At 34.5% G+C, this 108235-nt stretch overlaps 21 protein-coding genes, 2 long non-coding RNA genes and 1 pseudogene across 30 annotated transcripts; 13 read left to right on the top strand and 11 right to left on the bottom strand.

Annotated features, from left to right (window-relative positions):
* The first annotated feature begins 3322 nt into the window (after positions 1-3322).
* LOC108837828 (uncharacterized) lies at positions 3323-4169 on the top strand. Its single transcript, XM_018610839.2, has one exon. It carries the CDS (start codon positions 3395-3397, stop codon positions 3968-3970), a length of 576 nt encoding a protein of 191 aa, XP_018466341.1. The 5' UTR covers positions 3323-3394; the 3' UTR covers positions 3971-4169.
* On the bottom strand, positions 4063-6147 carry LOC108814211 (probable polygalacturonase). The gene is made up of 5 exons (XM_018586730.2): positions 5658-6147; positions 5315-5435; positions 5051-5225; positions 4901-4971; positions 4063-4832 (listed from the first exon to the last, which is right to left on the bottom strand). The coding sequence occupies exons 1-5, from the start codon at positions 6000-6002 to the stop codon at positions 4195-4197; spliced, it is 1350 nt and encodes a 449-aa protein (XP_018442232.2). The 5' UTR covers positions 6003-6147; the 3' UTR covers positions 4063-4194.
* Positions 6148-6397: 250 nt separating this feature from the next.
* Positions 6398-14537, top strand: LOC108815977 (uncharacterized). Its single transcript, XM_056990565.1, is given in 17 exon segments — positions 6398-6542; positions 6627-6677; positions 6758-6820; positions 6823-6943; positions 7004-7094; positions 7196-7307; positions 7714-7765; positions 7840-7891; positions 7979-8040; positions 8130-8245; positions 8343-8476; positions 8562-8630; positions 8732-8789; positions 8880-8953; positions 9047-9098; positions 9191-9270; positions 14292-14537. Coding segments are annotated over 17 exon segments (1365 nt in total). The 5' UTR covers positions 6398-6427; the 3' UTR covers positions 14355-14537.
* On the bottom strand, positions 14507-17024 carry LOC108815978 (GDSL esterase/lipase At5g41890). Its single transcript, XM_018588529.2, has 5 exons — positions 16756-17024; positions 15939-16069; positions 15530-15772; positions 14893-15154; positions 14507-14816 (listed from the first exon to the last, which is right to left on the bottom strand). Exons 1-5 carry the CDS (start codon positions 17006-17008, stop codon positions 14584-14586), a joined length of 1122 nt encoding a protein of 373 aa, XP_018444031.1. The 5' UTR covers positions 17009-17024; the 3' UTR covers positions 14507-14583.
* A 398-nt stretch (positions 17025-17422) lies between these two features.
* LOC130498070 (uncharacterized) lies at positions 17423-22070 on the bottom strand. Its single transcript, XM_056991413.1, has 5 exons — positions 21440-22070; positions 21153-21337; positions 20662-20799; positions 18934-20551; positions 17423-18885 (listed from the first exon to the last, which is right to left on the bottom strand). The coding sequence occupies exons 1-5, from the start codon at positions 22068-22070 to the stop codon at positions 17423-17425; spliced, it is 4035 nt and encodes a 1344-aa protein (XP_056847393.1).
* A 2504-nt stretch (positions 22071-24574) lies between these two features.
* Positions 24575-28802, top strand: LOC108817035 (probable lysophospholipase BODYGUARD 2). Its single transcript, XM_018589622.2, is given in 5 exon segments — positions 24575-25237; positions 25765-26099; positions 26553-26752; positions 28276-28301; positions 28304-28802. Coding segments are annotated over 5 exon segments (1425 nt in total). The 5' UTR covers positions 24575-24678; the 3' UTR covers positions 28609-28802.
* A 4404-nt stretch (positions 28803-33206) lies between these two features.
* LOC108838848 (uncharacterized) lies at positions 33207-34020 on the bottom strand. Its single transcript, XR_001947587.2, has 3 exons — positions 33739-34020; positions 33626-33665; positions 33207-33531 (listed from the first exon to the last, which is right to left on the bottom strand). It is a non-coding gene; the product is annotated as an uncharacterized LOC108838848 (long non-coding RNA).
* A 2768-nt stretch (positions 34021-36788) lies between these two features.
* LOC130497648 (uncharacterized) lies at positions 36789-39248 on the top strand. 4 transcript variants are annotated; one of them, XR_008936646.1, is made up of 5 exons: positions 36789-37145; positions 37235-37268; positions 37532-37638; positions 38710-38768; positions 38867-39248. XR_008936646.1 is itself a non-coding variant. In XM_056990613.1 (4 exons), the coding sequence occupies exons 2-4, from the start codon at positions 37582-37584 to the stop codon at positions 39192-39194; spliced, it is 444 nt and encodes a 147-aa protein (XP_056846593.1). In that variant the 5' UTR covers positions 36804-37075; positions 37532-37581; the 3' UTR covers positions 39195-39247. The 4 variants fall into 4 exon arrangements, 3 of the variants coding, with proteins under 3 accessions (XP_056846593.1, XP_056846592.1, XP_056846591.1); XM_056990613.1 differs by lacking the exon at positions 37235-37268 and having other exon boundaries at positions 36804-37075; positions 38867-39247; XM_056990612.1 differs by lacking the exon at positions 37235-37268 and having other exon boundaries at positions 36804-37145; positions 38867-39247.
* Positions 39249-44151: 4903 nt separating this feature from the next.
* Positions 44152-47218, top strand: LOC108814133 (rab GTPase-activating protein 22). Its single transcript, XM_018586635.2, has 5 exons — positions 44152-44474; positions 44848-44983; positions 45064-45113; positions 45517-45570; positions 45786-47218. Exons 1-5 carry the CDS (start codon positions 44251-44253, stop codon positions 47047-47049), a joined length of 1728 nt encoding a protein of 575 aa, XP_018442137.1. The 5' UTR covers positions 44152-44250; the 3' UTR covers positions 47050-47218.
* Positions 47219-49357: 2139 nt separating this feature from the next.
* LOC108815696 (uncharacterized) lies at positions 49358-49477 on the bottom strand. Its single transcript, XM_018588216.1, has one exon. The coding sequence runs from the start codon at positions 49475-49477 to the stop codon at positions 49358-49360; it is 120 nt and encodes a 39-aa protein (XP_018443718.1).
* A 3269-nt stretch (positions 49478-52746) lies between these two features.
* LOC108836368 (uncharacterized) lies at positions 52747-53628 on the top strand. The gene is made up of 4 exons (XM_018609529.2): positions 52747-52924; positions 52996-53223; positions 53308-53387; positions 53491-53628. Exons 1-4 carry the CDS (start codon positions 52805-52807, stop codon positions 53537-53539), a joined length of 477 nt encoding a protein of 158 aa, XP_018465031.1. The 5' UTR covers positions 52747-52804; the 3' UTR covers positions 53540-53628.
* Positions 53532-55694, top strand: LOC108836367 (uncharacterized). 2 transcript variants are annotated; one of them, XM_056990379.1, is made up of 8 exons: positions 53532-53665; positions 53749-53984; positions 54092-54238; positions 54313-54411; positions 54490-54681; positions 54775-54894; positions 54970-55041; positions 55224-55694. In XM_056990379.1, the coding sequence occupies exons 2-8, from the start codon at positions 53799-53801 to the stop codon at positions 55446-55448; spliced, it is 1041 nt and encodes a 346-aa protein (XP_056846359.1). In that variant the 5' UTR covers positions 53532-53665; positions 53749-53798; the 3' UTR covers positions 55449-55694. The 2 variants fall into 2 exon arrangements, with proteins under 2 accessions (XP_056846359.1, XP_056846358.1); XM_056990378.1 differs by lacking the exon at positions 53532-53665 and having other exon boundaries at positions 53739-53984.
* Positions 55695-57104: 1410 nt separating this feature from the next.
* Positions 57105-59862, bottom strand: LOC108835034 (serine/threonine-protein kinase WNK8). 2 transcript variants are annotated; one of them, XM_056990377.1, is made up of 6 exons: positions 59314-59860; positions 59183-59220; positions 58850-59077; positions 58387-58765; positions 57897-58311; positions 57105-57815 (listed from the first exon to the last, which is right to left on the bottom strand). In XM_056990377.1, the coding sequence occupies exons 1-6, from the start codon at positions 59365-59367 to the stop codon at positions 57271-57273; spliced, it is 1659 nt and encodes a 552-aa protein (XP_056846357.1). In that variant the 5' UTR covers positions 59368-59860; the 3' UTR covers positions 57105-57270. The 2 variants fall into 2 exon arrangements, with proteins under 2 accessions (XP_056846357.1, XP_056846356.1); XM_056990376.1 differs by having other exon boundaries at positions 58850-59220; positions 59314-59862.
* A 1451-nt stretch (positions 59863-61313) lies between these two features.
* Positions 61314-62003, bottom strand: LOC108815697 (uncharacterized). Its single transcript, XM_018588217.1, has one exon. The coding sequence runs from the start codon at positions 62001-62003 to the stop codon at positions 61314-61316; it is 690 nt and encodes a 229-aa protein (XP_018443719.1).
* Positions 62004-63045: 1042 nt separating this feature from the next.
* LOC108815698 (glutathione S-transferase T3-like) lies at positions 63046-63750 on the bottom strand. Its single transcript, XM_018588218.1, has one exon. It carries the CDS (start codon positions 63748-63750, stop codon positions 63046-63048), a length of 705 nt encoding a protein of 234 aa, XP_018443720.1.
* Positions 63751-68476: 4726 nt separating this feature from the next.
* LOC108835810 (uncharacterized) lies at positions 68477-69791 on the top strand. The gene is made up of 3 exons (XM_018609034.2): positions 68477-68804; positions 68900-69048; positions 69589-69791. Exons 1-3 carry the CDS (start codon positions 68628-68630, stop codon positions 69725-69727), a joined length of 465 nt encoding a protein of 154 aa, XP_018464536.1. The 5' UTR covers positions 68477-68627; the 3' UTR covers positions 69728-69791.
* Positions 69792-73578: 3787 nt separating this feature from the next.
* On the top strand, positions 73579-74271 carry LOC108815699 (glutathione S-transferase T3-like). Its single transcript, XM_018588219.1, has one exon. It carries the CDS (start codon positions 73579-73581, stop codon positions 74269-74271), a length of 693 nt encoding a protein of 230 aa, XP_018443721.1.
* Positions 74272-75502: 1231 nt separating this feature from the next.
* Positions 75503-76782, top strand: LOC130498069 (uncharacterized). Its single transcript, XM_056991412.1, has one exon. It carries the CDS (start codon positions 75514-75516, stop codon positions 76780-76782), a length of 1269 nt encoding a protein of 422 aa, XP_056847392.1. The 5' UTR covers positions 75503-75513.
* Positions 76783-77697: 915 nt separating this feature from the next.
* On the top strand, positions 77698-78387 carry LOC130497663 (uncharacterized). 2 transcript variants are annotated; one of them, XR_008936665.1, is made up of 3 exons: positions 77698-77971; positions 78054-78134; positions 78357-78374. It is a non-coding gene; the product is annotated as an uncharacterized LOC130497663 (long non-coding RNA). The 2 variants fall into 2 exon arrangements; XR_008936664.1 differs by having other exon boundaries at positions 77699-77971; positions 78347-78387.
* Positions 78388-78968: 581 nt separating this feature from the next.
* On the top strand, positions 78969-82075 carry LOC108818294 (uncharacterized). 2 transcript variants are annotated; one of them, XM_018591224.2, is made up of 6 exons: positions 78969-79202; positions 79300-80451; positions 80546-80642; positions 80729-80938; positions 81037-81228; positions 81313-82075. In XM_018591224.2, exons 2-6 carry the CDS (start codon positions 79315-79317, stop codon positions 81852-81854), a joined length of 2178 nt encoding a protein of 725 aa, XP_018446726.1. In that variant the 5' UTR covers positions 78969-79202; positions 79300-79314; the 3' UTR covers positions 81855-82075. The 2 variants fall into 2 exon arrangements, with proteins under 2 accessions (XP_018446726.1, XP_018446725.1); XM_018591223.2 differs by having other exon boundaries at positions 78970-79202; positions 79297-80451.
* A 230-nt stretch (positions 82076-82305) lies between these two features.
* LOC108852069 (tubby-like F-box protein 1) lies at positions 82306-83575 on the top strand. The gene is made up of 3 exons (XM_018625557.2): positions 82306-82753; positions 82850-82937; positions 83343-83575. Exons 1-3 carry the CDS (start codon positions 82652-82654, stop codon positions 83573-83575), a joined length of 423 nt encoding a protein of 140 aa, XP_018481059.2. The 5' UTR covers positions 82306-82651.
* Positions 83576-86219: 2644 nt separating this feature from the next.
* On the bottom strand, positions 86220-87538 carry LOC130498068 (uncharacterized; annotated as a pseudogene).
* A 9945-nt stretch (positions 87539-97483) lies between these two features.
* On the bottom strand, positions 97484-100280 carry LOC108829639 (heat shock 70 kDa protein BIP2). The gene is made up of 5 exons (XM_018603257.2): positions 100131-100280; positions 99580-99856; positions 99278-99492; positions 98234-99194; positions 97484-98134 (listed from the first exon to the last, which is right to left on the bottom strand). Exons 1-5 carry the CDS (start codon positions 100183-100185, stop codon positions 97633-97635), a joined length of 2010 nt encoding a protein of 669 aa, XP_018458759.1. The 5' UTR covers positions 100186-100280; the 3' UTR covers positions 97484-97632.
* A 2412-nt stretch (positions 100281-102692) lies between these two features.
* Positions 102693-104611, bottom strand: LOC108815851 (protein ABIL4). The gene is made up of 10 exons (XM_056991091.1): positions 104548-104611; positions 104330-104514; positions 104114-104196; positions 103894-104044; positions 103713-103815; positions 103542-103613; positions 103402-103447; positions 103244-103311; positions 103058-103149; positions 102693-102978 (listed from the first exon to the last, which is right to left on the bottom strand). Exons 2-10 carry the CDS (start codon positions 104426-104428, stop codon positions 102832-102834), a joined length of 861 nt encoding a protein of 286 aa, XP_056847071.1. The 5' UTR covers positions 104429-104514; positions 104548-104611; the 3' UTR covers positions 102693-102831.
* Between the last annotated feature and the right edge of the window lie 3624 nt (positions 104612-108235).

Below are 108235 nucleotides of genomic sequence, written 5' to 3'. Positions count from 1 at the left end.
GTATTCTATTTTTTACTTATTTTTTACTTATTTTTTTCATCTTTAATATTAATTTTCTAATTATTGTGTTTTATTTTCAGCAACAATTCAACTGGAATGCCGATGATACGTTGTTTATCTATTACCACTTCGTCCATAAAGTTATGGACAACTATGGGAAGCAGATGCACTCGTGGAAGAAGAAGTGGGAAATAAACAAGGTTCGTTTTTATTTATGATACAATTTTTTAATTTTTTAAAATATTTTTTTATTTATTTAACAATTTTTTTTTTAAAGGTTCCAAAGGGGATGGACCCGACGGTCTGGCAGGAGTTGAGTGTACATTGGAGTAAGAACGAAGTGAGAGCAACTTCTTCCACCAACTCCACCAACCGCAAGAGCGACCGTAAGGGGAAGGGCATGTACGTCCATAACTTGGGTGCTCAATCTTTAGCCAGTCTGGGGGATCGCTTGGTAAGCTTGTCGGTTTTTATTATATTATTTAAGATTCTAATATTTTTTTGTGCATTTCTTTTAATTACTAATGTTTGTTTAATATATGTTTTTTTCAAGGCGGAAGAAAATGAGGGGGAGCCGGTTGATCATCTCCGCCTAATAAAGACGGCGTATACCAACAAGAAGACCGGCGAGATTGATGATGGTGTTGTGAGGGATGTGGTCACCCTCATCGACAGTCAGATGGAACAGGAAGTGTCTCAGCTTCAAACCGAGGATGACGATTCGACGGGATCGACCGGCTTGCCTCGGGTTCGGATCAACCAAATCGTTGAAGCGGTAAGTTCATTTTTTAAAGTTCAATCCATTTTTATATTATTTAAATTTGACATTTTTTTTTCAGTCGGTTCCAAAGAAGAAGGGCCGTTTGTTCGGTTTGGCTCGTCGGTCTTCCTCGGTTCCGTCTGCTTCTGCACCACCACTGTCCTATGTTGATCAAGAAGTCCTTCTAAGCCAGATGAGGGACAAGGATGCTCGCATATCTGCGCTGGAGTCCATGGTGGCGAGTCAAGAGGCGGGCTGGGAGGCACAGAGGAAGCTGAACGAGCAAATGATGGCGATGATGAGGAGCATGAACCCGAACGCCAACGTGGACTTCCCGACCATGCCAGACCCGGACTTCCAAACCCCGTAGTTTAATTTCTTTCAGAAACTCTAAATGTTTTCTTTTCTTTTGTATGACTTTGAATTTTAAATAATATGTTTTCAATTTAAATTTTAATATATTTTCGAATTTAAATTTTAAAAATATTTTTTTCTAAAAAAACAATTTTTTAAAAAAAAAAAATTTTCAAAATATTCCGAGGAACAGCTGTCCTCGGTATATACCGAGGGATGTGTTCCTCGGAATATTCCGAGGGAACGTTTCCTCGAAAATTTTCGAGGGCTGCTTTCCTCGAAAATTTTCGAGGAAACGTTCCCTCGAAATATTCCGAGGAAAACTGGTCCTCGAAATTTTCGAGGAAATCGTCCCTCGGAATTTTCCGACGAAACTGTTTCCTCGAAAACTTTCGTAGGTGTTTTCCCTCGGTATAATCCTCGGTACATACCGAGGGAATTGTTCCTCAATATATTACGAGGACCTCTTCGACGAAGGGCAGTCCTCTAAATATCCTCGGAATTATGTTTCCTCGAAATTCCGTCACAAATTTTCGAGGAAATTTCGAGGGAAAATGAAATTTCGAGGAGATTTTTTCGAGGGACGTTTTCCTCGGTATTTCGTCGGAATACGCTTATTCCGACGAAATACCGAGGAAAAAGTCCCTCAGTATCAGCGTGTTTTCTTGTAGTGAGATTTTGGATTTTCGGATTCATGAATTTTAATTATATTTGGATATTATAAAGGTTCGAATCGAATTCGATTTGTATTTAATCGGGTTCAGTTTGGTTTAGTTACATATCTAAGTATCGGTTAAACTCGAAATAGTTCCGGTTTCAGATATTAATCGTGTTATCAGTTCCAAAATATGGATTTGTACTTGATTAAATTTGATATATTTTTTCAATTTTTTAATAAATTTGTGTACATAACTTCTTCAAACCATATTGTTGACATTCAAAATAATTTTGGAAAATTCGTCTATCATCGATATTAAATTCGCCTTTGAATTATGTATGACAACATCATACATATCATATCATGATGTACCAAATCATTGTACAAATTAAACCATACATAAATAAATTAAAATTAATAACTATCAACTCTATAAATAGAAAACAACATTAATAAAACTTTAAAACAAATTTATTTATAGTTGAACTTCAAATGCTTGTCAAAATATACAAACATTAACATTGACCAAATAGTGAAATATATACATATATATAATATTTAAGTTAATTATTCATATAAATATAAATGTTTTAGATACCATAATATGTGTTTTGGAGATCAATTCAATTTTTTTTTGTCATCAACATTACATACTCATATAAATTCAAGTCGGATTTAATTCAGGTGAAATTCATAATACAAAATACTGTACAAGAAAATCCATTTTGATTTATCTAGGATATGAATCTGTTTGAATTCATTTTTATCAGTCGGATTTATAGTTCATTTGATCAGCCCTACGGGTGGCAAAAAAAAACGGAACCGAATAGACCCAAAAAATGAACCGAATTGAATCCATGAATTTCCCAATTGGATGCTAAAATTTTATACCCAAAGAACCAGAACCGAACCCGTACCAAACCGAGAACCAAATAACCATATAGAACCGGATGAAAAACTTGTATACACTTACCTTACAAATTGTAACATGTACTTATTGAATGCTTGATGGTTTTTTCTGCTGGATTGGTGTTTCTCCACTTTTGTTTTTATCTCATTTTCTCTTATTATCTATTTTATATTTCAAGTTAGAAATAATAATTCAAGCTAGTCTTTTGGATGTATTATTTTTAACAGTTTGGTCTTTGGTTGTTTTAAAAACTGTGTTTTTTGTGTTTTATTTCTATCGTTAGGTATTGGTTTTGATTTATTTGTTTGTAAGTACATCAAATTAATGTGGGTAATATCGTTACAAAGTAACCATTTAGAACTGAATCCGACTGAAACCATTTTTTCGGTTTTAATATGGTTACCAAATTTCAGGAACCGAAAGAATCGAGAACTAAAAGAACCGATCCAATCTAATCTGAAATTCTCACGGTTTCTTAATGGTTACCAAATTTCAAGAACCACCTAAAGAACTATACTTCACCTCTAAAACCAACCAAGGATCAAAATACTAATTTTATCGATGATGTCAAATTTAGAAAATAATTTTCCTGAAAATGGGTCCCGAAGAAAACTTCAAATGATAGTAACACCGTTCATAAGTCTATAAACTGCACCCCACGCAATTAAAGATTTTATTAGTTACCATTATAGACTTTTGCATAATTTCAACCATGGCCAAGCTCACCGTTACAGTCACCGTTCTCTTATTCACGTTGACTCTCTCCGTCGTTTCTTCCAAGCCCGAAAATGAAATCATCGCCGATAGCCATAACACTTTATCTGCGGAATCCGACCCGTTTACTACAAACCCAACCCTTCACGAATCCGGTTCATCTGGACCGGAATTAACATCTTCCGATGAGATCACTGTACCGGTCAATTTCATGAATTTCCATCCAATCAATCGTCATTTCCCTAGACGTCCCTTGACTTTCAGCCGCCGTCCGTGCCACGGCGAGCTGTTTGGACGAGGCCTCCAGATCCCTTTCGGCAACGACATGATCTTCTCCGGTGAAGAAGAAAAGACGACGAAAGGTCCAGATCCTTCCTTAGACAGCATAGTCGTGGATGTTCCGGCGATCAAGATGTTTGTCGGTCCCATCACGGTGGAGGAGACAAAACACCATGTCGAAGCGGAGGATGATGGCTCCAGCATGAAGATTACCGTGACTTTGATGAAGCGCAAAGAAGAAGGAGAGAGTATGTTCAGGACAAAGATTCGCAAGTTTCTAAACCATTTGGTCTGAACAACGAAGAAGACTCTAATTTGTCTTTTAAATCTAGTAAAGAAGATAACAATAAAGTAAAGCCCTCTTATGTATGTATATGCTCTTTCTGGTAAACAAATAGCTTCCATAATGATATGAAGCTGATTTTGTCTATATAACATGTGATTCTGTAAGAGTTTAATCCTATTAGTTTAAATTAAATTAAGTTCATAAATTACATTACGCTTTTGGAGTAGTACATATTATGCTTGGTTTTCGCAGGAACCGCCTTGTTGGGCCGCTGTGGTCAGCTCAGGGCAAGCCGTGGGGTTGACTTTATCAGCGGCTCCAACGACATCTGAGCATTTCCATATCGGAGGACCTTTTGTTCCGGTGAATGTAACATTGGAGAAGCATAGGTTGGTGAAAGGAGCATCTTTCAATCCCTGAACCATGCCAGCACGCTCGACCTTGATTCCCCAGACGTTCTTGATAGTTATGCCTCTTACGACAGGGAGAGCCGATGTGTTGAAATGATCATCCGGGTGATCTCCCGTGTCGCCAGAGATCTTAATGCCGGTCCGGACTTTTTCCATGTGAACTCCCGAGACTGTGATCCCCTGGATGCTTCCTCCTCGGCCAGTGTTTGTCTTGATGTGGATGCCAATTCCGGAATTGAACAAAGTGATGTTTTCCACGGTGACATTCTGGATACCGCCGGAGGTTTCGCTTCCGATAGCTATTCCAGCAAATGAGGTGGATCCGGTGATGCGTCGGATGGTGATGTCACGGCTGGGACGGTTGTAGGCGATGCCATACTCGTCCCAACCGCTCTTCACGGCTACAAGGTCGTCGCCGGTGGATATGTAGGAGTCTTCTATACATACGTTAGAGCTCGAATCTGTAGCAGCAGCACACAAGTTAATAATGCTTTGAAAACAGATGTAAATTAGGGGAAAGTGATGAAACCTGGATCAATCCCATCGGTGTTTGGAGAATCAGTTGGAGCGAGGATGGTAACGTGATGAACTACAACACCACTGTGAGAAAAAACAAATGGTAAATTAGTAAATAAAATAGCAAGATTCAAGACATGTGTACTTCGCGAGAGAAGAGAACCTGCAGTAAACAGGATGAAGTGTCCAGAAAGGGGAGTTTCGAAGAACAACATGAGAGATGAGGATGTCACTTGAATTCTTGAATTCAATGAGACCAGGTCTGGTGAACTTTAGAGTTCCATGTCTCCACATGTTCCACCAAGGTTCTCCTGCACCGTCAATGGTCCCATTTTTGCCTAAGCAAAAACACAATAGCACAAAAAAATGGGTTAGGGAATCAAGATAATCTGATTATTATACTCAAACTAAAACTAGGAAAACAAACCTGTGATAATAACGTCGGTGAGTCCGTCTCCATGGATAAAGCTAATATACCTTGGACCAGGGCGCTCCCTTCCTCTGCCATAAGAAGGCAAAGGGTCGATCAAAGGCCATTTCTCCGTATCCTGAACAACCGAAACAAGTATTAGTGTGGCACTGTATGATAAGCTTATATAAAATGCAATTACCAACTAAATATTAAGCATTCTATGAATTTAAAATGCAATCACAGACAGACAGACATCTCCACTGATCAAAATAATCACAGGGAAGCTCCTATTGTCCAAAGCCTAAAACCAAACATTGGATCTGAATCAAGAGGGAAGGTGGTGTTAAAAATAAGTGACCTGAAGGGCTTTGATGACAGCACCATGGGCGAGGTAAAGAGTCATGTGACTGGTAAGGTTGAAGGTCTGAGTCAAATACACACCACGAGGCACGTACAGAAGACTTCCCTCGCTAGCAGCGTTTTTGGAGTTCCGTATGGTATCAATGGCGGCGTTAAAAGCATTGGTGTTCAAGGTGGTGCCGTCACCGACAGCGCCAAAGTCAGAAATGGACAGCATTTGGCTCCTGTGCTTCTTCGGAACTATACCGGAGCAAGTGATGAGATCTCCGAGGGAGATATGGTGGTGAGCGGAGAGGAAAAAGAATACGAAGACAGAGATCAGAGGTCGTCCAGAGATTCCCATTGCTCTGGTTCTATTACGAGACCGTCGTGAAGCCGCCCTTGTGACTTAGAGAGTGAATGAGAAAGAGAATCAAACAGAGAAAAGAGTTCGAATCTGATCTTAGAGAAACGCCATTAACTCGAATCACTCCACTCCACCAAGAAATCTGTTGGGAGAGTAATGCCAAAGAGGAAAGCAGACAAAAAGAAAAAGTCAGAGGAGACTGCTGATTTACGGTTTTGACCCTCACTTTACTAAAATGGGCTTTTTCGAATCTTAGGATTTTAATAACGGGCCCAAATAAACAAACCCCATTATAAATTGTCCCGCCAAATTTGTCCTGATTTGTCTCCTCTTTCCCGTTACTTGATAAGCTTTTCTGTGCTCTGTATCTAATTTCTTTCTGTGATATCAAAAATTGGGAGTTTTCTTTTTCTTGTGGAAAGATGACGAGAGAGGAGGCGGAGAGCAGAGGAGATGATACGATGATCGGTGCACCACAAATAACCAATCCAAAACCAGAAGAATTCTTCAACGTTCAGTACCTCCGAATCTACTACGGCAAGTTTGCAATTGATCTTCTTCTTTGCAAAATCAAATCTCTCTGTAGCTCTCAATTATTGGTCTAATTATTATTGAATGCAGGAAATCTATTTCCTTACACTGATAGTCACAAATGGCTTTTTTACGGACACGGTAGGCTACTTTGTTTTTTTTTTCTCTTACACTTGCTCGAGATTTATAATAATAATAATAATAAACATGATCACTGGTAGATGGGAAACATCCTGGTTGCGATGAATACTACTTTGGTCGAAGAGAATTCTCTTTTACACTAGAGAAGATGTTTATTTGCGTTACAAGTTCTTCAAGTCTGCTTCAGCTTTGGAAGACGCTATCAAATCAAGTTTTCCTTATAAGATTGATATTGGCGCCGTCTACAGCGTTGATATGAGCCCCCTGTTTTCTTCTTCAGTCAGCTGTGTGTGCGTGTGTGCTTTTAGATACCATTTTAATTTGAGTTTTTTTTTGTAGCCAGATAAGAGGCATGCCTATTCACAAACAGGTACCAATGTGTTTACTCCTGTGGAGAGAGAGTTGGTCTTTGATATTGTAAGTTTTCAATTTTTCTTATCTTAGTATTTTTTTTCTTGGTTTTCATGTTTATTCTTATTGCTTTATTGCTTGACTTGAATATATTTTTGTTTTCTCAGGATATAACAGATTATGACGATGTTAGATACTGTTGCTCCGGAGCCGATGTTTGCTCCGAATGTTGGCCTTTGATGACTGTTGCTATCAAAGTCATCCATACTTCCTTACGAGGTATTATCACGCACTTTCAACTACCATTTGTTTATTTGGGCCTTTGATGACATGACTGATACCATTTTTTTTGCAACTAGCATTTTTAATAGTTTACTTGGAATTAGTATGCTATCTTTATATACCGTTTCTATCTCAGTCATTCATACTTCTCTGAGAGGTATTATATATAGTATACAACTTGCATTTGCTTAGTGTTCCTGAAATTTTCAACCTCATATGGGTTCTTGCAACGTTAATATTTTATTGGGAATTAGTTTGTTATCTTTCTATACCGTTCACAATACCCTATTCTATTCAATGTTTAGAACTTCACTGATGGTAGTGTTTTTGGCAATGTGGAACACTGTATGTATTGGACGAACATCTACCAACCTCATTTTTTTCTGTCTTTGCCAATTTGCAGAGGATTTTGGTTTCAAGCACATTCTTTGGAGTTGTGATCCTGAAGCTCGCAGGTAACCACGATCACTAACTAACTAACTAACGCTGTTGTTATGAATCAGTTTCTTCATATTTATCAAATCTGCAGGATGACTAACGAACAAAGATCAGCAGTTGCTGAATACTTCCGTGTTTACAAGGTGGCTTTCTCGATAAAGCATTAAATTGTTGGTTTCTGGCCTTTTTACCAAATTCTCTTAAAAGTTTAATATGTGATGACGACGCAGGGGAATGAGAACAATGCAAGAAAAGTCACTCTTATGGGTTATTCTCTTTATCCCTTCCTTGCGTACGTGTTCCTTCCCCCATCACACCTGTTCTGTCCTTTCTGACTTCTTAATATCCTACTAAAATTTCATTTGGGGGGCTTTTTTACAGGAGATCGTATGTGGATTATCTCAAGGGTTTCTTTGAGGGTGAGTTACAAGCAAATCAAAGTATATTCTCTACCAAAGACAAGTATGAAAAGATACTTGACATGATTTCAGATCAAGGTATGGAAAGCGTGATGATGTATCTTTTCAGCTTACGCTTACACGTGGTGGTGGTCCTAACCTCATTTTGGTGACTTTTACAAAATGGTCATGACAGATATTCAATCAGAGCTCAGAGAAAAGTGGGAGAATTCTGCTTATAGATCATCTCTATCAGAAGAAGCCATCAGCCTTGTTAGGTGGGACCAGCTTAAAAACACCCTCCAATCCAAGAAACACAAGTTTTGTATTGTGTTTTTTCTTATACATTTATTAGTGTTGTGAAAAGCTTATTTGTCTTCCACTCAACTTTCAGTCTTGTTTCCAATGTTTTCAGGCTCCAACACTGCGTATGTGCGTCGAAGAAATCGCCTTCACCTTTACATACCCTCGAATTGATTTGGAGGTTTGTTTTAATCTTTATGCTATTATGAGATGATATTTATTCTGCATGTATTAGCAACTGGCAAACTTAAAGTTGTGATGGATTTCTTTCTTTAATTACAGGTCTCAAAACAAATGAACCATTTGCTTAAGGCACCTTTCTGTGTCCATCCAAAAACAGGTCCCCTTCCGTTGATTCTTTGAATATATATATATATATATACAGAGTCATGTTCATACCTTAAAGAAGAAATGTCTTGTGAATTTTCAGGTCGTGTATGTGTTTCTATCGACCCAAACAACTGCGACGAGTTTGATCCATTGGCAGTTCCAACACTTTCACAGGTAAAATATTAGACAAAATATGATACGTTAAAGAGTGTGGTTACTGAATTAGATCATCGCAAATAATATTTCATTTTGTTTTATGATTGACAGCTAATAGAAGAAATCAACTCGGGAGGCTCCAAAATGGATGTGGATGATGATGGTACGTTCTTAGTTACAATCACTTGTTGAGATCTTTCGGATTAGCCTTTTCTAGCATAACTAACTTGCGTTGTGTTCTTTAATACCTGCCAGATTCAGATACAAGTTTACTTGGGAAATCAATCAAGTTCTTCAGATCCTCATTCTTAGAACCCTTACTAAAATCGTGCAAGGTAGACCTCTCATTTCTTGTAGAATGATGCATCTGTTGGAAGAGTTGTTGTGACAGATGTGAGAAGATATAGATTAACAGATGAATGAATAAGAAGGATTGACACAGAGATTTAACGTGGTTAATCCTTAGGGTTTAGTCCACGGGCAAAGAGAGTACTTTATTGATGGAGGCTAGATTTTCAGAGTACAATTCGTGCTACACAATAGGGTAAACCCTAGATGTATATATAAGAAAGTCTTTAATGAAACTTTCCATATTTTTCGGATTTGGGTACTATCGACCGATACGACAACACGTCTATCGATCGATACTCCCTTTTCATATATCGCCTGATCCATGACGTCTGGATCGCCCGATATAACTCAGCTCGCAGATTCAAGGCATATTTTAACAAATCTCCACCTTGACTTGAATCCTCCATAATCAGATGTACCAGAATGCACTTCTCTGTGCTCAGAATACAGATGTACCAGACTCCCTCTTTGCCTTAGATGTTTCGTCGAACTCAGACGTCAGATGTCCCGTCGGACTCAGATGCTCCTCAGAGCCAGATGCCCCTTAGGGCTAGATGCCCATCAGGGCCAGATTAACAGCTTGAGATGTTCAGCAAATCAAGACAATGCTTGAACTTGCTGTGAGGAACCGCCTTAGTGAACATATCTGCAGGATTATCAGATGTTCCTACCTTCTTCACTTCAATCCTCTTTTCTTCTCTCAGAAAATGGTATCTTACATCAATATGTTTGGTTCTCTCATGATGAACCTGATCCTTGGCTAAACAGATAGCACTCAAGCTATCACATAACACAGTAGCCTGATCATGATGAAGACCAAGATCACTGACCAGCCCTCTTAACCATATCGCCTCCTTAGCAACTTCTGTCAATGCCATATACTCTGCCTTAGTAGTAGACAAAGTCACCGTCGACTGCAAAGTCGCCTTCCAACTCACAACAGAACCACCCAGAGTAAACACATAACCAGTCATAGATCTCCTGCTGTCCACATCTCCTGCATAATCTGAATCAGAATACCCAGTAACCAGTCTTGGATCCTTATCTCCATAGACAAGACCAACATCAGATGTACCCTTAAGGTACCGGGAAATCATCTTCACAGCTATCCAATGCTCCTTCCGTGGTTGAACCATGAACCTACTCACAACACTGACTGCATGTGCAAGATCTGGTCTTGTACAGACCATAGCATACATCAAACTTCCTACAGCGCTAGCATAAGGAACTCGTGACATATAATCGATTTCCCCTTCAGACATTTCATCACTCTGGTAGGATGAAAATTTGCAGCACATGGAGTATCGATAGGTTTAGCATTAAGCATGTCGAATCTTGTCAGAACCTTCTCAATGTAGGCCTTTTGAGACAAGAACAACTTCTTCTTTTTCCTATCCCTGAAGATCTCCATTCCTAGAATCTTCCTCGCAGCACCCAAATCTTTCATCTCAAACTCAGAACTCAGTAGCTCTTTCAGCTTCTGAATATCACACATCTTCTTGGCAGCTATCAGCATGTCGTCTACATACAGCAACAAGTAGATATACGACCCATCCTCCACCTTGCTCATGTAGACACAACAGTCATAAGGACTCTTTTCATAACCCATCTTGACCGTATAGCTGTCAAACCTCTTATACCACTGTCTAGGAGACTGTTTAAGTCCATATAATGACTTCCTCAACTTGCAAACATGATCTTCCTTACCAGGAACTAGAAAACCCTCAGGCTGAGTCATATAGATCTCCTCTTCAAGTTCTCCACGAAGAAAAGCAGTCTTTACATCAAGTTGCTCCAACTCCAGATCCTGACGTGCTACCATCGCCAATAGCACTCTGATAGAAGTGTGTCTGACCACAAGTGAGAAAATCACATTGTAGTCCACGCCTTCTCTTTGACTGAAACCTCTAGCAACAACTCGACATTTGTACTTGAGTCCTTCTTCTGGTGTTTGACTATCTTTTATCTTGTAAATCCACTTGCAAGTCACAACCTTTCTCCCATGTGGTAGTGTGACCAGATCCCATGTGTGATTCTTTTCATGAGATTCCATCTCATCTTCCATTGCAGCAAACCATCTCTCAGACGCATAACTCGAAATAGCTTCTCTATAAGTGGATGGCTCGTAAGTATCCACTTCCTCTGCAACCTGTAGTGCATAACCCACCATATCTTCAAAACGGTATCTCGCTGGTGGCCTGACATCAACTCTCCTTGGTCTGTCTTTAGCAATACTGCGTTTTTCAGACCCAACATGTTGATTTCCAGAATCAGAAGACTCTGGCTGCTCGTCAGTCAACAATCGCTCGACCTCTTCTTCCGAAATCGATCGACACTGATCATCTGTCGTCGATCGACACTGTTGATCGGTCATCGATCGATACTGTTGATCCGTCATCGATCGATTTTGTCCGTCCGACTGCAGATTCTGCAGCTCTACCTGCTTGTCGAAATCCTCATCCTCATCCTCTGCTCCTGAAATAGACTCAGCTGAAGCTTTGATCATAGAACTCTCATCAAACACAACATTCCTGCTCATGACCACTCGCTTCTCAGATGGAGACCAGACTCTGTATCCCTTGACACCATCTCCATAGCCCATAAACACTCCTTTCTTTGCTCTTGGTTCCAGTTTTCCTTCATTAACATGATAGTTAACCGTGCAACCAAAGACTCTCAGAATAGAGTAATCAGCAGACTTGCCTGACCACACCTCATTAAGTATTTGACACTCGATCCCTGTATGTGGTCCCAAATTAATTAAATAACAAGCTGTATTGACTGCCTCAGCCCAAAACCTCTTCTCTAAACCAGCATTAGACAACATGCACCTCGCTCTCTCCAGCAATGTCTGGTTCATTCTCTCTGCTACACCATTCTGCTGTGGTGTATACCTGATTGTACGATGCCTAGCAATCCCTGCATCCTTACAAAACTGATTGAACTCTGATGAACAGAATTCCAGACCATTATCAGTACGAAGCCTCTTGATCTTCTTCTCAGTTTGATTCTCCACCAGTATCTTCCACTCCTTAAAGCTATTGAAAGCTTCACTTTTGTGCTTCATGAATGTAATCCAAGTCTTCCTTGAAAAGTCATCAATCATGGACACAAAATACCTGTGACCTTTCAGTGACTCCACCTTGGAGGGACCCCAACAATCTGAATGGATGTAATCCAGCGTGCCTTTTGTCTTGTAAACAACCTTAGGAAACTTTTTTCTATGTAGCTTCCCAAACACACAGTGCTCACAGAACTCAAGACTCTTGGTCTTATGACCACAAAGAAGATCTCTCTTCGACAGAATCTGCATCCCACGCTCACCCATATGTCCAAGTCTCATATGCCATAACTTGTCCATATCTTCCCTGCGAACCTCTGGAGATGCAACGTTTGCTGAATCTGAAACGTAGAACCTTCCAGCAAATACAAAGTACCATGAATGAAACCTCTCAAAATCACATCAGAACCCCTGTAGACACTCAGAACTCCATCTCCACCTGAATACTTAAAACCTCTGCTATCCAAAAGACTAACTTAGATCAAGTTCTTGGACATAGATGGAACATGTCTAACTCCAGTCAATGTGCAGATTCTACCATCATGTGTCATGAGCTTAATAGAACCGATTCCTGCAATATCGCAAGCAAAGTCATTTGCCATCTTGATCTTGCCATCAGTCACTGCTTCATACTCTGAGAAGCATTCTCTCCTTGGACACATATGATAGGATGCGCATGTGTCCAGAACCCATACATCTTTAGGATGTGTTTTTCCATGAGCAACCAGCGCAATATCATTATCAGACTTAGCTTCATCCTCGGCTACCGCAGCGGAACCAGCTTGCTTCTTCTTCTTAGGACAATCTGATTTCCAATGCCCTTTTTCTTTGCAGTAGTTGCAAATATCATTTGGTTTAGGACCCCTTTGAAACGACTTTTTGTCTTTCGACCTTTTGCCTTTCCCAAAGTTCTTTCCACCACCTACAAACAACCCAGAAGCTTGATGGTCTGTACCAGAACCAGATGCCTTGTGACGCAACTCCCTATTGTGAAGTGCCGACCTGACTTCCTCCAAACTCACTGTATCCTTACTCCCTATGAATGACTGAACAAAATTCTCATAGGAGTTTGGTAGTGAAACCAACAAAATCAGCGCCGCATCCTCATCCTCCACCTTAACATCAATATTCCTCAGATCCAACATAATGGAATTTAGACTGTCAAGGTGATCCTGAAGCTGTGCAGCTTCATGCATCCTCAAAGGGAAGAGACGTTGTTTCAGAAGTAACTTCTTAGTCAGAGACTTTGTCATATATAGACTCTCTAACTTCGACCACAAACCAGCTGCAGCATCAACACCAGAAACTTCGATGATGATCTCATCTGCCAGACACAACAAAGTAGTTGAAAACGCATTTTCTTCAATAATCTCCATCTCAGCTGTAACAGATTCAACCTTCTTCCCTGACAACGGTGCCCAAAGACATTGTTGCTTCAGCAACGCCTTCATCTTGATTTGCCAGAGACTGAAACTGTTTCTTCCAGTAAACTTGTCAATCTTCAAGTTCATCCCTGACATCTTCTCACCAGATTCAACCTGAAGCTCTGATACCAGTCTGTTGTGACGGATGTGAGAAGATATAGATTAACAGATGAATGAATAAGAAGGATTGACACAGAGATTTAACGTGGTTAACCCTTAGGGTTTAGTCCACGGGCAAAGAGAATACTTTATTGATGGAGGCTAGATTTTCAGAGTACAATTCGTGCTACACAATAGGGTAAAACCCTAGATGTATATATAAGAAAGTCTTTCATGAAACTTTCCATATTTCTCGGATTTGGGTACTATCGATCGATACGACAACACGTCTATCGATCGATACTCCCCTTTCATATATCGCCCGATCCATGACGTCTGGATCGCCCGATATAACTCAGCTCGCAGATTCAAGGCATATTTTAACAAGAGTGATATTGATCTGTTAATGAAATGTCTGCAGGAAGAAATAGAGAGTTCATACAAAACAAAGATTGGCAAGTCTAAGGATTCGTTCAGCTGGTAACTGAGAGGTCTTGAGTTTACTTGGGTCGTTTACAGTCCGGTTATGTGGTCTAAGTTTCGCTCTCTTATCAGTTTAGTTTGTAATGTACGGTCTTCACTAAGCTTTAGAATCTATCAGGAGAGTAGTCTATCTCTTGTTGTTACGTTTCCGAAGAAAATAATAGCTTATTGATGTGCTTGAGTATATTTAAATGGTTTTGAAATAACACAAAAATATTTTATATTAATGATTAAAGATGGTTAAGGTGACGAATATTAAAAGGTGTAGCCACAGTTTGGTCCCCATCAAGAAGTGCTTTGGCAACAATGAGATTGGCAGCTTCGGTTGGGTGATATGCGTCCCAAAACACAAACTTGGACCGGTCCTCACAGGCCGCTTCGCTTGAGTTCTGGTTCGGTGCCTTGAAGCAAGTAAAGGGTGGAAAGTAGCCCCCACAGCAAGGCTTGTCCGCGTTCTCCAACCCTTCCAAACCAAAACATTTCATTAGGATTCTTGATCAAACCAAAAACATTTTGTTACTAGACAACTAAATCATTACCAAATTGGCGATAGTTCAAAACCAGTTTCAAGAAGAGGTCGTAAGAATTGGCGTAGACAAATGTAGTGTTGTGATATCCTAACTCGGTATTCAATGTCGCGAGAGAATGTCTAAGCTTCATGTTATAGCCACGGACGATTTGGTTGACTTCGTCAGAGCACTTTCCAGCTGGTATTAAGTTCAAGGCGCGAGCAAATGGTATGCAGCCGAGTGGCCCCACTCCGACCACCACGAACTTTCTTGCTCCTAGTTCATGCAAACGCTGCAAACACACGGGACTTTGACACAATTAATATGACTTGGATCGTGCGTGTTCTGCATTTGGTTTTGCTAGTTACTAAGTACTAGCTATAATATTTGTGAAAAGTTAGAACATTAAAAATATTTTAAAATTAGCGCAAACAGGAAAAATTTGGTTTGACACCATTGAATTATTTACATAACTTTACGACGAATTAAATAGTGGACCCAAGTGGTAACAAAAAGACAATAATTCCATAATAGTTATTGCTTGATAATTTATGCATTATATATGCATAAATTTATATATGCATAAATTTATGCATTATTTCTGCATTATATATAGTTTACAAAAAAACATTTATGCATTATATTTCCACAGTACTATTTTTACTACCTTAAGGTGTGTGGTTAAATGAAAGACCATGGAGTCTTGTAAGACACCAATGGGGAGCTTGTCTTGAGAGAAGAAAGGTATAGATGGTTGGATATAATTTAATATATCATTGGACCCAATTGTGATTGTGAACATTGACTTCTTCAACATCTCTTTCGTACCATTTTCACCAATCATTCTTACCATATAGCCTCTACTTTTCTCAAAATAACTCACTTGTTCCCTCAACGGAACCCTCCCTATCTGTCAGAAACCAAAAAAAATGGTTGTTCTCAACAGTCACTATATCTCCAATTACATATTATGTTTGTTATTTCCTACGTAAATGGAGTATTAAATAGTAGTATTGTATTTATTATGGATTATAATTCAACACTTTAAAACGACGTTTATACTATATGGGGCTTACGAACAAAAGACCAGTGTCGTCAAAGATTCCAGCCGAACCAGATGCATAATTGATCCCACTATGAATTGTGTTAACCTCAGTGTTTGGTTCAAGATAAGGAGTTGGTGCTGATTTTGCTCCCAAAGCTTCACCTGTGTTTTTTCAAAACAATTCAGTGATTAGCATGTGTGCGTAAGAGAATTAGTTGCAGATTGATTATCATCATCTTAATTTTCAAAAGCCAACGTTAAGCGATTCAAGGACAACCACTTCAAAAGCATATTGTAATAAGTTAATATTCCAGGAATGAATGTTAGTTGCATTTGTGGAACTAACCTTTTAAATTCCCCAACGTTACACACTTTTACATTATTACTTTAGCACTGTTTTCAATTCGTCGGTCTAACTCGATGCTGACTTTTACATGCTACAAAACGAGTCAAGTTATCTATCAATCGTTGACTTTTAAGTGTGTTTGTAAACTAATTTAAACTATGAGGGTCCTATTATATTAAATTGTTGTAACTAACCTTTACATCACATTTATATCTAATCGATGTACTAACCACTTTTTAATATTTTCTCCGGTTTCACAATAAATGTTCGTTTACTATAAATATTTTGCTTACGAAAGATTATCTTGTCATCCAAAAAGAAAGAAAAGATTGTCGTTTTATGATTGTAAATATTAATATAATTAATTTCTACTGTAAACTAACATAAAAATGCAACAGAACATAAGTTCAATAATTAATTCAATATTTTAAAATTTAATATAAAAAGAGTATTTCATTTAAAACATAGTATAAAATATTACTGAATTAATAAAGAGACATACCTACGATATCAGAAATGGTCCGACCATTAGTGAATCTTCCGGTGGGTTGGCCATTAGAAGGTCTGAAGTCGATGCCGTAGGGAGAAGAATCAGCTTTTGACAGTGTGAAGAGATAATTGTTATTTCCAACATCTACCAGTGAGTCTCCAAATATGAAATTTGTGAAAGATTGATCAGTAGCCTGAAAATGTGATACCCAAAGAAGAAGAGTGAAGTTGAAAAGCTTGTGAGGAAAACTATATGTGATCTCCATTTTCTTTCTTTTTTTACTTTGGTCCAATCTTTGCCAATAGACAGATATATACTGTCTTGGTTAGATCTTTTGAACCATTCTTCTTGCTTACGTATGTAACTTTTTTTTTTTTCGTATGTAACTTTATGACTCGTTCAAAAGATTGCACATGGTTCTTCTACGTATACCTATTACTTAATTTGTAGGTCAAGTAACACAAAAATTTATTTCTCTTTTAAATCGTTTGTCAAAAAAAAAAATTATTTCTCTTGAGTCTGGAGTTCATATGCATAACCCACTCTTTTTTTTTTGCTAAACTGTAAATATCATATAAATGAAAAGAGATCTTACAAAAGAGTCTAAAAACTGATCCATCTTGGCAAAAAATAAAATAAAAAACAAGATGGGACAAGGGAAATCATAGAAAACAAGAAACTATTGCAGCCACATGATCATGAGGGAGCTGAAAGCTTTCCTGTTCTGCCTTGCAGAGATGATGTTTTTCATCACTTTATCAATGCCATAGAACACCATTGCAGCAGAGAGTGGTATATGATTGTGAATCAGGTTGTTCCGTTGCTTCCAAAGGTGAAAGATGGTCGTTTGGACCGCTATTTTCCTTAGCAGAGTAAGGCGTCGTGACGTTGAAGTTCTGATCCAGGATAGTAGCTCGGCCCAAGTGAGGAGTTGTGCTGGCGGAGGTCTGCATTTGAACATTACCGCTCTCCAGATGTCCATACTGTAGTCGCAGGAGAGTAGGACATGGTCGCGCGTTTCGTCATGGGTAGAGCAGAAGGGGAAAATAGGAGACATTGGAAGTCCCCACGATGCCAATCTCGATCTCGTTGGTAGCCTGTCATAGTTTGCTACCCACATGGTGAACGAGTGCTTCGGGATTGCGCCTTTGAACCATATCACATCAAACCAGTCCTTTGCTTCTTGTCGTGGGCGCAAGACCTCCCACGTTTGAGCCGACCTGAAATCAGTAGAAGCAAAATTACCAACCACCCATTCGTATTCATCCTCAACATGCACAGGTAACGGTAAAGAGAGAGTGGTGAGATAGGAGTGGAGATTAACTTCCTTTTGCGATCTTGGATGGGGGAGGGACCAGTGTGCGTTACTAATTGCATCAGCAACCACCGCTGTTCTCCTTATTCTCAACGCTCTCGGACCCGCGGCTCCTATGTATGTTATCAGTTGGCTTAGGGGAGTCCAAGGATCGTACCAGAATCTCGCAGTGAGACCATTCCCTAATCTGGTTTTGCAGAATTGTAGCGCCAAGGGCCTGAGATCAAGAAGCTTCCTCCATGCCCAGGAGTCAGCGGCTGAACCTTCAATTTCCCAGAACGAGTTGACGTTGAGATGGATGCTGGTGTGCCAATCAACCCACAGCGATTGTGCTTTGGATATGAGTCGCCAAATAAATTTGAGGCACATCACCTGGTTCCAAACCATCAGATTTCTCAAGCCCAGCCCCCCCCCCTCTTCTTTTGGGAGGCAAACCGTTTGCCAAGCTATCTTTGCTATTTCCTTCTTTTCTATGTCTCCTGACCAGAGGAACCGAGACCAGAGAGATTCAATTCCTTTGATACAACCTTTCGGGAGTATAAAGGCGGACATCCAAAAAGATACAATGCCGAAAATGACTGTCTTGAGAAGTTGCAGTCTCCCCGCAAAGGAGAGAATCTTCACTGACCATGATTGAAACGTCACTGTGATCTTGGTCATTAACGGAGAGTACTCGGATATTTTCAGCTTTCGAGACATAAGAGGAAGACCGAGGTATCTTATAGGGAACTGACCAGAAGGGAAACCGTAGCTCGCGATGGCTTGGGTTTCACATTGGTCGAGACCCGCGGTAAAGAGCTCTGTCTTCGTTGCGTTGATCTGAATCCCTGATCAAGAAGCAAAATCATCCAGGCACTCAGATATCCCATGTAGACTGTTGCTAGATCCATCGAAGAAAACCATGACATCGTCGGCGAACATGAGATGGGTGATTTTCAGTTCCTGAGTTCGCGGGTGGTAGCCAATGGTTCCGTTTTCAAACCGTGAGAGGAGGAGACGTGAAAGACACTCCATGGTGAGCACAAAGAGATAGGGTGATAGGGGATCACCTTGCCGTATCCCTTTAGTGCTGTTAAAGAATCCCCCTGTTGTCCCGTTGACTGATATCGAGAAGGATGTTGTGGTTAAGCATTCCGTTACCAGCCTGATATAACTCTCGGGAATCACTAGTGCTCTTAGTGCCGCTATAATGAAGTCCCAACGCACGCAATCAAAAGCCTTTCTCAGATCGACCTTCAACATACTTCTGGAAGAGGTGGCTTGAGAATTATATCCGTCGACCAGGTCTGTCGCCAGTAGGACATTCTCTGCGAGGAGATGCCCAGGAAGAAATGCGGATTGAGCTTTGGAGATCATTGACGGCAGAATATCCTTGAGTCTAGAGGCAAGTAGCTTCGCGATGACCTTGTACACCGTGTTGAGGCACGATATAGGTCTGAAATCAATCGTCAAGGATGCATTCAGCTTCTTGGGAATGAGGACTAAGTTAGCTGAGTTCCACTGCTTTAGTAGTTTTCCAGTGCGTAAAAATTCCAATATCCCTTCAGTAATTTCTGGCCCAATGATAGGCCACGCTGCAGTGAAGAACTCTGCTGAGTAACCGTACGGACCACCTGATTTATTTTTGGGCAGTGTGAAAAAATCCTCCTTGATCTCCTCTGCTGTGAAACCTTTCTCAAATCTGAGCTTCTGGTCAGTCGAACATTTGAAGTTAAAGAGGAGGTCCAGATCGCTTGGAATGAACAATTGTGGCGAGACCGGACTTCCTAGTAGCTCCGAGAAGTAGTTATCACAGAGTATCTGAATGCCCTCTTGAGAGTCTACCCTCTCTCCTGTATCAGACAGCAAGAAGTGAATGTGGTTCATGGCTTGACGCCTAGATGCATAACGGTGGAAGATTCTGGAGTTTCCATCACTGCAGGCTAACCAGTTGACATGAGAGCGTTGGAAGAAGAACGAAGTCTCTGCTGCTGAGAGTTCCTCAAATTCCTTAAGGGCCTGAAGCTCCGCATCTGCGTTGGTGGTGGACGGGAGGGAGAGCATTGCTGTTTGTGCCTGAAGAAGCTTCTCATGAGCCTGTGCAGTCCTCTTTTCAATTCCTGAGTAATTGAGCTTGCTGAATTCTCTAATATCCTTTTTCAGTAATTTCAGCTTCCGGGAGATCTTGAACATTGCCGATCCTGTTATGTTAGCCGAGAACCAGCTAACACAAACCATTGCTTGAAACCCCGGGTTTTGGATGAGGAAGTTGTAGAATCTGAAGGGTTTCTTGGTCCTAAGCTTGTCCGGCTCAAGAGTGATAGTAATGACCGCATGATCCGAGAAGTCCGGTTTGCCGACAAACGCCACGCAAGATGGGAAAATAGAGTACCATTCATCATTAACCAGACTTCTATCCAACTTCTTAGCAAGGGGGGCGAGCTTCTTTTTGTTCCACCAAGTAAACGTGGTCCCCCTGAAATTAAGATCATCAACGTTAGCATCTAAGAGACACTGGTTAAAATCTCGAATTTTTTTATCATTATTCAAAGAGGGAGTAAGAGAGTGCTCTGAGGGGTCTCTAATCTGATTAAAGTTCCCAAAGATAAGCCAAGGCTTAGAACCCATTCCGGGGAGGATCCCAAAGCTGAGATTTCTCCCCAAAGTATCTGACGCTGCGCTGTATCGTTAGATGCATAGACCGTGGAGATAATGAACGTAGACTGAGGCGAGGTAGGCCAAGTAACCTCCACCGTAACCATCTGGAGAGATTTGGAAATGATAGTAACTAAAATAGAAGGATGCCACACTAGCTAAATCTTCCCGAGAGGCGAAAAACTGTAGTTTCCTTCAGCCGACCAACCCGGAAATAGCTGGGAGACAAATTTATTCATCTTGAGCTGCTTCACATGAGTCTCAAGAATTCTGCCAAAAAGAGGAGCGTTAGTCCTAGACCATTTACGTAATCCACTGCGGTGGGAGTAATTATTAAGACCGCGTACATTCCAACAAAAATGTCTGTCCCCATTATTTAAAGATTGGTTTTGGGACTCCTGCCTCTGTTTCCTTTCTGGCCTGACTTCCTCAGACCTGCAAAATGTTTTTTATTACGCACGGCCTCAAAATCATCAGCATGTGGAGAGAAATCTCCTTCTTCTAGCTCGTACTCAGAGGATTCCACGTCCGATGAGTCCGATGGGAGATCAGATTTTGAGGATTTGGATATCGCTGAGCCGCTGTTCTGCCTTGTGATCCGAAAGTACTCCGGAGCTGCACTTGTTTCACCCTGCTCCGTTAACCCTTTTGTTCCAAGCGTGGATTTCAAAACAACCTCGGTGCTCTGAAACTCCGGTGCCCTCTGAGTCTCCTCCTTGTGCTGGGCTTATGCTTGAGTTCCTTTACCAAGTTGTGCAGTAGGAATGTCTCTGTTGGATCCCTCTACTTGATCCACTTGCTTCCAAACCTGCTTCCCTCTAGACTTGATACGCCTTGTTTTCTTTTTCACCCTCTCGCCTTTCTGTTTTTGAGGACAGTTAAGTAGAGTGTGAGTGGTTGAATTGCAGTGGGAGCATGTTTTTGGAGCTGTTGGGCATCTCTTTGTAACATGACCAATCTCCTTGCAAGCATCGCAGACCGGCGGCATCCAGGGGCTAGAGACCAGTACTCTGCTGATCTCACCGGAGTCGAACTGTACATTAACAGCTTCTGGTAGAGGTTTCCTCGGATCGATGATAGTAAAGACCTTAGCTACCTCCAGGTTGGTTTTATTTGATGTCGTCGGGTGCAAAAATCTCGGATGTCCAACCAATCCCGCTATCCTTTCCAGACCATCTTCATTAAAGAACTGAAAGGGGACTTGTCGAAGCTCCAACCATATAGGTGCTGAGGTGAGTTCGGGCTTAGCTGGTATAACGCCCGGCTCCCATTTGTCAACAAACATAGTATGGCCTTCAATCTGCCACAGACATTGTTTGATGACACGCGCTCTTGTAGCAGCATTTGGAATTCGAAAAAGATAAGCAAAGCCTTCCATCTTCAAACCGAGATGTCTCTGTATTGCTTACTCCAAATCCCGTTGACGATGTTGTGGAGTGTTTCTTGTGAGGGCGGGTCTGAATAGAACTGCCCCAAAACAAAAGAATCCCATGCTTTTCTATTCTTCTCAATCACAGAATTGGGAATTTTGATGCAAGCCTCTCCCGAAGATAGTGTAAAGGCTTCTCCTTTCTTTGATAGTCGCTTCCCATAGCCTTTGGCGTGAGTACACCAGCTATCAACGGGGTCCTTGCTTGCTGGAGCTTGCTTCTTTACTGCATCTTCATCAACAACTGGAGTAGTAGAGTGCTTTTCAGTTGTTGGTGTCTTAACGACCACTTCCACTGGAGTAGTCATAGCAGGTGCTACAGCCGGGTTGTTCAAAATTGCAGCAACCGTTTCAGCAGCAGCCGTCGTTTCATCAGGTACCTGCGAGCACAAAGCAACCGATTTGGCATCAGCAGTAACTATTTGGAGGGGGCTACAAGGTGAGAATTTCCATTGGAACAGACTACACCTTTTAGCTCGGTACCAGAGGAGCTTTGCGGTTCACCGCCGGAGCTCGACTCACGGTTGGATTCATCAACTTCCACACAAGCCGGAGTAGGATCAGCCGTTGACGCGGCGATCTCTGTCTCAAGAGGTGACGGAGCTGAATGGTTAATCTCTAGATCTGAGACTTCGAGAGGTAGCTGAGCATCTTTGCCGACGACGAGGTCAGCCTGAGCATCAGAAGGTACCGACGATTTAGAGGAGGGGATATCAGACTTGGATTTGGACGGAAGGGACGATTTCACCGATGGCGATTTCGTCGGGGACTTCTTGGGCTTTTTCTTCTTCATCTCCTTTGAGGGAGACGAATCAGAGAGGTGGTTGAGCAGCCGGCTCAGGATGAGACGGCGATGTGAGGCCGGGATCGGCACCGCGACAGAGGTTTAGATCGCCTTTTTAATCGCTAGGAGAGAGAAAAAAAGAGCCGTTTTTTCATTTCGTATACGGATGTTAGAATTAATTTTCATAACTCACTCTTGAAATTTCATAAAGTTTCTGTTAAGCTCAAGAATAATATGAGGTACAAATACGTTATCATAATGAATCTATAACAGGACAGCAAACTATAGGCTGGGCTGCCATTTAGATGGACTGGTTAATATTCAAAGACAATGATGTTGCAGTTTTATTAATTGCACATGTTACGTATCGACCACACATATGATACTTCGTCATATTTCGCGGATGCGCACTTTTTAGTGCCTATTTTTATTAGTATCAATTCGGATCAACAGTTTACATAAGGCATAAAGAAACAAACAAACACATTTTAAGAACATGAAACTAGAAAAGTAATAACACAATGTTTCCTAACTCATCCATGTGATAGACTAATTCAATTTTAATTATATATTATCATTCATTTTTTCTAATAAACCCTGCAGTGTATATTCATAATTTTAATTTAATTTTATAAACTGTATAAACAATTTAAGAATAATAAACGCAAACATATCACTCGATGAAAAAGCAAAATTATTATTTTGTTTTTGCTATTTACGCTTACATTTTGACTAAATACAACAAAATTATTTTTAATATTTATTATATTTATTCTTAATTTTAAATAATTTTTATTATTTTTATTATTTATCAAACAATTACATCTCGAAAAATATTTCCATTAAGAAATAACGGAAAATACTAATATATAATTAAGGTAGAGCATTACTTAACATTCCTTATGCATCATTACTTGTAAAATTTAGTTAGTTTAATCAGAGGTAAATCAAATACTTATTTTAGCTACTTTTTTAAATATATAAGTGGATATCTTTTATAGATTTGTCTTTTAATTTGTATACTTATTTTTACCAAATATGTCAAAATTTAATCGCAAATGTTATTAAAATATGTTACAATCTGATTGATGGATTTGATATATATATATATATATATATATTATATATATATATATACTAAGTAACATCAAATAAAAATATAGTTTGGTAAATATATTTATATATTTTCACACAAATGGTAGATGTATAGATACTATGTATATTCAAATAGAATAACTGTTAAAACATAATATAAGTTAGATTATTTAGTTAATAAATTAAATTATTATGTTATTCATTCAAACTACTAACTTTGTCTGTATTTTTTTCTAAATTATTAGAAAACTAAGAAAAAATTGTGATAAAAATATCATGGCATTTTCTTCTAATATCTGGTTTTAGACTTTTAGTATAAGATAAAAATAAAAATTACTAGCTAGTTAATTACAGTTTCTTCAGTACTTTCAGACCCTTAAAATCTCTTAAAACATAAATTAATATATTACGTTCCAAATAATAAATATACTGTGAACAATTATAATGAACATTAAATTAGCTAATTTAGGTTTTGCCCACCCAAAAAGGATGCAACCTCCACCCAGTTTCATCATTTTGGACAGCAAAATATGTTAAATGAACAATAAATTTATATATCCGGATCTTCTATAAACAATCCTCTCTCACACACACATATCGTTAATTTATATAACTCTCTCTCACATACATATCCACAAAATTCAAATCAAAACCATTTTTTCATCACCACCACACATCATGGCCATTGCACGGTGGCTCAACCAAACCGCAGGCTTCTTCGTCTTCTTTTTCCTTGACATTTTTGATTACTTGCTTTGTTTCACTTACAAGACGTTAGATTTCTTCTTCGAATACGAATGGAAACCTTGTTATTGCTCTTCTCCACTCGAGGCACAAGCCAAGACCAGGAAGATCATAGTGTCCGAACGAGGAGATTACTCAAAGGTCGTTTCTATGACAAGAACTAAGATCCATTTCGATGAGATCTCAGACACACTTTACTCACGCAGTCCTTCGCTTCTAGTGAGGCTCTCCAAGCTCGTGAGCTCCGTGAAATGCTTCAATTATACGGGTTTGATGATGAGACACAATGTGGTGGAATCTTGTGACAATAATGATGAGTCTAAGAAGAAGTTTATAAGTGGTAGCAAAAAGAGATTAATGACTTTGAATTCTACGGTCGTTGAGAAATCTCCAACAACACCAAGATGGTCTGATTGTCATTGCAGCTTTTGCATTTCGTGGCTTTCTTCTTCCAACAAAGATTCTCTATTTGTCAAAATTCAACAACCTAAAGGTAAAAATTAAATCCATTATTTCCAAATTCATACATTGAATGCTTAGTTACTTTAAATTTTAGTGAAATGAAAGTTGGTTCATTGTTATGAAAATAGTAACATGAGACAACAAAAGTCACCATTTACATAAAAGTAAACATATATAAATTTCTTTACTTCAAAATAAGTGATGTTTTTTACTCAATGCACATTAGTTCTTTGTCAAAACAACAATAAGAAACTAATTATCTATTGTAAAGTCCATTAAGGAAAACAACAAATATTTTGTAATTCGAAAAGTACAACTTGTTTAAAAGAAAACAAATGTAAAACAAAGTGACTAAGACATCAATTAATATGAGTATTTTACGAGAACCAAGTATTTTCAAGAATTAAAACACTGAACGTCGTTTAGCATATTAATCATATGAATAAAAGGGTTCCGCTTTGTTTTTGAGTCTGATAGTGATAGGTTCAACTTCTTGTCGTCATCATCCCATACACTAGAAGCTTTCTTAATTATTTTGGGTAATATATATATCTGCAGATAATAAGAAGGCACGAGACAACGTTGTATTCATACATGGTTTCTTATCTTCATCATCCTTTTGGACAGAGACTCTCTTCCCAAACTTTTCTGATTCAGCCAAATCGAATTATAGGCTCATCGCAGTAGATCTTTTGGGTTATGGAAGAAGTCCAAAGCCAAACGACTCATTGTATACACTAAGAGAACATTTAGAGATGATTGAGAAATCGGTGATCTCTCAGTATAAACTGAAAAAGTTTCACGTAGTGGCTCACTCTTTAGGCTGCGTTTTGGCTCTTGCGCTTGCTGTTAAACACCCTGGAGCGATAAAGTCCCTCACTCTCTTGGCACCGGTAAGTCAATGATACATACCTTCTAACCATTCTATATTAAAAAAAAAACAAGTGATTATGAGTAGAAATGTCTTAAATCGTTTATATATCAGCGCACGTTTCCTTCTCTTGATATGGAAATTTTACACAAGTGTTTCCGGTTTAAGAAAGTAGTCACCAAATTGAAAATGAATCTACTTTTGCGTTGTATGATTTTCTCCCTTTCCAAATATATCTTTTAATTTAGAAATTGGTAATTTATAGTCTATATGATATACATGTTTTTGTTTTCGTGGTTTGGGGTTTCGTCCTGATTTAGAAAGTATATCAACTAAAGCAAAAATGATTAGTTTTGGTAAAAAATCGTTTTGATCAGTATAAACTTTGTTTTCTCAACTTAATTATGAAGGCATCATGGCGTTAACTATATAAGGATATTTTGGTAAACTAAATGAAGTCACATAAAATTGGCAGCCATATTACAAGGTGCCAAAGGGAGTACAAGCAGCACAATACGTGATGAGGAAAGTAGCTCCTAAGAACGTTTGGCCACCGATGCAGTTTGGTGCGTCGCTAATTAGCTGGTATGAGCACCTTGGCCGCACCGTTTGCCTTGTACTCTGCAAAAGCCATCGCTTGGTTGATTCTCTCACTCGCCTCCTCACCTTAAACAGGTACATATTTAAGATGAGTTCTTTATGTTTGCGTTTTGATATGTTCTAATATTTCGAAGAAAAGAAAAAAAAGAGAAATGAAAATGTGTAGAAGAAGAAAGAATCGTACCCTTAGTGATCAGACGACCGATCGAAGGTTTACGCCCACAAACTTTTTGTTGAAAATTAAGTTAGCAAGATTTGACCCGAAGTTCACGGTTCATGAGATTAGGGGAACACCGAAATGTCTAAAAGTCTATAAGTTTTAATGAACCAACTACTCGTCTCCTACTCTTATATTCATTATCTTGAAGTTGACGTTTCGTGATTGTAATACGAAATTTCTAATAATAAGAAGTTGAGTGTTAGTAAATTTTACATAAAATATGTGGTACCATATTAGGAAATCAGAGAACGCAACCTAATAGGTGTATGTACTAGAAATCAAGAAATAAAAATTTATCTTACCACAGAAAACGACTCACCGTGTCTCCTCCACTATTTGGTCCCATTAACTTACGTTTTGAATTTGTACTATAAATATGTATCATCAAGACTACAATAAATTGATATACAAAGTAACTAAGTTAAAAAGAATTAAAAATTGACAAAAAAATTATTAATTTATAAAATCCAGATTAGTTTGGGTCTATTAAAAACAATATTAGATGGATTTTGAAAAGTTTTAGTATAGCTTTAATTTTTAGCTCATTTGAAACTTTCTAACAAGATGAATTTGCATCATTATAGTTAGTGCTGGGCAAAAAATCCGAACCCGAAAAACCAAACCAAACCCGATCCGAAAAAGTAGTATCGAACCCGAACCAAAATTGATTAAATATCCGAACGGGTTCAAAATTTTGGTATTAAAAAAACCGAAACCGAACCCGATCCGAACCGAAGTATTTTGGGTACCCGAATGTATCCGAAATAGATTTATATACTTAAATATATAAATTATTTTTAGATATAATGTATATTAAAAACATTCAAAATATATAAGATACCTTTAAGTTTTCTAAAATACTGGAAAATATATGAAAATAGTAAAAAAGTAAATGTTTAAAATATCTAAAGTATACTAAAAACACCAAAATAGTTAAATATATATTGATTATCTATCTAAATATTCAAAGAAAACCATTATATATATTAAATTTAGATATTTTGACATATTTTTTATTAAAATTTATATGTAATATATTATCTTTCTTATAGACTTTGAAAATTTAAAGTATATAATAAATTTTAAAATTTTAAAAATAATTTGAATGGGTTATCCGAACCCGAACCGAACCCGCAAAGATCCGAACCGAACCCGAACCGACATTTATAAATATCTAAATGGGGCTGAAATCTTTGACCCTGAAAACCCGAAACCCGAATGGACTGAACCGAAACCCGAATGGGTACCCGAACGCCCACCCCTGATTATAATATATGATAAATTTAAATAGTTTCTTTCTTACATACTATATTTAAGCATATACGTAAACAATATATAACTACAAACTAGATAAGCTAAATTAAACTATCTTTTGCAGGATGCGAACGTATTTGATAGAAGGATTTTATGTCACACACACAACGGGTCGTGGCACACATTACACAACATCATATTCGGATCAGGAGGCAAGCTCGATTCGTATCTGGACCATGTCCGTGACCACGTGGACTGTGACGTCACCATCTTCCACGGTGGCAAGGACGAGGTTATTCCTGTGGAGTGTAGCTACAGCGTCAAGACCAAAGTGCCACGTGCCACTGTCCACATCATTCCTGACAAAGACCACATCACCATTGTCGTCGGCAGACAAGAGGACTTTGCTCGAGAGCTTGAGCTCATTTGGCAAAGATCCAAAACTACTCATAAGTGAATGTGTATATATATATATATATATATATATATATATATATATATGATGAAACTATCTAAACCAAAAAGATAGATATATTGTCCTTTTATAGTTGGTTAACATTTTGTTTTGTTTATCTTTGTTCGAAGAAGAGATGTCAAAACTAATTTTATTTTTCCTTTTATGACAAAAGAAAACTAGAATGTAAACGTAGCCTCTTGCGTAAGTGGTCCTCTTCTAAAAGCTCTCTCTTCTCTCTAGAAACACTTTCATCGTGTTCTTCGTTTCCGACCGGCGGATTTAGCTTCCAAAGCCACCGTCGGTCGGGATTTAATCAATTCTCTTCTAATCAATCTATCTATAGGTAGAGTGTTTGTGCTAATTCCCTTCAGATTGGGTTTTGTTTGAAACCTTGTATTGAATGACTTTGCATAATGATTTTGAGTTCTCTTTGGCTCACATCTGGGTTCGATCTTAGACTCTCTTGATCTTTCGAGATAGTTTATACCGGTTTGTGAGTTGTCTCACTCCTTGTCATCAACTTCAAGATTTGATCGAGATCTTCTCTTCCGTTGGCTTTCAATTACGGCGTTTCGTGTATTCTCTACGATTTCGTCTTTCCGGTTTGAAGACTTAGGAACTGAAATGGTTTTGTCTACTGGTTATGAAGCTTTGTTCTCTAATTTGCATGGGCTATTCATCATAGGAGGAGTCACAAGCCGGAGGATTACAGTCATGAAAGACTTCCTCGCCTTGTCTCGTATCAAAGAAGCTCTATCAGATTTGCATGCAATTTCTTTTTGTGTTTTGTGAAGGTTTCTTTTAATCTGTCACTCTTGCTCTCTTGTTTAGATTGATTAGTTGTAGTCTTTTCATCTCCGAGAACCTCTGTTTGGTTCGTCGGCCTCTGTTTCCGGGAACCTGTGTTAGGTTTCGCCGGCCTCTGTTTCTACCGGAATTCGGGGAATCTCCGGTTGTTGTAATCGTTGCTTTTTAATATAACTAGTGTTTAAAAAAAAACGTAGCCTCTTGTAAAGACACTTGAACTGATAATAAAGAATAAATAATAATAATACGTGGTTACGTGTTATCGAATATGTTAGAACGGGAGTAAAATGTGAGACTTTACGATATTTTCGAACGGTTGTATTTGTTTGTTGTGGATGTAACATATGTGACTCAGACCGCTGGGAAGCATCAAACATTAGCTCTCTTTCTTTTTGAAAAGCGAATATTTTGTTTGTTTGTAACAGTTGAAAAGCGTATGATTCGTAGTATCATAAGGCATGTAAACGCAGAAAGAAGTGAATGGTCTCAGACAAGCGAGATAGAGATGCCAAATATTGAATGGTGAATTCAATTAGTGTTTACAGAAAAGTAAGTAAGAAAAGTACAGAAACAACAATACATTCTTGGTATGGTGGCGCCGCAGTAAGTACCAACTGATGCTGCGGTGACTAAACTAAATGAGCATAAACCAAAAGTGACATTTTAACCAAAATTCTTAAGACGCGCTTAAAGTTCAATGCATGTGACATTAGCAATATAGAATGAATATGAATAGTACCGTAGATGTGCTAATTTTTTTTTTTTTGATAAACCCTATCGACTTCAGGAGGAATGTACTTAGTGCTACAAAGGACTGAATACTACTGCATTCTGATCCGAGTTTAGAATACCTTCCAACTAATGTCAGGGGGTAAACCGTTCATTTGTTACGATCCACCATATAAACCGGTCCAAGCGTAAGTCCTGGCTAATTATTTATTTACAAACCGTTTTATTTTTATTTGACCAAATATTCAAAACTTTATTGAGTGAGTGAAAGATGATTGATTCTGTAGTTTTTCACCTTTGTAAATGATACGCATGCTTCTAAATAAAAAGTAAAAAATGCAACAAGAAGAGAATTCATTATCTCCATTCTCTCATTTGGACTGATTAAAAGTCATTTTTGTAAGCATCGCCTAAAGCAAAAGAAAAACTCTCACCAGCCCACTTGCCTATCTTCTTCTTCATATTGTTTTCTTTTCTGATTTCTTCCGCAACCATTAATGTTTGGGGAACAACTAAAATGCTATAACTAAATAATGCAAAGTAATTAATTATCTAGAGCTAATGAACTATAAGCCTTAACAATGGATCTCAAAGCTATGGCTGCTAATCTTCAGAAGAGAATTTTGTTCCTCTTGCTTTCTTCTGGATATACTACTAAATATTTCAACTTGTAATTACTAATTCATTCTTTGAGATTAGGTAGCTCGAAAAATTCTAAGCAAAAAATAAACAAGAAATGTTTTATGAAACCAGAAAAAGAGAAGAAATGGAAGTTAACCTGGAAATGACTAGAAGATGGATCAAAGCGATGTAATTGAGAGGAATGAAGCCTGGTCCGACGTCATCAACCACTAAATTGATCGTTCATATATAAATACATAAAGTTAAAAAGACGATAATTTCGTATATATATATTATAACCGATCGTAGATCTGAGTTAAGGGCCTCGTGCCAGACAACATTCCCCTCAAAAGAAAAAAGCTTCAGATATGAACATGGAGACCATAAGAAGAACCCTAGCTTTTAGAAGAGAGATGATAAGTTTATAATATATAACACAAGATAAAGGTGAAAGAGAAGGAGACAAGAAAGCAATGATGAAAGGAAGAGGCAGATATAATATTATGAGGAAAAGATTTGTGGAAATGTAGGTAGTAAAAGTAAGAAAAAGACAATTTGTAAGTTGGAACAAACAAATATGTTAAAGTCATATCTCATCAATTTTGACGACCTTTCGTGTGTTTGTTTGATACAAGTAAAACATTTTGGGGTTGTGATGCTTTCACATGTATACAGTATTATATATTGTAAAAGTCATATATTTTATAGGTGGATGATCAATATCCTATCTCTTTGGTTGGATGTATCTGATCAAATTAGGTCAAATAATATTTTTCTTAAATTTCTATGATTTAGCATAATTTAAATTTACTAACAAAAACGTTACAATGAAATGTAAGCATGTTACAAATAACACAAAGGGTATATCATTTTTATCACTATTACAGTATTACACTATAACGATCATAATTTAAGTCAAAAGTATATATATTGATAAAGTCAAAAGGGTTAGTTGAGAAATAACTTAATACAAAATTAAAATTAATAGGAAAAGAAAGAGGATAGATAGGTGAATTATTAAGACATGATTATGTTGGATTTGATGAAGATGTGATTAGAGAGAAAAGTTTCTTCTTCATTATTCTCATTTACTTCATGTGACATTCACAGACCTACCTCTCTCTTACACACATGTATACAAAATATAGATGATTTTAGTAAGAAAAATCTTTTAGTAGACTTCAGTGATGAAAGATTGCAATTTTTAGTGCTAATCCTTGCAATTATTGGTTATGGTAGATTAGTGATAAACCATTGTAACTTTTGGGGTTAAACAAAATGAAAAGTAGACAAAATAATACCTTGACATGAAGATTTAATTTTGTGAATCTTGTGACTTGTAAATTACAAAGATGCCAAAAATCACGAGACAAGTTACAGAAAAAATATTAATCTTTCACAATCCTTTTTTTCCTTTAAAAATAAAAATTAATTGTTTTTTATTACAAAATTTTTGGTTTACATATGAAGCAGGGCTTGACCGGTTCATTGGTCACCGGTTTTCGAATTTGTAACAGTTTAAGATAAATTTTTAACCAGTCTAATTTTAGTTGGTTTTTTTCATTAACAAAGAGCCGGATCTGAAATTTCCCAGGCCCTATTCAAAATAAAGATGAACTTCTCGTAGTTTTGATAATAAGAAGAAACATCGAAAAACTATAGAACAAAGAAAAAAAGAATAATCCAAACATAGTTTATCGTCAAAATAGAGTACAATAGTTCTAGAAAACACAACAACAGTTCTATTGATTCTAAAAAATAACTCTTCTCACAGTTTTTTCAGAAAAATCATTAAATCAAACTTTCATAATTGAGATTTCGAATTAAATCTTTCTCAGTCGATAACATAGCCAATCCGTTTAACCTTTCCTGTGATATAGTAGATCGTAGATAAGATGTGGGAACCGAAATTTGCACCGTCAATATTTCGTATAAATAAGGAAACTAGAAAATCCTAATTTCCCTGAGGTCCCGGATTTCTGAGAAATCACACGTCAAGCAATCAGAACACGACAATAAACGAAAAATAAAGTAAAAATCGTAAAAAAGAGAGCAAGAAAAGGTTTTATTCCGAATCCGCGTTTGAGCGTACACTACAAGAAAACATGTCTGTTGCAAGGGAAAAAAGCATCGCAATTCCATTGCGAATCGCGATTTGCAACGAAATTGCAAGAAAAATCAGTTCCTCGCAAATCCTTGCTTGCAAATCAAAAACGCTCGCAATTCTCTCGCAAATTTGCAACGGAATTATTTTCCTTGCAAATTCGCAACGGAATAATTTTCGTCGCAAATTCGCAACGGAATAATTTTCGTCGCAAATTTGCGAGAGAAAAGGAAATTTCATCGCAAATTTGCAATAGATTTGCCAAAAAAAATTTCCCTTGCAAATTTCTTTAAGGATATTAAAAAAAATACAAAATAAAAAATATAAATAAATATATATATAACGAAACTGGTATGTATATATCCATACAGATACATATTTAACTACATGAATATATTAAAAGACTAAAAAACTTATAACAAACTGGTTTAGTTAATTGAACCGGTTTAACAAAACCTAATGAAGTGTAATCTAACTAAATTTAACTAAACCTAATTCAAAAAAAAAAATCAACCCTAAAAATTAAAGCAGCCGACTCCTTCCTCCTCCTTCCCTCCTCCGCCGTACCACCACCAGAGCGACCAGCCGACCACCACCACCACAGTGACCACGGCTGGCCTTGTCTCCTTACACATCAAGCTTCTTCTCAATCCTTCACCTCTCTTTACCAAAAAAAAAATCAGATATAAACAGAAGGAGAGACAGATATAAACAGAAGGAGAGACAGAGAGATAGAGAAAGAGACAGAGGACGAACCATGGTGGGTTCCGTCCTATATTGCCTTGCTTCCTCCAGCCTGAAAACAAAAAAAATCAGTTCAAAACAGAGACAGAGACGGGTGGACAGAGAGAGAGAGAGAGAGGTCGAACCATGGTGGTGTGGCTTGAGATAAAGTATATCTGGCGGTGTGTGAGAGAGAGAGGAGAGCTGGCGGCGAGGAGAGCTTGAGAGAAGTGGATTAGGCGAGGAGAGAGAGACGAGAAAGTGAGATAGGGACATCGGCGGCGAGATGAGAGTGGGAGAGACAGGCGGTAATGGCTAGAAGACACAAGGTCAGAGAGAAAGAGAGCCAGAGAGAAGGGAGATGGTGGATAAAAAAATCTATTGTTTCTTTTTTTTTGACGGCTCGAGCAAACCCTAGACACAAGGTTTATGTCGTTATATAATAACCCTAGATCTGGAAACTCTTTTTTCTTTTTTTTTTTTTTAATTCGGGGGAAAATGAATTTTGCAAGGGAATTGCAACGGAGCCCTCGCAATTCTCTCGCAAATTGCGACCGAATTTAATCCCTTGCAAATTTGCAAGTGAATTGCAAGGGATTTATTGCAATTTCCTTGCAAAATTTTAGTTAAATTGTTTTAGGGTTTTTTAGTTTTGCTAAGTTTTGTATATGTTTTTGGGTTATAGGGTTTCACTTGTTGTTTTGATACATTTTCGGTGGAATAATATGTATATTTATATTTAATTTCGGAAAAGTTATTTAACATAAGAATATATTTTAACTAAATCTGTTATATTACACCAAAGTCTTTAACAAAACCCTAAAACTTTAAAGTAGAGAAAACATGTTTTTGCAAGGAAATTGCAAGCAATTCCTCGCAATTCCCTCGCAAATTTGCAAGGAAATAAAAAACCCTCGCAAATTTGCAAGGGAATTGCGAGAGATCCCTTGCAATTCCCTTGCAAATTTATAATTCTTTGTGTTTTAGGGTTTCCTTTGTGTTTTTAATACGTTTTCGGTGGAGTAATATTTTTCTTTATATTTAGTTTTAGAAAGTTATTTAATGTAAAAATATATTTTTAAAAGTTTCTGGTAATTTAATTGATGTATATTGAATGTATAAGTTATATAGTTATGATGTTTAGTTATCATAATTCTAAATCAAATGTCGGTAATTGTGTTTATAACCGTTAATTGGTGTATTTTAAAAAATATTTATAGATGTATATGTTAAACACTAAATATTTTAATTAAATTTGTTATATGACACCAAAGTTTTTAACAAAATCTCAAACTGTTTAAATGGTGAAAACATGGTTTTGCAAGGAAATTGCAAGAGATTCCTCGTAATTCTCTTGCAAATTTGCAAGGAAATCAAAAACCGTCGCAAATTTGCAAGGGAATTGCGAGAGATCCCTTGCAATTCCCTTGCAAATTTATTATTCAATGTATTTTAGGGTTTCATTTGTGCTTTTGATACGTTTTCGGCGGAGTAATATTTTTCTTTATATTTAGTTTCAGAAAAGTTATTTAATGTAAAAATATATTTTAAAAAAATTCTTGTAATTTAATTGATGTATATTGAATGTATAAGTTATATTGTTTTGATGTTTAATATTTATAATTCTAAATCAAGTGTCGGGAATTGAGTTTATAACCGTTAATTGGTGTATTTTCAAAAATATTTATAGATGTATATGTTAAACACTAAATACTTTAATTAAATTTGTTATATGACTCCAAAGTCTTTAACAAAATCTCAAACCGTTTAGGTGGTGAAAATTGGTTTTGCAAGGAAATTGCAAGAGATTTCTCACAATTCTCTTGCAAATTTGCAAGGAAATCAAAAACCGTCGCAAATTTGCAAGGGAATTGCGAGAGATCCCTTGCAATTCCCTTGCAAATTCATAATTCAATGTGTTTTAGGGTTTCATTTGTGCTTTTGATATGTTTTCGGTGGAATAATATTTATCTTAATATTTAGTTTCAGAAAAGTTATTTAATGTAAAAATGTATTTTTAAAAAATTATTGTAATTTAATTGATGTATATTGAATGTATAAGTTATATAGTTTTGATGTTTAATATTCATAATTCTAAATCAAGTGTCAGGAATTTAGTTTATAAACGTTAATTAATGTAATTTTTAAAAATATTCATCGACATACATGTTAAATATTAAATATTTTAAGTAAACGTGTTATATGACACCAAAATCATTATTTTCATGATTTTGAAAAAAAAATTTGCAAGAAATACAAAACCCTCGCAATTCTGTTGCAAATTTGCAACGAATATAAATCCCTTGCAAATTTTGCAAGGGAATTGTGACGAAACATAAGTAACACTTAAAGTTTTTGCAAATCCCTCGCAGATTCCTTGCAAATTTGCGAGGAAATAATTCACTCGCAAATTTGCGTTTAATTTGCAAGAAAACTTTATTTTCCCTCGCAAATTCCTTGCAAATTTGCGAGTGAATTTTTTTCCTCGCAAATTTGCAAGGAATTTGCGAGGATTATATTTTTCCTTGCAGTTCTCTTGCAAATTCCTTGCAAATTTGCAAGGGAAAATTTCCCTTGCAAATTTTCCTTGCAAATCAATTGTTTTCTTGTAGTGGTAACAACAACAAGGTAACGTGCTTCGGCTACGAGAGCTGTCGGCGAGATCCCTAGTTCTAATATCCGAAGGTGGCTAAACCTGATTGAGTCGCAGCTCGAAAAACAAAACGGAAAGTTGCCTAAAATGCTCTAAGTGCTTAGTTTGCTCTGGAAAAAAGTCTCTCTATGCCTCTTGCCTTGAGCTCCTTATATACTCCCTCCTAGGTTGGTTTACGCTTCTCCCTTTTGCCCTTAAGCCGTCATAGTCCGAAAAATAGAAATATTCCATTTTTTCCGGTCTTCATGATTATCTGCGGAAAGTTTCTATCTTTCCGCGGAAACTGATGCTTATCCTCCAAACATAAACCGTCATAAGATTTATGGGATTTTAAGAAATCGTAAGTGGGCCTCGAATCAAGTTTAGGACCCTTTGGACCGTCTTTTTGATTTGATACGTTTATTACGATTTCTCCGATAAGGTAAAGTTTCCGCGGTTTCGTTGTAAACCGAATGGACGATCCCATTTGATCGAGAGATCAATAAATGGTTAGCTGTGGCTTGCGGAGGACTGTTATATGGATAGTCGAGAGTGCATAGTTTTACGTCGTATAGTCGTTTCAGAAGACTTTGGACGTTTCGGAAAATGATCGATGTACGAGTGCTCGGTCCAATTGGGCTTCGCCTTACTATCCCGTTTTGAGGCCCAACGATAATACAAGTCGAGGGAAACCCTAATCGGTGGTGAAGAATGCTTTGGTGATTATCGTTTCTCTTCGATCGGCGCAAGGGGCGATCCAGTTTTCTGTAACGGTATGCGTGGTGATCAATCGTCTTTAATCCTCTTAATTCGCAAGCCCACTTCAAAGCTTTTGATTGCGGCTAAATCGGGTATAAATATGTTATGATCTTTACTTTCCGAGAGCTTATGTGGATGGATTTTCTCCTGGTGTATGTAAACGTGAGTGTGTTTTTCTGATTTCGTTTTTTTGTATCGATCGTTATATGTTGATATTTACCGTATTGATGTGATTCCGGTTAACCTGAAAGTCGAGATTCACATTCTTCGTCTTCCCAAATCGAGGTATTGTTACATATCCATTCTTCTTGGATCTGATTGTGATTCTCGATTTCGAATCTCCTTGCTTCTGGTGTTATTCCCTACGGTGATATTTTATTATCTAACAAGAATTTGAGATTTGAATCGAAATGAAACCATAGCCTCAAGAGCTTTGTGCCAGAAAGTTTTATTTCATAGTGTTACTGACTATAGCTATTTGTTCTCCTTTTTCCCCGTTTATGTCTGGCTTTAATTATTGTCTATTGTTTTTGGATTCCGTTTTGCAGTGGGTTCTATCTCCCAAGTACTTCAATTTTCCAGTTCCTAACATTAACTCATGATCCATATGGGATTTTCTAAGTTCGTGGGCTTCCTTCTTATTCGAGTATTCAAGGTATTCTAAGCTTCATGCTCATCCAGCGTATTTCACCTTCTGTATAATTAATTTAAATAAGTATCTTATATTCTTCTATATTGTAGGTCGCATCTGTTATAAATTATAACTAGATCATGATCCGCGCGCCTGCGCGGGTTTATCTTTTGATTCACATATTTTATATACATGTTGTATATTATTTAAGATTTATAATATAAAAATTAGAATGATCCGGAACCAAAAAAAATCGACCCGGACAAAAAAAATCAAATACCTACTTAGATCCAAATATTGAGAATTCGAAGAACTCATACCTGAAATGAACAGATTTATACCCGATCCAGTGAGCTAACTTTCAAACATAATATTTTTTGTTATATTTTTAATTCATTTTTTTGGGTTGGTGAGATTTACTATTTATTCGGAAGGTTTTTGGCTAACTTATTGGTATATATATATTCGTAGGTTTCTTTTTTTCTGAACAGGAAAAAAAAAAGATTTGGGTCTTGATTAAATTTATCTTATATAACAAATTGCTGCTACAGATAATTTTTATAAAAACTAATTTGTAATAGTAATAAAAATTTTGTTATAAATTAGTATATCATGGTTTATAGGTTCAAAGTATAGAGTTAGTCGTTTTCATAGTATTGCTAATATTGATAGATGCAAGTTAATGAATACATATAATATATTGTATTATTAGTAATCTGTCGTATAGTATTATATGTTAGTAGATGTATTATTAATAATCTATCTTATAGTATAATATGCTAGTGTGGATGTATCTAGCTTATAGTAAAATATATGCAATATAAAGAAACATGCGTAGTGGATATAATAATAAGGTAAGAAGTAAAAAACTATGGTAATGTTGATATTAGTTATTTATAAAAAGACATGTCTAATAATAAGTAGATTAATATAGCATTAATTACATAAGGTCCAACTTTTAAATCTACCTAGAAAAAGTTGTAATGTTTCTGTTTTAATAAGATAGATGAAATTCTAAATGTAAGCCTGCTAACTTTATTATTTCCTATACTTCTTATATCGTATCTTTCTGTTTCACATATTTTTGGGTTGTAGCTCTTTCAGATACGTGATGTGTGGTTACCTATAAGCTCATTCTTTGCACCCAGCCTCTGGTAAGTCTTTATACAGCCGGACTTATAAATTTTATAGATGCCATTTTGTCTGAGCCTACTCTCTCTCTCTTGTTCATTATGTTTACTCCCTTTTACAGGATTAGCTATACTTCATATTTGCACCAGTTGCCTTCATACAGCTTCGCAAAGCACACAACTTCCCCAGCCTTGCATCTTGGGGCATCCAAATCGCAGCCATATGCTGTCTCTGCTCTAGACAAGACGAGACTCTGTGACCATCTTCTTATTCACTATGAGTTCAGTCTTGATGTTTGGTCACGGGTTTTTTCAATGTTCAATCACCCGAATGTGCGTTTCCACAACTGGAGTGAGGTTCTTTCATGGCTTGATTACCATCCTGTGTCGTTTGGCTTCTCAAGCAACAGTCTATCACATATGGAAGCAACGAAACAATACTCTCCATAATCAAGTCTCGCTCACTGCAACCAGGAGCGGACCCAGAAAATAATTTAACATGTGGCACAATATATGTATATATAGTAAAATGTTAATTATAAATTAAATTATCAGTTAAATTTTTTTATGCTATATTATATGGTATTTTTAAATTACATTAATCTTTCAATTTTACATATACTTAAAAAAAAGAGCATTCAAATTTTTAATATTTATTTTAAAATGAATCAAATAAAAATGTCAAACATTTGTATAGTATTATATATCTGTAAGTAATATTACAAAATTATATATTACATACAATTTTACTATGAAAGGTACATTCATTTTAGTTATTATTTTAATTTAAGTGTTGAAAAATATAATTTGATAAAATAATTGTTAATGTATAGCTCAAATATAATGACTTTTATTTTAGAAAAGGTAGAAGGTAATATTAAATAAAATGAAGAAACTATTTTATTTTTTATTATTAACAAAAAAAAAGAGAAATAAAAAATTCTTGATGAAACCTTAAAGACAATAAAATAAATGTGTTAAAAATTTGGAAATTAGAAACAAGCCTATGGATACGTTATGAGTCATATGGAGCACAGTTAAGTCATTTAAGCCAAAAGAGTAGGTTATTTTCATTTAAGTCATTTAAGCCAAAATTCTACTAGAATTTTAAAAAAATCACACTGTGGCACGTGCCACACCTTCTATAGGTGTGGGTCCGCCCCTGACTGCAACTATAGTTGTAACATCCGAGTTGTGATATGTGAAAAGGCTTAAGAGAATTGATTTGGCTACCTATGTCACCAAAGTTGACTTACCTTTTCCGTCACACATCCGTTTAGAACTCCAGAGTTAAGCGTGCTTGGGCTGGAGTAGTGAAAGGATGGGTGACCTATCGGAAAGTGATTCGCGATACCGTGTGAGTGAGGCCAAAGCACGGGGAAAGGTCATGTGGTGATTGCAGGATCAGTAAACGATGATTTCGAGCCTTGGAAAATTAACGACCGACCGTCGGATGGGATGGGGCCCACGGGCCGAGAGAGCGGGCGTGGGTGGCCCATTAGCCGTGGGCGGGTCGGAGCGTTACAAGTGGTATCAGAACTGGTTAGCCGTCTCAGTTCTGACCTGAGAGGCGTCTTGAGACCTGTCGTGGAGCGCAACGAGGACGTTGCGTTCTTTGAGAGGGGGTGAATTGTAACATCCCGAGTTGTGATATGTGAAAAGGCTTAAGAGAATTGATTTGGCTACCTATATCACCAAAGTTGACTTACCTTTTCCGTCACACATCCGTTTAGAACTCCAGAGTTAAGCGTGCTTGGGCTGGAGTAGTGAAAGGATGGGTGACCTATCGGAAAGTGATTCGCGATACCGTGTGAATGAGGCCAAAGCACGGGGAAAGGTCATGTGGTGATTGCAGGGTCAGTAAACGATGATTTCGAGCCTTGAAAAATTAACGACCGACCGTCGGATGGGATGGGGCCCACGGACCGAGAGAGCGGGCGTGGATGGCCCATTAGCCGTGGGCGGGTCGGGGCGTTACAATAGTGTTCAGATTCATCCAACGCGATATCAAGACGATCATCACAGCTCAAAGGGATATCAAGACGATCATCACAGCTCAAAGGACGAGGAAGCACTTCTCTTCTCTTATGTCAATATGATTTTGCTGAGCAAGCACATATTGTATTTTCTTAGACCCACTTTGTTTTTAATTCCTTTTTGCCAGAGTGGTTCTGCTTCTTAGATTTTGAATTTTGTAAATCTGACTATTTCATTTTATGAATATTTTACAACTTTTTTTTGCTAAAAGCCTGTATCAGTTTCAATATAGCTGGCATGGTCTACGGGCATATTACCTGAAACACTTGGTAACTTTTTTGGTTCTTCATCTTGGGTAGTTTGGATTGTCATCGCTGGGTTCTTCCTTTTTGGCTTTTAAGTGAAAGTTGATTCATAGAATCAACATGGACAATGGACATTAGATTAGTGTTGTTTGTCTGGATATGTCACGAAAACCTATGTCACTTGCTTCTACTACAAACATTCTTAATATTTATGGTTACTATTTCAACAAAAATATAAAGTTTACTGTGAAAACTAAATTGAAATTATAAAAGCCTTTTCAAAAAAAAAACACTAAATTGAAATTCTTTTTAATAATACCAATAAGCTCAGCAAACAATATGACATAAACATTCAGTTTCGATATGGAACTTTAAGTCAATACTCGCGAAGTTTGAAAGTTGTTTCTTTTTCAAAAAAAAAAAAAAACAACAACAACAAAGACAAAACCTAATGCATACATGAGAATATCATAATCCAAATCATGGAGAGAAACGTAAAAAAAAAAGGGCTCAAACAATTAAAACAATTGTTAGATACATGTTAAACAGCAAGAAGAGGTGCTCACTAAATATATGACCGAGAAGATGATGACGATTTCTAAATCTGACTCAAATTCTAGCGTTTCGCGTCTTTTTGAAGGATAATTCGTTGAAGGATACCAAAAAAAATTAGTTAGTGACTAAAATAAAATATATAATCCAAGCAATAATAAAAAAAAACGTAGAAAGAAACATCGTCTCAAGAATTATAACAAGCATAACTGTCTGTGTGTCTAGAAAACTGTCTTTTATATCTATGTTATAAATTTTGTTTGAGTTTAAGCACTAACTTATTTTAATTCTATTTAGCAAAAAAAAACTTATTTTAATTCTGAACAGATTTTTAGTTTGTGTTTAAGTTAGATTTTATGTCTACCTGACTCATTTTATAAAATGATATTTGCTTATCTAAAACATATATGCATGAATTAACAATTTTAATCGAGATAAATAAACCAGAACTCTTAAGTAAGCTATTTTAAAATAAATCATATTAATCATCAACTTTAAAAATGAAATAAAAAATCTTATAATTGTATTAACCAATCCAAACATTTATATTTACAAATGCTCATTCAAATATAAGATGTTTCTATATTATTTGAAATTTACTGTTTGTCCCGTCCCGTCCGTAGGGCCCGTAGGGCGGGTTTATCCTAGTATATCTTTATATATAAAGTAGACCTTTTTATCTCATTGGGGGGGGGGAAATGCCATGTGACATTCTCTTTTAATCATTAAAATATGTTCTCAATTTATATTTAATGGGTTTTAATTGGTATTAATTGTGAAAGGCATTGAATTTTTAAACTTTCTTTCATAAATGTCCACGAGTTTATAACAGTGTTTTGAGTCCGATCCTGATCTGGTTGAACCAGTAGATTTGGTGACCCAATGTAAATCAGATTTTTTTTTGTCAGCAAAATTTAATTCATATTAATCGGATTTAGGTTTTGTAAAAAAATCCAAAATTTAAGAACCAAAGAAAAAATATTTGATGGAATTGTAGTATTTTATAAAACTATTATTTTGATGTTTAAAAAACATTTTAAAATATTAACTTTAGTTTTTATATATTTATTTTCATTGCTAATATATTATTATATAATAAATTCAATTCATATTAATCAGGGGTTGATCATTTGATCCAACGACCCGGTAAATCGTCTGGTTTAGTATCCGAATCAAATTTCAAAACATTGCTTCATAGGGTTTCTTAGAATTTGATGTTGACGATGGAAAATAGAACCTCTACGATTCTTCTTCTTTAACACAATCGACGTAACCGTTCATGAATCCAGAAATCCCACTCATCCCACTCATCCCACTCTCTCATATTGAATATTTATTTAATTCATGCTTCCTTAGCTTCATTGCCTATGTATAGACGGTGTGAGAGTTCAGGTGGAAATCCCTTTACTTTTTCCATTTCAGATCATGTCGAAGTCCCAGTTTTATTGTTTAGAGTTAAAGACAAGCCGGTATAGAGATGTTGTTAAGACTAGGATACAACAATTTTGGCAAGCCTGAAATGTTAAGAAAGAGGCAAGCTGTTGGGGTTGATATGTTGTTGCTTAATGGAAAGGTAAGAAGATTTGGTGAAATGTTCCACTCCGGTTAAAACAGAATTTGTCCATTAAATAGAGGAGTTTACCAAACATTTATATTTTTTAGCTAAAAAAATATATTTAAATTTATCAAGATTCGTTGATATTTGCAAATAAGGGTTGACAAACAAGAATTTCTTTAACAGACGGACATAATCTTCCATTATAAAAAAATTAATATAGAAAATAAATTTATGTTTCTTATTTTAAAATACATATTTTTAGAGGCCTTCAAACTAAACTAACACATACAACTCGCACATCCATATTTAAAAAATAAACGTGGTAATCTGAAAAGTATATATTAATACTCATCAATTAGTTTACCAAAAATTGATACTTCACATTTATTTTTTATAAAATTTATAAAATATGAAACTTATTCTATCTTTCTATTCTTTGAACTACATATATTAGTACAAGTTTAATAGGTCATAAGTATTCTAATAATTAATAATATAAGTATGTTCTCTAAATAAAATGTCAGCTTTACTTTATTTCTAACTAAATTAACTTTGTTATGACTATCAGCTTTTTATTCTATTTTTATTAAATCAATTAGTAACAGCCACTTATGTTATTTCTCTTTGAACTAAACAATTTCAAACAAAGTAATATACTACGTTCGTTAACCACTATCAAAAATATTAGAAAATATCATTTTCTTTTAATATATTTTCATTTTCATATTTTTAACATATTTTCTTTACTAAGATCATATAATAAATTATAAATTCATGTAAGAATAAAACATACAGACCGGCGCGTAGCACCGGAAAACCACTAGTATATATATATAAATTACTAATTTTAAAACTAAAGTTACTCAAAGAAAAATAAAATTGAGTTCTGATAGTAAACATGGATGTTTGGGTTTAACCCAACTGTAAGATGATCCATTAAAGAAATGGGCCCCCAATCAATGAATAGACCCCACCTTCGACTTTTTCTTAAACCAGTTTTGATTTAGTTTGGGTGTTGAGAGAATAACAATAAGTTTAGCAAAATTGCTATGATCATTAGTACCACCATTGCTCTCAGAATCTGAAATCCCTAGCTTAGCTTAGCTTCGGGATCATGATACGATTGACGACGATGGCGGCCACTCGCTCCGTTGTCTTCATGTCGCTGATCGTCGGCGGTAGACGGGTCGTCTTTGCGGACGGAAGCAGCGGTGGCGCCGCCAGGAACGTCGGACACGCAGGCGGATTTTGGTGGACGGCTGTTTCTCCTTCAAATGTTGGTTTAGCTGTGGCTGTCACCGTCGTGGCCGTGGCTTTCACCGTCGTCTACTCCCGTAGGTATATGGATTCGGAAATGGAACAGTAAAAGCTTGTTCACCACTAGTAGTCCTTTGATTTGATTTAGGGGAAGCTAAATCATACTAGTTAACTACTGATCATTGTCCTGGCAAAAGGGTGTCTTTGAAAGATAATTAGTGAATAATGTAACCAATGTCTTGGTATCTCTTGTGCTGTTCTGTATAACTAGTGATGAAGTGTTCAAGAGTCTTGGGTCTTCTGATCATTGATATGTATATTGACATAAATGAATATTATACATAACATTTACGATTGATCCTGTCTTATTCGAAGAAAGCTATTTATCACCACATTTTGTTCCTTACTTCTTAGTCTACTAAATGAAGTTACTTATTGTTTTCTGGTCATCCAGAGGAAGCATTGGATCGCCTTGGTCACTGAGGAGAAGAAAGCATCCTCTTCAGTATAAACAGTGGAGTGCCTTTTTCACTGATGAAGGCCGACTCAGTGATGGAGGTGTCCAATTTCTCAAGAAAGTTCGCTCTGGGGTATGTTGCTCCATTTTGATAACCTTCTGCTCTTAACCAAAATTGCGCCCTCTTATATAAAATTCATGTCCTTGTTTCAGGGTGTGGATCCAAGCATCAGACCAGAAGTTTGGCTGTTCCTCCTTGGAGTGTAAGAATCAACATCTTTTTCCTTGTCCCTTCTTTATATACTCTGCAGTATGATTTTATGGTAATTTTTCCTGTTCATCCTTAGGTTTGTTCTAAATGTTTTGAAATGTATATTTTTTCTATGGGGCTGGTAATTAATGTAATACAGTTTTAAGTTAGAAACTTAGAATTAATAGAACAACAACAGTAAAACTACTCAATACTCATTAACTGGGACAGGAGAAATTGGAGAGTCTCTCAGAGTCGCCTTTTATGTTTTCTTCATGGGTATTTTAATAAGACTAGTCCTAGCTTCGTCGACCTGAAATTCAACCGGTCCTCACTATACGTTAAGATACTTTGATCACGTTAGTACTCTTTATCATCCAGACACAATATAATATTATTCTACTTACGTCTCACAGGTATGACTTAAACAGCACTGAAGAAGAAAGAGATTCTATCCGACAGCAGAAACAGTACGTTCACTTATACTTATGGAGTTTCATGGCTTCTCAACTTTCTGACAATATTAAGTTTCCCATTTTTCTCTGTTCCTGTTAGGTGGCAGCTGGTTATTGACATTTTAATGTTTTCATAAGTTTACGAATAAGTAATAGTTTGAGAACTCCTGTCGCTTAGATTTCGTGTCAGTTTATAAGTAGATTCTTAGATATATATTTAAACCTTGCAGGAAGGAATATGAAAACCTGCGGAGACAGTGTCGCGAGATGCATAGGCGCAATGAAAGTGGCAGTGACTCAAAGCAGACAGCTCAGAGCAGCAACACCGAAGACAGTCAGGTTCTTGATTCCCATGATATTGAACAAGTCAGTAGCTCCACGAGATCCATCCAAGTAGAAGAAGCAGAGAAGTTGAATTCCGAATCGATTCTTCAGGGTGAGGACTGTGAAAAGAGTGGCGTCACCTCCGAAGAAGCTGCTAATGACTCAGACTCAACCAACTCTGAAGAAACCGAGACTTCACCTCTTCTAGCGAATGAAGAAGGAGAAAGCCATGATGCCACCGTTAACTCAGAAGAAACCAACTCTGAAGAAACTGAGACTTTGCCTCTTGTAGCCAAAGAAGAAGCAGCAGAAAGCCAGGGTAGAAAAGTCAACCAAGAAAAAGACACTCAGTCTCCATCATCAAAGGCAGAAGAGGAATTCACCACAATTTGGCAGAGAATAATCCGCCTGGATGCAGTGAGAGCAAATGGTGAATGGGTGCCATACTCACCATCTCAAGCTTCTGTGTCTGACACAAAAGCCCGTGGAATAGCTAAACAGGTTGGTCTTAGTGACTATGAGGACTTGGAGCCCTGCCGGATCTTACATGCAGCTCGCCTGGTCGCGATCCTTGAAGCCTACGCAGTCTATGACCCAGAAATAGGTTACTGTCAAGGAATGAGCGACTTACTATCTCCTTTAATCGCAGTAATCGAAGACGACGCGTTCGCGTTCTGGTGCTTTGTCGGGTTCATGAGTAAAGCAAGACATAATTTCAGGCTAGACGAGGTTGGAATCAGGAGACAACTCTCAATGGTATCGAAAATCATAAAGTTCAAAGACATCCGCTTGTACAGGCACTTGGAGAACCTAGAAGCGGAAGACTGCTTCTTTGTATACCGTATGGTGGTGGTCATGTTCAGACGAGAACTAACATTTGAGCAGACGCTTTGTCTGTGGGAAGTAATGTGGGCAGATCAAGCAGCCATAAGAACAGGGATCGCAAAGGCGACATGGGGGAGAATACGGTTAAGGGCACCACCGACGGAAGATTTGTTGCTATATGCGATAGCGGCAAGCGTGTTGCAGAGGAGAAAGACGATCATAGAGAAGTACAGTGGGATGGATGAGATAATGAAGGAATGTAATAGCATGGCTGGTCATCTTGATGTTTGGAAACTTCTTGACGATGCTCATGACTTGGTCGTCAATCTTCACGACAAGATCTGAAAGAGACTCTTTGCCACTTTCACTTTACTTGTTGCATTTTGTTTGTTACTGTTCATCTGTTATTGTTACTTAGAAATGTGAAACAAAAAACATCCTAACAAATGCTTGAAAACGTCTTCAGCAATGTATTGGAATATTTTGGTACTTAAATAAAGAGATTAACTTAAAATGGATGGGAAGAGGTGGAGATGTCAACCTCTCGGGTTGATTATTGAGAATGCTCTGAAACCACCCTCTTAGATTGTTAAATGTTGTTATGGAAAACAGATATTTGAGACCTGCGAGCACAACCAGAAGGTTTTGACTTTAAATTAGTTTAAAAGCCTCTAAGTACAGTTAAGAGTTTTCAAACATAACAAAAAGAAATCAATTTTAGTTTAAGGTTTGGCAAAACCTCAAATATAAGGTTTAAGAATAATTCTTTCCACAAGCAAAACTTTCTATTAAACGTTACAACTTTTATATACAACTTTTATATGTGACATAGCAGTCCTTATCATTTAACAAAAAAAAACATAAATATTTTACAATAACTAAAAAATATACATTTACAATATTACAAACAAAATTAACAAATAAAATATTTATAATATAGTAAAATAAAATGTTATTAACAAATTTAGACTATTTCGTTGATAATACCACTTTTGAGTTTTATTTGATCAGAACAAGAAAGAGTCATTAGAAAAAGAACTCGAGAACAACAATAATCACTACCAGATTTATATGGATAATATTTTGGTGATTTAGAATGTTCAAAACCAATTTACATGAGTATTATTATTATTGTAGTATTTTAATTTTTATAATAGTGTAATTTGTGTAATATTTTAATCTTGTGTAATATTTTTTTTGTATTTTTCCTTTTTTTATATTTTGTATTGTATTTGTGTGTTGTATTATTAATCTTTGTCAAATATGTTCTTGTATTAAAATTCTAAGGACTAGAATGATAAAATAAGGAAGTTAATAATTTTTTTTGGAAGATATAAGTACAAGGGCTAAACAATATGAAACCCCATATATAAGATTTTGAATAGTTAAACCTTATATCTGAAGTTTCGTTATTTAAAACTTTAAAATTTAAGGATTCAGAATATCTCCAAAAAATATTGTATAACTTCAGATATGAAGTTTTTTACTCTCTAAAAAAAAATCAAAACTTAAAAAAAAATTTTGGTTCTTACAATTACACATCACATTTATGATTTTTTACATATTTTCGTTTATCGGTTCGTCCTTAAAATTTTGTATCTCATAAATATTTTAATTTTTAAAATAAATTTAAGCTTTACACATAAAATTAAATTTTTCAAAAAAATAAGTTTAAAATATTTTAGAACTAGATTAGAGAACAACAACATTACAAAAGAACTTAACAAAAAGTACATAAATACATAATTATTACACAAATTTAAATTTAACAACACTAATAGTAAGGTAAATTTGATTTGGAACCTTCAAACCCCTAAAATATTGTCCAATTTTTTTTGTATAATCGAAAATGTTTGTTGTTGTTGTTCTTGACGTATTTTAGTACTATTCTTTCTTGTTCATATTGAAACTATTCATGAGTAATATCAATGATAGAAACTAAGTCTTTTAGCAATATTTTATTCTTCTCTTTTACTTCTTTAAAAGCTAACATTTTAGCTTTATTTTGCATTCGAAATTCAATTATCTCATAACTTTTTTCCCTGATTGTTCCACTGTATTTTGAAAAATTAAGGATTTGTTCTTTTGATGATATTTTAGTACCAACAGTCGAATTATTACCTTCGGTAGTTTTCCTTTTGAGTTTTGCTTTCTTTGGTCTAATAGAATGTTGTAATTAATTTGATCCATCATCATCACTACTTAAATTGATTGAAAATGAAGGTATTCTCGGAGATTGTAATATCGAAGAGCCAAAAATATCACTTTTGGGGTTTAAAAATAATTGAGGTACCGATGTTGATATTTTTAAAATAAATTTTGGGGCATCATTCTTCGTTATCCACACATGGTCAAATTTAAAATTTTTCAGTTTTTGATTTTGCAGAAAATTTTATTAGCCATTTTGATCTACAAAGTAATGAAACATAAAAAATTGTTAGTTACAAAATGAATATACATATGTTATGAGTATAATATATACTTACAGTGTCAAATTCAGATGTACCACTTGAATGTATGTTCTCCAGTTGTGTTATGAAGCTTCTTAAATTTCTAACAGTGCATGTAATATTATTCATCCTATTTTATAGAGATCTTGTGCTTCTAGTTTCCCAACTCTCAACTTTTTCATTGTTACTCTTAATTATTTTTCCTAAATTTTTCTTAAAGATTGATTATTGCTGCCAATTGAATGTTGTGATATTTCTAAATACACACAATATAAGAACTCATTTTCTTGTTGATTAAATGATGAACCTCTAATTGTCTCCATATTTTTTTTTGAATAAATAAAAAGATTGGAGTTGCGATTTTCTTATTTTTTGAAGTTTATTATTTATATTGTAATTTAATATTTAGTTATATATGTATTTCTATGTAAAATTTTATATTTTAATGTAAAGTATATTTTATATTACAATTTATACTATTAAAGTACAAGCATGTTTTGGATTTTTACTCTATTTACCCCTATTAAAAATATTTTCTTTTGTATTCATTAATGACATTTTGGACATTCTGCATTGGTTTCTTTTTTAATTATTTTTTGGTTTGTCATTAATCACCGATTTCCTAATTTAATTTCGGCCTGCGATTATTTCTTTGTTTGATACTGCATCGATTATTTCCATGTTTGATACTGTTATTAACCACCGGTTTTCTAATTCTAAAATTATTAATTTTGACAACAATCATTATCATTTAGAACGATTTTGAAAAATATAAATATATTTTAAACAAATTTCCAACTTATGATCACCGAATTTGTCTTATCATTTAGAAAAAATCACAATATTAAAAATACCGGGTTACAAACCGGTAATTCGTTCAACCGCAGGTCCGAGTCGGGTTTCAAAACACCGATCAAAACTATAAAACTGTTATATTGATTTATATTTAAAATATCTAATTCAAAATTAAAAACCTAAAAATAAATGTACAATATAGTTTTAGCCGAACATAAACCCAGATATAAAACACATATATGAGACGGGTTATATAAATGCATATACAAGACGGATTATATAAATGTGATTATATAAAATTTTCATCAAACATAAACCCGCGCTTTGAAAGCACGGGTCAAAATCTAGTCTATACTATTAAAGCAGGATCCTATTGTGATTTTTACCTAAATCTGCCCTTTCTTTAACTAACATTGCTTATCTCATTAAGGGCAATCAAGTAATATTAATAACACATTTTTATTGGGTCATTTTTTTTAGATCCAGCCCACTGCCCACATCATCTCTCTTAGGCCATTTGGACCGATTAAGAAATCAGATCTAATTCTTATTTTTTTCTCCAAATTCAAATAATTTATTTTCAACAATTCTTAATATTTTGTGTAGTGAACAAAAATTAATAACTTAATTATTATGTTTTTTATTTTTAATATAATTTAAGCATTCACAAAAAGTTGAATTTTTTCATTGAAAAGTATAAATCTTTATTAAAAGTATATTTTTTATTAAAAAATTAACCACATAATAAAATTAATATATCAGAGTTATACCAACTTAATTATTAAAAATAAAGTTTAATTTTCTAAACATAAATACTCATTAGACCTGGACGTTCGGATACCCATTCGGGTACGGATCGGTTCTTTCGGATATCGAGTTTTTCGGGTTTTGAAATTAAACCCCATTCGGGTTTTGAAATTAAACCTCATTCGGGTATTATAAAATTTCGGGTCGGGTTCGAGTCAGGTCTTTCCGGATCCGGGTGGGTTCGGTTCTCATGCATAAGAACCTGCAAAATAACCAAATAACCAAAGTATCTAACGGGTTCGGTTATTTGTACTTAAAGTAACCAAAGTATCTGATTCGGTTCAAATTTTTGTATCCAAATTATTCAAAAGTAACCAAAATATACATTTTATACAATTTTTTGGGTAAACTTTTATCCAAACTATCATATTTTATCCAAAAATACTCAAAATTACCGAAAATAACTACTATAGTTAACTTATAATATTAATTTAAAATTTAAAATAATTATAAATATAATTATAACATATATTTTTAGATATATTTCGGATATCTTCGGGTACTCATTTGGTATTCGGTTCGGGTCGGATTCGGGACCGGTTCTTCGGATATAGTAATTTAGAACTCATTCGGATATTTACCCCGGGTCTGATCGGGTTCGGGACCCTGATTTTTGGGTCGGTTTCAGATTGATTCTTCGGGTCCGGATATTGTGCTATGGCCTATACTCTTTTAAAATGAAATACGATAAAGAAAAATAAAAAAGCTTAAGTCTTTTATAAAAAAACAAATATATAAAACTAGACATTTACTAAATATTTGTCAATTTAAAAAAAATAAAGGAAAATAAATCCGCGCTTTGAAAGCGCGGGTCAAAATCTAGTTTACTTATTAATATTGCTGTTTACTTGGTAAGGAGAAGCTTCTTCGAACGAATGAAAAGATATGGAAATTGGCATTGAAACAAACAAGTAGCAGATTCATGGGAGTCGTTAGATGGATGGGTGGATGCGATACGTTTGGTGTACACGATTTATGCGAGAGGGAAGAGTGATGTTTTAATCACACACCCTTTCATACTATGACTCTCCTTTTTTTAGGCATAAATTCTCATTTTGTAACATGATTTTTTTTCTCTCTCGGAAAATTTACAATTGATGCCTCCCAAATATACTATGAATTATACCATTTGACAAGAAAAACAAATATCCCAGAATTTCCAATCATAAAAGGATTTAGGGCTGGGCAAAAAACCGAACCCGAAGAACCGAACCGAATCCGATCCGAAAAAGTAGTACGAAATCCGAACCGAAATTAATTAAATATCCGAATAGGTTCAATTTTTGGTATTTAAAGAACTGAAACCGAACCCGATCCGAACCTAAATATTTTAGGTACCCGAATGTATCTGAAATAGATTAATATACATATATATTTTAGTTATTTGTAGATTGAATGTATATTAAAAAGCATCTAAAATATATATAATACTTTTAAATTATCCAAAATACTTGAAAATATATACAAATAGTCAAAAGTACATGTCTAAATAGTTAAAATATATTCAAAACATTAAAAATACATAAAATATGTATTGATTTTTTATCCAAATATTCAAATCAAACCAATTTATATGTTAAGTTTTGGTACTTTGACATATTGAAATTTATATGTAATATATTATTTTTTTTATAAATTTTGAGAAGTTTAAAGTATATAATGAATTTTAAAATTTTGAAAATAATTTAAACGGGTAATCCGAATCCGAACCGAATCCGCAAGGATCCGAACCGAACCCAAACCAAAATTTAGAAATACCCGAATGACGTTGAAATCTTTGACTTCGAAAACCCAAAATCCGAAAAGACCCGAACCGAAACCCGAACACCCACCCCAAAAAGGACCAATAAATAAATAATGATCCGTTTGTTGACAAAAAAAAAAATAATGATCCGTTTCAAGAAGTTGGGCTAATGGGCCAATATAATAGTTGTGGGCCATTGTCTTTCTCTGTCTCTAATTGTCTCAGTGCAACTTTCCCAATACTAGGAGGGAGGGCGCGTGTCATCCAAATCAAAATCAAGGAAGCTGAGAGCTGAAGAAAATCAATGGCGTCTCCGTCGACCAGGTGGCTTTCATTCCACGGTTCTCTCTTTATGCGAAGCCTCAGTCTACTTTCTTCGTCGCTGCCAATAGCCTACTTTCCCCTACAAAACCCTAACGACAAGGTGAATCGATCAGCAATCTCTTTCAATGTATGTTACCTGTGCCAACATTTTTTTGTTTTTTTTCTTCTTAGCTGTGTAGGAAGGTGAAGGTAAAGAGATTAATTTGCAGAGCGGAGTTTTCCCAGGACGCGCCGCTCGCATCGGCTATAGGCGCGTGCATACTCAGTTCCTTTGTGTTTCCGGTGGCGAAGCGAGTTGAGGATGAGGACGAAGAAGAGGAGAACTCAGCGATAGTGTCAACAGATATGAGAATAGCAGCCATGGGAATCATCAGCTTCATCCCTTACTTCAATTGGCTGGTCTCTTCCTTTTCTTTCTTTTAAAAAAAAAAATATTTTGTTTGGTTTGATGAAAAGTAACAAATTATTCTTCTTGTGGATCAGAGTTGGGTCTTCGCTTGGCTTGACACTGGGAAAACGCGTTACTCTGTCTATGCTCTCGTTTATCTCCTTCCCTATCTCAGGTTTCTCTTTGGAACTCTTATGTCCTTCTTCTCAATCTGGCAACCAGCTCTTTTAAGAGTTATTTTTTTCTGTCTACTGGTCTCATTTAGTTCAAATTTTCAGCTCAAACCTATCTATACCACGACCCATAAAACCAAAACATCCTGCCTGAAACACAACGCATGTCTGACGTGGCGTGAAATAGAGCTGAATCCTCGCATTACAGCCAGCACTGGCATGTCAAGGCATTGACTACAAGACGGAACAAGCCATAACGGTGATAGCGGGCCGATAAAAGGTGCACGTTAGGCCCAAACTGTGTATGTATCTTATAAAAGAGGCCCATTGGACAAATTTCATGAAATTTCGTCATGTTTCCAGTAACCAAGTGTTTAATCAGAAACTTGAGTCTTCTTCCTCCTCTCGTAGCAATGGCTCCTTGTGCCGTCGTTAGGGTTTACTCTACTATCACTCCCGCTTCTCCTTCGGAGGCTTCCGTAAAGAAAGTTGGTACTCACAATGGAAGCTTTCACTGTGACGAGGCTCTCGGTTGCTTCATGATCCGCCTCTCCGATAAATTCTCCGGCGCCGATATCGTCCGTACTCGTGACCCTAAGGTACCACAAACGAATCTTAGGAGTTGAGTTAGTAGTCGGAGACTGTTTAGGTGTTCGAACTTGATTTTGGGAATTTAAGGTTTCGATTGTAAATCTCTTTCTCTCAGATATTGGGAGAGCTTGATGCAGTGCTTGACGTTGGAGGTGTTTATGACCCCGACCATGACCGCTATGATCATCACCAGAAAGGCTTCCAAGAGGTGTTTGGACATGGTTTCAACACCAAACTCAGCAGTGCCGGTCTCGTTTACAAGGTTATTGCTTTGCTCCCCCTTTTGAAACAAAGAAAGAAAGAAAGTCTTGTCTGAAAATGTTGTTTTTGCTTCAGCATTTTGGAAAGGAGATCATTGCTAAGGAACTTAACGTCGACCAAGATCACCCTGATGTCCTTCGCTTGTTTCTTGCTGTCTACAAGAGCTTCATGGAGGTGTTTATTCTCTCTATCATTGTTAATCATTCTTCATGCATTTTTTTTTGTTAAATGTTTCATCAACTTTTTTGACAGGCGATTGATGCTGTGGACAATGGAGTTAATCGGTATGATACAGATCAGCCTCCAAGATATGTGAACAACACACATTTGTCTTCGAGGGTTGGAAGATTGAATCTTGATTGGATTGACCCTGACCAGTCACAGGATAAGGAGAATGAGGCTTTCCAGCTTGCCATGGCTCTTGCTGGCAAAGAGTTCCTCGATGTAATATTTCTAGCTCTTTGTGATATTTAGTTATATATGTTCCCAAGAGTCATTCAAAAGCTAACTTGTATATTTTAACACTGCCCCCTGTAGAGTGTAAGATTTCATGCAAGGTCGTGGTTACCGGCTCGATCGATCGTGATGCAGTGTCTTGAAGAAAGGTTCAAGACTGACCCTAGTGGCGAGATCATGGAACTCAAAAATTTCTGTCCTGTAAGTGCTTTTACACTTCCATCTTATCAATTGCTAGTACACTATTCTGAGTCCTTTAGTTCAATGGGTGAGCAGTGGAAGCTTCATTTGTTCGAGCTTGAGCAAGAGATGAAGATCGAACCCCTCATCAAATACGTCATATATCAGGTAACCTTCAAGTGCAATATTAACTTTCAGGATTTCAGGGATTAAATAGGGCTATAGATAAAAGGATATTTACTTCTTTTTCTAAATGTTGGTTCTCCTGAAGAAATGTTGAATGTTTTAGTGCGGTAAAATGATAATATGGGTTGTTGTTTAATTGAATAACTATTGCAAATGATGTTTAGGACGAGCGAGGAAAGCAGTGGAGAGTTCAAGCAGTGGCGGTGGCACCAGACAGGTTTGAGAACCGAAAGGCTCTTCCTGAGCAATGGAGAGGCCTTAGAGACGAGGAACTCTCCAAAGCTGCTGAGATCCCCGGTTGCGTTTTTGTCCACATGAGCGGCTTTATTGGGGGAAACCAGTCCTATGATGGCGCTTTGTCCATGGCTCGAACTGCCCTCACTCTCTAATTCAGTGCATCTTCTTTGGTACCAGAAGAATCCTTTGCCGATTCTTAACCGATAGAGAGAGTTTAACAATGCTTCATTATGTTGTACGATTTCTGTTTTCAATTGAGTGACCATTTCGTGATTTGTTTTGTCGGATGGAATCGTATTTCAATAGATTTTGAATTCTTGTTTCATAATTTGTAGAAGAATTATGAGTAGATGATTGTATGCCCACACAGTTTTGTTTAGTTATTATTTTTCCCATAATTTTAAGGGCAAATCTCTTTTTTTTTTTGTCCACTTTTACAAACTCAAACTCAAACTGACTCCGTAAACCATATTGGTAGCTCTGTATTCATGTGCACAACAAAGGTCGTTTGTTTCCTAGCGCTGCGTGCTAGTCCATCGGCCTTCTGATTTTGTGTCCGAGGTACATGAATGATCTCCAAGCTATGAAAGAACTCTTTCAACGTCTTTATGTCTTCTAAATAAGTAGCAAATGCAGGTCATTCGTCTGGTTCAGACACCATCTTAACCAATTGCAAACAATCTGTTGCAAACGTGACCCTAAACTGTCGCAAATTCCTCATACATTTCATTGTAAGGGCAAATCTCTAAAATTGCAATTTTTAAGTTTTTATCACAAAATAGCACAAAAAAATAAAATGACAAAAATAACACCTTTTTGTTTTAGATTAATTAACCTAAAGGTTATAAATGCATATTTATCCTTTAATAAAACTTCTGAATGGATAAGTTGTCTTCTAAAAGCTCTGCCATATCCTCCAAACCAGAAGCTTAATACGGCTCACCAACCGAATCAAGATAGAGGAGCAACTCGCCATTTTTTTGTGTTCATCATTGGTCACAACCTTCACACTCAAGCTGTTCAATATCTCTTCAGATATTCTGGTTAACAATCAACCACCATTTCACCAATATGTGCTAAATGAAGTCATGTTAATCTCATGGATTTCTTTCAGACCACTAGTGCTAGTGTTGATCAAACCCATATAGAGGGGTTCTATCCTTATTTCAAAGACTGTGTTGGAGTTGCTGATTGCATACACATACCTGTCATGGTTGGAGGTGGAGTCGATGAGCAAGGTCCATTCCGCAAAAACAATGGACTACTTACACAAATTGTTCTCTCGTTGCTTCTTCATTTGATCTCATGTTCCACTACGTTTTATGCTTCTTCATTTTATCTTTTCTTATAAAGATAAACATTATAATTAAAAAGTTGTTTGGTATATATATATTAGTCCTATCAGGATATGGACGACAACTAGTTATTATACATAAATAAACAAAAAAAAAGATTTTATAAAGAAACCTCAAGTATATATCTCTTTTATGTAATTAATCAAACTATTTTAAATCGAAAATTGAATTAATTTTATTATATATTCTTCTAAATCATATAAAATTTTTAGGAATCAATATATTATGTTCCTAACTATTAATATCTAATAAAATGAGAATAATAATGATTAACATCTAATAAAATGAGAATAGTAATTATAAACATCTAACAAAATGAGAATAATAATATGAACTTTAAAATTAAATCGATGTTTTCAAGTTAAAAGATTAATTTGTAACTAAAATAATCATTTTTAAAAATGAAGAAAATGTGAAATACCATACGAGTTTAGTGTGTTTAATTGTCAGAAATAATAGAAGTCGAATAACACTATTCAATGTTTGTTAAGTACAGAAATAATAGAAGTCGAATAACACTATTCCATGTTTGCTAAGTACAAAATACATCAAATCAAAATATAACACCAATTGAAGTATATCATTACACCAATCATGGCCCCAAGAATAAGTACCAAAATCAGGGTTTTGATTGCTTTTTCATAATCCATTTTCTCTTTGCGTTCTCTATAGCATCTTCCTTTAGTTTCATCAGATCTTGGACGGACTGGTTAAACTGTGACTCGATCATGTTCAGTTCTGTCTTGAGATCTTCTGGGTACTCGTTGTCTGAAATGTAAAGGGTTGACATCATTGAGCAAGAATCAAGAAACGAGCTCATCGACTCTGCATCCTGGCCAGCTTCCCTGGCAGCACTTCCGTTTGAGGAGAAAGGCAAGTAATAGTCTGTTGATATGCCAGACTTCATTGATTCTTCATCTTTGGAGTTCACAGTTAGCTGATTTGCTGCTTCATGGTCCTCACGGACGGCTAGATCCTGAGAGGTTTGATTTGGATGCGATGAGGTCCGCTCAGAGTGAAGCTGCATTATCAAGTCATCGATCATATCAGCTATCACTACAACCTCTTGGCTTGTTAGATGCAGCTCCTCAACCATTTCCTCAGCGATTGCTGTTGCTGTGTCTGAATTCAGATAGAATGCAAAGTGTACGATTCTTCCTTTGCCTGTATTTGTTTAAAACATTTCATTGATTCAGTAAATGAAAACTGTGAGGTATGAATTTTTGTTATTTCTTATAAACGAACCAGATGAATCACCGATACGCAGAAGCATTGACGCAGTGACGTCATCGCTCCTTTCTCCTCTCAACCTGAACTCTTTATTCTCTGCAAACCTCTGAAGTTCAATGGTTTGGCACCAGGGGTACGATTCTTCGTTGTTGCTCTTTCGAGAGGAGCAGATGGAGACACTTTTATCCTCGTTATGATGATCCACATCCATGGGAAGATTTTCAAGCTGTGGTGGTGGTCTGACAGGATTAGATGCACTGCTTGTTGAAGCAAGAAGAGGAGAAGAGTCCTTGCTTCCATCTCTGGAAAGGAAGGGGTCCATGGAGAGCTGGAGAGCAGTTGGTCTAGAAGAGGCAGGAAGAAGACACTTGTCTATGAATTGCCTAACTTGAGGATCCTCAACTCTGCTGAGAGATTGAGGCTTTATACCCTGCAAAATGCCATTCATTTGAGGAAGGATGCAAAAAGCTTCAACATTTAGGTAAAAAGTCAACAAGACACATACCGAGGTGACCTTCTTGTAAATCTGAGCCTGGTTTCTGCACTCGTTGTAGGGGTACTCACAGGTAACCATCTCCAACATACACATGCCAAAAGAGTAGATGTCGACAAGCTCATCGTATTCCTCTTCATACAGCTCAGGTGCCATGAACTCGGGAGTACCAATGACGCTACGAGCAGTGGGTTGCTGGAGGACAGTTGCAAGGCCGAGATCACCAATTTTGATCTCACCAGTATTCCCATTGACGAATATATTGTCGCACTTAAGATCCCGGTGAATAACAGGAGGGGACTGAGAATGCAAATAGTTCAAACCTTTAAGAATCTGCCTGGCCCAGTTCTTGATAGCCTTGGGATCAACCTTCCTATGCTTCTGACGGTACCTAATAGAATATATATAATTGTGTCAATACAACCAAATGAGATGAAATTTAAAAAAAAAAGGAAAAGGAAAAGAATACACTTACAGCCTGAGACTACCAGAGGTGAAAAGCTCGGTGATCATGTTAATAGTCTTGGTGTTCTCGTCGACCCAAGAGTGAAAGAGTTTGATGATGTTATCATGTTTAAGGGCTTTAAGGAGATGAACCTCAGAATAGAGCCTTTCGAGCTGACCAGGCATCTGCATAACATCTTCTATGCTCACTAGGTTCCATGCAACTTCGATTCCATCTACTTCATCAAACGCCTTGTATCTGATTTTATTAATTGGAACCAAAAAATAAATAAATAAATAAAACACAACAATCTGTTTCTGCAACACGACAAGGCATAAAAGGGTGTGGATTAAAAAAACATACACAGTCTTGAAAGCGCCTCTCCCCAGGATATCATCATACTGAATAAAACAAAAAAACGCAATAGGATCAAAGGGAGAGCTAATTCAAACAAAGCTACGAAAAAAAAACAATATAGGGTTAGGGAAGCGTACCCTAATGTAGCGGCCAGAAGGATCTTTGTCAGCGAAATCAGCTTCTTCTTCCATACCCAATATTCCAGAATCAAAAGCCGTTTTTATATTTTATTTATTTTTATTTTTTCACACAAAGAAAAAGAAAGAAGGAGAAAGAGGAAAGATATGAGATTATTGATTGATTGAGGGAGAAGAAGAAGGAGAAGGGTGCTATAAGAAGAAGCAATCGAGAGGACGATGATCAGAGAAGGCCTCACGAGCGAAGCAGTAGGAGTCGATTGATGATCGAAACCGAGACCGGAAACGGAGCCTGGCGGCGAAAGGAATCCCCATCTTCTTCCCCGATCTCTTCTTCTCTGTAATTCGATCAAGTTCCTCCATTGAATTGATCATCCACCATCTTTCTTTTTTTGGCTGCTGCTGCTGCTGCTGCTGCTTTCACAAATCAAATCAATCGAGAGAGAGAGAATTGTTGTTGTTGTTGAGAATTAATCTAATCAAATTTGGGGGAATAATGGTGAGGGTTCGCGGCCTTATCGGAAAGTCAAATGAGCTGTCCTTCTCAAACAACATCATCATCATCCCACCCACCCACCTTTTATTAAAATATACTCCCGAGAATCTAATCCTTTTACGCTCTTTTACTATTTTATCCCTTCTTATTTTTGTCCCTCTTTTCTACTTGTCTTTTTTTTTAAGTTTTCTTTTTTTAAGGTATGAATCTGGCAAAAAAAAGAATATTTTGTTTTGAAAAATGCTATTTAAAATAATATTAATAATCTAAAAGCACTATCTAAATGAAAGAAAAAGAGTAACCAAAATTCATTAGCCAAATTTTATACCATCTCAAACAAAAAATATCTAAATTAATATTATAGAAATCATCCAAATTTATTTTTATTTTGTGGATTCAAATTATTTCAGCAGTTGATTAAATCATAATATTTAAATTATATAGATAATTTTTGTAATTTAAAAATTAGAGTTTTTATCTAACAGTCTTACACGTGTAAAAAAAACTCTATTTATTTATGGAAGAATTTGTCAAATAACCAAATCTGAAGTGTAAATTAAGTAACTGTCATTAATTTTGACATTATATATTTTTAACATTTGTGTTACAAAATACCGGTTTTATTTTTTTTTATAGGTAGCAGGTAAATGAAAAATAAAAAACAACATGGCTAATAAAACATAAGAGCATGCCCATTAGTGAATCCCAAGGGGGAGGGGTTCATAGGGATTTTTTATTGTTTTTTGGTGGGTCCGTGAATAGTGATGAACCTGTATTACTTTTGCTCTTCCATTAGTGAACCCGAAAATAGAGTTCATAAGAATAAAATAATATTATTTTTAAAAAAGAAAATTTTAAAATTTTTTATTTAATACAATAGAAATTCAAAAACATACAAAGATTATTCATCTAGATTACCAAATTTTTGCCATATATTTTCAACTAAATCGGCTTTCAAACGATCATGTTTCTGCTGATCCCGAATTTGAGCTTGAACGCCATGCCTATTAACGAAGTTGGAAGGGGAGTCCGTAGGTTGCAAGATATCCACCTGTGAACTCCTGCTTGACTCTCCCGACTCAAACTCAGATGTATCAGACAGAGTATATGTGTGTTCGTTCGTTCTCTACTATCATATTGTGTAGTATGACACAAGTTCTCATAATCTTTCCAATCTTTTCCTTGCCCCATAGTAGAGCATGATTTTTTACTATTGCAAACCTCGATTGCAAAACTCCGAAAGCACGTTCGACATTTTTTCTGGCGGATTCTTGTTTTTCAGCAAAAAGCTCAGCTTTAAGACCTTGAGGTAGTGGGATGGATTGGATAAATGTTGACCATTTCAGATAGATTCCGTCTGTAAAGTAGTACGCCATACGATAATTGTGGCCGTTGACCGTGAAATTAACTTTAGGAGCTCGACCTTGTATAATGTCAAAAAAACTTGTGACCGATCGAGAACATTAATATCGTTGAGGGTACCTGGTAAACCGAAAAATGCGTGTCATATCCAAAGATCATGTGATGCCACAGCCTCTAAGACAATGGTCGGCTTTCCGTGACCTCGTGTGTACTGCCCTCTCCAAGACCTTGGGCAGTTTTTCCACTCCCAATGCATACAGTCGATGCTGCCTATCATTCCCGGAAATCCGCGTACCTCTCTGATATCGAGTAATCGTTGAAGAACAAATGGTGTAGGTTTTCGTAGATACTCATCTCCAAACAATTGTATTATCGCTTCGTTGAACTTCTCCAAACATAAAAGTGCGGTACTCTCACCAAGTCGAAGATATTCGTCATACGTATCTCCCGATTGACCATATGCTAGCATATGTATAGCAGCAGTACACTTTTGAAGTGCAGATAGGCCGTACCTTCCGTGAGCATTTGGTCTTTGACGAAAGTATGGAACTTCATTACTCAGGCGATCGACAATGGAAAGGAACAATGGCTTGGTCATTCGAAAACGCCGCCTAAACATTTCTGGTGGGTATGTAGGATTTTCACTGAAATAGTCGTTCCAAAGGTCTTGGTGGCCTTGCTCCCTATGTCTTTCGATATAAGCTCGTCTCTTCGGCTTGTTAATTTGTTGGTCGATGAAATTATCAACTTGTTGGTCGATAAAATTATCAACATGTTGGTCAAACGTATCTTCAATTACTTTATCTGCTGCATCATCTGATGAGAAAGACATCACTTGAACTCTTCTTCCTTCATACAAAACGAAAATGAAAAAATATAAATCTTCACTAGAAACATATCTTCAGATTTTTTAAAAAAATTAATCTTCACTAGTTTAATGAGAAACATATCTTAAAAAAAAATCAATCTTCACTAGTTTAATGAGAAACATATCTTAAAAAAAAATTTAATCTTCACTAGTTTAATGAGAAACATATCTTTTTGAAAAAAAAATTAAATTCTTCACTAGTTTAATAAGAAACATATCTAAAAAAAAATTAATCTTCACTAGTTTTATATAAAACATATCTTATTTTCTTAAAAAAAAATTATTGACAAAGAGAGATAGAGAGAAGAGTGATAGAGAGAAGAGTATACTTGTCTTGATAGTTCTCTTGATAGTTGTCTTGATACTTGAGAGATAGTGTTGTTGATAGTATGTCGAGAGATGGAGAGAAGAGTTAGTGTTGTTGAGAGATAGTGTTGTTGATAGTATATAGAAAGAAGAGCAGAGACTGAATGTTTGTTGAGAGATAGTCTTGTTGATAGTAGAGCAAAAAGTAGAGTAAAGAAGAGGAGTTTCAAAGAAGAGTAAAGAGTGAGCAAATTTATGAAGACAGTACATAGCTTTATATATAGAGTAGGCAGAGTGAATCAAGTACATAGCCGATACAAGTTCAAGAGATGTGGTTGCTACCTGTGAGCAACCAAACAAGTACAAAGTACATAAGTTAAGACAAGTTAATTGAAATGAAGTGTAGAAAGAAACAAAACACTACACTTTCCCGTGATACACAACAACCATAAAGCTAATAAAACATGTGCATTCCCTTCCTGCCATACAACTTCAACTCCAGCCCGTGACCTGCAAGACAAAAGAAAACAAGAAACAAAATTAAATACTCATGAGCAACCCAAAACCCAAACAGCAAGCAACTTTATACCCAAACAGCAAGCAACCCTATACCCAAATGAACCACAACAACAAGCAACCAACAGGAAGTACAAATGAACCACAACAGCAACCAAACAATCGATAGAAGTACAAACCGATCTCAAATCATTTCAGAAATGAGTTTGTCCATGAGGGTGATTTCGTTTGCAGATAGATGGGTAGGGTCTTTGGCAAGGAGACGCTCTAGGAGTTTCTGTTTCTGTATCTCCTTTTTCACAGCAAGCATGCTATGTATCTCATCATAACCCTGCCTCTTGCGTTTGGCTGCTTTGCAAGCCTTGACACCAGGAGGCCGAACATCCGCAGCTTCCTCCTCATCCACCACCTCCACAGCTTCCTTTCTTTTCTCCTTGGGACCATCTTTGGACACACCGAGTGATTTCCATTTTTGGTCGAACCAAAGTTCCCTCCAACAATGTTCAAGTGTGAATTTGATGCCAAGGTCATTCAAGAAGATGTCATGGGCAGCCTTCATGACATCATTCTCGTTTTGGCCACTCGCTTGCTCCCTCACTGCTGCTTCATAGCAGCCGACAAACTTGCACACCTGCTCATTGATTCTCCCCCACCTCTGCTTACACTGACTCCACTCTCTAGGGACGGCGCCACTAAGCTGAGGGCTGGCGTTCACGTAGTCCACTATTCTCTTCCAAAAAGCTCCTGCCTTCTGGTCAGTACTGACGATTGCATCTTTGCTGGTGTTCAACCAAGCACTGATGAGCACAACGTCTTCTTTGGTTGACCACTTGCGTCTTTGGTTAACTGCCGCGGGAGAGGTTTGGGAGTTTTGGGTAAAAGGTTTCATTTTTGTTTCGGTTTGGTATGTGTGTGTTTTAGAAGTGGATTTGTTATGTTTTTAAACTACAATTTGCAACTACATTTAACTCTAACTACCAAACATTGATCACACAACAACTTCATTAAACTACAACTATCAAATCAGTGGAGACCATTATTTAAAGCTCAGTACAATCGGTATTAATCACAACAACCAACCAACAAACACAAAGAATTTATGATAATTTTTACAAGTTCTAGTTTTAGCTTCTAGTTTATTAAACACAACAACTTCTACTATAAAATTGTACTTCTAGTTTAATTTTAACTGAACTACAAGTAGCTCAGTTAAAATAACGGTTAACGTTAACATATTAATAAAAAAAATAAACAGAACGAGATCACAGCATCACGAACAAAGCGACCAATGAGAGCATCACAAAGGAAGCGACCAATGAGATCAGACCGTACCTTTGCTTTTCAATCGAAGCAGACCATCTCCAGGTCATGCACCTTCGCAGTGAGAACATCGAGCAGACCAGAGAGGCTTTTAACCTGTTCCTGGACATGGAATCAACAATGAAAATGAATTAATACTCTCTTTTAATTGAACTAATAACTAATGAAAGAGCAACAAACAATAACCATTACAATTCAATGAATGATCACTAACCTCTAGAGACACGATCTGTTCATTGAGGATGGGCACCTCCTTGATCACCTTCTCAGCCTCCTCCAGCCGGCTAGTCAGCCTTTCGATCTCCTCATGTACACCAATCACCCAAGGCTGACAGTAGTGGAGCCCATCAGCCTTGGTAAAACCATAAACTGAAATTAAAAACAGAAACAAAAAAATAACAGAAACAATAAACTATGTTTCTTTCTTACCTCGTAGTTTATGCAGGTGAAGAACCGCTTCCCAGGAAGAGTGTCGTGCTCCTCCTTCCTCTCAACCTCAGCAATCATTCTCCCACCACAGTAACACCTTTTTTGGAATACCGTACTCTGAATCCGCCACATAGCGTAATGAGTTGTTGTACTCAATGTTCCTCTTTGTGTCTCTTCTCTCTGCTGCGGGATCCATCTGTAGCAGAAACACAAACATAACTCATTAGCAAAGTCATAAAAGTTAAAAATCAAATGAAAACGAATCAATAAACCACTCATGGACGATTTAAAACCATCAAACGAAACCCACACAATCGATTAACAACCGTAACCTAAAACCCCCAAATCAATTTTGAACCGTAACCCTAAATCCCCAAATCAACATCGAATCCCCGATTAACGAACCCTAACTGGGTAAATACAACCCCCATGACGATTAATCGAAACGCCATGTCAATATTGAACTCTAAAACTCGAAACGCCCAAATCGATTTCAAATCGAACAACCGCTTTCGACCCGAACATGGACTCTACAAACCGTAAATCTAGTAGATACTCACCTGAGATCGTGTAGATGACTGTCCGTCGTCGATTGGATGGAGAGAACCTTCGGGAATCGCCGTCGCACAAAATATCACCCCTGAGAGAACAAACCCTAGATTTTACAGAGAAAAGAGAAATGAGTCGACTAACGCGGAAACCCTGCTTTCTTCCTCGTCAACGCGGAAAGGAGAAGCCAATGAGTGATCGACGCGTGGCTTGAACTCCCCTCATACGGGTTCATGCGTAAGGCCCAGTTCACGCAAATAAACCCATTTTTCATTTTCTTTAATTGTTTCGGCCCTTAGAACTCGAGCCCATGACCCGGTTAAAAACCGCTAATGCGGATGCTCTAAGGTCAAAAGTACCTAAAAACCATTACACATAAAAAGAAGAAGCCATCCACGTATATATATATATATATATACTGAGTGTTTTTTTCTATATCGTCAAAGTATTATAGGATTATAACTCAACATACAACCCCTAAATACTAAACATACCCAATCCCAACCCATATATACTAAACCTGGAATACTAATTCATAAATTCAAACTCAAATATAAGCTATAATATATATTCCAAATGAAAGAAAGAGAAGCTATCCACATATATATATTGATTGACCAGATAAATATGCATCAAGTGTTCTATGCCATACCAAACTAATATAAGATTATAATCTCACTCACCATAATAAATACGAAACATTATCCAAACCAAAAAGACACTTAACTACCACAAACATATTCATTTTACATACCCTTCCCTCTAAACTCTAAACCCTAAACCCTAATTGTTGAAAACTGAAATATAAATCTTAAACCCAAATATAAACTTTAAATCGAATTATCACACTCTGAAAATAGTACATAATATTATGTAATATTAAAATATACTATATAAATATGAATTATAGAATAAACTTTGACTTATAAACTAAAAATTGGTAAATAATAAAATTGCTGAACAGTCGAAGGTGATAGTAGTACCAATCGTACATATGTCGGTGATCGAGTCAGAGTAACAAAAAACATATATGTTTGTCAATATCAGTGAAAAGTAGAGATGTAAGTATTATTCCATTTTTTGTGAATGGTACATAATTACAAGAACTATACCATGCTATTTAGTTTGGTACTTGCGAATGATACATAAATACAAGCAGCGTATTATACTATAACTTTCTTCCACCGCATATAGTATAGTCGACGACGAGTTCATCTTCTTCACACCTTTCTCTTTTTCAGCCATGGCGATACATGCATTCACTGGCCCAGAGTAATTATTCTTCACCGTACCATAGCAATGCAGAATACCATAAAAATTAAAAATAAATAACAAAGAAAAAATTCAAGATCCACGGTATTAAAGAAACTCAAAAAAGAAATGACGACATAACCTCGTCGTTCTCTACGGTGCTATCTTCTCCTGTAAACTTAATTCTGCAAGCCCATAATCCATGCTCTTTCCCTTTGAAAGTAAGTGGTTTATGTTTGTATGTATGTAGAAGAAACAGTTAAAGAAATATGCACCCACGGAAACCACAATTTATTAAATCATTTATTAATATTTATTGTAATAAATAATTCTCAACAGGTTACATAGGTTAAATTGATGGGTAATATAGCACTATTACATAAAATACATATATTGTAAATGAAAATCAGGGCTTTTAGCTATCAAATGAATTATAATTTGTTTGATAGCTATAATATGAAATTGTCCTTTATTTATTTCTTTTCTTGTTTCAAAATTTCGTAAATGGTTGTTTCATGTTTTTCTTAACACCAAATGATTTAAATCTTCTCTTTCTCCTTTAACCGCTCAAATCCCACTATTTGACGATTTGACCTCGTCTGAAACTTTTTATATCATTTTAAATCCAGTATACAAAATCTCTAAAACTCTATACTCCAAACATTTAGTTGATGGTTTGTCGGTAATTCAATTGCCTATATCGATCCTCTTCCAAGCCTCAGAAACTTAGAAAGATCACATTCCGACAAAGTTCCACGACACACTATCTCATCCATCAAAAACCTTCTCAGACTTTAACCTAAAACCTAGTTTAGGGTATTTGGAAAACATCATTATTTAAACCATCTTTAACACTATTTTCTTGATTTTTGTACATATGGTTGATATTCGTGAATGGATATGGCATGTCAAATATTGCTAGGTAGAAAATTGCACATTCTCTGTTTTCTTGTTTTGAATTACCTGGAGGTTCGGACCGAAACCTTAATCTCCCTAGACCCGTAATTACATATAATATTAGTTTTTGTCTTAGCGGTCATTCGAACTGGGGACTTCAGACACAATGGTCAGGATCCTTTCCAATTGAACTAATGACCGCTGGCGCATTCTCAGTTTTACCTTAGACCCGATGTTAGCTTTGAGATATGGATCTTATATCAGCTCTAACGTGGACGGTTTTAAAGAATGTATACCTCAGTCTACTCTTTCGATGAAATCAATGTCATAGCAAGTGTCATTCCTTATAACTCTGGAAACAAAAAAGTAAAGATGTAAATAACACTTGCAAACCCTCCCCCTTCAGCTATCATTTTCTATGATTCATAAGGTTATTCGGTCAGAAAGTAAAATGGTTTATCCAAAGTTTCCTCCTCATTTTGCGACTGCAAAAAGTTTGGTCACTTATTAAAATATTGCTATTATCCTCTCATAAAAAAGATCATGAGACCGTTGGAACTTTTCTTCGACTGCTCTTTTTCCATAGTGTATGATTTTTTTATATAAATAACTTATTTATTACCTTTTTGGTTATGAACTACATTAGATGGACTAAAGATCCGACCACAGACTCAATTTTGCTTCTATTGGTTAAACTCATTTTCCGAGCTTGCATCTACGCCATCTAGAAAAAACGTAACGGGCGCCTTCCCAATACGATATGTAGACTTGTCTCAGCTCCGATATTAGACATGAAAACTATATTAAAAGTTAAACTGGGCTCTCTATTCCAAGTTCAAAGGATTCTTCCATCTACTAACCTTTCTCTCTGCGTGGCTTGAGTTGTTTCCTTGGCAACCCTATTTCTTGATTCTATTTTGGAAATGCAGATCATGTCGATGTGGTTGATGTATGAGCCATAATCTTGAGAAATCCTTTGTAGTTGTATAAAAAATATACAAACAAAACATATCTACATTTTGGATGGGCATATGTAGTTGGGAAGTAGAAAAAGGCTCAAATAAAACATTTGAGTCGTGGTTTATTGACCAAACGGTGGGAAGTGAAACTGAGGAAATGATAATCGTTGTTTATTAATTAGACATTTAATAGGCTAAGGTCGGCGAACCACCTATCCAACCAAACCATATTTTATGGGTTTGGCTTGAATGAGAAGTAGAATAAAAGGTAAATTTTAAATCCTTTCTAAATAAAAATTGAGGAAAAGCCTCCAGCCCAGAAAGAAAGAGCCATTTGTTAATCATCTCCGGTGAAAAAAGGATGTACGTGAGGGCGCTTCCGACGACAGATGTGAATCGGAACACGGAGTGGTTCACGTATCCTGGCGTATGGACCACTTATATTCTAATCCTCTTCTTCTCATGGCTCCTCGTTCTCTCCGTCTTCCACTGCTCCCCTGGCATCGCCTGGACCATCGTCCACCTCGCCCATTTCACCGTACACTCCTCCAGATCTCTCTCTCTCTCTCTCTTGTTAGATTCAATCAAAATCGTGTTTAATTTCTTTTTTGTTTTGAATTAAATTAAAAAAAGGTGACGTATCATTCGTTCCACTGGAAGAAGGGAACACCGTTTGGAGATGATCAAGGGATCTACAACAGGTTGACTTGGTGGGAACAGATTGACAACGGCAAGCAGCTCACTCGCAACCGCAAGTTCCTCACCGTTGTTCCCATCGTCTTGTAAGCTCCCTTCTCCCCTCCCCTTCATTAGCTTTAAGAAATTGGTAATGAATAGCTCTTTTGTCTTTTTTTTTATTTGCACTATTATTCTTCACCTAGATTAGATCCAATCCAATGGAGAAGACTAGAGATGCTCTGTCTCTTTGGTTGTTATTATTATAGATAGTTAAGCAATCTTGATCCTTGTATGCCCACCTTGTGCTCTGTCTCCTCCTATCAATTGTTGGAAAAAAGAGATGCTTTCTTACTTCTTCTTATTGCAGAGATGCTTTCACAGAGCCTAATTATTGCATGTTAATTTTACACAAGATTGCATTTGACATGAAATTTTTTTCCCAATAATATACATAGTCAAAGACATTATTTTGATTTTCTGATTTTTTTTTTGGCTTAAACTTTGGATTTTCTGATTCTTGACTTGAGGTCCAAACATGTTTGCTTACCTGTGTTACAAATCTTTCCACTGGTTCTCTATTATTGGCATCCTAGGGTTTCTCTTTTATTTTTAGAGATTGTCTGAAAGAAATGTGATGCATGCAGGTACTTGATAGCTTCTCACACAACAGACTATCAACATCCGATGCTGTTCCTCAACACCTTGGCCGTATTTGTAATGGTCGTTGCTAAATTCCCGCACATGCACAAGGTCCGCATATTTGGAATCAATGGAGACCAATGATGCCTTGATAAGACAAAGCCAAAAAAGCTGTTGTGCTTAATGCGAGACAAGTAGATTTTGGAAGCTGGAATCCAGTTACAAACAAAAAAATGCCATTGTCACTCACATTTGATTGCTTCCCAACCGCATGTGTTACTCTCATCCCATGGCATATATACTGTTTCTTTGGGGCTGCTTCTGGTCAAATTTCTTTAATTTTTTTTTTGTTGGTCTGTCAGTTTCTTATTTGGTTTAGCGAGGAAATCTAGGATTTGAATGATTAGTTTGGGGAAGACAGTATCTTTGGAATGCATGCAACTCTTTTTCCGATTTTTATAGAAGATTATTCACTATCAATATTGGAACAGAAAGACTGCTTTATAATAGTTTTTTATTTTTTATTTTATAACACTTCACTTTATTCACTTGAATGTGAGTTTACAAAGTCTTGATGCAAATCATGAGTACTAAACATGGGAATATAGTAATGAAATTGATACAAAGATTTTGTTGAAATCTTTGCTTAGCCAGTCTGTCTGCGACTCGAATTCCATCCCGGTTGATCCACACAAACTTGATATGATCAAACTTCTGTTGCCACTCTTCCAATTGTACACATTAAAATGAAGTAATTGATCATTTAAGATATCAATAGCCTTCTTACTATCACTCTCAATAATTACTTTCTTAAAACATTTGCACCATGCATGTTGCATTGCCATTGTAATTGCTTGTAACTCGATTTCCAAAGCACTCTGTGCTATCGTACCAATTGCCTGTTCTTCTCCATGATAGTAACCTGAAGAATCACGGAAAAACCCATCCAGCTTTACTTACTAATGTCTGAGCCTGATATGTTCCATCCACATTAAATTTTAACCATCCCTCTGGTGGTCTGGTCCAAGGTTTATGTTGTTGTGCTCGTTGCGTTGTGGTGGTATAAGTCTGACCATATTTGTCGCCCATTCTGTTGCATCAAATTCCGCTTGTTAAATTACTGTCCTCCAAAAAATATGCTTGCGTTGAAAGAGAAGGAGATTGTGACTTTTCCTGATTCTACAAAGGATCGAAATAGGTAGATCTTGTAGATGTGTTAAATTTTCACTTGAGTTACATCTTAAACATTCTGCAATCTTCTCCTCAAAAGCAGTAATCGAGCTGTGAATAATATTATTTGAGACTCCTGAAGCTCGCCAGACTGATTTGGCATATATGCATAAAAATCAGGAAACCAAGTTTGATTGCAATAGAAATCGAATAGGGCTATAATAAAATGGGGATAATTCTTATTTTCTAATAATTTTGATACCACTTTTCAATTTTACCTTTAAAATAATATTCTAAAGGTTTGGTATGTTGTCCATTACTTGTATATAACTTTGATCATAGGGGTCAATTTCTAGTCGCATAACTTCATAATAATTATGTAATGTTTCTGCATAATTTCCTTCAGATTGAACCAACATCCGTTACGATCAAAAACCAAAGACTTTTTATTATAATTTAATTTAATGTTTTTTTTTATTTCCTGAAAACTATCCATAAAAATAATTAGATAAAATGGATTCGACCTTGTCACTTGCTAATAAGAGCACAAAATCAAGATAAATCCCAATACCAATTATTTTAATAAATTTGTTTATTATTATAAAACATAGTAATTTTTAGCATCGAGTGAAATGATTAGAGGAAAGATGCTAAATACGACAGTTTTTAACGACATAAGTGACTCAGAATGAGCGAATTTTATCTGTTAGATTAAAAATAAGAAATCTGACTGTTAGATTTAAAGTTTTTTTTCCTATAAAAAACTGATGACATCATCAATCACCAAATACAGATTTGCTATCTGTTCGTCTATAAAAATTACGATTTTAGTTAGGCATGTAGTTTTTGTACTATTTGTCTAATTGTGACCTCCAAACCAACTTAATCAAATGTCATTGTACAGTTTGTTGGTTCAAACTTCAGAGTGATATATCTCCCTCTTTTGAAGCAACACAGAGAAGGAATGAAGAGCCTAATTACAAATACGGCCAATGGGTGATAATTAAAATACAATTCTCCAAATACCAGTTATTAAGTTATAAATGATCGACTGATCATTCATAATGTACGTGGCAATATATAAGTACTCATGTGCGTGAGCCTATTTCACAAGGAAATCCGTACGGACAGTAAGGTTCCGGAATAAGACATAGTGAAAACACATCAAACTAATGCCCATTGGGGGTTTTTAAAGGGTTCATGGGCTCGGGTTCATAGGGCCGGGCAGGGAAAAAAAAATCGAAAATGGGCTAATTTCGGTGACCCGAGTCTTACGCATGATCCGTTCTTAGCCGGGTTCAAGACACGTGTTGGTTCCCCATTGGCCCCGCGTTTTCGAGTTTACGCGAAGCATTGACCGAGACCTTTCATTTTTCATTTCTTCTTCGATACCTAGGGTTTGGTTCTCTGAAAGGCGATTGCGAGGCGATTCTGGTGCGACGGCGATTTCCGAAGCTTTTGACCATCAAATCGACGACGAACGGTCCCCTCCACGAGCTCAGGTCAGTATCGAGTAGATTCTCCACAATTTCGAAGCGTTTTGGGTCTCGGGGAATCTCAATCGATTTAGGGTTTTCATATTAGGGTTCAAAATCGAGTTGGGGCTTTCGATTAAGCGTAATGCGGGGTTGTATTGGGGGAGTTATGGTTGGTTTATCGGGGATTATAAATTGATTTGGGGATTTAGGGTTAGGGTTCGAAATTGATTTGGGGGTTTTACAGGTTACGGTTCTTAATCGATAGTGTGGGTTTCGTTTTATGGTTTTAAATCGTGTAGACGGGTTTATTGTTTCGTTTTCATCATATTGAGCTAATGAGTTTTGTGAATGATTTGTTTATGCTAGAGATGGATCCCGCAGCAGAGAGAAGAGACATGAAGAGGAACATTGAGTACAACAACAGCTTGATGTATGTTGCTGATTCAGAGTACGGGATACCAACAAGGTGTTACTGTGGTGGGAGAATGATTGACGAGGTTCAGGCGAAGGAGGAGAAAGACACTCTTCCTGGGAAGCGGTTCTTCACATACATAAACTACGAGGTAAACAACTCCTTCTATCTTTGTTTATATTTTTTTGTGTTCTTTTCTTTATTGATTTTGATGAGTTTTCTTTTTTTTATGGGTTAACCAAGCCTGATGGCCTCCATTATCGTCAGCCTTGGGTTCATGGTGTCCAGGAGGAGATCGAGAAGCTGACTAACCGCCTGGAGAAAGCTGAGAAGGTGATCAAGGAGGTGCCCATCCTCAATCAACAGATTGAGTCACTAGAGGTTAGTGATGTTGTTTTGATGTTGTTTCATTAGTTTAGTTAAAGAAAACGTTTTGATGCTGTTTTGATGTTGTTGTTTACATGTACAGGAACATGTTAAAAGCCTCTCGGGCGAGGTGGATGCTCTCAGAGTGAAGGTCGCTGACCTGGAGATGGTCTGCTTCGATTGAAAAGCAAAGGTAAATGTTTCTGTTTCTGTTTATCTGGTTCGAATCATGTTTGTGTTTTTTTTTTTATATGTTAACCGTATATAAACTGAACTACAAGTAGTTCAGTTTATAAATTAACTAAAACTACAACTTTAAAATACAACTAAAACTTTAAACTACAAGTACAAGTAGAACTAGTTCTCTTAAAAACGATAATAAATTGTATCTGTTTTGTGGTTGGTTGCTGTGATTTGATTGTTAGAGTTTAATGCATTTGCGAAAGAGAGTTGTTGTCTAATGAATGTTTGGTTGTTAGAGTTTAATGTACTAGCCAAAACTAGTTTAAAAAGATAGCAAATCCACATCTAAAACACACACACATATCAAACCAAAAACCGAAACCAAAATGGAATATGTACCCCAAACCTCCCAAACCTCTCTTCAGAGAAGAAAGTGGTCAACCAAAGAAGACGTTGTGCTCATCAGCGCTTGGTTGAACACCAGCAAGGATGCCATCATGAGTACTGACCAGAAGGCCGGAGCGTTTTGGAAGCGAATTGTTGACTACGTCAACGCAAGCCCTCAGCTCAGTGGCCAGGTTCCTAGAGAGTGGAGTCAGTGTAAGCAGAGGTGGGGAAGAATCAACGAGCAGGGGTGCAAGTTTGTGGGCTGCTATGAAGCGGCTGTGAGGGAGCAAGCTAGTGGCCAAAACGAGAATGATGTCATGAAGGCTGCCCATGACATCTTCTTGAATGATCTTGGCATCAAGTTCACGCTTGAACATTGTTGGAGGGAACTTCGGTTCGATCAGAAATGGAAATCACTCGCTGTGCCCAAAGAAGGTCCCAAGGAGAAAAGGAAGGAAGCTGCTGAGGTGGTGGCTGAGGAGGAAGGTGCGGATGTTCGGCCTCCTGGTGTCAAGGCTTGCAAAGCAGCCAAACGCAAGAGGCAGGGTTATGATGAGATACATAGCATGCTTGCTGTGAAAAAGGAGATACAGCAACAGAAACTCCTAGAGCGTCTCCTTGCCAAAGGGCCTACCCATCTAACTGCAAGCGAAATCACCCTCATGGGCAAACTCATTTCTCAAATGATTTGAGATGGGTTTGTACTTCTATCGATTGTTTGATTGCTGTTGTGGTAATATGATAGCTTAAGTTTTTCATTTGTACTTCATGTTCGTTTGCTTGATCTTGTGGTTCATGTTGATAGGTTGATAGATATACATTGTACTTCTTTTGTTTGGTTGCTTTGTGTATTTTATTATGTTTGGTTGCTTTGTACTTCTTTTGTTTGGGTTCTTTGTACTAAATCATTGTTTATTTTGTCTTGCAGGTCACGGGCTGTAGTGCAACTTGTATGGCAGGAAGGAAGGAAGGAAGGAAGGTGTTGAACTTGTAGCTTTATGTTTTTAGTGTATCACGGGAAGTGTAGTATTTTGTTTCTTTCTACACTTGTTTTCAATTCACGGGTGTACCCACTTTGTACTTGTTTGGTTGCTCATGTGTTTCACGGGTAGCAACCAATTTTCTACTACTTGTATCGGCCATGTACTCTCTGTTCTCTATATATAAAGCAGGTCTTTGTTTATGAAATTTGTCCTCTCTTCTCGATATCTCTCTTTGCTCTACTCAGTCTTTACTCTTCTCAATTGTCCACTCTTTGCTCTGCTCTTCTTTACTCTTCTCAGTCTTTACTCTTCTCTCTATCTCAACCACATACACTACAACAATCAAGGCAAGTATCAAAACAAGTTAACGTGACTCTTCTTTACTCTTCTCTCTATCTCAACCACATACACTACAACAATCAAGGCAAGTATCAAAACAAGTTAACGTTCGTCTTCTTTACTCTTCTCTCTATCTCAACCAATTTTTTTTATAACTCTTCTCTATACCACAAGTATTAAAGTAGTGAAACATATAATTTTTTTTTATATAAAAACATATGTTTGTTATTAAAGTAGTGAAACATATAATTTTTATTTTTAAAAAAAATAATGTTTCTTATTAAACAAGTGAAGCCTTATTTTTTTATTTTAAAACAGTTATGTTTCTTATTAAACAAGTGAAGTCTTATTTTTTTATATAAAAATTATTAAAGTAGTGAAACATTTTATTTTTTTATATAAAAAATATGTTTTTTTAAAAAAAAAATTGTTTGTTATTAAAGTAGTGAAACATATAATTTTTTTTTAAAAAAATAATGTTTCTTATTAAACAAGTGAAGCCTTATTTTTTTTTAAAAAAAGATATGTTTCTTATTAAAGTAGAATTGTCCATTTCTTTTTAAAAAATTATATTTCATTTTGGTTTAGTAGGAAGGAAGAAGTGTTCAAGTGATGTCTTTCTCATCAGATGATGCAGCAGATAAATTAATTGAAGATACGTTAGACCAACATGTTGATAATTTTATCGACCAACAAGTTGATAATTTCATCGACCAACAAATTAACAAGCCGAAGAGACGAGCTTATATCGAAAGACATAGGGAGCAAGGCCACCAAGACCTTTGGAACGACTATTTCAGTGAAAATCCTACATACCCACCAGAAATGTTTAGGCGGCGTTTTCGAATGACCAAGCCATTGTTCCTTTCCATTGTCGATCGCCTGAGTAATGAAGCTCCATACTTTCGTCAAAGACCAAATGCTCACGGAAGGTACGGGCTATCTGCACTTCAAAAGTGTACTGCGGCTATACGTATGCTAGCATATGGTCAATCGGGAGATACGTATGACGAATATCTCCGACTTGGTGAGAGTACCGCACTTTTATGTTTGGAGAAGTTCAACGAAGCGATAATACAATTGTTTGGTGATGAGTATCTACGAAAACCTACACCAGCTGATCTTCAACGATTACTCGATATCGGAGAGGTACGCGGATTTCCGGGAATGATAGGCAGCATCGACTGTATGCATTGGGAGTGGAAAAACTGCCCAAGGTCTTGGAGAGGGCAGTACACACGAGGTCACGGAAAGCCGACCATTGTCTTAGAGGCTGTGGCATCACAGGATCTTTGGATATGGCACGCATTTTTCGGTTTACCAGGTACCCTCAACGATATTAATGTTCTCGATCGGTCACAAGTTTTTTCTGACATTATACAAGGTCGAGCTCCTAAAGTTAATTTCACGGTCAACGGCCACAATTATCGTATGGCGTACTACCTTACAGACGGAATCTATCCAAAATGGTCAACATTTATCCAATCCATCCCACTACCTCAAGGTCTTAAAGCTGAGCTTTTTGCTGAAAAACAAGAATCCGCCAGAAAAGATGTCGAACGTGCTTTCGGAGTTTTGCAATCGAGGTTTGCAATAGTAAAAAATCCTGCTCTACTATGGGACAAGGAGAAGATTGGAAAGATTATGAGAACTTGTGTCATACTACACAATATGATAGTGGAGAACGAACGAAACACATATATTCTGTCCGATACATCTGAGTTCGAGTCAGGAGAGTCAAGCAGGAGTTCACAGGTGGAAATCTCGCAACCTACGGACTCCCCTTCCAACTTCGTTAATAGGCATGGCATTCAAGCTCAAATTCGGGATCAACAGAAACATGATCGTTTGAAAGCCGATTTAGTTGAAAATATATGGTAAAAATATGGTAATCTAGATGAATAATCTTTGTATGTTTTTGAATTTCTATTGTATTAAATAAAAACTTTTTAAAAAAATAAAAAAAAAATTAAAAAAATTAAAAACAAAAATAATATTATTTTATTCTTATGAACCCCATTTTCGGGTTCACTACCCACCAAAAAACAATAAAAAATCTCTATGAACCCCCCCTTGGGGTTCACTAACGGGGATGCTCTAAGGGTACAAACATAACTACATAAGTTAACTCTGATATGAGTGCCGGCCAGTCTGTAAATTTCTCGATCAATCTTGACTAGGTCCACGCAATCAAACGTCTATATAAACAAGGGGGAAAAACGAAACTATATCAGCCACTAAAAGTGTTAGCACTCAGCTTTTAGAATTCTGGTATTAATATGATCTGAACTTTTGTAATTTTGATGATCTATTCTATTGATATATGTATAATCCAACTATTTTAATAAAATAGATTAAAGTCTCTTACTAATAATTTAAGAAAAATATTTTACACAAATATAATTACAAAAAAACAAAAATAATTAAAAAATACGAATATAAAATTAAAATTTTTAAATAAAATATAAAACAAAAAATATATCTATCCTCTATAGGGCGGATCAGACTCCAGCATATGTTACAAAACCAGGAGAATAACGTTACTAAAGTACTAAGAGCACAATTAACGCTGTCTTTAAAGACATCTCTTAACATTAAACCAAATAAAAAATTAAAAAAAAGGAAGGAAAGCGTAGGCACGCCTCTTGCGTAATGACCGCGAAGGCTTGTCTCTTAGTGCCACGCGTCGAAATATCAATGGCCAGTTGATCGGTTACGCGTAAAACGCGATCAACTCTGTTTCTCATTCTCTCTCTCTCTTTCTCGAAAGGTCTCTCTCGACGAAAGGCGATTTGCCGTCTCCTTGATCTTGTCGTCTCCGTCGGTGTACCTTATCGGCGACGCCTCTTTCTATGTCTCGCTCTCTCTCGGTGGTTCTCTGTCTCGGTAGTTCTCGCTCTCTCTATCTCTCTCTCTCGGTGGTTCTCGGCTTCTCTCTCTCTCGGTGGGTGTCCTCGAGGCGACGAAGCTCTCCTTCGGTGGCTCAGATCGGAGACGTCTCCTTCGGTGTCTCTTATCGGCGACGGAGCTCTCCTTCTGAGGCTCTAATCGGTGACGTCTTAATTGAAAGGTAAGTGGTGGTTTGTTTTTTTCTTGATTATGCATGTCTTAATCATGCATATTCTTGGTCTGATCAGTGGTTTTCTATGTAGTTTGTAGGTACTCTTCGAACCGGTATCTCGGTGGGACTTCTCGTTGAAGCTTTCTCTCGGTGGCTCACCTCAAATCGAAAGGTAAACCAGAACTTCTCTTGTTTCATTCTCTGTTTAAAAATAAAACAGTTTTGATGTTGATATGTTCGATTGATTTGGTTTGTTAATCAAGATGTTAATTAATAAAATGGATAGATCAAATATGATATGTTTGTAAGTTTGTTTCAATTAAGACTGATGGATCAATGTTTATCTGCTTTGTTTCTAACCTTGTTTTGTTTCTGTTCTTTGAGGAGTACGAAGAGGAGTACATTTGGTGGTTGGCCGAGAAGCAAGAGGAGTACATTTGGTGGAGCAAAACAGGTAAAAGTCTTCTTCTTTTAATGTTAAGAACTATAAATTAAGAATCTTGCATTGGAGCTGGAAAATTAAGTGTCTCTTAACTACAATCTCTTAATCATCATTAATTACTAAAAAATTGTTAAGAGTCACATTTTAACTCTTAGGGTTAATCATGCTCTAACCAAAAATGGTTTATAATAAACTAAGCTAACTACAGTATACATCGTATGCTGCTCATGACTTGCACAATATCCTATAATATAATGTCTTCATCTACCACTAGGTCATATTATTAAACAATAAAACGAAGACTAATTCAAAACGACAAGGAAAAACGCAAAATGAGAGAAAAAATCAAAAATTAAGAAATAAAGATGTCAAATTCAAAGGGAGAAAAAGTAAGGAGGATTAAGAAAAGGGTAAGTTGCACAAGTTCAGCCGATGTAAGTTGACTTGGTGATTTATTAGTTGCGGACGACTATTTCCAAATAAATCAATTTATAAAGAAAAGAGAGAGAGAAGAAAAAGACAAAAAGGAAAAGGATATTTGTTCTTTCCTTGCCCTGTTTCTTAGCTCTGACAATTCCGAAGATCTGGTGGCTCTCTAAATTTCCTTCCTTTTAAATAAAAAGGAAACTTTTTTTTTGTTTTTCAGTTTATGTAGGGAGGGAGGAGATGTGAAGAGTCAAAGTGAAAATTGAATCGATGCAACGCTTCATAGTTATAACAAAACCCATTCCTTTCCATTAATAGAAAGTTTTTTTACATTTGATTCAAGAAAAGGGGTTTTAATTTGGTCGACGACATGTAAGTTTCTTATTTTCGATCTTTTATGTAGTTTCAGAGGACCGTTTCTAGATTTGATGAATTTTGACTTTTCTTTTTTTTTTTTTGGGGACAGAAGAAGAAGAAGAAGGTGATGATGGGAAGCGAGGAGGAAGAAGATGATTGGTTCTCGGATGCTCGTGAAGAGGTATCGGATTACAACTCCCAAGTCGAAGTCGAAGTCGAAGATGAATTTGTACAAGCGAGTGGCGATTTAGAACTGTGGACAATGAACCCCGACAGTGTTTCTAACCGTCGTAACAAGTTTTTCGAATCAATGGGTTTCAGTTTCAAAAAGAGAGGAGGACACGTTCACGTCGGAGAAGACGATGATGTGATCATTCCTCTCTCCCAACCATTGAACTCTGTCTCTGAAACTGATCACGACGACGAGGAGAAGGAGAAGAAGGAGTTGTTGAGGAATGAATCTATCTCCACCTCCTCCTCTCAGTCTGATACACCATCTGTTTCATCCTTGTCAACTTCTTCTTCTTCTCGTTCCATAGGAGGAGGAGGACCGTTTTTGGATCGAGCCAAGAAAATTGATGATCGTATTTTCTTGACCAGAGATTGTTCCACTAATAGCGATAGCAGCAGCAGCATTGCTTTGAGCGAGTCTGGTGGTTCCAGTAGTAGCAGATCGGCAGAGGATTATTCGCCTAACAAGGGAGGAGGAGCTAAAGGATGGTTAAAGAAGTTAGGTGTTCTAACTCACGTTCTTGACAAAAACGAAGAAGAGTCCGTTGGATCATCATCGACAAGGAGGAGACAACTAACAAGAGTCCAGTCTTTCAAGAAGCAGTTCAAGGAGCTCTCCTCTCTATGCATCGGACAAGAGTTCTCAGCGCATGAGGGATCCATTCTCGTCATGAAGTTTTCTCACGATGGCAACTACTTGGCCACTGCTGGTGAAGACTGTGTTGTCCGAGTTTGGACCATCACCCAAGAAGAGAGGAGAGACTATCTGTTTGAAGTGGTGGCTGACTCTGACTCCACCTCTAATAACTCTGTTGTTTACTTTGGGATGAATGACAAGTCACAACAGATTGAGCCGTTAAACATTGAGAACGAGAAAGTCGAAAAGATCAGTAGGAGTTTATTGTTGAGGAAGAAGTCAGAATCGACCTGCGCTGTGCTGCCTCCAAAGGTCTTTACTATATCTGAAACCCCTCTGCATGAGTTCCAAGGACATGCTGGTGAAATCTTGGATCTTTCCTGGTCGGACAAAGGGGTAAGAAGAAAAAAACTAATTCACTTTTTGATAAGAAATGTTAGGTAAAAGATGGGACTAACTAAACTAACAAGTTGTGAATGTGGCTGTGCAGTTTCTACTATCGTCATCAGTGGACGAGACTGTTCGTTTATGGCGAGTTGGCTCTTCTTCTGATGAATGCCTCAGAGTTTTCTCTCATAAGAGTTTTGGTTAGTTTTCTTTCCTTATCATCTGTTTGTCTTCTTGCTTTTTGGTTATGTTTGTGTCTTTTAACTCTCTTTCTTTCTTCTTACAGTGACTTGTGTGGCATTTAATCCTGTGGATGACAATTACTTTATAAGCGGATCTACTGATGGGAAAGTCCGTATATGGGATGTATCACGTTTCAGGGTTGTTGACTATACAGATATAAAAGAGATTGTTACAGCTTTGTGCTATCGTCCTGATGCTAAAGGTGTAGTTGTAGGTTCCATGACTGGAGATTGTCTCTTTTACCATACTATTGGTATGTTGTTTTCTTACCCAATGATCGATCACTTATGTTTCTTTTTTAATTATTTATTTCTGCATCAACTTTTTCTGAATCTCTCTCTCTCTTCTCAGATAACCAGCTGGAACTGGATAAAGAGATCAGTTTACATGGGGGGAAGAAGAAAAAGAAGAATAAGGTTCCTAGCAAAAGAATCACTGGTTTTCAGTTCTTTCCTGGTGATTCAGACAAACTAATGGTCACTTCTGCTGATTCTCAAATCAAAATAATCTGTGGAGTTGATACAATCTGCAAGCTTAAGAAAGGTTTTTAATCATATTTTAGTTTCTCTTCCGAGGTGAATGAATGCTTTTGTTTGATAACTGTATTTTTTTGTTGTTTTCTTGCAGCTTCAAGTCTTAGGACAACACTGAGCCCAACCTCTGCTTTGTTCACATCGGATGGGAAGCACATTGTGTCAACAATAGAGGACTCAGGCATTCATGTTTGGGACTACTCTCAGCCCAACAAGAAAGCTGTTTCTCCTCGGAAACCAAAAACTATCAGGTCTTATGAGGGATTTCTCTCAGACAACGTCTCTGTTGCCATACCCTGGCTAGGCCAGGGGAAAGAGGAGGACAGTGTCTGCAGTTTCATTGCTGATTTGGACAAAAAGTTTGCTCATTTGCCGTTGCCAGTGAGGGACTGTTTCTCTCAACTGAAAGGAGCTACAACTTGGCCCGAAGAGAAGCTAGGAGTAGTAGCAGGTTCCGCTGCAGCAGCCATCTCAGCTACGGCCAGCAGCAGATCCAAACTGAGGCTACTGAGGAGCGTGTGCCAGAATGTCAACAACACTTGTACGCCTCACCTGTGGGGGCTAGTGATTGTGACAGCAACTTGGGATGGTAGGATCAGAGTGTTCCATAACTACGGTTTACCAATTCGGGTCTGAAGCAGAGTGTTGTGTACATTTGCAAGTGTTAGTGTAGATTTATTTGGTTTGATTTGATAGGAGCTCACTTAAGCCTTAAAAGATCATGAGCTAAAGTGGGTCTCTTTCCATTGGTTCTATATATATAGAGGTGTGAGTGACACAGATTATTATTATTGTTGTATGTGTGTTAAAACTGGGAATTAATATAATTTGCCTAGTCTATTTTCAAAAATTTCGTATGTCCTATATATATATAGAGGTGTGAGAGACACATTAATTTTAATTTTACTGTAAAATTTAAATTAATGTGGTATAATTAATTTTATTAATAAAATTTTAATACAATGTATTATGTAACTAAAATTTAGATGAAAATTTACCTTTTTATTATAATACTTTTAAACCTTCATCAGTATATAGTTGGGCAATTGTCTAAAATAGCACCTTTGAAGTTTTTATCCCCAAAATGACACCAAAGAGGAAAAGTCACAAAAATAGCATTCATTAAAGGGTTAAAATATCCATAATACCCTTGTTTTAAAATTAATTAAACAAACATAAAAAAAGAAAAAAAAAATCAGAAATGCATCTCTCTCTCACGCGACGTCGATCTCGATCTCTTCGACGGGAAGCGACGGCGGCGACGCTCTCCGATTTCGATCGCCGGAGGTAATCCAGCGGTGGTGCAGGAGGAGAGTCTTCATCGGGAACTGCTTCCGTCAGCCCCGCGAAGGTGATAAGGAGGTTCCTGAAACTGAGATCTGTGGAGCTTAGGGGAAACCGCACTTCGCAGACTTTAATCTGATGCCGGAGGGATGGGGAGGGTACGTGTATCCGTGGATAGAGGCGATGTCGACGTCGTACACATGGCTGGAGGAGATAAGGCTGAAGAGGATGGTGACAAGTCTCGTGACCAGGTCTAGTGTTTCCCCTAAACCTTGCCTTGGCTTTCAATTGAAAATGGTGTGAGATTTGTTGCTGAAAATTCTGAGTTTTCTGTGGGATGGATGCAGCCAGGACCACGGGAGTTTTCAAATCAGTGCCTGATAAAGAGAAACAAGAGGACATCAACCTTCTACTTGTATCTCACCCTCACTCCATGTAAGCAAATTCCAAAAGCTTTTTTTTCTCTTATTTTGACTTGCTTTGATTATGTCAAATCTTGGGTGGAAAGATATGACTTCTGAAGTCAAAAAAAAAAGATATGACTTCTATCAAAAAATCTGTCTACGTTTGTTTTTTTCCAAGTGTGAAAACGATCGAGTTAGTGACTTTCTAGGCGTGTAATTTAAATTTGTCTAAGTTTCTCACGAGAATGATGCCTTTAGTGGTCAGTGAAAGAGACTCTCACCCACCCATAAGATGAGTTGACTATGTTGTTCACTTGGGTAATAACGAAGAAGCTTCTTGCTCTGCAATCTTAATAGTAGTAATATAGGAAATAATCAACTTCTGTATCGTCAAAGTTGAATGCATACTTTTATTAATTTTGTTTTTGTTCACCAGCATTCACTGATAAGAGGAAGTTTCTTCTGGCGGCAAGAAGGTTCAGGACCGGAGCTTACACTGAGTACATTATATCACTTGACTTTTCACTAGTGGATGGGGAAGTTTCTTCTGGCGGCAAAGCTCTCTACTTTTCACTCACATCCCTACTAATCTATGTGTGTGTGTGTGTGTGTGTTTATTCTCTAACAGATTGTGAACCTTCACCACATGTTGTCAAAGGCTGTGATTAGGTCCAATCCTAGTGTCTTATGGTGCTACAAGGACAAATTTGATATCAGCAGGTTCGCTTCTTGATGCCAAAGTCTCAAGCCTTAGCTCTGGAGAGTGAATTGAAAGTTTATAACTTTGTCATATTGTTAATATGTCATTCGTGTGATTTTCTGGATGGCTATCCTAAAGTTTTTTCAGTAATTCTATAAAGAAAGCATTTTCAGGATGGGTTTCCAGAAAAAAATGAGTGTTTTATTATATAAATTTATTTTCGAAAAATCTGTTTTTGAAGAGAATCAAAAAGCGTCTAAGGAATGTTAGACAATTCTTGTTCTGGATGGCTATCCTGAATTGGAACTTAATCTTCCAAAAAAAATATTTATATATAGTCAAAATCTATAAAAAAATTCACTAGCTATAAAAATCACCGAATAAAGTTCATTGTTTACAAAAATAGAGAACACATATCAAATAGAGAACATTAAAATAGGATAACTTGAAGTATTTTCAAAAATATTTAACTAAAGAGAAAATGTTAGGATAACAAGTAAAATATTTAGGAAGAGCTTCCTGAAAATGTAATGTTTAATAAAAAATAAAATGTTAAGATAGCAAATAAAATATTTAGGAAGGGCTTCCTGAAAATGTAATGTTTAATAAAAAAATAAAATGTTAGGATAGCAAATAAAGTATTTAGAAAGGGATTCCTGAAAATTAATATTTAATTAAAAAGAATAAATGTTAGGATAGCAAGTAAAAGTTTTAGTAAAGTTTTCCTGAAAATTTAATATTTAATTAAAAAGAAAAATGTTAGGATAGCAAGTAAATTGTTTAGGAAGGGATTCCTGAAAATGTAATGTTTAATAAAAAAATAAAATGTTAGGATAGCAAGTAAAATATTTAGGAAGGGATTCCTGAAAATGTAATGTTTAATAAAAAATAAAATGTTAGGATAGCAAATAAAATATTTAGGAAGAACTTCCTGAAAATTTAATATTTAACTAAAAATAAAATGTTAGGATAACAAGTAAAATATTTATAAAGTGCTTCTTGAAAATTTAATATTTAACTAAAATAAAATGTTAGGATAGCAAGTGAAATGATTCTTGAAAATTTAATATTTAATTAAAATAAAATGTTAAGATAGCAAGTAAAATATTTAGGAAGGACTTTAAAATAATAATATTTAATTAAAAATAAAATAGCAAGTAAAATATTTAGGAAGTGCTTCTTGAAAATTTAATATTTAATTAAAATAAAATGTTAAGATAGCAAGTAAAATATTTAGGAAAGTCTTCCTGAAAGTTTAAAAATTAAAAAAAAATATTAGGATAACAAGTAAAATACATATCACATATTTATGATAGCATATAAAATATTCAGGATGTGTTTCCAGAAAATTTTGAAAAGTAAGAGACTAGTCTCGATTACATATATGTTATATTTAGGAAAGCAAGTAACATATTTAGGAAGGGCTTCCAGAAAAATTAACATTTAGTTAAAAATGAAAAATGTTTGGATTCCAAAAGAAAACGAACGCATAACATATTGGATTCTGGATATAGTAAGAATAGTGATTTAGCCTCTAAACTACGATGAAATATTATTCAAAACCGAAACTTGAATTTATATATTTACAAAAATACATATCACATATTTATGATAGCATATAAAATATTTAGGATGTGTTTCCAGAAAATTTTGAAAAGTAAAAGACTAGTCTCGGTTACATATATGTTATATTTACGAAAGCAAGTAACATATTTAGGAAGGGCTTCCAGAAAAATTAACATTTAGTTAAAAATGAAAAATGTTTGGATTCCAAAGGAAAACGAACGCAGAACATATTGGATTCTGGATATAGTAAGAATAGTGATTTAGCCTCTAAACTACAATGAAATATTATTCAAAACCGAAACTTGAATGTATATATTTACAAAAATACATATCACATATTTATGATAGCATATAAAATATTCAGGATGGGTTTCCAGAAAATTTTGAAAAGTAAGAGACTAGTCTCGGTTACATATATGTTATATTTAGGAAAGCAAGTAACATATTTAGGAAGGGCTTCCAGAAAAATTAACATTTAGTTAAAAATGAAAAATGTTTGGATTCCAAAAGAAAACGAACGCAGAACATATTGGATTCTGGATATAGTAAGAATAGTGATTTAGCCTCTAAACTACGATGAAATATTATTCAAAACCGAAACTTGAATGTATATATTTACAAAAATACATATCACATATTTATGATAGCATATAAAATATTCAGGATGGGTTTCCAGAAAATTTTTAAAAGTAAGAGACTAGTCTCGGTTACATATATGTTATATTTAGGAAAGCAAGTAACATATTTAGGAAGGACTTCCAGAAAAATTAACATTTAGTTAAAAATGAAAAATGTTTGGATTCCAAAAGAAAACGAACGCAGAACATATTGGATTCTGGATATAGTAAGAATAGTGATTTAGCCTCTAAACTACGATGAAATATTATTCAAAACCGAAACTTGAATGTATATATTTACAAAAATACATATCACATATTTATGATAGCATATAAAATATTCAGGATGAGTTTCTAGAATTTTTTTAAAAGTAAGAGACTAGTCTCGGTTACATATATATCATATTTAGGAAAGCAAGTAACATATTTAGGAAGGGCTTCCAGAAAAATTAATTGGTTATGCATTGGAAGGTTTCAGTCAAAAGTTAATTGGAATCAGGAGATAAAAGAGTAAGAGGTTCAAAAGAACGTAATAACATCAAGTCTAGACAAGATCCAAATTGCATAAAAAAAAAGAAACACACAAAAATTGTATATAACTCAAATCTGAATTAATCAAAACCATATATCAGTTACAAGCAAAATATTTTGTAGATAAGTAAAAAACTGACGCATATCCAACCCACTCTCCTACTATTTTTCCTCAAGAAAATATGAAAATGAATCTTTCATATTGAAAGGAGAGATACACAATAGTCTCAATCCTTAGTTTGACGCATTTTCTTTCTAGATTCTGGCGTCGCGTCTGCTTTACCTCCATCTGTAATAGACGAATCCCGGATGTTCATATAATAAAAATGAACCGGTAAGGCTTTTGAGAGACTAAGGATTGGTCACAAAGTTACAGTAAATGAACCAGCTACTCTTACCTTTTTCTGTTTTTGTGATCTCATACCCTGTCTTCGTGATTTTCTGTTTTCCTTTATCTGCTTCTCCTACATTCAAGAGTTTTGGTAAGCACTCTCATCTGAAGAAGAAGTGAAACGCACTTGTTTGCATTTTCTCAATAAAACCCAAACCTGAGATGGAGTGTCTGGGTTATCCACTTGGGTTCTGAGCATTCCTTGTTTTTGTGATCTCTTATCCTTTCTTTGTGATCTTCTGTTCCCTTTTATCTGCTTCTCCTAACATTAAAGCCGGTAATTTTATTAGGACTCATCAGAAGAACTCGTTGGCATGCTCTCAAATAGTCAAATGCACAAAAAAAACCTGAGATGGCTTCTCTGGATCATCAACTTCATCATCATCATTGGTTCTAAGCTTTTATTCCTTCATTAGTTTTTCAGAACGAGCATGCTTCTGAAATGAGGCAAATCAAAATAAAAAAACCTTAAGAATAACTAGAAGACTGAAACAAAGCAAAAAGAAGAAACAATACTTACAGATTTTACTCTACTCTTTCTTCCAATTCGGCCACATAGATACAAAGAACACACAGGCGGATGAGCAGTGCTAGCTAGAAACCCAGTTAAGGCTCTAGGAGCTTTCCAAGCACAGGAGAGAACACTGCAATCACTTCTTACATTCCCGTCTCCTTTCGTTAGATTGCATATGTTCACACATTCCACAGACACAGCTTCACCACAACGGAGACGAGTAGCTAAGATTGAGATGAACACCTTTCCACAGACGCACGCCCGTGTAGATCTCCAGCACCAAACATCCCACCGAACACAAGTCTAGATACATGTCGGCGACCCCGTCACGACGACGACGACGGAGAGGAGACGACGACGACGACGACGGAGAGGAGACGACGAGGACGACGACGGAGATGAGATGACGACGACGGCAGAGAAGGAGACACGACAAAGATATTTCAAATCGGGAATCTCAATTTTTTTTTAATTTAATCAATCAAAAGAATTAAAGGAGAGGGCATAAGGGTAAATGACACACTTAATGAAACCTATTTTTGTGACTTTTGGCCCTGAATGCTATTTTGGGGACAAAAAGTTGGATTAGTGCTATTTGAGTCATTTTCTCTATATAGTTTCCCTTGTCTATTTTTAAAAATTTCAAATGTTCTACTATTTTATATTTATATAACAACATTTTTATTTTGAAGAGAAAGAGGGTCCAAAATATTATATATACATATAAATGCGAAAACATATATAGATATATTTACAATAAATATAGAATATATATACACCTAAGATTATGATTACGTAAACCAAATATATACTCTTAAAATAAATATATTTACTATTTAAATATATAATATTTTCCAAGTAATAGCTAAGATCACGTTTATAAAATCTACATGCAAAAATGTAGGGAAATAATGTTCTTTCTAATTCTTTAAATCTTATATTTTTAGTTGATTAAGTTAAGTATTAAATAAGACCTATTGAATTTCTAGTGAATTGGTCCTATAAAAAATAGGATTCTAAATTAATAGAGTAAATATTTTAATCGTGGTTTGAATTTGTCAATAACATATAAGATGTAACAAGTGATAATAATGTGAGACCACCTCCTCCTCTTCTTTTTCTTTCTCCAATCCATGAATGAGTCCATGCCATTGACTGTAAGATTTTTCGACTCCTCTAATGAAGAATGGTTCTTCATTGTGTGTGAGGACTCAGCTGATATAAAAATTCTTCAAAAGCTGAGTTTATAGTTTTCAAGCAGAACAACAACACACTTAAAAACCACACAAAAAAAACAATCCATTTAACAATAAGAATAATTGTTCTTTCATATGTGAATGCTTGTACATGTTTCTTATCTTTTTTTTTTCTATGAAAAATAAATATCATTGTACTACTAGCCAATGGAAGTGACGTTCCATTCTACTTTGAAAGCAGCTTGTTGATTTTAAATGATACATTGTTCTTCTTCTCCAATGCAAATTGTTAACCCTTTCTTCCGATTAAACATAAATTAAATCTTCACCAATCCTTGTTGTTTACATTTTCCTTTTGTGAGAATATAAACACCCATAAATTTTACTGAGACATGACCACTAAACAAAAAATTGATTTAATCTATTTAGTGCCAATGGTTTATTATAATATTGTTGAGTCACCATATACTAAATATTGGCGAAGAAAAATACTTATTGATAGAAATAAAATTTGCGATGTTTTTGAATTTTTCTCCTAGTAGTAATAGTTTGGAACTAACTTTAGTTTCGTGGTATTATATAATCATTTTCTCTTAGCATACCTATTCACAGATCAAAAATATTCAAACAAGTATGCCCAAAAGACTATGCAAACAATAATAACTAAAATGGAATTGATTAAGTTTGAATATTTTAAAATAAAACTAAACATAGTTTTTAAGAAAACGAAGTGTATATTTTGGACAAACTTTAATTTTAAAATTAACTATTTTCTTACTTGTCAATTCAAAAATACTCCTGGTAGTTATCTTTGTGAAACATTATGTACAGTCAATCCTAAATTCTATTGTTGATATCTTTGGCTTTTCAACTTCGATGTAAAGGAGTTCATGGTGAGAAAATTTGGAAAGACTCTCGGACATTGTCAGTACGTAAACATAAACACATATTTTCCAAAAAAAGTAAATTAACAATTTTTTTTTGGAATGCCAGCTTCAGTAAACATAAATTTTGATGAAACATCAATCTATCCATCATTAGCTACATGTATATAATTTTTCAATTTGCAAGTAATTATCACTAGGTGATTTTCCCGTACTCATGCACGGATATAAATATTTTTAAAATAAATATACTATAATAGTTGACTGCTATAAAGTTTAATTTTAACTTTAATTTATAATTTTTATGCATAATTTATATTAATAATATTACATTACTTTAATTAAACATATGATTTTATATATATTATATCTAGTCGATTTAGTTATCATTTAGGTATATTGGATTGCATTTATTTCTCTAAATTCAACTATAATATTTTATTCTAAACATATTAAAAGTTTGATTAATTTTTTATTTGCATTTAGGTTGGTTGTTGTCTTACTTAATTTTAATATAATATATTATTTTAGATATAAGGTTGATTAGTTTATGTTACTTAATTATTTGATGTAATCATCTACGAAATTAGATATATATCAAAATATTTATATTACTTTGAAAATATATATTTTGTATTGTTTAAATTATGTTTTAAAATAAATAATATTTCTTTTTCTAATATCAAAATTATCTTTCTGAAATTTTGTTTTTATGAAATCACATTATATACAAATTCTATATTTTTCATATAAGAAACAATAAATATAAAGTAAGTATTTTATTACTTCAAAAGTATATTTTGTGTTACTTAAAAATATTTAAAAATAGAATATTACTATCTTGTGAAATTTCCCCTTTTAATGAAATCATATTATATATACATATATTTTCGTTTTTAAATTTGATTTTAAAAATTAATAAATTTTTCATTTTAATATATATATTATATGGAAATTTAAAAAAAGAAACTAAAATAATAGTATTAACTGTAATATTTTTAGTTTATTAAAGGTATCAGTGTAATCAACTATCGTGAGAAATAACGTGAGTGCGACACATAGGAAACTGACTTCTCAAATTATATTATAGATAGTTTTTATATTTTGTGTTGTTTAAAATTATGTTTTAAAATAAATAATATTTCTTTTTTCTAATATGAAGATTATTTTTCTAAAATTTGTTTTTATGAAATCACATTATAGACAAATATATATTTTTCATCTAAGAAACAATAGATATAAAGTAAGTATTTATTACTTCAAAATTATAATTTATGTTATTTAAAAATATTTTTAAAATAGAATACTACTATCTTGTGAAATTTCCTTTTTAATGAAATCAAATTATATATACAAATATTTTCGTTTTTAAATTTGATTTTTAAAATTTATAAATTTTCCTTTTTAATATATATGTTATATTGAATTTTTCAAAAAGGAAACTTAAGAAATAATAGATATTAAATATAATATTTTTAATTCATTAAGGGTATCAATGTAATCAACCATCGTGAGAGTTAACGTGAGCGCGACACATAGGAAACTGACTTCTCAAATAATATTATAGAGATAAGCAACCCATGCTTGATCTTCTCGAGAAATCGCCATATGTTGGGGTGCTCATGACATGCGACCAAGGGTACACCGTCATACTAGAAAAATGGAAAGCGGCTAAATTTAGACGGTTTTGATCTACATACCGGGTAAATCAACAGCTCCTGATTTTGTAAAGGCAGGTTGGAACCACATTCTGGTGTGGGATGAAGTGAAGAGAATATTTCATCAATTCGATCCAAGTAAGTTTATACCACCTGCATATGGAACATAAGTAAACTTCAAGGTTGTCCTAAGCTTGATAGCAATTCACCCGTCTGTATGTCGATGTAGTTGCAGTAACTGTGGGATCGGTTATGCGCCTATTCAGCTTGAGCTATTTTAAAGTTGATCAATTACACAAAATCTTACATGTGTGTTAAAAGTTGCATAAAGAACATATATAGAAGTTATTGAATAATATGTTTCTATTGCTTCAGTTCTTATTACAAGAGAAAATGTTTGCTCTCTTCAGATGTTAGACTCGCCTTTGCTATTCGTTGGATATCTTCTTGTTTCACTCATCTTCTAGGCCAGGATGCTTGTTTTGACTCTCATCTCTTCAACTCTATTGATTTGTCTCTTCATATCGCCCCACAACTTTCTCTAGATTATAGATCTTGGACGCATCTTCCTTTAGAATTTCATTTTGTATGAAGAACATGAAAGTTAAAATTAAAAATAAGTTTATATTGCTTTCATGCTGATTAAAAGAGATTACAGTAACACTCTCTAACTACTTTTTATTTTTTATTAAAAGTGCCAATTTCCGGTTAATTTAACAGAAAATATGAGACTATATATACATGTCTCTGTTTACGATTCTGATTTTATCTAAAATGATGATCCCTTGAACCTTTCTTTGACATACTAATTGACCGGTGCAACAATAATCTCGGAATACTAACACCATTTATGGTTTATAGTAATGGTGTTGTAAGTCATTTTGCTGATTCGCCATATTTTCCATAATTTTAAGATAAATTTCTGATTTTTCATATTCTCAATGATTTTAAATTGAGTCATTAGTTAAATGATTTAGCTGATTATCATCTTCATAATTTAGTGATTAGTTCCCAATGCAATTATAAATGTTCACCGAAGAAACAATGACACCGGAAAAATTCTAGCAATATTATCATAGTTAAGCTTTCTTATATTTAGTTTATGTTACAAACTATACCTTAGTATATATCTTTTATGATATTTGGGATTATTAATGAATGGATATTAATATATTATATCTGTAATATCATAGTTATATTTATTTTATATTAAGTTTGCTCGTATGGAAAATATAGAAGTAATGTTTTGTGATTTCTTCTTTTTGTTTCGTTGCATCATAGTTTCTAAATTGCTGATAGTATATAACACTTATTGGCTATTGTTATTTTTTTATGTTTTAGGAGTTGTGATTGTTTCTAATGCTTTTATCGCCACTAAAATTCTTTTTAATTCACAATTACAAAAAGTGATTGATTTCAAATCTAAGTTGACCTAATGATAGTTTGATGATAACTAAAGATTAGTCTACACCCTCTAAATAAAATATGAAAAATACAAATTAATACATCACATGTCAATATAGATTTTGATGTTATATTAATTTAAAATAAATATTTAATTAATCATTTATATTCAAATAAAAATTAACATTAAAATCAAAATTTGTTGAGACTTTGATAATTTATTAATTTATAGAGTTATTAATTTACAGAAAATTTTCTTCTTTATATTTATATATTTTGAAATATGCTTTAATGTAAAATTAAAAAAAAAAACTTGATTCTACAATTATTCAAGAAGTGGTTTTACTGATTTAGTATATTGTATATAATTTTAGGATGAATTGCTGATTTTTCATATTCTCAATGATTTTAAATTGAATCATTAGTTAAGTAATTTAGCTGATCATGTTCTTCATAATTTAGGGATTAGTTCTCAATGCAATTACAACTGTTGCTTAAGAAAAAATGACACTGGAAATTCTAGCACTATTATCATATATTATCATAGTTAAGATTTTTATATTTATTTTAATAATCTTATACACTCTTTTTTTTGACTAAAACCAAATAAATAAAAATAATAAAAACTATAGTGTTAGGAAAATATTCCCTGCCAATCTTTTTTTTTCCCAAACTAAAATTTATATATATAAAACGGACCAAGTCCAAATACATGCTAAAAGACCATACAATCCGGTCCAAATAATCTTATACACTCTATCTTAGTATATATTTTTCATGATATTTAGGATTATTAATAAATGGATATTAACAAATTCTATCGATAATATCATAGTTATAATTATTTTTATATTAAGTGTTTTTTCTTGTGTGTGAGAATATCTCTATAATATTATTTGAGAAGTCAGTTTCTTATGTGTCGCGCTCACGTTAACTCTCACGATGGTTGATTACATTGATACCCTTAATGAATTAAAAATATTACATTTAAATACTATTTATTTTTTTATGTAGTTTCCTTTTTAAAATTTTTCATATAACATATATACTAAAAAAGGAAACACTTATAAATTTTAAAAATAAAATTTTAAACGAAATCAGTTTCCTATGTGTCGCGCTCACGTTAACTCTCACGATGGTTGATTACATTGATACCCTTAATGAATTAAAAATATTACATTTAAATACTACTAGGTGATTTTCCCGTGCTCATGCACGGATATAAATATTTATAAAGTAAATATAATATATTAATTAATTGCTATTTACTTTTAATTTTTAATTAATTTATATTAATAATATTATATTATTTTAATTAGACATATGATTTTAGATATATTATATCTAGTCGGTTTTGTTATTTTTACAGTCGATTTAGTTATGATTTGGGTATATTGGATTGCATCTATTTCTCTGAATTCAACTATAATATTTTTTATTATATTATAGCCGGTTTTTTTTCTAAATATATTAAAATTTTGATTAGTTTTCTTATTAACATTTAGGTTCGTTGTTGTCTTAAATATGTAATTATATTTTAGGAAGATTATGTATAACTTAAGATATATTATGCTGCAACAAACGTCTTACGTCATTCATATGGATTCGGAGCTATTGGTTTGGTTCACAGAGTCCATATGAGTCTGTTTTGTTGTTGACAAAAAAAAGATATATTGTGCTTAAAATGAAATAAAAAATAAACTAAAGTGTTTGAATCAAAATTATGTAAATAAATATAATGATAATATTCTGAAGTCTCATGCATATATATAAATTTTACAAAAAACTAAATTGTTACATTTGATTAATATTTTATTTTCATTTTTCAATGTGTTTTGAGTCATCCTATAATTTATATTTATGAAATAAATTATTATTATTGTAAAATTATATTTTCTTATTATAGTTAAATCTATGATTTTAGATATAAGTTGGATTAGTCGAGTAACTCATGTTGTGAGTATATTAACTTACATATATTCTTTCAAATTCAAGCTGAAGTATAATTTTTTATTATAATTAAGTCAAGTCAAATTAATTTATTTATCGTTTAAATGTGAATGTATTTTCATAATATATATCAAATTAAATATTGATTTTATAAATTATATTAGAAAAGATGATATATAGAAAGTTACTTCTCATATTTTTTGGAAAGCTCGTGAACTCATATCAATATTTATAATAAAAATATTTTTTATAAAATTCTAACTAATTTCATGTCTTCTCTGATTATGGTTATATTAAAAAGTTACACAAACATAAAAACATTGAATTTAAAAGCAAATTTAATATTAAAAAAACATACAATTTTAATAATGATAAAATATAATATATTTACCTCGTTAAAGTATATAGTGTGATTTTAAATATTTTATAAGTATTTGATCAAAAGATGTTTATTGTTAACTTTTATTTCTCGTTATATCTCTTAAAAAATAAGCAGAAAAAAATTGTGATTGCATCTGAGAAATCATATGATATAAGTAAAGTATAATTTATAGATATTTTTTATTGTAATTGAAAGATATTATAGTAACCAAAATATAGGAAATACAAATAGCATTTCAATAATACTAACTATAAATGATTTTAGTCAATATATTAGTTTATGTTACTTAATTATTTTATGTAATCATCTAAAAAATAGATAGATATATAAAAATTATTTCTGTTACTTTGAAAAATATAAAGAAAGTATTTTATTAGTATATTTTATGTTATTTTAAAAAATATTTAATACAATATTACTATTTTGTGAACTTTCCTTTTTAATGATAGCATATTATTTATTCATATATTTTCGTTTCTAAATTCAATTTATAGCCTTTATAAATATTTCCTTTTTTATTATATATTTTATTTGTAAAATTTTACAAAAGGAATTTAAATAAAAAATCAATTATAGTATTTAAATATTCTATTTTTGATTCATTAAGGGTATCAATGTAATCAACCACCGTGAAAGTTAACGTGAGCGCGACACATAGGAAACTGACTTCTCAAATAATATTATAGAGATTATTGTTTTTATGTAGTTTCCTTTTTAAAGTTTTTCATATAACATATAAACTAAAAAAAGGAAACATTTATAAATTTTAAAAATCAAATTAAAAACGAAAATATATATGTATATATAATGATTTCATTAAAAAGGAAATTTCACAAGATAGTAATATTCTATTTTAAAAATATTGTTAAATAACATAAAATATACTTTTGAAGTAATAAAATACTTACTTTATATCTATTGTTTCGTAGATGAAATATATATATTTGTATATAATGTTATTCATAAAAACTAATTTAAGAAAGATAATTTTGATATTAGAAAAAGAAATATTATTTATTTTAAAACATAATTTAAACAATACAAAATATTTATTTTCAAAGTAATATAAATATTTTATTTTCATATAACATATATACTAAAAAGGAAACATTTATAAATTTTAAAAATCAAATTTAAAAACGAAAATATATATGTATATATAATATGATTTCATTAAAAATGAAATTTCACAAGATGGTAATATTCTATTTTAAAAATATTGTTAAATAACATAAAATATACTTTTGAAGTAATAAAATACTTACTTTATATCTATTGTTTCGTAGATGAAATATAGATATTTGTATATAATGTTATTCATAAAAACTAATTTAAGAAAGATAATTTTGATATTAGAAAAAGAAATATTATTTATTTTAAAACATAGTTTTAAACAATGCAAAATATTTATTTTCAAAGTAATATAAATATTTTGATTTATCTATCTAATTTCCTAGATGATTACATAAAATAATTAAGTAACATAAACTGATATATGTTTAATTGACTAAAATTTGTTTATAATTAGTATTATTGAAATGTTTTTTTCATATATTTAGTTGACTATAATATCTTTCAATTACAGCAAATATCTATAAAATATATTTTACTTATGTAATATGATTTCTCAAATACAATCACAATTTTTTACTGCTTATTTAAGTGTTATTATAAAAAGACTATCATTTTAATAATAAACATCTTTTGATCAAATAGTTATAAATATTTTAAATAACATAACACTATATACTTTAACGAGGTAGATATATTTTATTTTTCATTATTACAATTATATGTTTTCCTAATATTAAATTTGCTTTAAATTTTATGTTTTTATGTTTGTGGAGTTTAATATATCTATAATCAAAATACCAAAGTAAATATGGATTCTCATTTTTAGATTATATAAAATAAATTAGTTTACTTTTCAATAAATCTATTAAATAAAATTATTTAGAATTATAAAATATTTAATTATTGTAAATATTGATAGGTGTTCATGAGTTTCCAAAATGTATCACTTACTTATGTATGTAACTTCCTATTGATCATCGTTTTATTATCTAATTATATATTTTTATAAAATGAACATGTAATTTGTTAAATATTATGATCATACATGCACATTTAAACGATGAATAAAATTAATTTTATTTAACATAATTATATATATATACATACATATATATATATATATATATATATAATATATTAATTTCCAATTGGATTTTTGCTAAACGGAGTCTGGATACTTAATTTTATTAGTCCGACCACGTAAACCATAAAAGATAATTATATCAATATACTCACAATATGAGTGACTCGACTAATCAACCTTATATCTAAAATAATAGATTATGTTAAAATTAAGGAAGACAACAACCAACCTAAATGCAAACAAGAAAATTAATCAAAATTTTAATATATTTGGAAAAAAATATTATAGTTGAATTCAGAGAAATAAATGCAATCCAATATACCTAAATTATAATTAAATCGACTGTAAAAAAATCGACTAAATATGACATATCTAAAATCATATGTCTAACTAAAGTGTTGTAATATTATTAATATTAATTATGCATAAATTTATTAATTTAATTTAAAATTAAAGTATATAGCGATCAGTTATTATAATATATTTATTTTATAAATATTTATATCCGTGCATGAGCATAGGAAAATCACCTAGTAGAAGTAATGTTTTGCGATTTCTTCTTTCTGTTTCGTTGTGTCATAGTACCATTTATCCCACAACTATTATTTTATCTGACGGTGCTTCTACAATAAAAAAAATATTTGACTTGAAGAAATGTATCAGATGAACATGACAGAGAGTAATCAAGGAACACACTACTTAACAAATGGTGACTTAGAGCTCTAATGGCTATAACAAATTAAGCAAATATAAACAAAAGAGCATTACAGCAGCATTAGAGCTCGTCATTAGACTCATCCTCCTCGTCCTCGGTCGCTGATGCACCTGGTGCACCACCTGACCTCTGATAAACGGCCGAGATGATCGGGTTACACACTGCTTCTACTTCCTTGAGCTTCTCCTCGTAATCTTCCTTGTCTGAGTTTTGGTTGTCGTCAAGCCACTCCAAGGCTTCTTTTGTCGCTGCTTCAATCTTCTCCTTCTCCTCCGCCTCAAGTTTGTCTGCGAGCTTGTCCTTGTCGCTTACTTGGTTCTTCATGTTGTACACGTACGTCTCCAAGCTGTTCCTGGCGTCGATCCTCTCCTTCACCTTCTTGTCTTCCTCTGCAAACTCCTCTGCCTCCTTCACCATCCTGTCTATCTCTTTCTGACTCAGACGTCCCTTCTCGTTTGTGATTGTGATCTTCTCTGATTTACCACTCGCCTTGTCCTCTGCCTTCACGTTAAGGATACCGTTCGCGTCCACTTCAAACGTTACTTCAATTTGAGGTGTTCCCCTGCCAAAACAAAAGAATACTATTATTATATTGTAGTTCAATATTTTACAATAACTAAGAAAAAAAAAACTAAGAAAAAAAATGAAAATGAAGACAAACCTTGGGGCCGGTGGGATTCCGGTAAGGTCGAATTTCCCGAGCAGCCTGCAGTCCTTGGTGAGACTTCGCTCGCCTTCAAAGACCTGAATGGACACGGTTGTCTGCTGGTCTTGGTATGTCGTGAAAACCTGAGATTTCTTGGTCGGGATAACTGTGTTTCTTGGGATCAGTTTTGTCATCACTCCTCCCACGGTCTCAATACCCAAAGTGAGTGGTGCAACGTCAAGTAGAAGTATATCTTTGGTCTCGTCACCGCCTTCTCCGCTCAAAATACCACCCTGGACAGCAGCACCATAAGCAACAGCCTCGTCGGGGTTCACACCCTTGTTCGGCTCTTTCCCTTCGAAGAAGTCCTTCAACAGCTGCTGAACCTTTGGGATCCTAGTGCTTCCACCGACGAGGACAATCTCATCGATCTGACTCTTCTGTAGACCAGCATCATCCATGGCCTTCTTCACGGGTCCCATGGTCTTCCTGAACAAGTCATTGTTCAGCTCCTCGAAACGAGCTCTGGTGAGAGGCTCCGAGAAATCAACACCATCAAAGAGTGACTCGATCTCCACACGGACTTGGTGCTGGCTACTAAGAGCTCTCTTCGCTCTCTCGCACTCCCTGCGGAGCTTACCAAGTGCCTTGTTGTCCTTGCTGATGTCCTTTTGGTGCTTCTTCTTTATCAACTTGATGAAGTAGTCCATGATCCTGTGGTCAAAGTCCTCACCTCCCAAGTGAGTGTCACCATTAGTGGAGAGAACCTCGAAGACACCGTTATCAATGGTCAAGACACTGACATCAAAAGTACCACCACCTAGGTCAAAGACAAGGATGTTTTTCTCACCACCCTTTTTATCAAGACCATAGGCAATAGCAGCAGCAGTGGGTTCGTTGATTATTCTGGCAACATTGAGACCAGCAATAACACCAGCATCCTTTGTAGCCTGCCTCTGGGCATCGTTGAAGTAAGCTGCCCACCAGATTTAAAAAAAAAAAATCAATAAACTGTGTATATAACATATATGCACAAGGCATGATGAAGCAGAAGCTGACCTGGAACAGTGACAACGGCGTCCTTGATTTTCTTGCCAAGGTAAGCTTCAGCAGTCTCCTTCATCTTAGTGAGAATCATGGCACTGATCTCCTCAGGAGAGAAAACCTTGGTCTCACCATCCTTGATCTTAACTTGAATGTAAGGCTTGCCATCCTTGTTCACAATCTGGTAAGGCAGAAGCTTCCTGTCCTTTTGGACTTCTTTGTCCTCAAATCTGACATAAGCAAAAGAAGAATTAAAGCAACAACACACATATGCATGCATGCATGCAAGGTGATGAAAAACAGGGGGATGAATTTACTTTCGGCCGATCAATCTCTTGACGTCGAAGATGGTCCTCTCCGGGTTAACAGCAGCCTGGTTCTTAGCAGCCTCACCAATAAGTCTTTCCGAGTCGGTGAAAGCAACCCATGAAGGAGTAATACGGTTGCCTTGGTCATTGGCAATGATTTCAACATGACCATTCTTGTAAACACCAACACAAGAGTAGGTGGTACCAAGATCTATCCCTATCACTGTTCCCAACTTGCTGGTGGCCTCTTCTTCTTTAGCAGTGGCAAACGACGAAAATAAACATCCTGAAGAAGCATAATATTATCAACTGTCAATGATACTGTCAAAAGGAATCTCCCAAGCACCTAATTACCAACTAACAAGCCTAATTGTTCTCAGAACACAAAATCTTAAACAGTGAAAGATAGTAAACCTAAAATAGCATCTCTAGGAACAAAGAATTGATCAATTCAAGTCATCAACGCAGAGGCCAGATCAGAACAAAAACTCTAGAGATATTAAGAGAACAACATTGTGTCACACACTAAGATGGAGACGTAGGGATGATAAATGACTCACCGAAGAGGATGATCGCCAGCACAACCGTGCCGTTTGCTCCGACTGAGCGAGCCATGGTATCGAATACTTGAGTGTATATATGTGTGTTGTATCTCTCTCTTCTTTTTGTTGTTGTTTCGTATCTTTGTTAGAACGAAGCTTTTATATAGAGTCTAGTCAAGGAAGGGTGATGGTGAAGTTATGTAGTCGCCTTTTTATGGGGAACACGGAAGAAATGTCATCGACAATGACGTGGACCAATCATATCACGACTATCTACAGCACCCTCCCAATCAGATCTGGTCTTTTGTTGGACTAATCGTGGCCGTTGGTTCTACGTACTCTTCATACATCTTTCTTCTGAATTCTAGAGAATGCAGGTTTTCATCCCTTGGGCCCAGTACAGTCTTCTTGAATCTTCTTCTCTTCTATTGCATGTCATAGGTAGAGCTGGAATTTTAGTCCCCCGTTTGACCCGCAATGATTTGGAAATTTTGAATTGCGGACGCGGATGCGGGTTGAGATTATTTTAAGCGGGACGGGTGCGAGTCAGTCAAATTTGAGTTGCGGATATCTGCCAACCCGCAAAAAAAAAAAAAAAATTCGTAAAATATATGAAATATTTTATATATTTATATTATTTTAATATATTTTTAAAAAAATAATTATTATATAATTAAAAATAATTATTTTTAATTAAAATAATTATTTTAATATAATTAATATTATCCGCGGGTTTGACGGGTTACCCGCAGGTTTCTGCGGGGCAGATGCAGGCATATAAGTTTTTCTTTGCGGGTCGTACGGGTCGAGTTTTTGAATCAAAAAATTGACCCGCACGACCCAGCACTAGTCATAGGGTCAGGGTGGCCATTCTGGTAACCTTTTAGAGTTTGGTTAGGATTTTGAATTTTCAAAAATAAAAATTTTGAACTTCATTTGGCTATTTACCAATTTTGATTTAGTTTTGGTTTAGTTTGGATAATAGATTTAAATTATTTTTCAAAAATAAAAAGGATTATATATATTTATATTTTCAAAAATATAAAATAAAATAATATATAAATGATTTATATAATGTTTGTCAAAGTACCTAAATTTAATATAAAATTTGGCTTAATTTAAATATTTGAATGGAAAAACAATAAATATTTTAAACACTTTTTGGTATTTTGAATATTGTTTAACTGTTTTTGATATTTTCTTTTGATTATCAATAATATTATTTGTGAGTGTGTTTTTCTCACGCTAAAAATAGAGTAGTTAAAATCATTGTTACACTTAGTAAATAATTAATTAATTAATTATATTAACATTACAAATAGTAATATAATAAATATATTATATGGTAAATACTATTTTAAGAAACAGAAAGATTCATAAATAAATATTAATCAATTAAGAAAATCATCTTTTTAAATGAACTTTCAAATTAAAATATATAAAGATTAAAATTATTTAATTAATAATCCATTATAATTAAATAATTATCAAATATTTTCGACGATTTCAAATATGTTATATATTTGGATATTTTGGATATTAAACCTAAAATAATTAATATATTTAAAATATATAATCTGATTAAAATTTATTCGGATACTTAAAATATTTTGATTCGGGTTGGCTTATGTTCAGTTCTCTAGATAACTAAATTTTGAATTCGTTTTAAATATTTAACTAATTTTAATTTGGATTTAATATTACTTTTTGGATTGAATTCAGTTCAATTTTTCGGATTCATGTTTTTTTTTTCCCAGTTCTAACTTGTCACATCAAAATACTAGGTCTTCACTAATATGCATGCGCTTACGAGAACGAAAGACAGAGTTTAGACATTGGTACCAAATTTGTTATTTGATGAGTTTTTCTAGAATATTTTTATCTATTTAACTATATGATAGTATTTAGATGTAAAAATAATTTATTTTATCTATATTTCTTTTTATATATTTATAGAGGAGAAATATCATTCATCTATTTTATATTAATATTTGTGAAAAATATGAAGTTCTAGGCTTGGAAGGATAAATCAATTACTTGGCATTTTATTTGATGCATCCACTATTGTTATTTCGTATCCCTTTTTTTTTGTAAGATTTTGCTTGTTATATCTCTTGTTATAAGATTATAAACTGTATTGTTACTTTTGTTATAATCTCAATAAATTTGACCCTTCCCATGTTTTCTTTATGCCATAGCATTATAAATGATTTTCGCATTCGAATTCATGTTAAAATTAGACTGATTAGATACATTTAATTTTATAGTTAGAGATTACTATTTTAGAAGAAAATAGTAGAACAAATCACATTTTTATCACAGAGGTCTTCTAATTTTTTTTAAAATAGTAACATACATTAAAGATTATCGTATAATGACTAGGTAAAATATCAAAAAGGGATTATATGAGTATATTTTATTTTATCGAAGGTCAGAATCAACTACAAGTAACTGATTGATTCTATAGTCTAAAGTCAAAGCTAGCCAGAGAGTATACAATGAAGTGAAAAAACTTAACTAGTAAAGAAACTTTGTATGTTCCTATGGAAATTCAACCACACCATTTTCAACCAAAGCATCTAAACAAGATTGAGAATAACCATTATTACTCTCTCCTTAGTTCACATGTTTTTTTTGTACAATCTTAAGGATGAACATTATAAAATGTATAGTTCAAAAAAAAAAAAATTATAAAAATGTAAAATAAAAAGGGAGGGATTTAGTTTCTGGACTTGCTGCTCATACTCATCAGTGCCTTGAGCATCAGACTCTTCTTCCCCTTTCTCAATGAAGATTTTTGCTTTATCTCCACTATCTCTCTACTTGTGGACAAAGATATCGCTCTTTCTGGTTCCGGTAACAACGCCTGTCATAAACACAGAGCAGAAAATTACTGTAACGTTGAACAAAATGGAAAGCTATTTGAATATACAAGTGTTAATTACCAGTATTCTTGGCTGGCCTGGAGAGCTTGAGTGTTTCAGTTGAGATCCTGAACGTAAGAGAGGAAACCTCAGAGGAGAGTTTCCTCTTTTACCTGCAATATTCACACACACACACACACGCTTTACTTGTCTGCAATCCTAGAAAATCCAAACAAGAGAGAGTTAGCATTGTTTAGTTGTTTGTACTGTTTGGTGTTCTGTTGTTGCTCATGTTGTTATGTAAAAAGGAGAAGCTTCCTGTCTTATAAGCTTTTCTGCATTAGGACCAACCAATAATCCGGTTTACAAACAATTAAAACCAGAGGAAGACAGAAGATGAAGAATATCAGAAGATAAGATTCTACCTTGCAGTAGTACTTGTGTGTTTTTCTAGTATTGTTGATCGAACAGCTTTCAGGAAGATTTCAGGAAGAATGATTCAGATATAATAAAAACACTAGTAAATCCAAACAATAGCATATAAGATAACATATCTAATTATTACCACTCTTGAACCTATGCGAGTCATCTCCTGCGGAAAAACTTGTGCCTCTTCCACGTTCACCTCTTCCATGTTCTTGTATATACAAAGAATATTATATGATAAAACATTATCAGATTGATAGACGGTTTGAATGGATAGATAAACTTTGTGGGGGAAAAAAATGAGGTATACGAGGGAAGAAGTAACGCTTATGATGGTGAGGAGGAGATTGAATGAGAAAGCAATGATGAGAAGTCCCACTTTTCCCCATGTACTCTCTGCATAGTTTCATCCTCTACAACAACAACACACAATGTGAGAGTTGTGTTCTATTCACTAGAGTTTGAAAAAGATTCAGTGATTACTTGCTTACTTGTTCGAGAGAAGACAAACGAAGATGAGTGGTGGAGAAATGGGCTGAGTTATCAGAGAGAAAAGAGTTGAATTTATCAGAGACAGAGCCAAGATGATCCACTGTGTTCACTACTGCCTTGGCTGCATACTCTTTCAACGTCTCGATCACCCTATAACATCATTCATTCATACTTTGCAGATTATTGTTCAAAGAAAGAAAGAGAGAGAAAGATAATTACGTTTCTTTGTGCTCTTCTTTGCCATAAGATGTTTCGAAGTACTCAGCGGCTGAGTATAACTGTTTCCGCAAGTTCTTTAAATCCTTTTTAAAAGAAGACAGAAACAAGAAAGAAGGTGAATCTTGAATGAGTAGAAAAATAAGTCAAAAATCAGAAAATCCAAATATATATGGTTGGGGAAAGAGAGAGAGAGAAAGAGAGAGAGGAGGATCAAACCTTAAGAGTTTGTGAGAATTGAAGAGTCTGCTGCATGAAGAGTTCGTCATGATTGGCAGACTGATGAAGAACGATGGCTAAAGATGCAGAGCTCTCCATTTGTGTTTTGATTTAATTAATGAGAGGAAGATAATGGAGTGAGTAAGTAAGAGAGATAGATCCAAGTGAAGCCACTGCAAGACTCTCTTTTTTTTTTGTAACACCCACTGCAAGACTCTTATACACAATATTCCATACCTTCTTCTCAAGTTTAATTATAATTATTTTCCTATTTAATTGCTAATTATTTCAGGGCTAGTCAAATTTTAATTTCTTTCAAAGACCAATATAAACAACTTTTATGAATGGTTAATTTTTATGAATACGCGCGGATGAGAGTTACAAAAATTTTCAAAGCAGCCGACAAATCCAACATAACGACCCGGATAAATGCATTTAGACCACATGATAATAATACTAGCTTTAATCAACTAACTAGATTTTGATCCGCGCTTAAAAGCGCGGAGTTTTTTAGTTGATAAAAATATTTGATATGAATAAGTATATTAATCTTGTTGTATATTATTTTGTTACAAAATTGTCTTATATCAAAAAAATAAAATTATTTTTATTTAGTTATTTAATTTAATTATATTTTTAATTATTTGATTATTTTTTAAAAGTATTATATGGTGTGAACAGACTCAGCGAGTCTATTATTTTAAACTAAATTATTTTAAATTAGATGAGAACAATATTTTTATATCAAGTTCGGATCCATGGTCGAACCGTTAAACACAATGACTTGAATATAATTTGGTTTGGATTTAATGAAAACTCACTAATTTAAAGCATGCAAACTTTGAAAAAAACCGTAATCAAGTGTGACCTGATATTTGGCTAACCTGGTAAAAACATATAATCTTAAATTATATTTTAAGTAATGAATTAAACTTACTAATATATTTTTAAATTTATGATTTTTGTTTACTTAAGTGTTTTAAATTTATATTTAATTAGTTGTTTTATCTGAAATATTTGGTTCGATATAAATATATGATATTTTGCAATCTAATAAGATTATATATACATCGTATAAAAGTCAGTAAGATTTTATAAACATTGTATATACGTTGTTTAAATTTCGTCATCAGTTTTCATTAAAAATAATTTCTTTTTTGAAAAATAATTGGTTTTACATGATATTATTTTGTAGCTGGTAAAATTTGTTAGCGTTTATCAATAATGCATTCTTTTAGAATATGACTGAATCTATATGTAAAAAATAATGACTATATATTGATGTAAATTTGTATAAAAATAATATTTCAGATGTTATATAACGTACTCAAACACTTGTCAACAAACTTATATAAATATGTTACGATAAACATTGTCTTAGTAACCTATCTTTTATACAACTACATAGAATTCAGTAATAGCGTTTCTATTATTATGTAGTACTATATTAGAATGCAATATTGGTTTGTGAAATTTTCATATTCAAAGAATACAATAAAAAAAATCTACAAACAGTTAATTTGATAAAATAATTAAAAAGACCCGTTACCGAATTCATAGACTCTGTTTCTATATTTATATATGTGTTTTATATTCAGTTTCCTAAACAATAAAAAATAATAAATGTTTTCACTAAAAATATTGTATAGTTAGAGAAAATAAAGATATAACCAAAAATAATAAATAGGTAATGAATAGGTGCAAAAACCTTGTATAAGTAGATTTTTCAAGAATGCTTCCTTTTTAATAGTATAGATAGCAATTATTTAAGCTTAATGATGGGAGAAATTATAGAAAAATACACAAGTCGGAAAAATGGAAGGAAACTGTTAGTTGGAAAATAATGGAGAGCAGAAAGTAGAGAATAATTATTTTAACATTTCTATACTATTATTTGCGAAGTAATTTTTCGCAACGGAGCTCCCACGTTAAAAGTTAGAGTGATTAATATCTATACTACCCTTAATGAATTATATATATATAATTAATTATATAACCAAAACGAAATTTATTAATAATATTGTTTATTTAAAAAAAATAAGATAATTCTCATATATTGTGTTGTTATCTTAAAATATTTTTCAATTATAAAATTTAAAAATTAGGTATAAAACAATTTATAATAATTAAGTGGTTAAAATCAATATTAATTTTTATTAATATTATTATTTTTTTAAATAAGATAATTCTTATGAATTTTCTTGTTATACTAAAATATTTTTCAATCATAAAAGTTAAAATAAGATATAAGATAATTTATAATAATTAAGTGGTTAAAGTCAATATTACCTTTAATGAATTTTATATATAATTGATTATATAATTAAAACGATTTTTATTAATAATATTAGAATTTTTTAAATATGATGATTCTTATATATTGTGTTGTTATCTTAAAATTTATTTTTTCAATTATAAAAGATATAAAATAACATATAAACTATTTATAATTAAATATTAACCAACTAAAACCATTTTGTATTAATATATTTTCTAAGATATTTCTATATAATTAAAAACGAATTTATATTATCAGATTAATTTTTAATAAAATAAGATAACTTATATATTGTGTTGTTATCTTGAAATTATTATTTTTGTTATAAAAGTTAAAAAATAAGATATATAACAATTTATTTATATCTTTACTATTATATCTGAATTTATTATATAGTTAAAACAAATTTATATTAATAATATTAATTATGTTTAAAAATAAGATCATTCTTATATATTGTGTTGTTATCTTAAAATAATTATTTCTATTATAAAAGTTAAAAATTAATATATTAAACAATTTATCTATCTAAACTATTATTTGAGAAGTGAATTTGATTATTTGTGATGCTATTCATAATCATACATTTACTCATATTTTTTGCTTAATTATTAATATTAATTAATAAATAATTTTAGTGATTTAACCGATAATTTGTCATTATCTTTAAAATAATTAAAATATGCTAAAGATAATATCATAGCTAAACTTATACATATAATTTAGTAATATTAAAGTATTACATATATGTTTATAATTACCCATAAATAATTATAAACTTAGATAAAATTACTTATGTATACTATTATTATATGTGTAAAATCACTTATAATAATACAAATATCAAAAGCATTGGTACAATAATAATTTATTACTATATATAATAATAAATACATATAATAATTTATTATCATATGTTTAAAATCATTGTGATAATTTCCGAAAAAATTAGCGGAAGATTCAAAATTATTTATACTATTATTTACAAAATAATTTGTTTGCTCTCACGTTTAAATTTAAAACGTTAAATTTGTTACTATTCTTAATAAATAATTAGGTTATATTTTTAATATATATTTGCCCATAAATAAAAAAATTCATTAGTTTGGTATTCATCATTATCTAAAAGATTCTATATTATATTATTTAAAATATTTTACATCATATATTTTAAAAATAAATATAATGTATGTATATATGGATATTTTATTAAAATAAAAAAATATTGAATATAAAAATTAATTTTAGTTAATTATTAAATATTTCAAAAGCATGAGAATAATTTTTCAATAAGGTTTTTAATTTATAGTAGATTTGTTTATAATTTTTTTGAAACTATTAAGCCCGCAGGTGCGGGCAAAACACCTAGTTGTTAATTAAAGAGAAAACAACTTCTCAACAATTTTCCAATCTATTGTCCCTTTCTTGATATAAAAAAAAAATGATTGAACACAGAAAATAATACACACACATACAAAAAGTGGGGACACACTACATAGATATAGGAATCAAAATTCAACCACGGACTCCATTTAATGGGTGTGTTGCCTTTGTGATAGGGGCTAAAAGATGGAGCATGTGAAGTGATATCTAAGTTTGAATTATAACCAGACGGAAAAAAACACCCA

Source organism: Raphanus sativus, chromosome 7 (genome assembly GCF_000801105.2).
Source record: "Raphanus sativus cultivar WK10039 chromosome 7, ASM80110v3, whole genome shotgun sequence".
Taxonomy (NCBI): Eukaryota; Viridiplantae; Streptophyta; class Magnoliopsida; order Brassicales; family Brassicaceae; genus Raphanus; species Raphanus sativus.
The sequence above is the reverse complement of the archived record's forward strand: the minus strand, read 5'-3'. Positions and strand labels throughout refer to the sequence as shown.

What these genes read in the sequence shown, in the direction of transcription:
- LOC108837828 (XM_018610839.2), top strand. Translation starts at nt 3,395, where the DNA reads ATGGCCAAGCTCACCGTTACAGTCACCGTTCTCTTATTCACGTTGACT.
- LOC108814211 (XM_018586730.2), bottom strand. Translation starts at nt 6,002, where the DNA reads ATGGGAATCTCTGGACGACCTCTGATCTCTGTCTTCGTATTCTTTTTC. An exon ending in CTGTCATCAAAGCCCTTCAG is followed by an intron (nt 5,436 to 5,657) that starts GTCACTTATTTT and finishes TCGGTTGTTCAG; the next exon opens with GATACGGAGAAATGGCCTTT. An exon ending in CACCGATGGGATTGATCCAG is followed by an intron (nt 4,833 to 4,900) that starts GTTTCATCACTT and finishes CTGCTGCTACAG; the next exon opens with ATTCGAGCTCTAACGTATGT.
- LOC108815978 (XM_018588529.2), bottom strand. Translation starts at nt 17,008, where the DNA reads ATGGAGATCACATATAGTTTTCCTCACAAGCTTTTCAACTTCACTCTT. An exon ending in GACCATTTCTGATATCGTAG is followed by an intron (nt 16,070 to 16,755) that starts GTATGTCTCTTT and finishes GAAAAAACACAG; the next exon opens with GTGAAGCTTTGGGAGCAAAA. An exon ending in ACGACACTGGTCTTTTGTTC is followed by an intron (nt 15,773 to 15,938) that starts GTAAGCCCCATA and finishes GGTTTCTGACAG; the next exon opens with ATAGGGAGGGTTCCGTTGAG.
- LOC130498070 (XM_056991413.1), bottom strand. Translation starts at nt 22,070, where the DNA reads ATGGAAGGCTTTGCTTATCTTTTTCGAATTCCAAATGCTGCTACAAGA. An exon ending in TGGGATCCTCCCCGGAATGG is followed by an intron (nt 20,552 to 20,661) that starts GTTCTAAGCCTT and finishes GATTTTAACCAG; the next exon opens with TGTCTCTTAGATGCTAACGT. An exon ending in CTTCGATGGATCTAGCAACA is followed by an intron (nt 18,886 to 18,933) that starts GTCTACATGGGA and finishes CTTCTTGATCAG; the next exon opens with GGATTCAGATCAACGCAACG.
- LOC130497648 (XM_056990613.1), top strand. Translation starts at nt 37,582, where the DNA reads ATGATCCATATGGGATTTTCTAAGTTCGTGGGCTTCCTTCTTATTCGA. An exon ending in TTCTTATTCGAGTATTCAAG is followed by an intron (nt 37,639 to 38,709) that starts GTATTCTAAGCT and finishes TTTGGGTTGTAG; the next exon opens with CTCTTTCAGATACGTGATGT. An exon ending in TTCTTTGCACCCAGCCTCTG is followed by an intron (nt 38,769 to 38,866) that starts GTAAGTCTTTAT and finishes TCCCTTTTACAG; the next exon opens with GATTAGCTATACTTCATATT.
- LOC108814133 (XM_018586635.2), top strand. Translation starts at nt 44,251, where the DNA reads ATGATACGATTGACGACGATGGCGGCCACTCGCTCCGTTGTCTTCATG. An exon ending in TCAAGAAAGTTCGCTCTGGG is followed by an intron (nt 44,984 to 45,063) that starts GTATGTTGCTCC and finishes TCCTTGTTTCAG; the next exon opens with GGTGTGGATCCAAGCATCAG. An exon ending in TCTATCCGACAGCAGAAACA is followed by an intron (nt 45,571 to 45,785) that starts GTACGTTCACTT and finishes TAAACCTTGCAG; the next exon opens with GAAGGAATATGAAAACCTGC.
- LOC108815696 (XM_018588216.1), bottom strand. Translation starts at nt 49,477, where the DNA reads ATGGAGACAATTAGAGGTTCATCATTTAATCAACAAGAAAATGAGTTC.
- LOC108836368 (XM_018609529.2), top strand. Translation starts at nt 52,805, where the DNA reads ATGGCGTCTCCGTCGACCAGGTGGCTTTCATTCCACGGTTCTCTCTTT. An exon ending in TACAAAACCCTAACGACAAG is followed by an intron (nt 52,925 to 52,995) that starts GTGAATCGATCA and finishes TTTTCTTCTTAG; the next exon opens with CTGTGTAGGAAGGTGAAGGT. An exon ending in TCCCTTACTTCAATTGGCTG is followed by an intron (nt 53,224 to 53,307) that starts GTCTCTTCCTTT and finishes CTTGTGGATCAG; the next exon opens with AGTTGGGTCTTCGCTTGGCT.
- LOC108836367 (XM_056990378.1), top strand. Translation starts at nt 53,739, where the DNA reads ATGTTTCCAGTAACCAAGTGTTTAATCAGAAACTTGAGTCTTCTTCCT. An exon ending in TCCGTACTCGTGACCCTAAG is followed by an intron (nt 53,985 to 54,091) that starts GTACCACAAACG and finishes TCTTTCTCTCAG; the next exon opens with ATATTGGGAGAGCTTGATGC. An exon ending in TCAAATACGTCATATATCAG is followed by an intron (nt 55,042 to 55,223) that starts GTAACCTTCAAG and finishes AATGATGTTTAG; the next exon opens with GACGAGCGAGGAAAGCAGTG.
- LOC108835034 (XM_056990376.1), bottom strand. Translation starts at nt 59,367, where the DNA reads ATGGAAGAAGAAGCTGATTTCGCTGACAAAGATCCTTCTGGCCGCTAC. An exon ending in TTTACAAGAAGGTCACCTCG is followed by an intron (nt 58,312 to 58,386) that starts GTATGTGTCTTG and finishes GGCATTTTGCAG; the next exon opens with GGTATAAAGCCTCAATCTCT. An exon ending in GCGTATCGGTGATTCATCTG is followed by an intron (nt 57,816 to 57,896) that starts GTTCGTTTATAA and finishes AAACAAATACAG; the next exon opens with GCAAAGGAAGAATCGTACAC.
- LOC108815697 (XM_018588217.1), bottom strand. Translation starts at nt 62,003, where the DNA reads ATGTCTTTCTCATCAGATGATGCAGCAGATAAAGTAATTGAAGATACG.
- LOC108815698 (XM_018588218.1), bottom strand. Translation starts at nt 63,750, where the DNA reads ATGAAACCTTTTACCCAAAACTCCCAAACCTCTCCCGCGGCAGTTAAC.
- LOC108835810 (XM_018609034.2), top strand. Translation starts at nt 68,628, where the DNA reads ATGTACGTGAGGGCGCTTCCGACGACAGATGTGAATCGGAACACGGAG. An exon ending in TCCACCTCGCCCATTTCACC is followed by an intron (nt 68,805 to 68,899) that starts GTACACTCCTCC and finishes AATTAAAAAAAG; the next exon opens with GTGACGTATCATTCGTTCCA. An exon ending in ACCGTTGTTCCCATCGTCTT is followed by an intron (nt 69,049 to 69,588) that starts GTAAGCTCCCTT and finishes TGATGCATGCAG; the next exon opens with GTACTTGATAGCTTCTCACA.
- LOC108815699 (XM_018588219.1), top strand. Translation starts at nt 73,579, where the DNA reads ATGGAATATGTACCCCAAACCTCCCAAACCTCTCTTCAGAGAAGAAAG.
- LOC130498069 (XM_056991412.1), top strand. Translation starts at nt 75,514, where the DNA reads ATGTCTTTCTCATCAGATGATGCAGCAGATAAATTAATTGAAGATACG.
- LOC108818294 (XM_018591224.2), top strand. Translation starts at nt 79,315, where the DNA reads ATGATGGGAAGCGAGGAGGAAGAAGATGATTGGTTCTCGGATGCTCGT. An exon ending in TTTCTCTCATAAGAGTTTTG is followed by an intron (nt 80,643 to 80,728) that starts GTTAGTTTTCTT and finishes TTCTTCTTACAG; the next exon opens with TGACTTGTGTGGCATTTAAT. An exon ending in AATCTGCAAGCTTAAGAAAG is followed by an intron (nt 81,229 to 81,312) that starts GTTTTTAATCAT and finishes GTTTTCTTGCAG; the next exon opens with CTTCAAGTCTTAGGACAACA.
- LOC108852069 (XM_018625557.2), top strand. Translation starts at nt 82,652, where the DNA reads ATGGGGAGGGTACGTGTATCCGTGGATAGAGGCGATGTCGACGTCGTA. An exon ending in GTGACAAGTCTCGTGACCAG is followed by an intron (nt 82,754 to 82,849) that starts GTCTAGTGTTTC and finishes GGATGGATGCAG; the next exon opens with CCAGGACCACGGGAGTTTTC. An exon ending in GTATCTCACCCTCACTCCAT is followed by an intron (nt 82,938 to 83,342) that starts GTAAGCAAATTC and finishes TTTGTTCACCAG; the next exon opens with CATTCACTGATAAGAGGAAG.
- LOC108829639 (XM_018603257.2), bottom strand. Translation starts at nt 100,185, where the DNA reads ATGGCTCGCTCAGTCGGAGCAAACGGCACGGTTGTGCTGGCGATCATC. An exon ending in GCTGGCGATCATCCTCTTCG is followed by an intron (nt 99,857 to 100,130) that starts GTGAGTCATTTA and finishes ATGCTTCTTCAG; the next exon opens with GATGTTTATTTTCGTCGTTT. An exon ending in GGAATCCCACCGGCCCCAAG is followed by an intron (nt 98,135 to 98,233) that starts GTTTGTCTTCAT and finishes TTGTTTTGGCAG; the next exon opens with GGGAACACCTCAAATTGAAG.
- LOC108815851 (XM_056991091.1), bottom strand. Translation starts at nt 104,428, where the DNA reads ATGGAGAGCTCTGCATCTTTAGCCATCGTTCTTCATCAGTCTGCCAAT. An exon ending in AAAGAAGAGCACAAAGAAAC is followed by an intron (nt 104,045 to 104,113) that starts GTAATTATCTTT and finishes ATGATGTTATAG; the next exon opens with GGTGATCGAGACGTTGAAAG. An exon ending in GTTTGTCTTCTCTCGAACAA is followed by an intron (nt 103,816 to 103,893) that starts GTAAGCAAGTAA and finishes TTGTTGTTGTAG; the next exon opens with AGGATGAAACTATGCAGAGA.